This window comes from Pinus tabuliformis, chromosome 4_1, assembly GCF_031772625.1.
Source record: "Pinus tabuliformis cultivar Carrire ecotype Pingquan chromosome 4_1, CPIR1, whole genome shotgun sequence".
NCBI lineage: Eukaryota > Viridiplantae > Streptophyta > Pinopsida > Pinales > Pinaceae > Pinus > Pinus tabuliformis.
The window spans coordinates 914,159,743-914,303,921 of record NC_142303.1 but is presented as its reverse complement, the minus strand read 5'-3'; the positions used below and the strand labels follow the sequence as shown (position 1 = coordinate 914,303,921).

Below are 144,179 nucleotides of genomic sequence, written 5' to 3'. Positions count from 1 at the left end.
TCAGATGGCATAGGAAAGAGGAAAGGAATTTTCCTGTATGCGCTATGTCTGGTTAGGACCAGATAGCGAGATCTGGCAAGGCCAGTGAAATTGCAGTCAAGAGGGTCTGCAAGTGCTTGGGGGTGGAAGATCCAGGAGAATCTTCCTACGGACGGGTGGATTGACAAGCATTACAAGTAGGTTTCGCAGATAAGCAGGTATGGCTTACTACGTATACATCTGCTGAAATGTTTCCTGTATTGTACTGTACTGAGAAAATAGAAATAGTTGAAAGTCATCTGACTATTCTCCTTTAATAGTATTATGGAAGCAAACATTAAATTATGTATGAAAGATAGAAACAGAACCGAACATCGAAACAGGACCAAACATATATTCTGAAGGAAAGAACATTTAAAAGGTTGTATGAAAGACAGCGACAGAACTAAGTTTGCATTGTTCCTTTGAAATAAAAGTAGAAACACGATAAACAGATCATCGTAACATCGGTGGTAGCATAAATTTCCTCACAAGAAATGGTACGGTAAAACCCTCTTTTATATTTAAGGGCGAAAGTACAGAACTAGAAATCTTTGCATATAGAAGAAGCAAAAAGAAAAGGTACAAGCGTTCTCTGCTAGAAAGAACTGTAGTAAACCCTTATATCACGAAATGTACTCACAAAGCCTCGCAGGCCAAGCAAATCTGTAAACAAGCTGTGCTATCGTCTATAGAGAAGTAATGCAATACATGAAACCCCGGTAGTGCAATTCATTAAACCCTGGTCAAATGGTCCACGAGAATCACAGAGATTGTTAATAAAATATGTCTACAGGGTAACCGATTCCAGATAACTATATAGCTGTGTAGCGTGAACAGAAGAAATAACACACATTCACGGTTAAACGTAACGAAACAATAAGTATGGACGCCGAGGAAGTGGCATGGTAACCGTGGGTACATGCATCCTCAGCCAGACTTAACCAGCAAACCCCACTTGGTGAACCCCCTCCAGCCGAGCCGAAGCTTGTGCTTAGCCCGCAGAGGCACCAAAGTCGGAATCATACAACATACAGATTCATCATTAAAGTTGAAAGGAAACCACAATAGTATACTCTGCAAATGAAATATTATAAATCAAACATTAAGACCGATAACAAGCCAGATTGCAGATGGCGCATAACCAGAAAGAAACATTATGAGTAGAGCTGAACCTACGGGTTTACCCGTGTTTCATGTATTATATTTCAACAAGTATTAATCAAAGACCAAACCCTTACAATTCGGAATCACAGCTTAATAATAAATAATGTCTGCGTTCAAGGAGAACCAGTTACATAGCTAAACGACAGTACCCTAGATAAATAAAACTCATAATGAAATGCCTCCTAGCAGAGGAGTTCCGCCTAAGCAGGGGCTAGAACTTGACTGCCATCAGAAAAGACCCTGAGCTTGTACAGAGGGACAAACTCGAGGAGTAATGTCCGGCATCCCTGCCAAGGGAATAAAAGTTCAGCCATAACCTTGACAAGTCAAATATAGGAAGTCAAAAGCTTTCGAACCTTACCTGGTATTGGGCTAGCTGGCAGAATGGAGAAATCCCTCGTCCCTGATGGATTAGCGATGAACCCTCTGCGCGGAAACAATAGCCGAATTAATAAATGGAAACCCTGGTATAAAACAATGAAATACTGTAACAAAAAAAGGGGAACATTAATACCTGTAATCACTAAGACTGGTGTCGTTTAATCACAGTACCGATAACTTCAAAGGGTGAAAAGAGGTCGAACCGCAAAGCAATAGCTGCATGTCGGAGACCAAAGAGTGGTATTGACAGATACTGAAGAAATGCTGAACAGCGCTAAGTAACTACAGTGCTGTAGCTACATAGAGGCATAATGAAATGAAAACGAGAGCTGAAAGAAAAAAAACATACACATAAATAACCCAATCCCCTTACCATTTCGTGGCATATCCTTAGCCCTTGATCTGCAGTAAACTTTTAATTGTCGTTCGATAGCCGGTGGGTCTCGGGGAGCTTCAGGCGCGAAAGTGGCAAGCCCAAGGTGTCAGGCCGTAGGCGCTTGGAGCACCGGGCGCACATGGCAGCTTGCCATCTGACCGTTAAACCATCCAAATGGACGACGTTAATTAATCCAGATGGATCGATGCCAAGGCCGGACAGATTAACACAATCTTAGATATCTCGGGATATGGAAAACCTGAGTTCTATAGCAGTTACCATAAATACACCATTAAAATTGACAGTGCCAGCTGTGTGTCGATCAATTCTCGTATTACCATCATAGCATATGTGTATGTATAGTAGTCAACGAATATATATACCCGTGGACCTTTCAAGTGTTGTATGTTGATTGTTATTCATTATGTCCATTGCGTAAATAGAAATATGTGTTAATATAGAATGTATATGTAAATGTTAATGTAGAATGTATATGTAAATGTTAATATCGCCATACAAAAAAATTTACTTGTATGTACAGCATGGGAGTGTGACACCTACCATCCCATACATCAGATGTCTCTCATTGACGCTAAAGAAGTGGAAACTCTGTTTAAAGGAAAAAAAATAAGGAATCATGATAATTGTGGTGCGTTTTGACAAAGCTTCGTATTTATTTATTTTGGAGTCAATAGATTGAAAGATGATTTATCAGAGGATATGTGTAGTTTCAACGAGTGCATTGCCAAGGCTCTGTCAGTCGAGTTGCCGACAGCATCTCTTCACGGACAAGATCATACCCGGGTGTTCGCAGGGCGCTGTTCTCGCCTCTACAGTTCATTTGAAACGGTCAGGAATCATAACAACAGGTATAAAATCTCTTTTTGTCTATTGCTTGAATTAGAAAATGCAGATGCAGATGCTTTAGTTAGAAAGTTGTATGGTATTCTATTGGCTGAGAAGGAGCAGAAGGCCATAAAGGATCATCGAGAGGTGAAAGAGTTACTGGACGCACTGGAGAAATGCGTGGCACATTTTGATGAAGGGATTGTCGCAGTGGATAATAAAATCAAGAAAATGTATAATGCTCTTGTTACACAGTAATTTGTCACCATCCCTGTTACTCCTCTTGTCGTACCTTGGAGGACTCATCCTGGGAGTTATAAGAAGTGACAAAGTCTAAAAACACTTGCATTATGTTCCCCTGAGTATGTACTCCATGTTCCCTGAAGACATCTTCTGCAGATTATCCCTGAAAAGTGCTATTTTTCCATTGGCGCAAGTCCACAGTATCTTACCCGCGCCAATCACGGAGATCCTCAAAAGAGGGCGCGACCATTGGCGCTCTGTCTTAGAGCAACAGTCGCGCCAACCAAGTTTAGTCATGCTTTTTGCCTTAACGCACGCCCGACTGTTGTTTCCTTCATTACATGGAGCTTTTTGAAGATAAAAAATCAGCCTTATGTCGAGCTCTATCCTATCTCCATCTTTAATGGCTTTTGGGGGATAATGTTAATCCACAAAAGGGGTCCCGGTTCATTGTATCCTCCTCCCTTCTTCATCTATATAAGCTTGCCATTATGCATTGGACAAGCTAGTGATAGTAGTGATAATCGTTAGTCATGGAGTGTTAGAGGTGGAGTTCTTGAGTTCTTGGAGGAATGCTAGTGAATGCTAGAGAGGTTATGCTGCCGGAGAGGAGATGCATTGCAAGACACATATAGTTACTCGCCCAGCCAGGAGAGGTTCAACGTCAGAACCATGGTTGTAACTTTTCCTGTTTATTATTAATTAATGAGCGACTGCTATTATAGTTCCAATCTCATTGTCTATTATGGTGATGTGTTGATTTATTTCCTTTCTGACTGAAATATAGTTGTGCCTTGGTAGATGTTATGTTGGTATCTGTCTCTTCCTTTGCATGTGCAGGTGTTCATTTACGATCTGCTGGAGCGAGGGAGCGGGGATATCAACTCTGCTTCAATCATAGCGTTGGACCCCAGGTTGGTCTTCTTAATTCATCTTTGATGCATAACTAGGAACTTGCATAGCAGCGTGGTTTGATTGTGGCTAGTTCTGTTTTAGGCTAGTGGGATCGCCTCTGTCTGCAGAGGGGATTTACCTGACCAACATTTTGGCGACTCCGCTGGGGAGAAGTTATTTGATTTTTGTCTTGCATGTTAATTTTCTTCTGCTTGCTTGAGTGAATGAGCTTCCTGAGTCAGTTTTGAGTTTATTCTTTACTGTTTGACCCATCTGAGCACTGTCAACCCGACCTGAGGTCGTATCATTTATTTTTTTTAGCCGGCAAGCTTAATTGGCGCGATTATTACTCTGACAGTCGCGCCAGTTGGCGCATGTTGCTCAAAGGCAACTCGCGCCAATCCTGTGGTAGCGCAAGTTGCAGGCTGACAGTCGCGCCAGCTCTGTAAATTTTTCCTGTGTGTGGGTGGAAAGCTCTTTCAGTCTCTTTTTATATCTCTTACAGCCTCTGGAACTGTGTTGAACCTCTGCTTGACTGGTCTTAGCCTTTATCCTTCAGTTGTTTGCTTATTTCTATTGATTTTCGTCTCAGCCCTAGGATATCTAGTGACTTTGCATGTCTAGCCTTCTGTGGGAAGTTTTGATCTCTTGATTATCCAGTCAACTTGTTGGTCGTGTTCTGCACCGATCCAGTGATTTGTTAAAGCTTGATCTTCTATACTCTGAGTGATTCACTTCTAGCCTCTTTGGATTTCACTCGATTTCATTCGAACTTAGATTACATGGTTCAGTGAAAGTCTTTTGTGTTTTTCCTTGCTTGCATGGTTCATTTTGGTGTTTCAGAATTGGTTCTATTTCATTGAGTGAACTTGGATTGTGCATATCTCTTAAAATTTGTTTACATGCATCATGCCATCTTAAAGGAAAGAAAAACAAAAAAATCTTTTGCATCATATTAGTTAGCATTTATTGTTATTTGTTGCTATTAAAAAGAAAAAGAAAAAATTTCATTTCTTGTTATTAGCTGCATTAGGATCTTTGTTGTTTGTTGAGTGATCACTTCGTTTGTGTAAAAATCTCAACCCTCCTGTAGATAGAATTCATCGAATCAAGTGATATAATTTTGGCATATAGTTTGCATTTAAGAAGTTTTTGAGATATCACATACGGTAGGACCAAAAACTGAAACATAATCGAAGATAAACTTTAAAATGAACTCAATGAACATAACAACGCATTGGAACATAACGCAAATACTCTAGAGGTCTAGGTTAGAGACGTGTTCCGGCGTCTTTAAACCTGGTAGTTTATCGTCGAGTGGTTGGGTGATTCCTCCACGGTGAAACGATAGGTGCCAATACGGACTGTGCTCCCACGTACCGTCGCGTATATATTGGGAGACCCCTATAGGAATAAAGCCTTTATCCATAGGAAGCCGTGTCAGCCGCCCTACGATTCGCAATGCAGTGAACACAGCATTCACGAAGATCGACCACCCGTACCCTAAAAAGTATTCTGTGGTTTTGCGAAAAGTTTGGCACACCCTCTACCTAGAATTCCAGAGCAGTCACTTTTGATCCTTTTCGGACTCCTTAAACGAAAAGGTGCCTGTGAGCGTCTTGTCACTTCGTGCTCATTAAATATTCGAAGGAGACTAGAGTCATCTTTTATCCTTTTCTCGACTCTTAAAAATGAAAAGGTTAAGTTCAATGTCTTAAAATTTATTGGCCACGATAACATCTACCCAATTAGATTTTGTTTGTGTTAGCTTGAGTAGGATTGTTTCTCGTTCGATGGCAGCCTTCCCGGCGCCCACTGGCCAAGGTGTTCCCCCTGATGGAAACCCTCGTCCATTTCCTTCTGTTGGAAATGTCGGTGTTCAGTATATCGCAACATTGTCTTTGCCTGGGTTAACCATCGGTTTGCCCGTATGGTTGTTTTCAAACTCGGTGGTCTCGAGTGTGATAACTTCTGCTCCGAATGAACCCACCTCCCAGGTAATACCCACTTCGAATGTTACTTCCGAGGTCAATGCCGTCCAAACCACCACAGCAAACAAAGCCTCGAAAGCAAAGAAGAAAGGGAAACCGAAGAATAAGCCAGATCAACCCAAGCAGGAAGCCCCTAACCCTCCGCCCGAGGATGGTGCCAAACGCAAACCCAAGTATCCTTGTTTTATCTGCGATGAGGATCACTATACCAAGGATTTCCCGAGGCGGTCCGAAGTTAGTCGTCTGTTGAAAGGCACTCCCGGGACTCCTGCGGTGCTTAAAGAACCCTTTCCCTCATAGCAAACTCAAAAAACTCAAATGGTGGCTGACCCATCTCAGCCTCCCTCTTCCTTTGGTTCTCAAGTGTTTATGGCTGGAACGATACCCATCAATATCAGTACTCGAACAAAATATTACCCGCCATCTACCGGGAAGGAGCCTGAGATACCCTCTAGTGCTCCTCCGTTCAGTTCGGGTCCACCACCACCTCTTCCACCCGAACAACGTCTTGCTGATTCCAAGGTGGACCCTTCCCCTTCTTCGCCTACTACTGCGTCCTCATCTTCTACTTCGCCTGGTGAACCTCTGGATTCAAGTAACCAGGTGGCTAAGAAGAAAAAGAAGAAGAAGACAAAGAAGAAGAAGACCCCTAAACCAGAGGATAAAGGTATAACCCCAGTCGAGCCACCTTGTGCTCCTCCGCGGAAGGTCAAATTTCCTTGTAAGTTGTGCAAGGAAGACCACCTTCTCCGCGATTGTCCTAGCATTCCCAAGGTTTTAGAAGTATGGTCTCATGATCCGGACCGCCCTGAATCGTCCTCTGTAGATCATGGCGATGTTACCTTACCACCTGGAAACAGTAAGGGAAAGGAGAAGATTCGAATCCCTTGTAAACTTTGTGAAGGCAATCATCCCCTTCACCTTTGTCCATTCATGGATAGGGCCTCTATTGTATTGGAAAGTCTCACAGTTCCCTCAACCCAACTTCCTACTGGTTATCAACGTCTTTCTGCAATTGCAGAACGTTCCCCTGCTGACAAAGAAATCAACCAAGATTCCTCTCTTGTCCAGCCTCCTCTTCCTGAATCTGGCTCTGCCAAGCCTGTTCCAGACCAGCCATTGGTCGGAAAGAGCATCGACTCGAATTCACCACCCGCCGACCACTCTATTTCGGAAGAGCATCAAACTCATGTTCTTCTCATCTCCTTAGATTCTCCTACATCTGGAAATACCCCTGCACCTGAGAGACCTGCTGCGCTCTCCCCCGAGCAGGGGGGCAATCATACGATTCCCCCACCAAGTAGTTCAGTCGCTTCCTTCGACTGGAGACGTTTGACTACGTTTCGCCTCCCGTCTCATGTGCCTTTTTGGGTCATGGTACACGCCTATGACAAGGCAATACCTGGCACTGTTTTGGATGAGGGTGCATCTGTTAGTCTTATGTCTGCTACTACTTGGCAAGCTTTGGGTTCCCCACAGCTTGTGCCCGTAGCATCGAATCTGACTGCTTTTGATGGAGGAACTAGCCAACCATTAGGGATCCTTCCAAAGTTCCCTATTACTTTGGGAGGCAAGACCGTCTATATAGACGTATCGGTTACCCAAGGTGCTTTAGATTTCAATCTTCTCCTTGGTCGTGACTATGTTTATGCCATGGGGGCCCTTATTTCTTCACTTTTCCGTGTGGTTTGCTTTCCACACAATGGACGAATTGTGACTGTCGATCAATTATCGTTCGTTAGTCCAAGGGTCCCCCCTGCGCAGTTGTCATCCCCTCCTGGTGTTCATCCACCAGTTGCATCTGCCTCACCGCAGGTCAACTACGTGGCCACCTATCCCGTGCCTGTATCCAGCGATGCCACCGTCGTGCATAGTGTCCTGGGGGCATTGGGTCTTGACTTCTGAGATGTTGTCCTTCCACCGGGAGTGGCACTCTTGGAAGCCCCGACTTCCTGTTCATTATGATGAAGTTCGGGCGGAGCACAGTTCGTTTTCCTATGTCAAGCTCCTTAAAAAATGAAACTAGGTCTAGCCGAGCATAATTCCTGATCTTGTGTCAAGCTCATTAAAAAATGAAATAAGGGCTATGAGGATAGTTCTTTTACTGTGTCAACCTCATTAAAAAATGAAACCATTCCCTTTCCAAATCGAGTCTTTTGATTAAGATCTCGTAAAATACAAGTCGAGTCTTTCACAGATCTCGAGAGTGAACGTTCATTCCATCCACTCCGTGAATGCCATGAAGCTTGGGGGGCATGTACCTCGATTTGCATTATCATGCTGGGGGCATGCAAATTTATAACAAGCAAAGTTCTCCATGGTTCAAGCTTGTGTAAAAATGAACCCATTTACATCCCGTGATTGCCTTTTATCCACTAAATTCTGCTAGATGAGCCTTGGTTGTTTCATTCCATCGCCACCATCTTTTTGGCCGATCATATGCTTTCACTTGGTTGTTTCTCCTTTCCTGAGGAACCGCAGCGATGAGTGGTTTCATTAGCCAGCCTCTTAACCTTTACATGTTTCGAGTAAGTTCCACCATTACCGGAACCAGTTGCTATCCTTTATACCACTCGTTCCTTCAGGACGAGTCGCCTTTATGCTCTTTTCTGACTCGTAAAATATGAAAAGATTGCCGAGTATTTTTCCTTTTTGACTCGTTAAAGAAAATAAAAATGGAGGTCCGCTTTCAGCTCTTTTCTGACCATTTAAAGAGGAAAAGATTGCCGAGTCGCTCCTCTTGACTCGTTAAATGGTAATAAGGGGCGGTCGTTTTAAGTTTTTTTTACGACCGTTAAAACATAAAAAGATTACCGGGTTTTTGTCGTTTCAAACTCGTTAATGGTTACGAAACGATGTGGTTTTGACCGCTTTTTTACTTTTTCGGGTCGAAATCACTAATTATGAAAAGTACTCCTCGATCATAATGATCGGGCGGTTCTTTTGGGTATTATTTTATACTTTTTCGGGCCCGAGAGACACAACTTTACGAAAAAGGACATCCCTGGAGTTTCCTTTCCTGCTGTCTTTTCAAACTCTCTAAACATGAAAAGACGCCGAGTTCTTCCTTTGTCAGACTCGTTAAAACTTAATGACATCGGATTTTGTCACAACACAAGCATATGCTATCCCCATCAAGCTTGTTAAAAATAACTGGGATACTCGCCAGAAATGGCGGGGGGAAAAGAAAATTTTTGAACCATAATTATTACCGTGACGGCAGTATGTCGCTCTTGAACATGGCACTTTTCTGCTTTCGTGTCCAGGGTGGGGATATTTCATCTCATATCTTTCACTTGCTTCCATGGACTTGGGTACCTTATTTGACCTCTCATCCACTCATTGCCTCGTCATCATGACCTTTGATACATTGATGTCAAATACTGCCGATTCCATTAATGTGCCGCCGATATGTTCAAGAGAAGTTGACCTCTGCAAAGAAACAACCTCCCTCTGATAGTTCGCACAATCTCGATTCACAACATTATCTCTCTGTCTCGTGTCGATGATGTGGGAAACATTATGGCCCACCTTCGATCAAGGTCACTTCCTGTCGACTTCAACTCATTATCCAGGAAGTTGATCTAGAGACTCCTTTCCGGTGCCTTGGAGCCTGCATGCCTCAATGGCAGGTTCTTCATGTTCGACGTGAGGTTTTCATCATTGGCCTCCGATCGAATGATTCTACGGGTGTTCGACTTCGGATCATTGATTCACACGCCGTAGATTGTACCTATAGTACCTTGAGGGCCATTGTCATTATTGGTGGTACCTCTTGCGTCTGTTAACAGTTTCCACTATTGACTGGTAATCAGACGATGTTCATGCATGTTCGACTTCAGCTCATATATTCACATGCTTGAACTTGTACTCTTGTTCGGGGCGAGATGGAGCGCAAGACCCTGGATTGTGTCTGTTGTAATCCAGGCGTGATTCTTGATACTTGACTCATTCACTGGATGGCTGCGACCATACCTGAGTCAATTCATTGATCCTAACCAGATGGCTGCGTCCATACTATGGATCTAGATTATTTATGTACTCTCTTATGGATGGCTGCGACCATACCACGTACATCATGTAATTGAACTATCAATCATGTCTCTTAATACAGATCCTCGGCGGCAGTAACTATGTGTGCTCTTATGTGTTCTTGTAAAGCATTTCACCCCTCTCCACCTCTCGGACTTCATGCTTTAGGGGGCATCTGTTACACAGTAATTTGTCACCATCCCTGTTACTCCTCTTGTCGTACCTTGGAGGACTCATCCTGGGAGTTATAAGAAGTGACAAAGTCTAAAAACACTTGCATTATGTTCCCCTGAGTATGTACTCCATGTTCCCTGAAGACACCTTCTGCAGATTATCCCTGAAAAGTGCTCTTTTTCCATTGGCGCAAGTCCACAGTATCTTACCCGCGGCAATCACGGAGATCCTCAAAAGAGGGCGCGACCATTGGCGCTCTGTCTTAGAGCAACAGTCGCGCCAACCAAGTTTAGTCATGCTTTTTGCCTTAACGCATGCCCGACTGTTGTTTCCTTCATTACATGGAGCTTTTTGAAGATAAAAAATCAGCCTTATGTCGAGCTCTATCCTATCTCCATCTTTAATGGCTTTTGGGGGATAATGTTAATCCACAAAAGGGGTCCCGGTTCATCGTATCCTCCTCCCTTCTTCATCTATATAAGCTTGTCATTATGCATTGGACAAGCTAGTGATAGTAGTGATAATCGTTAGTCATGGAGTGTTAGAGGTGGAGTTCTTGAGTTCTTGGAGGAATGCTAGTGAATGCTAGAGAGGTTATGCTGCCGGAGAGGAGATGCATTGCAAGACACATATAGTTACTCGCCCAGCCAGGAGAGGTTCAACGTCAGAACCATGGTTGTAACTTTTCCTGTTTATTATTAATTAATGAGCGACTGCTATTATAGTTCCAATCTCATTGTCTATTATGGTGATGTGTTGATTTATTTCCTTTCTGACTGAAATATAGTTGTGCCTTGGTAGATGTTATGTTGGTATCTGTCTCTTCCTTTGCATGTGCAGGTGTTCATTTATGATCTGCTGGAGCGAGGGAGCGGGGATATCAACTCTGCTTCAATCATAGCGTTGGACCCCAGGTTGGTCTTCTTAATTCATCTTTGATGCATAACTAGGAACTTGCGTAGCAGCGTGGTTTGATTGTGGCTAGTTCTGTTTTAGGCTAGTGGGATCGCCTCTGTCCGCAGAGGGGATTTACCTGACCAACAGCTCTTATTAGAATTTTCTATATAAAGTGTTTTGTGTTATTCAAAAATTGCAAAGATTGTATAATTATAGTTGAGCCGTTGTTGGCTCTTGGAATTACTTCGGCACCCAGGGATTCAGATGTAAAAAATTACTAATATGATTGCTTGACTGCTACCTTGTCCACTGTTTTAATAATACGTCGTTATTAGATGGGACGAAATTCCCCTCTCTAACTAATTCTAACTTTCCAGAATCATAATCTCAATTTTACTCCAAAGCGTAAATTTAAAGGCAAAGTTGAACAGAGATATATTGAACCGAAGGATAAATTTAAATAAAGATATACATAACGAAATGATAAATTTAAACCAAGAGATGCTTGAGGGAAAGATAAATCCAAAAAGCAAAAGCCAAGCCAAATGAGTGGACAGATAAACTAAAATAAGGCTTGTGTGTTTTTCTTCAATTTTGATTTATGCCTTTTTAAACTCTTTATTTATATTATTTCCAACTGTTTTGCTGATTGTTGATCAGTTATTAAAAAAGAAAAAATTGGTTGGTTTTAGTGTATTAAGTATTTTTGGCCTGTATCACCAACAACCACATATTATAAAATATAAATATATACTTGTAAATTTGTATTTTATTGGGTATAAATTTAATTATTTAAAATGCTTTTCAGAATTTCTTGTATTGATTTTAAAATTTAATATAATTTTATTTTTATATTATATTTTTTAAGAATTTATTTTGAAAATACATTATTAATTGATTTAATTTATTTATTTATTTAGATAGGGTAATTTTTATTTTATTTTATGGAATTGGTTTTTTATGTACATATTTTTTATTAATTAATTTTTATTTTGTTTGTATGTTAAATTTGTTTAATTTTCATATTATAATATTGGGTAAAATTGTATTAAATTGCAATATTATTTATGGTTAATTTGATAGTGTATAATTATTTTTGATTTTTTTTTTATAATAATTTTGAAATACTACTTTTTGAATATAACATGCTTTAAGCATGGTAATAGAAATCTTCTATTTTACAAAAATCAAATTCTTTTATACTTTTAAACTCAACTATCATTAATTATATATTTCTTTGTTCCTTTTTTTATATCGATAATTTATATGTATATTCTTTATAGATATTTATCATAAAATAATGTAGCTAGCATGAATTTTATTTAAAAATGACAAATATTTACTTATTTAAAAAAAAGGGTGTTCTAAACACTTTGTCGAAGAATGCCCTTTTATAATGTCATGGAGTTTTTCATGTAGTCTCTTATTTAAAACTTCTCTATTTGTGTTTATGCCACCCAATCATTATTTAAGAGCCATGAAGCATATATATCTTTTATTGGGTCAACATGACTATGACAAAGTGTGGGAGACCTTTCTGAGTCCCAGATACAAAAAAGATCATTTTTCACATTTTCATGAATTGGTGTTAGTTTACATGCCATGCACTTAAGTTAGAACTACTATTCTCAAATCAATATAGAATAATCATAAATTAGTTTAACCACTACATATTTTATTCCTTGGCCATTGAGATTGGTTGAGTATTCATAACCATTATAATATTTAACATTGGAGGGAGGTTGATTTCAAGATGGTATAATATGTACCTCAAATTAAGGAAAAAGTCCAGATGTGTTTAAAAGGATATATTTCTATTTACTTAGGCTATTGAGAAATTCATTAAGTGTATACTAAAAGATCACTCCATGTCAATAGCATAATGATGCTTCAAAATTCATGATAAAGGTCATTTATGTTTTCTAACACAAATGTAACATGTCCTAAATATAATAGATATATTACAATTTGTTGATTGCCTATGTTGATGATATCCTTTTTTTTCCATACCTAGTTTTTCAAAAGTTAATAGAATATAATAACCATTATTTTGATGCTAGTAAACATTTCATAAAAGACATAAAATTATTTAAATAGTATGGAAATATAGATGATTCATAATTTAGTATTGGAGAAACTTGACTACTACTTACAATTTGTGTTTGCATCCAATCTTAATAATTTATTAGATACATATACAATTTTAGCTTCACTATTCACTTCAAGATTAAAAAAAAGAAGGTGTCTTCCTTATTTTTATTTGGAATGATTGAAATGAAAGGAAGCCACCAATTAACATATATATTTTCGCTCCATTCACTAATAAGTCTTTCCAACTACATCTTTGAAATTATCTTTCTAAATATAGGGAACATGAGACCATTATTTTGGGATATGAGGGGACTATTTATTGAAAATATCCAATCAATATTAATTCTAAAATTATGGTTTTATTTATTTGAGTTTATTTCAACTTTGAAATATGCACTTTTTTATATTATTTTTAGGAAATGCTATTAGTAAGATTATGTCTTGTGAAACCTTGAATAGGAAAGGGTCATGTGGCTTTGACTAGGATGTGTAGAAATTTGTTTTATATGGGGCTTATTAAAAGCCTATGAATTTGAATTCAAAGGACTGACATATATAGACATAGAAGTTAGATTATAAAATTGTTTAATTGATAATTTTTAAGGATTTAATATTTTTGCTATATATAATTGTAGACAACTATTCTAGTTTGAAAATTCATGCATATAGAATGTAGGCGAATATTCAATAAAAAAACATGTAATTTACTATTAAAATTGGTAAAAAAAATGGCCAATATCATCCATTTAATAATATATGTAAAAAATAAGCTAATTTTTAACCAAATTGGTGAATATTTTTTTTGAAAAAAGTCCAAAAAATAATCCATTTGCCAAATTTCGCCCCTAAAATTTTCTGTGGTTTCATTCATTGGCATAATGTCAAGAGTTTAGTCATTTGGAGGGATGTTAAGATAAAAAAAAAAAAACTAAAAAATTGGATGTCCAAAGGAAAGTAAATATATTTCTAGATAATACAAACGGAAATTTAGAAAACTAATTTTCAAACTCACATAGCGAACATCAATTCATAAAGATCTAAAATTGGAGAAAGAGATGAAGTGATTGGAAGAAATTTAGTAATGTAAATTGGGGAAAAAATTCAATGGATAAGTGGAAGAAAGTTATGATTACACAAGGTAATTTGTAGAAGATAAATAAAACTTGATACCAAGGTTTGATCGAATACACTCACATTTGATAGATGGGACAAGTGGAGAACAATAAAATCACATTCAAATGGATCTAGGAACATGTTATGATTATTGAACATGAATGATTGTAAGGGATCTCACATGCATGAAGTGGAATAAAAATCGGTGTGAAGGATCTTGTCACTCAAACATTCAACTTGAAATTAATATAAACTATGTAACCATTGACTTGAAAATTAGTTTTTATACATTCTCAAGAATCACTAATCAATCCATGATACTTTCCATGAAATAAGAGTTAAATTCTAATGCTTTAAACAAGGCTAAAATGAAGAGATATTCGACTCTTTCAAAACATTCTTTGAAATCATTTCTCTAAACAAAGTGTTTTTTTACTACTCCAATGTATTTTGTATAGTATAAAAGAAACCCTTCCAAAATTTAATTACCTTTACATTTCAAAATGGAAAATAATACAAGCTTCCTACAAGATTAAGAATATTACATTGACACTTGGTGTATGATCTGTCTAGTGATAAAGAATACATGCACAATGAAGACAAGCTATTAGATAGGCCTTGTGTGTGTATATTGGTTGCAAACCATATTATAGTTTATGTGGCATTTGGTTAATGTTGAGGATTGTATCCCTTTTAACCTATAATAACTTGTGACCCTACATTAGAGGCTTCCCAGCCTTGTGCTTTCAACAGTTATGGAGGTCTTCGAAAAGCACCTCAGTGTTGCTGGCTAGATCACTGCAAGTCTAATGGTACGCCTGGGCACATGGATTTTTGAGGAGTTCTGATCTCCTCGTGGCCCTCTTGATGTCTTTTGAATCGCGTGGACTTGGGGTGTTTGATGCTATCTGAAGCTTAGGAAGGGTAACACTAGTAAGGGCTATAAAACCATAGAGGTTGTGAAAAAATGTTGCCATATATTATGTTGGTTATAGAACCTCTGTAACCAAACCATAACTAAATCTATGTTGAATGGCGAAGTTCGCAGAGAGAAGCGCCATAGTGAAGTTAGTCAGGGACCTTAATCTTATAGTCCAATTTGATACACTGATGTGATTGGTCTCAGGGAAGACCTAGCCATGGAATCCATTGATTGGCTCCTGATATGATGCCTTATTATTGTTGGTAAAAAGGAGGGTGATGTGGCCCAAAGGCTGCATCCGGAAGTCTTTTGATCGACAGTGCACTGAGCGGGTGGGGAAATGTAAGTTGGGCCACTATGGCAGACACGTGAGCATGACGGTCTTGTTATTAGCCGGGGTGGCCCCACCTAGTCAGCCAACCATTGAGTCAACCCCAGAGCAATCTCAAGAGTGCATGAGAAAGGGGATGGGGTGACCAGTAGTAGGATGTCATGGCACTATTATGATGTGTAACAATTGGAAACAATGAAGGTGTCAAGATGTGACCAACCGACCCACGTGGCTCAGGGACCATATCCTAGAGATTTGTTTTTGGCATGGAAAATGGATAGAAAGGCAAACTGGGAATTGGGCTAGCTAAGCTTACAAATTAGAGGCAGGGAGTGTTCCCATTGGTTGAGATGGAACCCATATGACAACTCATCCCTAAGGAAAAAATCCCATGAGCTAAAGAGGGAAGCTCGTTTCAAAGGAACGAGATGACGTGGTGCTAGGATGACTTGGCACAGGGTGTCGTGAATCTATAACGACATGTTCCAATTAGAGGTAGGGTCCATATGGAGGCATGGCCACCCGGTCCACATAAACTCAAGGTGTTCCTCCCCATAAGTTCAAAAGGTGCATATAATGGAAGTGTCAGGATGTTGGGGTTGGGATGGCATGTCTCGGTGGTCCCCACCCTAGAGGGACAAGAATGTTAGCTGAGGCTACAACATACTTACCATGAAATTTTCCACATCCCAACCAACATATAATATATATGCCTATCCTTCAGTGAACAAATAAGGGCTATACACATCACATAGGGGTTCCTCCCCATATCCTTTCCTCATGGACATAATGGTCCCAAGAATATTAGATCACATCAACCAACCAATGGTGATGGTATGCCATGAGTACTCAGTGCCCCATAGGAAGTTATTCAAAAATCCAAAAAAAATACCATATCCAATGTCACAACCATTGGTTGTCCAAACCTTCAAAATGCTAGCTAGCAAACACATGCATTGCCTAAAAAATTATTAAATAACATTTTAAACATCATTGTAGTTAGTATACACTCCAACTAACACTTGCGAGTAGAATACCCTCAACTCACATTTAGATATTACCCATAGGGTTGAGCTCCACCCTAGATCTAGGGATCCATGCATTAGTACCATGCTACATACTTGGATTACAAGGTGACCCTTCAATTATGCATGCCATAAATGATTTAAAACCAACTTTTAACACCTAAACATTTGTTTTATTAGTTTTATAAAAATTATTATGAAACCCCTTTATTGAGGGACCTACCATTACTTAGCCATGATAGAGCCCATTCAGTCCAAGTGTTGAACCTAGATGCTATGATGCCACCTTTAACAACCCTCCCCACCTGCCCTAGTGGGATGGATACTACTTGATAATCCAATTACCCTTATACTATTGAGGAATGGGATTAAAATGTTTTTATCTTTTCCTCCATTCCATTTCCCATGCCGAGGATCTGAATTGGCTTAATTGAGGGTTATGGCTTCTCTCTTTTCACTTGAGCGCCAAGACTCAGAACTCCATAGCTTCATTTTATTAACTTTTCATTGGCCCTAGCATATATATATAATGCTTACAGAATCTCACCAAGGTCTTAACAACCCCAATGTTTATATATATATTTTACCTTGTCTTATCATATGATTGACTGCTCATATGTAGGGCCCTGCCTCTATGCCTCAGTGCCAATAAAATTCTGCCATGTCACTTGTTATGGTGGTCCTCGTCAATGTCTCATAAAAGACGTGGAATTTCTGGGCATATCCCCACACATTCACACTTCAATGTCATCTTGCATAATTCCAATAGGATAATGTGCACATAAGTTATGGGGGGTTCACCCCTCAGAATGGGTGGTAAGAGGAATATCATCGATCATCAGATCAACAAATCACATTCATTCTAACACCCTCCCTCACCCTTTTTGAAACGACAACAAGAGGTTTCAAAGAAGGAATTATCAGGTTTTCCAATTTTCTTATGGTTTTCGCTGATAGGCGCACGACATCAAGATGGGCCCGCTTTCTCTGACCACAATGTCATCCCACTTCGCCTTTTCTTGAAGCTTTCATCCACTACTTACCTTTATACCTCCATGATGGAGCCTATAGGAAATTTCATCATGATCCTTCCCCTCCCAACAGATCAACTTGGCCTCTCTTCTTGTCCCTCGAGGGTTGGGACCATTGGGACACGTCATTCCAACCCCAACACCCCGACACTTCCATAATATGCACCTTTTGAACTTCTCGAGAGGGACCCCTCAGGTTTACATGGATCGGGGAGCCATGCATTCATATGGCCCCTACCTCTGATTTTCACATGTCGTTTTAGAGTCATGACACCCTATGAGAGGTCATCCCAACACCACGTCATCTCGTTCCTTTGAAACGATCTTCCCTCTTTAGCTCACGAGAATTTTCCCTCAGGGATGAGCTATCATATGGGCTCCATCTTGACCAATGGGAACATTCCTCGTCTCTAATATATGAGCCTAGCTAGCCTAGTGCCCAATCAGCCTTGCTATCCCTTTTCCATGCCAAAATCCAAATCTCTATGATATGGTCTACGGGTCACATGAGTCGGTTGGTCATGTCTTTGCACCTTCCTTGCTTCCAATTGTTACACATCATAATGGTGCCATGACATCCTACTACTGGTCACCCTGCCTCCTTTCTCCTGCACTCTTGAGATTGCTCGAGGGTTAACTCGAAGGGTTCGCTGACCAGGTGGGTCCATCCCGACTAATAAAATGATCGTCGGGATCACATGTATGCCATAATGGTTCGGCTTACATTTCCCCACCCTCTCAGTGCACTGTCGATTAAAAGACTTTTAGATGCAGCCTCCAGGCCACGCCACCCTCCTTTTCACCAACTATAATAAGGCATAATCTCAGGAGCTAATCCATGGATTCCATGGCTAAGTCTTCCCTTAGACTGATCACATCAGAGTATCATATTGAACTATAAGATTAAGGTCCCTGCCTAACTTCACCGTGGCATTTCTCTCTGCAAACTTCACCATTAAACATAGATTTAGTCATGGTTTGGTTGCAGGGGTTTTACAACTAATAGAATCTATGGCAACATTTTTCGACAACCTCTATGGTTTTCTATCCCTTACAGATGTTACCCCTCCTAAGCTTAAGCTAGCATCAAACATCCTGAGTCCACAGGATTCACAAGGCGTCAAGAGGGCCACAAGGAGATCATAACTCCTCAAAGATCCATGTGCCCAGGAACACCATTAGACTTGCAGTGATCTAGCCAGCAACACTAAGGCGCTTGTTGAAGACCTCCAGGACTATTGAAAGCACAAGGCTGGGAAGCCTCTAATGTAGAGTCACAGGTTATTATAGGTTAAAAGGGAGATAGTCCTCAACATTAACCCAATGCCATATAAACTATAATATGGTTTTCAACCAATATATACACATATGCCCTATATAATAGGTTGTCTTCATTGTAATCAATTGGTTGCAACAAACAACGTTCTTGTGTTGATCATGCCATATTTTGGTTTAGGGCCTTATGGGCCTTTCAATGTTTTTAGCATTTCATAGTATATTAACCATTCATGTGGATTACAAGATCACAATTTATATCATTTGTGTTTACATACACCATTTCAACCCAAAAATGAAACCACATGTTCATTATGTTTACAAGCATCATATTAATCTAGAAATGCAAACACCTGTTTATTAACATTGCAAATACATAAGAACACTTATCTTGGAATATTTTTGGCAACTGAGTTTGGGACAAGGACTCTCCACCCAACCATAGACAGTTGCAACCAAGATTACTTGCAGCTGTCACACCCGAGCTAGATTATAAGGCTTGAGGTGGAGCGCATTCAAGAGAAACCTTCAACGAATACATAGTTGAGCTGGATCACAACCAGGGCACCCTACCTTTGTACTGAAGGAAAATCACTACTTTTTTCATGTTTATGCCCAACAAGTCTCGATAGGTCCTTTAGCTAGTTTATTAGTCTCCTCAAAGCTCAGAAACATAGCTCTAAGTCCTTCTTTCTATCCCTCTTCTCTCTTGTTATATGTTGAATGTTGGTCGAGTGTGTGAAGGCCTAAGTGAATGAATGAGATGAAGATCCCTTCTCTTTTCCTCTGCTCTTCTCCCTTTCTCCATGAGAGTTGAATAGGAGAATTGAATGAGAGAATCCCCTCTCCTTTCCTCCACCTTCTCTTTTCTCTCATGCGCAAGAATTTCCTCTCATTGCCCTTGTTGCGAGTGTAGTCAAATCTTCATAACGTCTATCCTCCCTTCCCTGTAAGGTTTTTCAAGGTAGCATGGGCATGCATACTTCTCTTGCAACCCAATTTAATTCTAAGAACCAGTACATCAAAATGCACCCACCAACATTTAATGGCTTACATAATGAGTTCAGGTTTTCATGCAGCAAGAAAATCGTGAAAATACCAACCGAGTCACCTCCTGAGATAACCAAGGAGTGATATCTAAATCAACAATTCCCTCAAGCAATCTCCTACCTGAGGCAATGTAATTCGTGTCCCTCTCTCACAATTTTAATTTATAAAAGTATTTACATTACACACCTCATGATAAGCAATTTTCACTATTACAAATTCCTTGAACCATATCTTTTTTATGATTGAATTGACATTTTAGTCCTTATGTTTTGATTATTATGATCTTTTTTTCTTTATAAAGTTATTTTATAATGGAGACCATTTTTTATTTCGACATGTATTCTTTATCATTAGATAGATCACTCACCAAGTGTCAATGTAATCTTCTTAATCTTGTAGGAAGCTTGTATTATTTTCCATTTTTAAATGAAGAGGTAATTAAATTTTGGAAGAGTTTCTTATATACTATACAAAATACATTGGAGTAGTAAAAAAGAACACTTTGTTTAGAGAAATGATTTCAAAGAATGCTTTGAAAGAGTCGAATATCCCTTCATTTTAGCCTTGTTTAAAGCATTAGAATTTAACTCTTATTTCATGGAAACTATCATGGATTGATTAGTGATTCTTGAGAATGTATACAAACTAATTTTCAAGTCAAGGGTTACATGCAATAGCTAGGAAAGAGTTTATATTTAACCTTCAATTAAATGATTTCATATTAAGGTACACGCCTAGAGTAGCCAATTATGGAGTGAATTTCTAGTATGTTTGAGTGACAAGATCCTTCACGCCGATTTTTCTTCCACTCCATGCATGTGAGATCCCTTACAATCATTCATGTTCAATAATCATAACATGTTCCTAGAGCCATTGGAATGTAATTTTTCTTGTTCTCAACTTGTCCCATCTATCAAATGTTAGCTTATTCGATCAAACCTTGCTATGAAGTTTTATTTATATTCTACAAATTACCTTGTGTAATCATAACTTTTTTCCACTTATCCATTGAATTTTTTCCCCAATTTACATTACTAAATTTCTTTCCTCGCTTTATCTCTTTTTCTAATTTTAGATCTTTAGGAATTGATGTTTTATTTATATGCTCCATGGCTCCGTTTGTTCGTCCTCCGTGGGGAGGTAATCCCGAACCTTTACTCTTTGCTATATCAGTTCTTTATTCCAGGTCATACTCTGTATTTACTTGGGAGTTATTCTGGTGCATAGGGTTAATACATCCTCTTGCTGGCCAGGTTTGGTATCCAGCCCTTCAGATGCTGCGAGGAATGGCGATTTCCATCATTGGCATGAAAAAGGTAAGTCTCTATCTGTGAAAAACTCTTACAGTTCTTTCTATTCTTTTTCCACACATTTTTCTAACCACAGAAGGGATTTATGCAATGCAGTTGGACGACCCCCAGTTGCAGCCTGTTGAACTCAGGTAAGGGCTGACTCTTTCCATGAATTAATGGTTGTGTTTTAGGTATGATATAGGTTTTTCCCATTCATTTAATAATGTTTGCAATTGGGTTTTACAGGTATGTTGTTATACGGTCAAGGCGCTTTTGTGGTTAATATTTTGGGTTTTCGACGATTGCGCGCACTCATAACTTTACACACTGATACAGGTTGGAAACCCATCATCCCCGATTCTTATGATTGACCCATTGCGGTTTATATTACTCGATTGTTCTGGTGAAATGCCTAAACTTACAGTGTGCATGAATATGTGAAACACTGTTTTAGTGATGCTGCACTCCGAAATTTTGTAATGAACTGTATTTTAAGTTTTTCTAGGCTGCTGCTCTCATAAATCAGTGGCTAAATTGCTAGTTTTAAATGTAATTAATCCTTTTTGAAGTACTTAAATCTTTTAAGAGACAGAGAAGAAACCTCTTAGCCTCAATTTGGGTTTTGAGAAGAAAACTCTGCTACTTAAATTCTGAAGCTTGTTAAATTATATAAATAGGTTTATTTCTGTGAAATTTATAGATTCTTTGCACAGTTGCATATATTTATAAAGGGTTTGTCTCTGATATATTGTTGCTAGAAGAATTGTTTATGATCTCGTAATGTAGTTATGATGTATATATTTGATTTAAATCCTTTTAATTATTTTTTATTTGCTGTCATACCTCTACTAAGGGGTTATTCCCTTTTGGAAGTCGTTTTACTCTTTACTTGCAATTGTGCGATTTTTTTACTATTACACTGGTTCCACGAAGTGGTCTTTACATGCAATTGTGCGATTTTTTTTACTATTACAGTAGTTCCACGAAGTGGTGCTTGCCCTTGTCGAAACAAGAATTCGCCTTAGGGTTTTATTATAATTTCTGTTGGGATTTAAAGATTTGATTTATTTATGCCAAACAACCTCTTTCCCTTGACTCTAGCTTGCAGAGGGTAGTGAAGCCAAAAAGGAAACGGAAAGGTTCTTGCATGGTTTGGATTTTGGTCAATATTTTATGTATGACAGAATATATATATGTTTTGCTTTGTCAAGAGTTTAGGAAGATTTCATTGTTTGACATCACTGATTCCTAATGCATATTTATTGTTGGATATTACTACATAGTTTTATCCCTGTAGACAAATAACTTCTCATAAATTAATACCATCCTTTAGTTAAAGCCTAGGATATTTATCTGTCTTAAATACCCAGCTTCGTCTAGAAAGTCTCTCCTCCGGCCTGGCGATTACGTCGAGGGTCTCCTTTGAGCACTTTCTTTGTTTCACACCTGGATTATATCCAGTTACAGTCGGTGCTTTTCAAAACGCACATGGGTTGCGTATACCATTATCGTGATAATTTTTTTTTTATTTAAATGCAATTTCCACTCCTTTAGCGACAACTAGAGACATCTGAAGTATGGGATGGCAGAGAAGCTCCAAGCAATTACATGCTTTCTATTAAATTTTCTGCAACTCCAGCATAATTAACACTCGATACCATGATGTTTCCTCCACCTGCAAGCAAATCCCATTACCCATTACTCAAAAGGATCTCTGCGTATCCATCGGAGAACTGTGAACAATCGCTGTAAAGATATGACAACTCAAAATGGATTCAATCACAGGATAATAGCTGCAGCTGAAAATGAAACTGGCCGGGGAAACCAATTCAAATTCCAAATTCAAATCACTGAACGAGGACACGGGTTCACGACTCGTGTGGGGAGTAACAACGACGGACTGCAGAAACGGTACATAATAATTAATTAGCCACGTCGGCGGTCATCCCCAGACGGGTCGAAACAAATTTTCGGGCTGATCATTGCCCCTGCCGTTTACCGTCTTCCTGAACAGATTTTTTTGCCGGCGGGTAGATAATCCGGGCAATTCCTCAACCGGGTAGACTACTCCATTGGCTTAGTGCATGATGTTTAACATTTGTTTGTTTATCCAACTGACAAAATAATAAAATGATATTTAATGGACAAGATGATATTTAATGGACAAGAATAAAGTGATATTTAATCAATAAGATAATGAATTGATATTAAATGAACAAGATCTAATTGATAAGATAATAAAATGATATTTAATCGATTAAAATAAAATAATATTTAATAAATAAGATAATAAAATAATATTAAATGAACTAGATCTAACCAACAAGTTAATAAAATGATATTTAATGGACAAAAATAAAGTGATTATTAATGAACAGGATAATAAAATGATATTGAATGGACAAAATGAAAAAGCAATGAACCAATAATTAACTAATACATAGTATTTAATAGGTGAACTTGCAGCTGTATCCATTGTGCAGCTGGTATCTGTCAATGGAGAACCCTGATATTTATTGCTTCCAAGTTCGGCTGCCTGTAAAGGTAATAGAGTCTTTCCTCGTACCACCTTCTCGACCTTCTCCCAAATCCATCCTCTATCTTTCGAATCTGGACGACCATTTCCTTATGAGGAGGAGATTCGATGTATTTCTTGTCTACAGTAATGGTTCCCGGAATAATTACACCGCCACAAATCCAGCTAGGGTTATTCAGGATGCACTGTCACAACTTCTGTCTTACTATTACCCACTCGCAGGCCGGGTAAGGAAAACACAAGACGGTCGTAAACTCGAAGTAGACTGCACGGGAGAGGGTGCTCTCTTTGTTGAAGCCGCCACGGACAGCACACTACCAATTCTGGGAGAATTCGAGGAGCTGAAATCGTCGTTCGATCAGCTGCTCTTTCAGTTTCCGCTCACCGCCGAAGTCGAGGAAGTCCCCCCTCTCATTTTTCAGGTAAACCTCATTTCATATACTCTTGGATTTCTCTTTACAATTACTGGGAAGATTTTCAGAAATGGCTGATCACACCGCGTGCTTTTATCTTGAAAAAATAGGTCACGCGCTTCCATTGCGGGGGCTTTGTGGTGGGTGTGAGTTTCAACCATAGTCTGTGTGACGGACGAGGGGCAGCCCAGTTTCTGATGGGACTTGCAGAGATTGCGAGAGGAGAGGCGAAGCTTTCAGTCGAACCAGTGTGGCAGCGGGAAGATCTCAAACCCCACCAGCCCTATCTTGTCCGTTTTCAGCATCATGAGGTCCTTGAAAGTGGATACCTCGTTAATCCTAACACTCCGCTGTCGACTGTGAAAACCGAGGACCTGGTCCTCGCCTCATTTTTTGTCAACTCAGATGCTTTGCGAAGGATAAGACACGCCATCGTAGAGGAGCTGAAGGAGCACTGTACAACTTTTGATGTTTTAGTAGCGCTCGCGTGGCGAGTGAGAACAAGGGTTCTGGGAATCCCTCTTCATCACGAAGTCAGGCTTCTCCTCGTAGTTGACATGAGGGGGCGCCTCAGCCCCCCTCTGGCAGAGGGATACTATGGCAATGGTATGTACGTGGCATGTGCGCGCAGCAGTAGAGCAGAAGAGGTTGTGAATGGCTCCCTTTCGCATGTTGTAATGATGATAAAGAAGGCGAAGTTAAGTTTAAATGAGGAGTACCTGAGATCGAGCATAGCGTTCCTTGAAATGAAACGGTCATGCCCAGAGTTCACAGATCATGTGCATATGTGTGTTGAAGATACATTTCTTACTGACTGGAGGTGGTTGGGATTTAGCCAAACGGACTTTGGTTGGGGTGAGCCCCTCATTGCTTGCCCCGGTAATTGGCTCAAAATTTTGGTATGCCCAATTGCATTTCTGCCTCCCCCGAAGACCAAGAGCGGAGTAACGATGCTCTTCTGCGTGCCACGCCCAGCACTGAAAACCCTTGAAACGGAATTACATGGTCTAATGTCAATCAGTGGCTACAAATCTCTACATATTTCATTGTCCACTGCTGTGACTAAAGGGCCTTCCCTCTGGAATGTAGATCAGGTAAGGCAAGATTCTGCTTTTTTGGGAAATTGGCAGCTTTAGCGAACTGGGTCTTTTTAGTAGTTGGTGGGGGTGGTTTTCGAGATAAATTTCTTTTATTTATGTTTTCGGGTGGGTTTTGCTGGGGCTATGGGATCATTGAAAATTGTATTGTTGGTATAATTTGACTGGATTAGATAATTAAAATATGTTATTTTTCCTTCTTTTTTTTTAAGGAGAAGTACAATATGTGCGTTTTTTGAATTTTAAATTATATTTTTATTATTTTGTAGTTAACCATTTAAAAGTAATGGTTTTCATTGTGTAATGTAAAGTTTAAGGATTTTTATTAACTTAAAAAATTTTAAGATAAAAGAAAAAATAAATATGTATAATTATCAATATTAAAATGTTGTAATTTAATGATGGACTTAATAAAAGAAGTAGTCTAAAAGGTCAATGTTTTGGTTTTTTGTTGACAACTTAATATTGAATAAAGAGGGCAACGAACTTACCTTCATTGATCTTTTTATTGGAAACTTCCTATCTTGTCACTTTTAATGTTCCACCTAGAGTCACCTTCAGTGTCCCATCCCTTTATCCATCCTTGAATGCCCTTGTTTGAACATGATTTCCCTTCCCTGAATATCGTTCCACCAAATTCAAATTTGGCTCAATAATCTTTCTCCCCTCTTGTTTGCACAAAGTAGTCTAAAGCAAAGATGCCAAATACACCACTACAAGGATTGATAATAGGCTTGATGAAAGGGAATGCCAATGCTTTCAATGATTGAATTGAGGGGTTCACCATTCCATGATTCATTAAGGTTAAACTGATCCATTTGTTATGAAACCCATATGGTTTTCCATTCCACTAGTTAAAGGGGGACATAACTATGATTTAGTGGTGGATTTGTGAGTTTGCTCAACCATGTTTTTGTGGAAGGGCCTATTCAACCATGATTTTTGAAATACATCATGCCTCTTAGTAATGGTTTTCATTGTGTAATGTAAAGTTTAAGGATTTTCATTAACATTTAAAAAAAGTTTTCAAGATAACAGAAAAATAAATATGTATAATTATTAATATTAGAAATGTTGTATTTTAATCATGGAATTAATAAAGTAGTCTAAAAGGCCAATGCTTTGGCCTTTTGTTGACAACCCAATATTCGATAAAGAGGGCAATGACCTTACCTTCGTTGATCCTCTTATTAGAAACTTCCTATCATGTCACCTTTAATGTTCCACTTAGAGTCACCTTCGATGTCCCATCTCTCTATTCCATCCTTGAATTCCCTTGTTTGAATATGATATCCCTTCCCTGAATATCATTCCACCAAATTCAAATTTGTCTCCATAATCTTTCACCCCCTTGTTTGCACAAAGTGGTCTAAAGTGGAGATGCCAAATACACCATTACAAGGACTGATAATAGGCTTGATGAAAGGGAATGTCAATGCTTTCAATGTTTGAATTGAGGGATTCACCATTCCATGATTCGTTAAGGTTAAATTGATCCATTTGTTATGAAACCCATATGGTTTTCCATTCCACTAGACAAAACTATGATTTAATTATGGATTTCAGTTTGCTCAACCATGTTTTTGACTTACATCCTGCTGCTTAGTAAAAGAATAGTGAAACTCTTTTCGATATATTAAAACAATTAACTACTATGCTTTGTAAATGTACTTGTAAAATGTATCTTCCCATTGAAAGTTTCTTCCACTTTATATTAACATATATCTAATATGAATTATTTCATAATATCTTAATGTCATGATTCAACACACAACTCAGTAGTGTAACATCTTCATCCATTGATTTTTTCTAGAGTTTGTCTTTATTTTGGGTGTAACATCTTCATCCATTCATTTTTTTTCGACTTTGTCTTTATTTTGGGATGTATGTGGCTATAACAATTTTGAACACCCACTTGCACAATCTTGTAGATAAATTTGAATTCTAGGAAAAACTTATTTATAAAAAAAAATAGTTTAAAATATACCTAAAAACTTTTGATATCAATATTGAATTCATTGATTGGTTGTCTACTGATGCTTTTGAACCAAAATCATTTTTGGAAAGTTTGTATGTCACAATTTTCTAACCACGCTTCTATATTCCTAGTAGTTCGAGCTTTTTAATCAACTTTGAAAATTGATATTTTAGACACCTATTTTCACAAATAAATGACAAATGTCATCCACCCAAAAATGTATCCGTGTTTGAAGCATTTTGCAAAATTATTGGATTGGATTTTTATTAGAAACCTAATCTCAATTTACTTTTTCAAGCCATAATGCACAATAAATGTGAAAACATGCTCCACACCAAGCCATATGTAAAGCAATCTCATGGTACGAGTCCTAAGGTGGAATATAATTGCCTCCAAATATATGTAATCTCTGACACGTGTGCAATGGAGATTGCATTCTTTATCTGAATGTAATAACCTTTACAGGTACTTGGTAAATTTCGATACCAACTGTTCGTAATAAAATAAAGGCAAGAAACTTCATGTAAGAAAATTGCTATACATGACAGGGTGCTTCATTTCATTGCAAACTCAAGTTATCACTCAATGTTTTTATTTATTGTTCCAACATTTCTTATTTGTTTCTTTTTTGTTGTGATATTGCTAAATTTCAAAAATGTTACACTTTCATTGACCTCCAAAAATGTCCAAGTTGTCCGTAATGTAATGTTTAAGTATTCATTTTGTTTAACAAATATTAATGATTACAATCCCATTGAACTCCAAAACAATCCCAATTAGTAGAATGCAATGGTTTGTGTATTAAAAGTATCAAATATGCAATGGCATTTTTTATTGGGCAACATATTGTCCTAAATTAGAAGTAGGGTTAGATTTAGAAGTGAGTGACAATATTAAAGGGGTGAACCTATTTTGGGTTGGCTTAGATGATGATTCTTAAACTTATTCACCCAATTATGGAACAAATTTTATGTTATAAATACATATTCCTGTGCAATACACAATATAGAGTTTATCAAGCATGGTATGGAATCTTTTTAAAATCATTTGGAAACAAACAATGGGCTACTAGACATCTTCAATATATGCTTCAAGGAAATCTTAAAGAGCTTAAATTTAGAAGTTAAAGAGTTTCACTTCAATTCACTGTCTGTTAACTCTTCGAAGAAGATTGGTAGTCCCCAAAAAGGTAAGAATATTACCTTCTATTTGTTAGAGTAGAAGTATTGTTTGTTGATAAAATCTAGTCAAACCCACTAAGAAGCACCCAAAACCACTAAACAAACCCCCAATAAAAACTGCCTGAAACAAGTAAATGGAACCACATCTATTTTAGAAGATAGCATCGACTCTATTGTTATATGATATACCCAACCTTAAAGACACATAACATATGAGAATCAACTCACTTGCTTGAGTATCTTGTATTCTGGCTTTGAAAGAGTGTCCATCAGCGTGCATTGTTACTTTCTACATCCAGGTAGCTCCAACTGGTTTCCTTTTAGCAAAGCTACTGTAGGTTAAAAAAAAGTATATAAACAAAGAATAGTGACACAATTTCCTTCAAAACTTAAATACAATGAAATGATATAAATGACTCTTTCAAAAATATTTTTCAAGGATATGAGATGATGCCTTCATCAAATGCAATCTAAGTCAAAAACTCAAAAACAATTGCCCTTGTGTAACATAATGCAACTCAAGATAGTTTCATAGATCGGATGAACCACACATCTAAGGGTCACCTCCCAATGAAATAAACAGGTCCAAACAATATTTAGTTGGTATATTACAACCTCAAATTGAAACATATTATGAGCTAAAGATTGTGGTAGTGGTAACTTTACCTATTTTTGGAATATAATATGGTTTTCTTACCTCCTTGTAAGCTATCTACAGTCAATTTTCCAATTCCCTAATAGGTAACTCTATCCCAAGCCACCTAAGTAAACCATGAAAAAATAATGTGTCTTAGTGTATTTTATAATAATTTGATTATCCAAACTAAAAATATTTCCAACAAGCTTTGGTTCACTAATGAGGTCAACATAAGCTATCAACCAATGTTCCATTCTTATTGTGGCCTACAACTCTGCCTAAACCCAGTGGCATGTTAAAAAATGAATGACGCAAGGTGCAAGAATCTAACAAATTTGGAAAAACGTGTACCCTGAGACTTACTTGACACCCAACCAGAAGGAATCTCGTGTTATGTGGTACAACCCTTGATCTCAACCATGTTTCTAAAAGCAACTTCCAAACCAAAAATAAACTAAAAATATCACATATTCAAAAAAATCTTTGAAAATGTAATCTAATATATATACCTTGACATGCAAACTACAGAGTCCATGAAGTGATACATGATGAGAATGCATTAACAAAGGATCCAAGTATAATACATGCATCCCTTGAGCATCAATTGTAAACTCAAAAAAATCGTTGAAAGGCCACCCATCTTCAGTCAATGTACAAAGAGTGCATTTTGAGTATAGCTCCATCAATGTCCTACAAGTTTCTACTGGGAGAAGCTTGGTTTGCAATCCCATTGACCCATATGCTAAGTTCTCAACTTTGCCAATTGAAACATTGCATCTTAGAGCTCTTGAAATTCCAGTAATTTAATGTGCATTTGTCTTAAATCCATCCCAGCGTATATGCATGGACTATGTCTTGGGGAAGCGAAAGAGAGATAGAAATTGGGTGTAATGAATGCATTTTTACATAGCTGCCAAGGAGGAAGATTGTAAGTAATGGGGCTAGAGGTATTAACAATGACTACTATATCTCATATCAGATACATTTTTACTGTATATGAAGTATTATCAATGGATGTTGTTGGTAAGGGATGGTGGAATAATGAATCCATTGTAGTTGATGATGCTGGATATATTGATGAATGTCAACAATTTCTAGTTCATCACTACCCTGAAGAATTAGAAGCCTTCTAGGATTTCTACAAACATTTCAATTTCCAATAAAGAATGTGAATGATAGTGATTTTTTCAAAACTAGTTAAGATTTTCTAGAGAAAAGGGGTTAATAAATCCTTCAAATTCCCGATGAATATTGGCGAATTTTGTATGCCTGAATATTATTATTTTTACATTTCATGAAGGTCTTATTACAAGAGTGTGTGTAGTTATGGCAGTAGTAGTACTTGCAATAATCCTATATAGAAGAAAAGGTTGCAGATGCAAACTTAAGCTCAATTGATAAGGTAGAGGGAGGACATTTTATGGAAAAATACATAAGAACTGGCTTATCTCCATTTTGTTGCCTTCCCTCCAATATATCGCAGAGATTTCAAGTCGAAAAATATTTTAATTAACACTAAATTGAATGCCAAGGTTAAATTTAAATTTTGGCTATCACGGCTAGCACATATAGGTCTGTCTCACATCTTCACATGCGCTCAAGGGGCGTTGGTGTTTATTATAGATATTACCAGCGTATTAATAAAAGTGATGTTTATAGGTTTGGTGTGGTTTTTCTAGAACTGGTGACATCGCAGAAGGCCATTGATTTCTCTAGGCAACCTGATGATGTGAATTTGGCAGTGTATGTACTTAATAAGTTAGGATAACGAAGGGTCATGGATGTTGTTGATCCTTACTTGAAGGAAAATACTTCGCAATTTGTTTTGGAAACCATGAAAGCAATGATGTTTTTAGTAATGATTTGTTTGCAAGAGAGGAGGAAAGAGGGGACAACCATGAAAGAAGTGACAGAGGAACTGCATTATATCATGAGCAACATTGTTGGAATTAATGGAAAAAGCTAAACTTAGATTACTGTTATGATGATGATAGGATTGAGACTCTAATCTTAGATCTCAGATCCTACTATTTGGGGAGTGGTTGAAACCACCCTAATTGTGTGAAAGCCTACATGTACTAGGCTGTTGAAGATATAGTGTATTGTGTGTAGTGCTTGGGCACTCTCTAGGTATCTCACCTGGAGAGCCAATTAATTAATAGAATATCATTTTTATCATGGTATCAGAGCTTCAGGGTTTTCGATCCTATAAGCTAAGTGGAGAGCGCGACTAAGGCGAAATATTCACGGGCGTGTGAAGTGAAAATTGCGCCGATCACACTGTATCACTTTTCGTGCTTCTCAAGCCGTTGCAGATTTCAAGTGTACAGTTGCGAAGACCTTCACGAGTACGTGGTGCTAAGATGCGCCGATCTTGAGCTAAAGAAATAGACTGCGTGTTGTTTGAAAAGCCTGCGTGCTTGGACAAACGGCTGAGAACCTCTTGGTATGGCTGCGGATTGTTGTGTGAAGGCCACGAGCAGAAGTGCGAAGTACTGAAGAAGGTAGGGCCAGATTTTCTCGTCATTGGAATCCATGGCTATGGCACTTTCAAAATAACATTTCTGGGGCGTCAATGACCATTGTGTACACCATGCAAAGTGTCTTGTAATGATCGTAAAGAAGCCTCATGTCAGATCTCAAGCATAGCTAGTAGAGCATTGTGTATCGGCTTTGCTTTATGTAAAATAAATTGATGATTGCCTCATTTTAGTTTCCTTTGTTGGCATTTGGTGTTGGAAAAAACTCCTAATTCAATTTTCTGGTCCAATACCACATTCACTCAAATTCGTGCAAGTGGAATGGGTGTATGGGTGGCAGGTGTGAGGCCGAGAAGGTTTTGTCCTGATTGAGGCCGAACAGTCTGAGGCCAGCACTGCGTTGATCATGGATTGGTGGTTCCGCGTCAATTCAATTGTTGGTGCCTTCGATCGTTTTAGATTTGTGGTGTCATGGATAGGTAGATATGCCTCTGGGTGCAGCGTAAAAGAGTGAAAATCGCTGCAGGATCAGAGGAGGGTAGTCGATTGCAGAACGTTGGTTTATGTTTTCAGTGGTAGCTTGCTCATCCATGTGGCAATGTTTCTCTTATAGCATATTTGTCCTCAAAATTTAATTGTTTGAGAAACTTAAGTAGCAGGTTGTGGAGATCCCAAAAAAACCAATTGGGTAAATTTTCTTGTAAATTATTATATGCCATAGAAAATGCGAATTTTTTGTTGTTGATTTTAACCCATATTCAGAAATATGTGCATTAGAATTAGATATTGAGAATGTTACCAGCTTGTGAGAGGTCATTTAGCTGCTCGTCGCCAGAGCCGAGGGAACTGAGACCTGTGTGGCACAGAAGCCACATTTTACAAGGTTCTACAGTTGAAGAGCTACCAAAGGGAGAAGTTTCCCGCCTGCGTGGTAATTGGGTTATTGGAGGAGCTCGTTAGAGGACCGTGTGGAACCGAAAAAGAATCTCGAAGCGAGATAAGTTGGAATTTAACAACATGTCTATATTTTTAGATATTTTTGATTTTGATGATGATGATTTTCTCATGTGGGCATTTGGAAGCATTAGCATGGGCAGTATGTTCGAGTCAGAAGAAATTTCAGAAAAATGTGGTTCTTTTGATGACCATGAGAATCAAGAGGCACAGTCTGTTGTGCAAGATTCATGAGCTGATCTTCAAGAAGGGTGTGAAGAGGAACAAAGTGTTGAAGATCAATTGGACGAGCCACATGAAGTTGATTGTAAATACGTGGCAGAAGAAGACAAAGCTGGAGAGAATTTAAATTTAAATTGTGATGATCTCATTAATATTTCTGTGTGTGAAGACGTTACATCAATGAATGATGAAGACATCAGATTTGACTTTCAGATGGTTGACACTAGAAATAGTGAGAGAGAAAATTCTCCTATCCAGCCTGTCATAATCTTGAGAAGGGCGAGAATAAGAATTCAAACTTTCCTTCACAGGGGAAGAAATGAGGTGAAGAGATATCACTAACTCATGGCGAGGAAAGCAAAGATGAAGCCTCGACTCAAGATGAACAAGTATGGGCTCTGCTGCAAGAAGACAAAAATGAAAACCTTTGTTACCAAGTTGTTTCATGTTTTAATTGTAAGCCTAGCTGAGACTAGACCAGCAGGCATATGTTATTGTTCAATACCCTTTCCCCATTAAGTGGAAGTGTTGGAATTAATGGAGAAAGCTAAACATATATTACTGTTATGATGATGATAGGATTGAGACTCTAATCTTAGATCTCAGATCCTACTATCTAGGGAGTGGTTGAAACCACCCTGATTGTGTGAAAGCCTATATGTACTAGGCTGTTGAAGATATAGTGTATTGTGTGTAGTGCTTGGGCACTCTCCAGGTATCTCACTTGGAAAGCCAATTAATTAATAGAATATCATTTTTATCAAACATCATGTCAAATATAATTACAAAAGCTATAGAAACATGGCGCAATTCAATATCATATTTAACAAGTACTGAGTGGAAAAACTTATTAATGGAATGCTTTAAAGATGGAGATAAATCATTATTTGGATTTAGCAAAAAAATAGAGCATATAAAATCCTTTTTAAAGTCATCAACCTCTCATAAATATCAAGAAGGAGATAAGCCCATGCATTTGCTTCTAAGTGAGCAACACAAAATTTATGTTCAACAATATTATCCTAATGTATCACAGTAAGATCTAATTTCAGTATAACAATAGTTGGATACAATTCCATAGCCGTAGAGTGTGAGTTTTTTTTATACAAAATTTCAAAATTTCCTTGCTTTCATATGTGCATTTAAATGCTTTATTCTTGTAGGAAATCGATGCAGATGTGTTGGAGTTGGAAGGCGAAGATAAAATAAATACAACTTGACACACAAAAAAATAGAATATGGTAGAACTTCCAAAAGATAGAAAAACTGTGGGATGTAAATGGGTTTACAAATTGAAAACGGGTGTTGATGATACAAAGGATAGGTACAAAGCAAGGCTGGTCGCAAAAAGGTTTCTCTCAGAAAGCAGGCATTGATTTTCATGAGATATTTTCACCAGTTGTAAAAATTGTTTCAATTCGAATTGTATTAGCATTAGTTGCTTTACTTGATTTAGAATTACAGCAACTAGATGTTAAAACTGCATTTTTACATGGAGATTTAGATGAGGAGATTTACATGGAACAACCGGAAGGGTTTGTTCAAAATCGCAACAAGAAATTTGTCTGCAGGCTCAAGAAATCATTGTATGGTCTAAAGCAGTCGCCTCGATAATGGTACAAGAAATTTGATTCTTTCATGATGAGTCAAAATTATATAAGAAGTGAATATGATCATTGTGTTTACTTTAAGAAATTAAGTAATGGCATGTTCATTATCTTAGTGTTGTATGTTGACGATATGCTTTTAGCAAGCAAAAGCATAATAGAGATCAACAGGTTAAAGGCTCAGATGGCTAGGACATTTGATATGAAAAGCTCTAGGAGCAGCAAGACAGATTTTGGGCATGGAGATTTTCAAAGACAGGAGCAATGGTAAGCTGTGGCTATCACAACAGAAGTATATTGAGAAAATACTCTTGAGGTTTGGTATGAACAATGTGAAGCTTGTTTCAGTCCCTTTAGCTTCCCATTTTAAGCTTTCTTCTAGTTTATGTCCTAATACAAATGAAGAAAAAGAATATATGTCTCGAATTCCATATGCCAATGTAGTAGGTTGTTTGATGTATGCGATGGTTTGTACTCGACCAGATATTTCACATGCAGTTGGGGTTGTCAGCAGGTATATGGCAAATCTAGGAAAAGAACACTGGTCAGCAGTGAAATGGGTGCTTCGGTATTTGAGAGGCACAAGTGATTATTGTATCACTTATAACAGGAGTAGTGAATTTGTTTGCGGATATGTTGATTCCGATTTTGCAGGTGATTTGGATAAGAGAAGGTCAACTTCAGGGTATGTCTTTACTCTTGCAGGTGGAGCTATTAGCTGGATGTCAAAGCTACAGAACATTGTTGCTTTATCCACTACTGAAGCAAAATACATAGCTGCTTCACATGCTTGCAAAGAAGCAATTTGGTTGAAAGGTTTGTTTGGTGAGTTTGGTAGGTTACAGGACAACATCAAGTTATTTTGTGATAGTCAAAGTGCAATTCATTTGGCTAAGAATCTGGCCTATCATAGTAAATCAAAGCATATACCTATCAAGTACCATTTTGTAAGACAGGTTATCACTGAAAGGGGAGTCTCTCTTGAAAAAGTGCATACAAAGGAAAACTGTGCAGACATGTTCACGAAACCAGTTTTGTTAGAGAAGCTACGTTGGTGTCTGGCTTCTCTTGGCTTGCAGAAAAGATAAAATAATAAAGGAACAGGGTATCAGGCTAATTGTTGTCAAGGTGGAGATTGTTGAGATTTTCTGTTAATTAATTTTGGAAAAAATCTCATGAATGTGACAACAATAGGATTTGTTGCTAAGTTAGCTCCAGTTATTCCTGAGGAGGAGTTATTGCATCCTATATTTGTTGTGAGGGAATTTATGATTCAGTTTTCTACTCCCATCTATAAAATGTAAGCCCGTAGAGGATATTTGAGCTAAGAGGGTGTGAGGAATTATGTTGTTGTAATCTCCTATTGAATAATAAGATTGCCGATGCCTCTGTTTGGTGGACATAGCCCAGATTGGTTGGGTGAACCACGTTAAATTAGTTGTCTCATGATTTCTGCTTTGTGTATGATTTGTATTGTTTCTACTGTGCATGCTCTGACAAAATCGATTGGCTTTTAATTTATTTAGTCATGGTTTCAATATGACTTCACAGTTTTACTAGGGCAAATCGATCGGAAATGTGCATTGAAGCCATGGAAAGAATGTATCTTAGATAAAGGCTTCAAATCAAGTTGCAAGAAATTATGACCTTTCTTGTAAACTATTTCTTTTTCTAAAGGAAATAAGGTTATATTTTGGGGTTTATTTTATAAACCTGTAAAACTGAATATATATAATTAAAATGCTAAAAATTAATTTTGAGAACATATTTCAAAGCAAGTAACCATATTTTTCATATTTATGATTTTGATAAAGTAATGATAACTAAATTATTGAAATTTGGAGTAAATTTGCGTAATCAAATTACACAAATTATGTGGATTTGGTTAATTAATAAAATGAACCTGGTTTATATTATTATAATTTTTGAATTTATAAATGTAATTTAGTATATATTTATTTTAATATTCAATTTATTAAATATTAAGAAATAAAATTATTTAATTTCTTTGTTTTATATTATAAGAGATTTTCATATTTATGATTTTGATAAAGTAATGATAACTAAATTATTGAAATTTGGAGTAAATTTGCGTAATCAAATTACACAAATTATGTGGATTTGGTTAATTAATAAAATGAACCTGGTTTATATTATTATAATTTTTGAATTTATAAATGTAATTTAGTATATATTTATTTTAATATTCAATTTATTAAATATTAAGAAATAAAATTATTTAATTTCTTTGTTTTATATTATTTTGTAGTTAACCATTTAAAAGTAATGGTTTTCATTGTGTAATGTAAAGTTTAAGGATTTTTATTAACTTAAAAAATTTTAAGATAAAAGAAAAAATAAATATGTATAATTATCAATATTAAAATGTTGTAATTTAATGATGGACTTAATAAAAGAAGTAGTCTAAAAGGTCAATGTTTTGGTTTTTTGTTGACAACTTAATATTGAATAAAGAGGGCAACGAACTTACCTTCATTGATCTTTTTATTGGAAACTTCCTATCTTGTCACTTTTAATGTTCCACCTAGAGTCACCTTCAGTGTCCCATCCCTTTATCCATCCTTGAATGCCCTTGTTTGAACATGATTTCCCTTCCCTGAATATCGTTCCACCAAATTCAAATTTGGCTCAATAATCTTTCTCCCCCTTGTTTGCACAAAGTAGTCTAAAGCAAAGATGCCAAATACACCACTACAAGGATTGATAATAGGCTTGATGAAAGGGAATGCCAATGCTTTCAATGATTGAATTGAGGGGTTCACCATTCCATGATTCGTTAAGGTTAAACTGATCCATTTGTTATGAAACCCATATGGTTTTCCATTCCACTAGTTAAAGGGGGACATAACTATGATTTAGTGGTGGATTTGAGTTTGCTCAACCATGTTTTTGTGGAAGGGCCTATTCAACCATGATTTTTGAAATACATCATGCCTCTTAGTAATGGTTTTCATTGTGTAATGTAAAGTTTAAGGATTTTCATTAACATTTAAAAAAAGTTTTCAAGATAACAGAAAAATAAATATGTATAATTATTAATATTAGAAATGTTGTATTTTAATCATGGAATTAATAAAAGTAGTCTAAAAGGCCAATGCTTTGGCCTTTTGTTGACAACCCAATATTCGATAAAGAGGGCAATGACCTTACCTTCGTTGATCCTCTTATTAGAAACTTCCTATCATGTCACCTTTAATGTTCCACTTAGAGTCACCTTCGATGTCCCATCTCTCTATTCCATCCTTGAATTCCCTTGTTTGAATATGATATCCCTTCCCTGAATATCATTCCACCAAATTCAAATTTGTCTCCATAATCTTTCACCCCCTTGTTTGCACAAAGTGGTCTAAAGTGGAGATGCCAAATACACCATTACAAGGACTGATAATAGGCTTGATGAAAGGGAATGTCAATGCTTTCAATGTTTGAATTGAGGGATTCACCATTCCATGATTCGTTAAGGTTAAATTGATCCATTTGTTATGAAACCCATATGGTTTTCCATTCCACTAGACAAAACTATGATTTAATTATGGATTTCAGTTTGCTCAACCATGTTTTTGACTTACATCCTGCTGCTTAGTAAAAGAATAGTGAAACTCTTTTCGATATATTAAAACAATTAACTACTATGCTTTGTAAATGTACTTGTAAAATGTATCTTCCCATTGAAAGTTTCTTCCACTTTATATTAACATATATCTAATATGAATTATTTCATAATATCTTAATGTCATGATTCAACACACAACTCAGTAGTGTAACATCTTCATCCATTGATTTTTTCTAGAGTTTGTCTTTATTTTGGGTGTAACATCTTCATCCATTCATTTTTTTTCGACTTTGTCTTTATTTTGGGATGTATGTGGCTATAACAATTTTGAACACCCACTTGCACAATCTTGTAGATAAATTTGAATTCTAGGAAAAACTTATTTATAAAAAAAAATAGTTTAAAATATACCTAAAAACTTTTGATATCAATATTGAATTCATTGATTGGTTGTCTACTGATGCTTTTGAACCAAAATCATTTTTGGAAAGTTTGTATGTCACAATTTTCTAACCACGCTTCTATATTCCTAGTAGTTCGAGCTTTTTAATCAACTTTGAAAATTGATATTTTAGACACCTATTTTCACAAATAAATGACAAATGTCATCCACCCAAAAATGTATCCGTGTTTGAAGCATTTTGCAAAATTATTGGATTGGATTTTTATTAGAAACCTAATCTCAATTTACTTTTTCAAGCCATAATGCACAATAAATGTGAAAACATGCTCCACACCAAGCCATATGTAAAGCAATCTCATGGTACGAGTCCTAAGGTGGAATATAATTGCCTCCAAATATATGTAATCTCTGACACGTGTGCAATGGAGATTGCATTCTTTATCTGAATGTAATAACCTTTACAGGTACTTGGTAAATTTCGATACCAACTGTTCGTAATAAAATAAAGGCAAGAAACTTCATGTAAGAAAATTGCTATACATGACAGGGTGCTTCATTTCATTGCAAACTCAAGTTATCACTCAATGTTTTTATTTATTGTTCCAACATTTCTTATTTGTTTCTTTTTTGTTGTGATATTGCTAAATTTCAAAAATGTTACACTTTCATTGACCTCCAAAAATGTCCAAGTTGTCCGTAATGTAATGTTTAAGTATTCATTTTGTTTAACAAATATTAATGATTACAATCCCATTGAACTCCAAAACAATCCCAATTAGTAGAATGCAATGGTTTGTGTATTAAAAGTATCAAATATGCAATGGCATTTTTTATTGGGCAACATATTGTCCTAAATTAGAAGTAGGGTTAGATTTAGAAGTGAGTGACAATATTAAAGGGGTGAACCTATTTTGGGTTGGCTTAGATGATGATTCTTAAACTTATTCACCCAATTATGGAACAAATTTTATGTTATAAATACATATTCCTGTGCAATACACAATATAGAGTTTATCAAGCATGGTATGGAATCTTTTTAAAATCATTTGGAAACAAACAATGGGCTACTAGACATCTTCAATATATGCTTCAAGGAAATCTTAAAGAGCTTAAATTTAGAAGTTAAAGAGTTTCACTTCAATTCACTGTCTGTTAACTCTTCGAAGAAGATTGGTAGTCCCCAAAAAGGTAAGAATATTACCTTCTATTTGTTAGAGTAGAAGTATTGTTTGTTGATAAAATCTAGTCAAACCCACTAAGAAGCACCCAAAACCACTAAACAAACCCCCAATAAAAACTGCCTGAAACAAGTAAATGGAACCACATCTATTTTAGAAGATAGCATCGACTCTATTGTTATATGATATACCCAACCTTAAAGACACATAACATATGAGAATCAACTCACTTGCTTGAGTATCTTGTATTCTGGCTTTGAAAGAGTGTCCATCAGCGTGCATTGTTACTTTCTACATCCAGGTAGCTCCAACTGGTTTCCTTTTAGCAAAGCTACTGTAGGTTAAAAAAAAGTATATAAACAAAGAATAGTGACACAATTTCCTTCAAAACTTAAATACAATGAAATGATATAAATGACTCTTTCAAAAATATTTTTCAAGGATATGAGATGATGCCTTCATCAAATGCAATCTAAGTCAAAAACTCAAAAACAATTGCCCTTGTGTAACATAATGCAACTCAAGATAGTTTCATAGATCGGATGAACCACACATCTAAGGGTCACCTCCCAATGAAATAAACAGGTCCAAACAATATTTAGTTGGTATATTACAACCTCAAATTGAAACATATTATGAGCTAAAGATTGTGGTAGTGGTAACTTTACCTATTTTTGGAATATAATATGGTTTTCTTACCTCCTTGTAAGCTATCTACAGTCAATTTTCCAATTCCCTAATAGGTAACTCTATCCCAAGCCACCTAAGTAAACTATGAAAAAATAATGTGTCTTAGTGTATTTTATAATAATTTGATTATCCAAACTAAAAATATTTCCAACAAGCTTTGGTTCACTAATGAGGTCAACATAAGCTATCAACCAATGTTCCATTCTTATTGTGGCCTACAACTCTGCCTAAACCCAGTGGCATGTTAAAAAATGAATGACGCAAGGTGCAAGAATCTAACAAATTTGGAAAAACGTGTACCCTGAGACTTACTTGACACCCAACCAGAAGGAATCTCGTGTTATGTGGTACAACCCTTGATCTCAACCATGTTTCTAAAAGCAACTTCCAAACCAAAAATAAACTAAAAATATCACATATTCAAAAAAATCTTTGAAAATGTAATCTAATATATATACCTTGACATGCAAACTACAGAGTCCATGAAGTGATACATGATGAGAATGCATTAACAAAGGATCCAAGTATAATACATGCATCCCTTGAGCATCAATTGTAAACTCAAAAAAATCGTTGAAAGGCCACCCATCTTCAGTCAATGTACAAAGAGTGCATTTTGAGTATAGCTCCATCAATGTCCTACAAGTTTCTACTGGGAGAAGCTTGGTTTGCAATCCCATTGACCCATATGCTAAGTTCTCAACTTTGCCAATTGAAACATTGCATCTTAGAGCTCTTGAAATTCCAGTAATTTAATGTGCATTTGTCTTAAATCCATCCCAGCGTATATGCATGGACTATGTCTTGGGGAAGCGAAAGAGAGATAGAAATTGGGTGTAATGAATGCATTTTTACATAGCTGCCAAGGAGGAAGATTGTAAGTAATGGGGCTAGAGGTATTAACAATGACTACTATATCTCATATCAAATACATTTTTACTGTATATGAAGTATTATCAATGGATGTTGTTGGTAAGGGATGGTGGAATAATGAATCCATTGTAGTTGATGATGCTGGATATATTGATGAATGTCAACAATTTCTAGTTCATCACTACCCTGAAGAATTAGAAGCCTTCTAGGATTTCTACAAACATTTCAATTTCCAATAAAGAATGTGAATGATAGTGATTTTTTCAAAACTAGTTAAGATTTTCTAGAGAAAAGGGGTTAATAAATCCTTCAAATTCCCGATGAATATTGGCGAATTTTGTATGCCTGAATATTATTATTTTTACATTTCATGAAGGTCTTATTACAAGAGTGTGTGTAGTTATGGCAGTAGTAGTACTTGCAATAATCCTATATAGAAGAAAAGGTTGCAGATGCAAACTTAAGCTCAATTGATAAGGTAGAGGGAGGACATTTTATGGAAAAATACATAAGAACTGGCTTATCTCCATTTTGTTGCCTTCCCTCCAATATATCGCAGAGATTTCAAGTCGAAAAATATTTTAATTAACACTAAATTGAATGCCAAGGTTAAATTTAAATTTTGGCTATCACGGCTAGCACATATAGGTCTGTCTCACATCTTCACATGCGCTCAAGGGGCGTTGGTGTTTATTATAGATATTACCAGCGTATTAATAAAAGTGATGTTTATAGGTTTGGTGTGGTTTTTCTAGAACTGGTGACATCGCAGAAGGCCATTGATTTCTCTAGGCAACCTGATGATGTGAATTTGGCAGTGTATGTACTTAATAAGTTAGGATAACGAAGGGTCATGGATGTTGTTGATCCTTACTTGAAGGAAAATACTTCGCAATTTGTTTTGGAAACCATGAAAGCAATGATGTTTTTAGTAATGATTTGTTTGCAGAGAGGAGGAAAGAGGGGACAACCATGAAAGAAGTGACAGAGATTTTCCAATTCAATTTTATTTATTTAATTGTTGTATTTTATTAGGATTATTGTGTCTATTTCTCTAGATCCAGAAGATATTACATTTAAAAATAATAAAATAATATTTACATTAACAAAACAAATAATAATAATAAAAATATTGATCTTACATAAAATCTTCAATTTCGATTTTAATTTTACATTAATTTTATATAGACAAATAAAATAATTGAAAGTAAAAGAAACCAAAAAAAAATAAGACATTTTAAAGTTGACATAGGACAGGTTAAAATAATATTATTGATTAACGAAATAAAAAATATTAATATAAAAAAGAAAACAATGTGCAATAAATATTTTCAATTTCCATCTTAATTTTACTTAACTCTATATAGAAAGCCAAAGTAATTAAAAGTAAAAAAAAAAATAGTTTACTTTTTAGTATGCCGGAGAGATATAATTCCTCCATTGCTCACAAAGGGCATGTAAAAATAATATTATTGGTGTTAGATCATGCTTAATTTATTTGATGTTAGTTGAATTCACTCTATTAGTTTATTTCTCAAAACTAGCATAGATCCATCTTAACTTCACATTTACCAAGCATTAATAGAAATTAATATGATTTGTTTGGCGCACAATTCAATATAAGACTAGATGTGTAGATGTAAATGTTTAACATTTAACATTTATATGTCAACTCAATTAAAAAATAATAAAAGGTTAAAAATAATACAGAGCCAAGTATGGTGGAGATGTTGTAGTGTAAACGTTTACATCTTTTTTTACGAAAGAAAAATGACCAAAGAGAGATGGATGGTCTGTTCATATATTTATACATTTTTTTTGACATCATGGACCCGAACCTATTAAATATGGTGGAGGAGTCATGACAAAATTTGAAAGTTTTTGGGGTTGTAAATGTGGCTTTGCATTGATTCCAAAGAAAAAAATCCCCTGAACACTTTCAAGGACTTCAAGCCCATATCACTGTGTAATTGATATCAAAGATAATTTAAAATTAAATAAGAGAATGTCTTTCTACACATATTTCTTCTAAGCATTCTAAGTTCCTTTATAACAAAAGGATCCAAGACGACACGGTAGCAATCACACAGGAGGCTTTACACAATAAAAATATACGAAAAGGAGGCAATTGTCCTTACACTGGATCTTCACCGAGCTTACTACAATGTGGATTGTACATTCCTGAGATTAATTTAACTTAAAATTGGTCTCTCAGTGAACTTGGTGGAACAACTAATGGCCTAAGCCACTAAAGTAAATTATGGAGTTATTATAAATGGTACCCCTCAATTTTTTGGTGTGACTTCGAGGACTTCGACAAGGATCATGGCTTGGGCCTCTATATTAGTTCAATGTGGAAAAAATTTGTTTATAAAGCTCTATGGATCTAGATTCCTGCACCAATGTGTTTAGAATGTCCAAATTAGCTAAGAACACTTCTTTCTGCTCTCAATTTGGTCGAAAATTGCTCAAATTATGCTGCATTCAATTTTTTCCTAGGAATCCCCGCTAAATCTGGAGAGACTCCAGTGAAGTCTGCCAAAACTAGTAGTTTCCGCCTAATTTGGCGCGCCGTCAAATCCATTGCCTACTTAATCAACAGTTTAATTAAACGCTAAAAAAATTAACTAAATTAAGCGTGATTAGTGCGCTAAGTGCCTATCCACTGGCCCTTGGTTTTCTGGTGCGCGGTCACATGGGGGTGGGAGTTGGCCCGCAGGGCTGGCTCCCACTTATTGAAACTTTAAATGCAACTTTAACTATTTTTTGCGGGCCAACTCCCACTTAATGAAACTTTAAATGCAATTTTAATCGTTCAAAAAAACTGTCATCCCAATAATAGAACCTGCCAACCCTGTTCACAATCTCTTCCAATGCCACTGGGTTCCATAATTCTAATGGTAAGCCAGAAAGTTTGACCCAAATAAAATTTAGACGAGGTATATTGCAAACGAATCAAAACCTACCTTCCAACATTGAAGCAACATAAATCCCCTCCCCTTGACCCATAACTCTTTTAAAGTTCTTTCAGCATCCTCATCACTGAGAAAATAAAAACAGAACCATCCATTGAATAATAGGCTTACCTTCGTCCTATACTTCAATATCAGATACCACCTCTCCTTTGTCCAATTCTTCGCTTGTTCCCTCGACATCTTCAAGTGATACCACCTCCCAACCAAATTTTTTTGCCTTAGTCTCTCAACACTCATCTAAAATGCACCTCCACCCAAAACCAATGGTGGCGACCAACAAAGGCCTTCACCAGTTTTTGTTTCGAATGTACAGTCTTATGACGCTCTAGGGTTTGCAAAGGCAAAGAAATTATAGGATTAGGCTTTGTGCCAGAGACAATAACCTGAACCATGGAAGATTGAGCCAGTAACCAAGATACCACAAACGCTCCAACCTTCTGTTCTGCCAGAATATCAAGATGTATCAAATCTTTAACAAACAAAGAAGTACTATTCTGCACGTAAGCCAGGTGGCCAATGTCGTAGTTCATAATCTGATTTTCTATAGGGGAGGGACGCCATTACCTGCGCGCCCTCCCCGCCATGTCACCTGCTGCCACGTGAACCCTCGTGAAGACCGTACGACACCTATCCGTTGTGGAGGTCCACGTGTTGGGCTTCATGTCATGTACTTAACTATCCTTTCCGTGCCGTTTCTAGGGTTTGTTTGGGGTCATTGCTGCGATGTTCCATTTTCCCTTTGTCTTTCTGCTCGGGGCCGATTGTTGGGCGAAGCCCTCCGCCGAAGATGCCACGGGACGGCCCCAAAACCTCCGCGCTTCGTCTAGTATGCAGGTGCTGATGTCCGCCATTATTCGAGGTTTAGGGTTTATGGTTGGAACAGGGTTTCTGGCTTTCTTGTGGTTTTACGCCTGGATTTGTTGGTCGTTCTGGACTACCGGTTGTTTAGGGTTTCTCTAGTGGTGGTCTTATTCGCAGTTTTTGTTGTTTGGGGAGAATCCGGTTGCAGTTTTACTGAGTTCGAGGTTGAAGGTTTTTTTTAAGAGGTAATTACAGGTTTTGCTGTTCTGTGCTGGTTTTTTTGGTTTTTCTATGTTGTCTAATGGCTTATGTCTTCTCGTTACAGGTGTGGAGAAGGTCTGGCGAAGGTGTGGCGAGCTCCAGAGAAGATCGGCGACCATCCATGGCCTCTATCCGGTAGGATTTTAATCCTACCAGCAATTTCTCTGTGTTTTTCAACACAAACAACCCTATTTGGAATTTTTGTAAACTTTCTATGGCAACTTTTGAGGGTTTAGGGTTACAGGGATCTTTCATCCGTTTTTTGTGGATATTTTGATGTTCTTTGTGGCTTTTCATGCTGGTATTTGTGAAATTTTTGTTGTTATTGTGCTTATTTGTTGTTATCGGGCTTATTGAGCTTCCAGGGATTTGAACCAGCAAACCCTAATCCATCGCCACTGATTATCCAAAGATCTTGTTCTTTTGTCATTTCCACTCACCCAGAAGGCACTTTCTGCAAACAAGTTTTGTTCTTTTATTGTCAAATTCCATAAACAAAAGCCTCTAGAGTTAAGAGCCTTAGAAAGAAGAATTGATATTAGAGCATTGTCTGTGTACATAGCTCTAAAATTTTGCTCCATAGTCAAGTATTTTTCTTGAATCATCCTCCAAAATGGCTTAGTCATTAGTTTTCACTTGGAACATCGAGTTTCTTCGGTGGAGGGCTTCACCCAACAACCAGCCCCGAGCAGAAAGACAAAGGGAAAATGGAACATCGCAACAATGACCCCAAAAAAACCCTCGAAACCCTCTTAAACTTGTCACTGTAAAATGTAAAATACATTTGTTGTAAAATCAGATTTAGTTAAGAGTGAATATTATTCATCAGAAAGGAATTTGAAAAAGATGAATAAGCAGAGGGTAAAAACTAAAATCTATGATTTTGTTATGCTTCAGCGTTTGTCTTTGACTTGGAAAAAAATGGAAGATGAAACTGCTTTTTTACATTGTTGGGTGATTGTCTTTGTGAGTTAATCCAAGTGTTCTAAGGATATGTGGTAGGAACCTTGGATTTTACTGCCCTCCAGTTCTTCAATTATAATAAGCCCAAGGTCTGTGACATGCAATTTTTGATAATATGTCAACATATTTGTTGAAATCCCTATAAATGTATCGGAATTTGATCTCTCGTAAGTATCCTCTTATTTCTCCAATTTTGTGTTTCCAGGCTGCCAAATTTAGAACTTCTAATTGTGATGCTCTTTTTAACCAGTCAATTACACATTTTGAGTCACCTAGGATCATAGCATTTTTAATGTTTTTATGCTTTGCAACTACCAAAAGAGTCCAAGTTGTTATTAGTTCTGCTTTGGTATTTGTCTCGGGTCTAATACTAATTCTAATGTGGATAGATCTGTTCTCTCGCATTTTGATCAGTCCCCCTCCCCAGGTTCACAGTTGTTCCTTGACATTCATTTGTGTTTGATATTTTCTCTCTAAGATGAGGGCAATTCGAAATTTTGCTTGAATTTATATGAGTTATTTTTGTCAGAGAGTCATACTTAAAAATATTGGTTTATTCTTCTTAAACTTGTCACTGTAAAATGTAAAATACATTTGTTGTAAAATCAGATTTAGTTAAGAGTGAATATTACATCAGAAAGGAATTTGAAAAAGATGAATAAGCAGAGGGTAAAAACTAAAATCTATGATTTTGTTATGCTTCAATGTTTGTCTTTGACTTGAAAAAAATGGAAGATGAAACTACTTTTTTACATTGTTGGGTGATTGTCTTTGTGAGTTAATCCAAGTGTTCTAAGGATATGTGGCAGGAACCTTGGATTTGACTGCCCTCCAGTTCTTCAATTATAATAAGCCCAAGGTCCGTGACGTGCAATTTTTGATAATATGTCAACATATTTGTTGAAATCCCTATAAATGTATTGGAATTTGATCTCTCGTAAGTATCCTCTTATTTCTCCAATTTTGTGTTTCCAGGCTACGAGTTTTAGAACTTCTAATTGTGTTGCTCCTTTTAAACAATCAATTACACATTTTGAGTCACCTAGGATCATAATATTTTTAATGTTTTTATGCTTTGCAACTACCAAAATATTCCAAGTTGTTATTATTTCTGCTTTAGTATTTGTCTCAGGTCTAATACTAATTCTAATGTGGATAGATTTGTTCTCTCGCATTTTGATCAGTCCCCCTCCCCCACTTAGGTTCCCTTGCTAACAGGAACATCAAGAGGAATCACAGGAAGATTGAGTCTTCTAGGGGATAGATAGTGCTAGCCAATTGATAAGATGGATTCCCTCCTTACTATTTTTTCCTTACACCCATTGTACATTACTGTCTTTTATACCCCTTCAATGGAAACCTTTTCTAGATTTCCTATTGCAGTTGCATCAAAGTCCAGGCTGTATATTTCTTCCAAGGAGGTTTCCATTGTTCTCCTGGGGACCTGTCAGCTATCCTTGATTACATAACTCCAGTAGATGTTTTCCCTCTGGCTCCTTAACTTGTCCATCTTCTTGGGAAATCACTTTGTCCTCTTAAAGTCTCAGCCTAATCAGCCTAATCCAATAAATGTGCTATCTCTAATCAAATCCCCTTTTTCTAAAATCTGGTCCAAAAGGAATATTTTTCTTCACTGGTAGCCCCTGAGAAATGCTTGGATGTAACAGTCCTTAACCAAGAAAGAGCATTTGTCTTTGTCAATCCAGCACAGTTTATTCAAGCTTTGGCATATGAAGAACTTTCCTTTGGTTAAGAGATTCCTGAAGGATCTTTACTTCTGTTGGGTTGAGTTACTGGATAATAGTCCTGGCTTTTCCTCGAAACCTCACCAATTTCTTAAAACTGGCTGTTGATTTGAATTATATTTCAGTAAGTTTCTTCTCCAATTCATCCTTTTTCTATGAGATGACTAGATATCCTATCCAGACTTGGAATTTTGGATAGAGCCTGATGACCCTGCCACTGACTATCTTACGGTGTTGTTTTGATTCAATTGTCTATTGAGCTACATGTTATCCCTAATGTTTCTATAAGGCCAAAATACTATATTTTTGCTGATGGAACAACCAAGTTTCATTATTAATATTGGCTGTGAATATATTTGACATATCTTCCAAGTATTTGGTGTCAAAGCTTAGCGTACATGGATTCTATGGAATAGACTTGAAAGCTATGGACAGTTATAGCCACGTTTTAGAATATTGTGAACATCAACCGGAGAGATGACTACAGAATGTTCTTACATAAAACCATCAGAGAATATTTTATTCTAGGTCAACATGAGTTAAGGAATCCATCTTGGGATATAAATTCAGTTAAGCAAAGAGTTCAACTTGAGCAACTGTCTCTAATGGTTTGGAATCTTGGATTTACATTGATGTACATGTATAATTTTCATTCAAACTTTCATATTTTCTGTATTTTTCTATATTATATAAACTACAATAAATTGATTTAATTCGTAGACATAAGATTAGAGATATATTTGCTAATAAAAAGAGCACTGGTCACAAAGGCTAGTCAAATTGAAAAGTTGTTTTATACAATGTATATAAGATATACCTCAGTTCTCATGACTGATTCATTTAATAGACTATAGATGTTCCTTCTAAAATGGATTTTGGCTATAATGTCGCAAACATTATGAAATAAAACAACCTAGTTTGTAAGCCAAAATATTTCTATGACAAGAAAAAGATAAAATCCATCCAAAATCCACATCATAATGTGGTTAGAACCAAAAACATATGACACCCCTATTCTTTATGGCCCTAAGAATCTTGAGTGCCAAAACTCCCCGAGTTACCTTCTTGAGCCAGGTAGGTTGGCCTACCAGTCAAGGGTTGATTAGGAAAAGGTTGATCGCTGCCATATGATTGATTCCAATTTGCAGCTTCCAACCATGGAGGTACTGAGTATCCATACCTCACATTTGCACTACTGACCCCTGCATTAAGTGGAGGTGTGTAATGAGCAAACAAATAATTGACACCAACTCTGGTAGGAACAAGGCAAGTGGGTAAACCCTCAGTTTGATAGTGAGGCACTTGAATGTTTATGAGATCTTGGAATAATGGTGTATTATCTGCAATGGAGTCCAATGAGATTGAAATAATCCTGGTTTCATCAGCTATTCTTGTATCGTCGATCATTCCTTGTTCCTTTTCAAGCATTTGTTGTGCCTTTCATTTTTCCTTTTCCTGTCTTGCCATTTTCTTTTGTTGGTCCTTAACTTGCCTTGCTTTATCTCTTTCAATCCTTTCATCTACTCGACGTTGCGCTGAAACAATCCTTGTTGCCTTCTTCTCGTTGACTAGATCCTTCTTTTTCTGTTTTAATTCTTGCATTTCAAATTTCTTTTTTGCAGACTCAACTAACAGGTTTATATAGTCCTCTGAGGTGAGTAACTATGAGCTTCGGCCCAGACGAAGACTACCTGGTGCACCTTGTTTTTTTTTCATTGATACTCTCTCTACTAGTAGCTTCAAGAACCGTCTAAGTGTCTTCTCCACCCCTCCCCCCTGCTTGTCATTGCTTGGTACTTCCCTTTTAGTATCTGTTGGAACTAATTGAACTATATCATTATCTTCATTTGATGCCTCATTATGTCCTTCATCTTATTCCATTGCTCTATTGTCCACAAAAAAATGAACAATTTCACTATTCAATTCTGCTGGGTGTGAGGGCATGTTCATGCTTTCTTCATTGGTTGTTGAGACACTATGTGCATTCATATTGATCATTGCTTCTGCTAGCCATGAAGGTGGGGTTACTTGGCTTGGCAATGTCAATTAGTCATTGTCAACTGCATGTTCAACAATGTCATTAACAATATCAGCAACATGGGTTTCATGTTCTTGAGTTGGTGGAATGATCTCCATGTTACTGCGAATTTGTTCATGGTTATATTGTGTTTCACATACAGTTTCATCATCTTCATCATATAAGTGTCCTTGAGATAGGGAAATCATATTACCAGCTGCAACAACATCGTCTTGGTCATCTACTTCTTGCACTTCAACACCTGTTTGGGCATTCCCTTCTTCCTGACCATCCACATGAAACGCTTGGCAACAACCAGTATCATGCATAAGAGCATCATAGTTCAGTGGCCAGATTCCTATCCTCCTAAAGCCAGCCTTGATATTTGATGGTGTCAAAGCCCTTTTAAAAGTTTTACTTGCAAGCTCTGCTAGCTCGAACCTTTTCACCTCAACCCCTGGATTCTTTGCCATCCATGTAGCGCACTCCGACCTGAAATAGTTCTTGAAAGGGCCAAACACACTAACATCAAGGGGTTGCAGTATGTGAGTGGTATGAACGAGCAATGTCAACAGGTTGATGCCTAAATTGTTTGCTTCCTCAATTGTTTGTACAGCCATGTGGCTCCCATGGCCATTTAATATCAATAGGTGTCTGTTATTAGGCGAGACGCCACTTGGTACTGATGCAGCAAAGTGAAAAAGCCAACATAGAAACAGTTATTTAGTCATCCATGCATGGGGATGTGTAGCCATGCATGCACCTGGTTCACAGTTCTGTATATAGTTTTTCAGTTGATTTTTACCTTTGATTAGATAAAATCTTGGGATTGAAGTACCAATTGCATTGACACAACATAAAATAGTTATCCACTCCTTGCTCTTAGGCAAAATCTTTGGCACATTTCGGCTCCCTCTCTTGGCAATTACCCGCATGCCACAATTCCTCCCTGCCTGTAAACCTGTTTCATCATAGTTCCATATATGGTCTGCTCCATAAGAATGTTTATCGTAAGCACTAGAAAGTGTGTCATAGAACTTTTGCACAACTGTAGGGCGCAAATTTAATGCTCTGTCTCTGTCAAGGCCCTCAACAGTACGCAATACAAGTTCTGGATGCCTTTTTTTAAACCCAAACCACCACGATTTACCAGGAAGCCCATCTTTGAATGGGTTTGGCCTCCCTTGATAGATTTGAGCAACTGTTGATTTGAGTTGTATCAACTCTAGCCCATGTCCCAATTGGGCCATCTCTTTACACCACTCAACCACCTCGGCCTCCTCCTCCTCAATCATAATTGTAAGAGGCCCTCTATGTTTTGTATGAGTCAGTCCATTTATCCAATAATGTATTGATGAGGGAGGAATACCATGTTTTTTTGCAGATGCCCAAACTGAGTATCCATTAAACTCTATGTCGTCAATTGCAACAAACATTTGTTATTTTGTCCATCCTCTTATAGCACTGATCTTTTTAGTTGAGCTTGCTCCTTGGAATGTTGTTGATGGTGGTTGTCACTGATGGTGTGTTAACATCAGCTGTTGTCACATGGTCATCCTCAACAATGTTCCCTGGTGCATTGTTGGCATTGACATCAGTTGTCCTGTCCTCATCAGACGATGTGCATCGTAGCTGCGCACCCCTTGTCACTCTCCTGCCACTTCTCCTTGTATGAGCAGTATAACTTCCTTTTGCCATAGATGCAACAACCTGTAAAATTATTGCATCCATTTAGACATTAGAATATTTGTAAATTATGCTTTCATACAAGGTAAAAATACTTCTACTTTATTATAGGAAATTATCAACATGTATGTTACAGGAAATCGAATTGCATTACTTCGTAGTCTCTCATTGCAAATTACTTTGTAGTCTCTCAATTGCCTGCCTGTTCATCAGTTTAGCAACTTTTATATGGATATTTGCTAATGGGCTTCAAGTAGGATTCTATGATAGAAGTTGCAGTGAATTTGAAGGCATTATTCAACAATCAGTTTCCAAGGCTTTTGCTCAAAATTCCCTTATAGCACGCTTGACTTATAAGGATGCGTTTCCATGACTGCTTTGTTAATGTAAGGATAGGAACTAACTAAGGCATAAGCAAGTGAAATGTGCACATATATTTTGTTTCAAATATCATTTTCCATTTTGTTGCTATTTGGCATTGCCAAAAATGTCTCAATACTGCAACTTCTCCATTGTAGTCCATGGCCACCATTACAGGCATAGTAATTAGTTTGGAAACTCAAACAAAATATGGTCATATGCTCCAGAAGAGCGCTATGCCTGTCATAATCACAGTAAGGCTAGGCATAAATTCTATGTTGGGAACAACTTGTAGTTGTGATCAGCGTTGGAATGGACTTATCAGTCATAAAAAGTTTTAGAAAATTGAACTGAAAAAATTAAGTATTTTGAAGGCATTCATTTTTTTAATTTTAAGGAATCGTTTTAACTTTTCTAAATAGCTGAATTTAGAACCTACTTTTTATTCAAACGCAGTTTGTGAAACCATTTAGCTATCCTTTTAGCAGTTATGGCCAGACAGATCATGTAAGAACTCTGATAAATGAAAACAATGAAAACTGAACTGTAAGAAGAATGAGTTTCAGTGGCTGTTTGTGAAACCATCCAACTATCCTTTTAGCAGTTATGGCCAGACAGATCATGTAAGAAATCTGATAAATGAAAACAATGAAAACAGAACTGTAAGAAGAATGAGTTGTAATTGATATAACTAACCTGGATATATTGGCAACTGTTTTGTGATGTTGTCTTCAAGTTTGCTGAATAGTTTGAAAGCATAAGATGCAACTTCAACAGTGGGTGGACTTCTTTTATAGTTTTTGGCACTTGAATTTAATTGGTGGACATGGATGCACATAGATTGTAATGGCTTCATTTTGAATGTGTGTTCTGGATTTAATTTGATGGGATCTAATGGTTGGGAATTGGTTATTTGTTGATCCATGTGCTTTGATCTGTTTTAATGAGAAATAGAGTGAGTTGGGTGTCATTTATTGCAGTTATTGGGTCTGGGTGTCATTTATTGAACAAAGTGGGTTTAAATGTTATTGGGTTGGGTGTCATTTATTGAACATAGGGTGTTTAGTTGTTGAATAACACAATGGTTATGGCTGGCATACATTTCCTTTTATTATGTGCAGGTAGGGATATTTATTTGGGATACAAAGCTTCAGTTCTGATGAGTGGGGTTTGAAGTGACTGCTACTTTGTACTTCTGGAAAAGACCATTTTGGAAGCCTTTATGGTTTTAGTTGTTTTCTAGTTGGGTCAATATGGTTTACAGTCTTAAGTAGTAAGATACTATTTATGGACAGTTGTGGGCCCAGTCAATATATGGGGAAATTTTGGACATAAATTAATACTTATTTATATTTAATGTTATTTATTTTTGTTTAAATATTGGTTTCAAAAGTCTCAATTTATGGTGGTTTGGTGAGACCAGTACTATATTGGTCCCTGCACAACATTAGAAATCTCTCCCCTATTCCCTGAATTGGCTCACAAACCGAGAAAACCCCCTAACAAAAATGGCTCCCAATTAAGAGTATTGTAAACCACATACACCATGATATCGCTGCGTAAAGCACCTCAATCCAACACTACCCGTACCGAAATATCAAGGGGGTATAGTACCAATTCTTAAATGTAGGATCAAATGAAATCCTAATACAATAACTCGTCGCACATCTATCACCCTATAAATCATCCCACCTATGTAGAGTCTAACCCCGAGTAGTACTCGGGATCCGGCTGTGATAGGCCCCACCTGCCTAGTCAGAGAGGAATCCAGTCAGTTGTAATCCTACACAAATATCAATACTAATCCACACCTCTGTAGGCCCTCCCCTCCAACTCAGCCAACTACCCCTATAGTCTCATCCAACCTGGGAGAAAAAATAAGTCCAAGCACTATTGACCCTGCTAACAACTTCACGCAGATGATCACTCTGTCCTCAGAAAATATTTCAAAATGATAAGCTTCTGTAAGGGCTCGCCCCACCTGAAATTCACTTAGACCCTTGGTAAAAACTCCATAGCTCCTGTTTCTCTAGTTAATCACCCCGAACAACTGTAAATCTAGTCTCTCGGCTCCACCCTTGATATGAGACCATCAAATCTTTCCCTTTTATCACTTCTAATATGCTCTGATATGGTCGAGACAATATCCATAGTATCAAGGAGATTCCGGAGTACTAAATGGTATATCCAAATACTACCCAGCGGACCATCAAACAATGTATGGAGAGGAAATCCCTCAAACCTTAGGAACAACCTCCATGGGAGCAAATCTAGAAGCTGAAATTGTTTCAACCATTATCCTAGCTATCTAACCAATCCTGCTCAACAACCAACCATGGCCATCCCGCTCTCTAAGGTCTGATACCAATGACCAAGGGCGTGAGGCATATTATCTTGTATACGGGAACAAAGTATTATCATGCCCTCCACATCCCGCCACCCGTATTGCACTCGACAACACTGCACCAGTCAACTGGTTCATCTCTCACTCGCCACAGTTCTTCGCTTACCAGGATCTAACCATACTCTAACTAATTTACATCTGGCAATGTTCGGCTCCAGTCATAGACTCTGCATGCAAGGCAACCCGAGAGCACAATCACAGCTTTCAATGACAGTTTTCACTCCTCGCGTCGGTTTTTTCCTTTCTTTGTTTGTTGTCGTTGTAATTGCATGATTTTGAGGGACGATTAGTTGGAAGGTTATCATAATGTTTACTTGTCCCTGTCACTCGTGCCCTGATTTCATTTTCAAAACTTCAAAGTGTCAATGTAACAATTTTGGTAGATAGAAAATGTGAATACTAAGAATATATTTGATTACAAACAATCTTCATTGCAAGAAACTATTTTCTTCGACTGTTACTATTGTCACACCAATTAGTTTTTCCATTTTCTCATATCGATCATATGAAAAAAGTAGTTGGAATCATAGACCATTCAATTATTTAACTCGGGCTATTGTAGTAAACAACATACCTTGTCTCTGTTGCTCTCTAATATTAATAGCAGTTTTCTCCAAAATCAATCATTGTGACTTATGGAGTGTTAAACCCGAAATAATTTTCAATGGTATTTGTTTTCTATTACTGCGTTTGAATGTAAAGTAATTAACAACGTTGAATGATGGAAAATGGGAATAATAAAAATGTACCCAATTATAAATAGTTTATAGTCTCAAGAAGCAAACATTTGGGGTAAGAAAACATTTTATTTAGGATGAAAATTCAAGTATTGTATTTATGGTTGAATTATTTTTATGTGTTTACATTGAGACAGTGTGTCTGTGTTTTGTTTTGGGGGTGAGAAGGAGAGACAAGCGGAGATAGAGGCGAAACGGAGGGAGGCAGATATATATATATATATCTATCTATATATATATATATATATATATCTATATATATATATATATATATATATATCTATATATATATATATATATATATATATATATATATATATATATATATATAGAGAGAGAGAGAGAGAGAGAGAGAGAGAGAGAGAGAGAGAGAGAGAGAGAGGGTATGTTTAGGGGTTGAGATAGAGAAATAGATAAGGAGAGACAATGGCAGATAGAGATATAGATGGAAGAGGTAGAGATGTGCTTACATTGAAATCAATGTACATTATTAATCTAATTACTTTGAAATTAATGTACATCATACATCTTGTTGCATCAAATAAAAAATCAACATCTACATTAAAATCAATGCATCTAGTGCAACAATAAAATAGTATTAGAAATCAACAACTATACTGAAATCAATGCATCTAGTGCAAGAAATCAAATAGGATTAGAAATCAATATCTACACTGAAACCAATCGATCTAATGCAAGCAATCAAATATGAGTAGAAATCGACATCTATGTTGAAATCAATGCATCTAGTGTAAGGTATTAAATATGATTAGAAATTGGCATCTACATTGAAATCAATGTATCTAGTGCAAGTAATTAAATAGGATTAGAAATCAATATCTACACTGAAACCAATTCATCCTGTGTAAGCAATCAAATAGGAGTAGAAATCAATACCTACATTGAAACCAATGCATCTAATGCAAGCAATCAAATATGAGTAGAAATCAACATCTACATTGAAATCAATGCATTTAGTGTAAGGTATTAAATATGATTAGAAATTGGCATCTACACGGAAATCAATGCATCTAGTGCAGGCGATCAAATAGGATTAGAAATCAATATCTACATTGAAACCAATGCATCTTGTGCAAGCAATCAAATAGGAGTAGAAATCAACATCGACATTGAAATCAATGCATAGTGTAAGGTATTAAATAGAATTATAGATCGACATCTACATTAAAATCAATGCATATAGTGCATGTGATCAAATAGGATTAGAAATCAACAACTACATTGAAATCAATACATCTATTTTAGTGAAAATCTAAAATATTCACGACTTTCTATATATCTAACTTCTATGTTTGTATTTGTCTCTGTAAGACTCTTTCTTCTGCCCTCTCTCCACCTTCCATTCTGTGTCTATCTACCTCCCCCTCTCCTTCTCTCTCTTCCCCTCCCTCTCTCCCCCATCTCACTCTACCTGCCTCTCCCTAACTTTCCCTATCTTTCTCTTCTTTCCTCTCTCCCCCTGCCATCTATATTTATACCTCCCACCATCTCTCTTTATTTGTCTCTATATCTCAACGCCCTAAACATATGTCACACACTCTCTCTCTCCCCATATCTATCTATCCATCTATCTTTCCCTCTTCCTTTCCCTCTCTATCTCTTCCCCTTCTCTCTCTCTCTACCCCCTCCATCTATATCTCTATCTCCCATCTATCCCTCTTCCTCCCTCCCTCTCTTTGCCTCTCTCTTCTACCTCCTCCCCCGCCCCATATATTTCTCTATCTCCCATTTTCTTTCTTTCTCACCCCCAAAACATACACACTCTCTCTCCCTCTCTCTCTCTCTCTCTCTCTCTCTCTCTCACACACACACACACTGACTCTCCATCTCTCCCTTGCCGCTCCCTCTCCACCTTTATCTATCTATGTCTTTCTTCGCCTTCCAACTCCATCTCTTTCTCCCCCCCTCTCTCTCACATATCTCTCAAGTCCTCTCTCTTTTTCCTTCCTCTCTCCCCCCTTCTCTCTCACCTCCCTCCGTCTCTCCCCCCATCATACACACACTCTCTCTCCACCCTCCAAAATTGTCACAATCTCCCTCCCTCTCTCCCCCTGCATATCTATGTCTCCCTGTCTCTCTCTTCCCTTGATTTCCCTATCTTTATCTTTTCCTTTTCTCTCTATTCCCTCGTCTCCTCTCTCCCTCATTCCATATTCATCTCTCCCTTGTCACTCCCTCTCTTTCCCCCTTCAAATACATCTCTCCCTTTCCCTCTCTCCCCCTCCTCTCTCTCTTCCTTTCTCTCTCTCACTATGTCTCTCTCCCACACTCTATTCCCCCTTCCATGTCACACTCTTTCTTAAATATGATCCCATTGTATTGTATTTAAGAAAGTATGTAAATTAATAAAAAACATAATCAATTGTAAAATATTAAACCTATATTTTGGATCAATCATGTTAAATAAAATACTCAAGCACTATCTTTCCTCTATCATCGTTAATCACTTTGCTTTCTCACTTTTCTTGGATCCTTGGTTAAGATGCATCTATCCTAGTTCATTATAATATTATTTATATTATATAAATTTCACATATGTACATATAAAAGTATCCTCATTTTTTAATTTATTAACAACATTTAATATCTATGAAAATATTGTTAATAGATGTGAGGATGGAGGGTTTAGATATACCTCAAAAATAATTATAACCGTTTTGCTCTTAGATTTAAGTAAAAAATGTTATAAAATTAAATTAAAATAACATATTTGTAAAATATTTTTATTTTGAAATAAGTTATAGTTTTTTGGGCATGTGGTATTTATAATCCATGGTATTGACCCATGGTATTGTAACAATTAAAAACTTAGATCCATAACATAATAATCCAAAGTCTAGATGGCCCATGGTATTGATAAACCATGGTATTTTAATTTTCTTCCCTCCTCGTCCTCTCTATCTTTCTCTTGTGGGTATTGACCCATGGTATTGTAAAAAAAACTACTCAGAAGTTAATAATATCCATGGTAAATATTCATGATTAAAAATATTGTCATATTATAAATATTAAGGTTTTATCTGCTTATTAATTAAATTTATAGATGGAACACATCTATATTAATTGTTACAAATATATTGATTACATCCCCCACCTAGTAAATAGTGGCTAGGGGTGGGGAGAAATACTAATTAAAATGTAATATTATTAAATTTTACCTAATATTTCAGGTCACACCCCACCCTAAATATTACATTCTACTCAATATTTCCCCTCACTCATACTAATTTTATTCAGAACCTTCCATTATATTGAGTTTTCCTTCCTACAACTAAAACCTGAACACAACTAAATTTATCTTATTTCTATTATTACAGAAACACCATGAAATTTCACTGGTTATTATTACAACATATGCCCAATTGAATCCTTGCTTCCTTTACCTATTTTTCTTTGTTATTCAATGAATAAGCTAATTGATCTCTTTTTAAATTGTATATATATCATATTCAATATTGAGTTTGTTGTAATTAATTTTTTTAAATTGTATATATATCATTTTCAAAATTGAGTTTGTTAATATTAGTCGACACATTTTTTATTTAGTTTGTATTTTTAAATTAACTTTACACATATCTTCAACATATACAATATATATTAGCCGACACATATCTTTTTTAATATTTTTTAATGTAACGTTACGTGACAACATCTCCATCATATACTCGGTTGTGATTGACATTTAATTTTTATTTTTTAATTGTAAATTTTTATTTTAGATAATATATATATATATATATATATATATATATATATATATATATATATATATATATATATTATTATAAACATTGTTATGTTATGCTATTATTAATGTACTTTTATAAATCTTTATATATTATTAAAAATATATTTACTCAATAAGAATTTCCTCTATGGTTGAGGAGACAATGGCAATAGAAGACATTAGTTTTTGTCATCCTCTAATCAATTAAAATCAGAGATGTGTGATATTTCACCCCGCCAATAGGAGGCATTGCAGCACAACGGAGATCAGATCTTTGCCTATTCTTCTTCTTTCCTGTTGAGGAGGCGTAGACAAACAAATTCTTCTTACTGGTTTTTTCAAATATCAATGGTGACGTCAGGGAGAGGAAGGAGATTAGTTTCAGATCGAACAGGTGTTTGGGTCCTTTAGAGAGATGGCAGAAGAGAAGCCCAAGATAAGTAATGTGTGGAATACAGTGAAGCTATTTTTAATGGAGGAGCCTTTGGTATGGTCGCCATGTGTGTCATCCATCTCATGGACATGATTAAGGTGCACATTCAGTTGGGTCAAGGTTCAGGTTATAATGCTGCAAAGAACATGCTAAGGGATGAGGGCTTTGGTGTCTTTTACAAGGGGTTATTAGCTGGTTTGTTAAGATAGGCAACCTACATAACAACACATCTTGGATCATTTAGGATATTGACAAACAAATCAATTTACACTAATGATGGGAAACCACTATCTCTCTCTCAGAAGGCTATTTGTGGATTGACAGCAAGAGCTATTAGGTCATTCACATGCAAGAGGATGCAACTTTTCCTGCTACACAACGATGACATTACAAAAATGCATTCCATGCACTATACCCTATTATAGGTGATAAAGGGTTTCTAGCCCTATGGAAAGGGGTGGGTCCAACAGTTTTCCTAGCAATGGCCTTAAATATGGGCATGTTTTCTTCTTATGACCAGTCTCTAGAATTTTTTAAGGACACCCTACAATTGTGGTTGGTGCAAGTGTTGTTTCTAGTTTTTTTGCATTTGCATGTAGTCTACCCTTTGATTATGTGAAGACTCGTATACAAAATATGCAACCTGATGCGAGTGGGAAGTATCAATATTCAGGCTCCATGGACTGTTTTTTTAAAACATTCAAAGTAGGGGGACTGTTTAAGTTCTATATTGGGTTTCCATTTTATTACATTTGAATTTCTCCCCATGCCTTGATGACATGGATATTCTTATATTCATTCATTTTCTTCATCCTCAAAGGCTATGCATAACTTTGTCCTACTTCCCTAAACCTTATTTCTTTGCCCAACCATCATTGGCACTCAAATGGCATCGGGGTTTGGGTTTTCTTGAATCTATTTTCACTTCGCGAATTGGATTTTTTTTTATTTCTCTTTTCCTAGAAGTTGTAGTTTTTTCAATTAGTAAACTTTGGGCAGTCATTAATGAGTGTATGGCAGGGGAGGGTAGAGCGTGTTAGAAGAAGCAGGAAAATTTCGTTGCACATTCTGGTTATTTTGGTCGCCAGATTAATGACAACCACCTTCTCAACTTGACAGTTTTACCAAACAAAATACATACCACATTGACTTCGAAGTGGCTGTGGTGGTGTAGAAGTAGTGCCAGGGATGCACTGAGATCGAACCCTGAAACCAATTTTCCAAGTTGGAGGGATTGTACAAGACCTACAGAAGAAGAAGTACATTCCAAGAAAATCAATTTTAGGGATTTAAAAGTAATAAAATAGCTAGGTTAGTGACCAACATTTTTAGGGACTGGTGAGATTCGACACCATTAGAAGCAAAGAAAAGGATCCGAGAGTCTGTCACCCTATTCTTAGTGACAATATTTTTGGTTATTTTTAAAGCCTTCACCTTGAGGCTATGCAAGTTTGAATATGCTTGTGGAGGAGCACCCTGCTGTTGTACTTCTCCACCACCCACTAATGCTCCTAATAGTGCTTCTAGCCAGCCAAATTAATTTTCCATTCCCACTCCCACCAAACAACTCACAGAAGGATAAGGGGATGGAGATGGAGGGGAAGCTTCAACCATTGAACATGTGAAAGAACATTCCAATGACAAGAACTCTCTCAAGATTTTGTTTCATATCGGGATGATCAAGCATGATGTACAAGGCATCATGAAAACCCTTGACATAATGAAGTTAGTGGAACCATATGAGATAGAATGGAAATTTTTGAAGACACGGACACATTATTATATTCATGAAGGAATTTTGTCATACTTATGAATGTATTTTGCAATTCTCTATGTTCTCCCCCAAGGCTCTGTAGGTACAATGTCTTTTTATCACTTCACACATCCTAACATTTTGTTTTGAATGAATGTTAAATATGAAACGTGGTCAAACTCCACCAAGAACTCAATTTGTAGGTTCTATGCATGATATGCATTGAACATGGGTGCCTTGGTAGAAGATTATTTTCTCACATTTATGTCTTTCCTTTCTCATCTCGGTCCCTTGGTAGAAGATTAATTCTTTCATATTTCTTTGTCTTCCATTTCTTTTTCAGAAGAGTGACAAGGGAATACATATCTTAGAAAAAATTTGATAGCATCACCTCTATATATTTGAAATAGCTAGAAGGGGCACATCATTAACTAGTTTGTGATTTTCTATTTGATGTTGCACTTGTGCTTTTCTATTGGATGCTCCACAAGTACTCGATCTGAGTGGTTTCCCATCTTTTTACTATAAAATTTCTTTTAAGCATTTGAACTTTCTAGAAGGGGCACATCATTAACCATCTTGTGCTTTTCTACTAGATGTTGCACTTGTACAACTTCTAATTAGGATGTAGAAAACCAATTTAGCCCCGAAGAATTTTTTTTCTTCCCTATTCAATACTACCTGCCTAATTGCCTAAATCTTCACTTCTCTCATCAGTCTCTTGCTATGACTGTATGCAATAATTTGGTAGTTTTTGTGCAATGTCGAGTTGATTCTAACCTTGTTTCTTGAATTAGCTCCATTAGGAAATTTTCAAATTACTATTTTATTTTCCCATCTTTATTTTCATGTTTCTTATTTATCCCTATAAGTTTATTATTCTATGTTTTTTTCCTAAACTGTTACCTTATGAGAAAAAATGGTGTTTTAATGTTGCTTTAGTCAGTAAACCTTGGATTTTTGTCTCCAATATATTTCCTCTCTAGTGAAGACTTGATCTATGCTAGAAGAAAACATCTTTCTCCTCTTCAAAGGTGTGGTGTAGCTTCTTACCTCATTATACTTTCCTAAATGCCAACCAATTTTTCTTTCATATTTTTGTTCTCCTAAGGACGTTGCAAAAGACATGGTTTCACAAAACCTTTAACTTTTCCTTTTAATATTATGTACAACTTTATACACTTTTGTTGCCCTTTTTTGTTCTTCTTTCCTCAACTGGGTGCCAAGTTGCAACATTAAACATGAAGTCAAGGCATGTTGTTTTTTGCAATTAACTCGTTATTCTAAATTGTGTGGATCATACATGAAGCATTGGTATTGCATGGATCATGCAAGAAGTGATGGTATATTGTGAAAAACATATTGTTGATGTGAATTACAAGGTGAAAAGTAGATCTTGTTACAATTCAATTTGTTTGTAAATTTACAATAGTCATTAAATGCATGTTATTAATCTTAATGTGTATGCTTTCTGGCAGGGTTTGACACCATATGAAAAGAAGAAATATGTCTAGAAGATGATTTACATTTATATGCTTGGCTATGATGTAGACTTTGGTTATATGGGGAATGTTTCACTTATATCTGCTTCTAAATATCTAGAGAAACACTTATTCCTATCCCTTTTTCTTAATGAATTTTTTGTCCTCAGTGGCCTCCTACAACTTGGTTTCAGTCAACTTCTCTTATCTTATTTTATGTACTGATATTGTTGTGTTTTGGATTTTTTTCTTTATTCTTTTCACTACTTGCACTTAAATCCATATTATTGGAAATGAAAAGTGCATGTAGAATGCAAATGCAAAATGCAAATATTCTAGGCTTGAACATAATAGATTTTTGTGGATAGGAAATAAAAATATGGAATCCATAAAGTTTCTAGAAATATTTCTTAATTTGAGACCAAACATAGAATTATTATTTCATTAAAGGGAAAGACCTCAAAAGCAGAGAAGAAAGAATTGGTGGTTTGAATGTGGTTCCTTGTGTAAAGGAAGTTATAGTCTTAATGTGAAAGGCTTTTGCAAATCAATAGACTAAAAAATGTCCACTAAAGGTGCAAAATGAATTTTGCATATTGGACATATGCAGAATGCATACTGCATCAGCATTTTAATATCTGGTGACAAAGGTCTATGCATGTATAGTCACCTAGAATGAATACTATGACATTGAAAAGAATCTAATGCTCATATCTTAAATTTCCACGGTGTTGAGAAACAAGTGATCTGTCATCCTCTTATTTATGTCAAATTTAATTTAAACTTCAGAGTATCTTGCTTACTTTATAGTTCAGTATAACATAAAAGACCAAAGTAATCTGTGAGATTAATGACAGTTTCTTTTTGAATATCCAGCTTGATAATTCTTGATAATTGCTTTCTATAATTTTTTGGGATTAATTCATGGCACACCATTCATGTACCTCTACCTAGAAGCTATTCACTTCAAGCTATTGTAAAAAGCATTAATAATTTCTTTCTCCCTTAGTCATTTCAACATTACAAAGGATAATGTGGCATACCAACAATAATGAGCTTTTCTGTCTTCTCGGTGACAATGATATTTTGTAGGCTACGTCTTCAAATGCAACTGAAGATATAATTACAACTATTGAACTTCTATAATTACATATATTTCCAATATGTTCATTTATATATGATTAGCTAACATCCACGTACTCTGCAAGTTATTCATGACTTTAATGGATATGGATTTTTACAGGTTGGATACATTGTAACTTCATGCTTATTAAATGAGAATCATGAATTGTTACAATTGGTTATCAATACTGTCCTCAATGATATCATTGGGTAGAATGAGATATTTCAGTGTTTGGAACTTACATGGTAAAATCTTGTCTTGGAAGCCCTACTTTTAAATAAATTAAGTTGCTAGGCAGGAAAATATAATATATTTGACCTCTGTTCATTTGTATTTGGAGTAAGCTACAAAATCAATGTTTAACCATTATCTTAAAAAATTATAACAAGGATAGATAGATGTGTTTCCTAAAGGTTGAGTTTTGATTGAGGATAATAGCCTTGGTTTGGGTATTGATTTCAAAGAGGGTTATTTACTCTACTAAGGATTTATTAACATCTTGCACGAATTTGGTTTAGTGGATGTGTTAAGCCCCTTTCAGAGAGAAAAACCAACTCCTAGATAATATTCATTCAAATTTATTCTAGGTTTTTTTTATATTACTCTGTTTGTGTAAGGAAGATTTCGTGGAGGGTAGTCAGAAAGGTGAAGCAGAGCTACAAAGGCATTATAATAGAGTTGGAACAAGATAATCAGAGCACACGAGATTGGTTGCAAGTCATCTAGGTCTTGTTCCAGTTCATTGTGATCCCCCTCTTTACATTCTTATAGTATTTTGAAATCTTCTTATAGTTTACTTTAAAGAAAATACACCATTATGTCTCTATGAAGTGGAATTATTGGGAGGGAAACTTATAAAACTTGGATAAGAATTGGTTGTGTTTTTAATAATGGAAATTCAAGAATCAGTGCATAGAAATCAAGTGAACGGGGGAAACTCAATTCTTTGACTTGAAACTGTGCCATAGAACTAAACAGGGGGAGCCCATAGTTTAACAAGCAAAATTGGCATTTGTAATTTTGCACACATTCAAGATATTGAATCTCTTGGACTAATAGAAAGCCCCTCTTTTGAGCATAATATTTGATAACTATAAAAACCTCACTCTCCACCCCACCCATAAATATATTTACTATTATTGGTACATTCAAATGCAGAACACGAGTAACAACAATAAGGTTTTTGAAAAATAATTAGAATTTAAAGAACTAGCTAAGGAGACAACCTCATTTCAAAAAAATATTTTCTTGATAACATAACTGTCATTACATGAACCTAATAAGGTCTACCAATGTTGAATGAACTTCAAATTTTTTATGCTTTCTCCAAGGTTGATTATTTTGTACTTGTTGTTTTCGAAATGCAGAAGGAACCCCAACTATATAGTGTCTCATAGACTTACCATATCTGGATTGTAAGAATAATACTCGCCCTAAGCCCAAACTACACACCCATTCCATCATAAGAAATGTAAGCCTAAATTAGTTAGGCCCCAAACAATCAGCATTGGTGGCACTGATTCTTGTTGGGTAGGAATAGCTAGGTTTCCTTTGATCTTATTGATCGTATATGTATACAACAAAGAGGCTAGAAAAGAGAAAAGATCCCAGTGGATTCCCTATTGTTAGGAAATTGTAAATCTTTCCAAAGTGCTTCAATTCGAAGAGCTCAGGAGTTTTAGAAACCATTATAGAGAATGGTACTCCATATCAAATTCCTAGTACGAAAGAAGAGATATGAACAGATCCTGGAAAATTTGAGGTAAAGAATAGAAAAGCCCCTATCATAAGAGCCTACGAAGCTGTCACCAAAATTTTTCTAAGAAATGGCCTTTTTCCTACATGTTTAGCATCCACTGTTCTAATAAGAAGTAAAACTATTCACATGAACTAACTATTTTTTACTTATTAGAAAAATATTATATACATCTCGCTCTTTAACATATCTTCATAAATAAAACAAAAGGAGAATCCCAAAACAACAAACCTAGCATAATATTTTGAGACAACCCCACCGCCAAGATGCCCAACGAAGTTGCAAACACCAATTATCACTAATAGGATCGTGGTATTTTGGTAGGCCTTCATCTAGTCCTATTTATGCCAAATTATTGAAAATTTTACCCCTAGAACCAACCCCATGAAAGAAGACTACAAAAAGTAACGAAAATTTAGTTTTCACTTACACCAGTGAAAGCTACGCAACTTACACCAGTGTTTAGAGAACATAGTTGATATTAGTAAAATTAATGTCCTTCATAACAAATTCCAAATAGGAAGGATTCTCGCAATGTCTCATTTTCTACAAGTTGGCCATGTAGAAGATGGTTCTATATTTCAGAGTCAATTGAGGATCAAGTTTTGGAAGGGGGATTGAGCCTAGGATTTAAGAGTTTGAAAAATACTTCCTTCAACCCTATCTGATAACTATACAAACCTTACTCTCCACCCCAACCAGAAATATATTTATTATGAATGGTACATTCAAATATAGAACAAGAGTAACAACAATAATGTTTTTGGAAAATAATTAGAATTTAAACAGCTAGCTAAGAAGACAACCTCATTTCAAAAAAATATTTTCTTGATAGCATAACTGTCACTACATGAACCTAAAAAGGTCTACCAATGTTGAATGAAATTCATATTTTTTATGCTTTCTGCAAGGTTGATTATTTTTTACTTATTTTTTTCCGAAATGCTGAAGGAACCCCAGCTATATAGTGTCTCATAAACCGACCTTATCTGGTTTGTAAGAATAATTTTCCCCTGAACCCCAAAATCACACACCCATGCCATGATAAGAAATGTAAGCCTGAAGTAGTTATTTCCCAAACAATCAAAATTGGCGGCACTGATGTTTGTTGGGTAGGAATACCCAAGCTACCTTTGAGATTCTTGGTCATATATGTATCCAGCAAGGAGGCCAGAAAAGAGGAAAGATCCCAGTGGATTCCATATTGTTAGGAAATTGTAAATCTTACCAAAGTGCTTCAAACCGAAGAGAGCGGGAGCTATAGGAACCATTACAAAGAACTGTACTCCATATCAAATTCCTAATACAAAATAAAATATATAAATAGATCCTGGAAAATCTAAGGCAAAGAATAGAAAAGCCCCTATCATAAGAGCTTATGAAGTTGCCATCCAAACTGTCCGAGGAATGGACTTTTGCCTGAATGTTTAGCATCCACTGTTTTAATAAATAGTAAAATTAATAACATGAAATAACTCTTTTTTACTTATCAGAAAAATAATATACGCATCTCACTGATTAACAGATGTTCATAAACAAAACAAAATGATAATCCCAAAAAAAAAACCTGGCATAATATTCTGAGACAACCGAAGTGCCAAGACACCCAACAAAGTTGCAAGCACCAATTATCGCTAATAGGATCATGATATTTTGATAGGCCTTCAGCTAGTCCTATTTATGCCAAACTATTGATAAATGTACCCCTAGAACCAACCCCAAGGAAGAAGAATACAAAAAGTAGCTAAAAGTCAGCTTTCACCACAACTTGGTGAAAATTGAAATCTTTTCCTCGTCTTGGTCTTCTCTTTTTCCAGACAGCTCCTTCTCCTTTAACTAATAGAATAGGTTCGTTTCCTTAAAGTCACGAAACAGGGGCAAAGCCTCTAATTATCTCTACAATTCATTGATATTATCCTTTGACATGATTGACACAGGGTTATTAAAATATAGAGATTCAATGATGTTATTATCTGCACTAGGCTTCATGTCTGGGCCTTTTTGTTCCATACCAAGAAGTGGTTCTCTACAAGGGTCCATCTGCAAGTGAAGAGATTTCTGCACATCTACACAGTCTTCCTTAATTGCACTTAATGTCAATTCTAGAGGAATCAAAGTGGGTGATAAGAGAAACAAAAGAATTACCACTACACATATCTTGGAGATAGGATGGTTTTCTAAAGAAAAAAGATCATTTTCTATAGAAATTGAAAGAAGATACAAAGCCAAAATAATGCTAATCGCTTGGATGAAAACAAAGTACCCTTTCTCTTTTATAACTTCCACAGAAACCGGTGTACAAGGTCTACTCAAATAGATGATAAGTAAGAAGACTTCAAGAGGACCCACTGCCGAAAAAAGAACATATTTACGAATCTCTGGCTAAGGAACCCAGTGAAAACTTCCATGTATGTTGTAGCACTAATTCCAACAAAGACCTTGAGGATACCTGCAATTGTGCATGTGGGAAATTTCACATATTGGTATTTGCACCATGTTGTACTATTTGCACCAACGCATAGTGTGAGCCACATCTATAAGGAAAAAAAATAAAGGGTTAATGTTAAGAATGTTGACAAGAAGTAGTATTCAATTTCTACTTTTCTCTTCAACTATCGCGCATATGATTTCTCTTTGCAAGTTAATGGTAGGGACTAGACAATCTCAACAACTTCTTAAAATTACATAATTCAGAGTCCAAAAAACTCGCTTAGTTAAAATAGAGCAAATTGTGGTAAGGTGGTGAGATAGGACATATAGCACCAGAAAAAAGGATATTAGAGAAACAAGTTACATTTCAGGTTCTTATCTGGTATAAAATTGGAGAGAGTTGTTAACTATTATCCACATTTATATAAATGTCTATATAATGAAATTCCTATATATGGAGAATTTTATCTCCAATGGTTTGGAATCTCCTATGGATAGTATAAGTAGTAAATAACCACTTAGATAACTATTCCATATACTTGTCGAGCTTCTAGAACTGAAATTGTTGATATCCTTGGCTTAAAAGAAAAATGATTCAAAAGTTGAAAAAATTTGGTGATTCTCTTGTTGTCATGAATTGGATGTGTGGAGAATATAGGATGGAAAAGTTATTCTCAAGTTCAGTATTCAAGGAGATTCAAAGAATGAAATCAATTCTTGACATTGTTTTGTTTGTCCATGTATTCAGAGAACTCAACATGGAGATTGAATCGTGAGTCCTTATCCAAAGGACCCCAAAGGGAAATTGGGAAATGCATATTGTTGCAAGCTAGAGATGGCTATGTTAAGGAATCCTTCAAATCAATTTTTTAATTCCAACCTTCACTGCTCAGATTACAACTGTAGTACAATTGTCAGTTACACTTATGATATTTTAAAACTATAAAAGCATAGAACTGAGCCATAAAGAATCGACATTCTTAAATGGTTTTCTAAGTTTTTTTTTTTGACAAGCATAGAAGGTTCGAAGAAGGGGCAGTAACCTCGCTATGTATAAATGTATTTTGATTCCACTCTAGGATGACTTCTGAAGCTTGGAGGCATAGGACAAATTTTTGTCTTGCTACGTCGCTGGAGGAGATATCATTTATGGTCTTTGAGAGTCGAGACAATTACAGATCTTGAGGATATATCCATTGGATAGTAAAAAATGCACATGCACATAAAAATAATGTATATATCTCTTGATTTATAGTTAGAATTTACACCTCTTTTTATGAGAAAATGTTATTTTATCAATAGTCTAGTTTGTGTGAATGGTATTGTTTATATTGGAATGTCTGGAGTGGAGAGTGGGGAAATCTATTCCAAAAATCATGTAGCATACTTCCCCTCATATTTTATGTGTGTATTTTTACCCAACCTGGGCTCAGTTAATACAAAAACTACCTTTTCTTACCAAGAAAATAACATCCATCCTATATACCATGCTTTTGAAAAATGTTTGTGATTGTTACATGTCTGTGTTTAAGTTATGAAAAACAAGAAAATTTAATTCTCTCTAGACTTCACAAAATGTTCCCATATTTCAATCTTAGGCTCAACAACATTTTTTAACATGTTAGGCTCATCCCCACATAATGAAGCTAGTTTTTATAAATTGTGTTCCCTTACCAAAGGCCACACTGGCACCCTTGAACATTAGTGACCTTGGAAAAAGAGTACTTTCTCATCTTAAAAATGCACCTTTAAGTTTCACCAATCGAATGGAGGTACTTTTATAGCCCATGGTATGGGAGATCTTATATATATATATATATATATATATATACATGGAAAAAATTTGACGTCCAATGCCTAATGTCAAAAGTAATCTGACAACAAAATAAAAAAATAAGTAGCATATATTCATTTTAATTATGGGATTTTCAAATCACTAAGAAGTCTGCATATGGGTTTTTTAATCCCTCGCATTGCTTAATAGTTCTAGGGTTAAGACAGACCTATGATGATTTAGTATAAATACCAAGAAAGGAATTTTATAAAATCTTTGCTAAAACTTGGGAGGTTTTATGGTGTGAGACATTCTCATTTATTTATGGATAGCTTATCACAGTTAAAGCTTGAAAAAGATCCAATCATAAAAAGGATGGACATTTTGCACCACCAATCATGGATTTTTTTTGTTAGCAAAGCATTGGTGCACTTAAGAACTTTCTCTTTATTTAAAATAAAATGTATTAAACAAGAAAAAAAACCTCAAAGTAGTTCCCAATTCAATAATGCAAATGGAAATCCATCTCTTAGATAAATTACATTTATTTATAATATATCTACAAACAAGAAATGAGCCCCTACAATGTATATTAACTAACTACTAGACTTGTACCTTTCGTTATCCTGATACTAGAGATTGTAACTTGATTTGCATCTTTCACCTCTTATATCTGTAACAAGACATAAACCATGATGGGTGTACACTCTTAATCAAAATATTATCCTATTAATCTATTAAATTATCCAACTCACGACACAAATGTTAGTGAGTCAACTGACACTTAGCCAAACATGATTCTTGACTAGTTTAAACCATAGATCAACATAGATTTGATGACCCAAGTTAGTGTCCTTGTTAATAACTATGTCTGCAACACTTGAAAACTTTTGTTAGCATGAGGTTCGAGGTTTGATTGGCATGATGTAAGTTTATTACAATGAGGTGGGTGAAATATTATCAGTCTCCTAACTCATAAAATATTTCTATCCACTAATTTTATAATCTTGTATATACCTAATATAATATAGAGTGTACAGTTTGATTTTCTCTCGCACTTTCCTTCTTGTGCGATTGTTCTCATTGCTCTTTCAATTCATGCACATATCAATAAGGTTTATTTTCTTGTTTCTATTGTAGTATGAGTTTTGTTTTGGGTTGAGGTATTATTTTGGTTCTTCTAATAAAGTGTATTCCTATTTATTCAATTTAACTTTCTTGCATTCAATTCTTTTAATGAGTGGGTTTTGGCTACAGGACCTGCAAACAGAACAACGAAACTTTTTGATATGTGCAAGATAACCAATGTTGTGCATACCTTTTCTTGTCACAAGTATGTGATGTTTGGTTCTAATTCAATTTCTTATTTATGGAAGTATAATCCTAAATTTCTATGATGTCCGTGGAAACTTGAAATGTTATATCTCTTTATGTGGAGGTACTTCAACATTGGAATACAAATAGATTTCTTAAAATAGAATATAAGGAACTAAATATCCATTTATTCTTCTTAAAATGCATTGTAAAGAAGAGATTTTTCCTCTTAGTATTTTTACCATTTTATTCAGTAGAACACATGTTAGAGAATGATGCACTACACATTTTCTCATTATCTTTGGAATTTATACCGATTGACTGAGTATTTTGTGTAGCTTCATTGTTGTTTGTTTTATGAGTATAACTTCATTTCTATTTTTTGTAGTTACCAATAGAAATTAAACTTCATTATACCAAAGAAATTAAGCTTCATTGTTTGTTTTATACCAATATCTTCATTTTTGTTTTATACGAATAGTTAGTTTTGTGTAGCTTCATTGTTGTAAAATGTTGATCATAAGAGAGTATTAATTCCTATGCTTTATGGAAAATATGGATGAGCATTAGGATCTAGAGATATTGGGGTTGTCTTTGTTTTTGAAATGGATATTTTTTAGGATGTAAATGAATATGAAAAAATAAAATCAAGTGGGTACATTTGGTTAGATACATTGGAAGGGGGTATAAATGACATAGTTTTAGAAACAATTCCAAAATTCCATTTGTTTGGCATATATGACATTTTTGGTAGGTATGTGGAGATAACATGCGAAAATGATACTATGGAGTACAACTAGTTAATGATGGACTTATTTTTATTTTTTGGACTCACAAAGGAGAGGCAAGGCCAAGATGCAACCAATCAATCATTATGTTAGTGGGAGGTTTACTTCAATATTGGGGCATGTTGCCCACCCACATGTATGGGTGCTACCCATCCACATGTATGGCTAACCATAGGAGAATTTTGTTTCTTCTATGATGCAATTTTCCAGCTAGTTGTCATACAATATTTATTATATGTTGTCTTTTTCTTTCCATTTGTTTTCACAAGATATATACAACTTGATCTTTTTAGATTGTAACTTTGACATTATTGTTATTAAGTTCCCAACGTGTTCTTTTTCTATGGTGACACTTTATTTTTTTGTTTATATAGGTCATATGTCCACATAGTGGCCACTATCGCCCAACTAAAGAAAACTTGTTTGAGTTTCTTGCTTTTTTGGCGAAAAATGGCATTGACATAGATGATGTTGAGGTATATGTCGTATAAATCCTTTATATTCTAATTTAGTTTATATTTTAGTGTCTTATACTCTACATTATATTTTCTTTCATTTCAGAAAAGGAACTCAATATTGATGGTCAAAATCAAGAATTGAATAAAGAGGAGAACAATAACACTAGAGCGACAAATGCAGATAGAGAGAGAGAGAGAGAGAGAGGGAGAGAAGAGAATTGGTCTAATGATACCCTTAAAGAAAATATCTCGCATGAGACACACATAGAGACTGTTGATCAAGTCTTCAGAGTTGGTGAATTCACCTACAATGCTTGACAACACAATGGTAATATTTTGAAGTGATTAAACAATATTTCATGTGTAAATTATAGTCCAACCAATATTAAGTTGAAAACTCGTATTGTAATACTTGACATTTCATATAATATAATTTATGTGGTTGAAGTTATTTATAGTTGCACTTGATAATATTTAGTATTGTAATTAACATATGTAACTTTGTGTTTTCATATTAGATGAAAACACAAATATGCCAATTTTATATATATATATATATATATATATATATATATATATATATATATATATATATATATATATATATATATATATATATTTAGTCGCAAACTCATGCTAATTAATTTATGTTTATTAATAATGAACACATAAAATCAATCGAAAACTACTAAATTAATAGTTCATGTTGATTAATGATGAACACAAATAAAATGAATATACGATTAAATTAGTCATTTATTATGATTATTAATGAAAGTAAAATGAATATAAAATACTAAATTAGTCTCTTATATAATGAATATGAAACTACCAAAAAAATATAAATGACTACTACAAATGATAAATTTGTGATTACAAATGAAGACTAAATTTTGCATATATGCGCCTATTAATAGCTAATTTATAGTATCTTATAACACGACCAAAATTTAATTATATTTCTTTGGTCATTAATTGGTTTTCTTAGGTGATCATATAGTAATATATTTTGTTGTATATTTGGTCATTAATTGTGGTAATTAATGACTAAATAAATAACTAAATTAATGACCAAATTAATGACTAAATATACTACTAGACAATAAAATTTGAGACAACTAATTAATGACTAAGCTTGGTCACGTTATACCCCTGATCGGGGTACGTGCCTGAGGAAGGCGAGGACGCTAGTCAGAGATGGTAGTTATGGTTTGTAAGGGAAGGGTACTATCCACTACCCCCCACACGCTCATAGCGATGGGTGCGGTGGCCTCCCGCATGCAACCTGACAAAAGACATGGGAGAAGTGGCAGTGAGGGCTAGGGTGGTGAGAGAGGTGAGGAGGTTAAGGCAGGACAGGTGATGGGACAGAGAAAGGTGGATTGGGATTATGAAGGAAGTCGGGACAGAGAGAGGAGTATAGTTGACATTACGGGAGGAAGGAGGAGCGAGGGCGCAAGATAGTGGAGCTACCAGCAATGACCTTGACGAACGGTATCTGGGTATGTTCCCTGGCCTTACAAGCCCATCACTATGTTTACTATGATAATTCATGGCTGGGGGGTGTGGGGGAAGACTAGGGAGGGAAATTAGGGAGAAGGTCGGGGAGGCCAGCGTAAGTTGGGGGGAATGCTGACCGGGTTAGAACCAGATGCTATAGCTGGGAGAGAAAACTGGGGCTGGGACTTTGAGAAATCCCCTGCGAATGATTGAGATAGATGGTATACCAGTGAGGGTGGGCAGACTACGGCCAAGCATGCGCGAGGGCCACGGGAAGAGCAGAGAAGAGAGGCAACAACACTAGGTAGAGGGGTGAGGGAAGGAATTGCGATGGGGAGTGATTGTAACCTGGCTCGATGGGTTGGCGGTGAGAGTTGTAAGCATAATTTGGGTCGGGCACCAAGATGTCATCCCTGTGAGAAGGCGAGAGCATTGGCATAACCAGAGGGGTGGTGAGGCTATTGCAAGATAGGTGAGCAAGAAACATGAGAGGCAGAAGAGAGGCGCAAACACATCAGGCAGAGGAGAGGAAATGCATCTTAGGGCAGAGGGGCACTTGGGCAGAGGTAATTGTGATGGGAACCGTGAGGGGAGGGGAAAATGCATCATTCAGGAGAAGCATGAGACCACACCTCGAGAGCTAATGCATATTGTGTGTGAACAGGCCCGGAAAAGAGAAGAGATGGCCCAGCCTGCACGTGGATGGGGACGCGGCTGAAGCGGTAGGGAGTGGACTTGTGCAGCTGACCTGAGAACCTCAGAACCTAGGCATGGGAGGAAGCTCGTAGAATGACTCATCAGTCAAGAAAGAATAGCTTACAGGGAAGGAACAGATGCAGGCATACCTAAGATTCTGGAAGAATGGGAGGAGAAGATAAAACAGGAGGAGGAGTTCGATGTGGAAATGGAGAATTGGCGGGCTGTAATCCTGGATCCTGGGAGTATTAGGGGCAGACTCACGTAGTTTAAATAGACGTTATATCTGTACTGGCTCATGAAGAGCCTCATGGGGAAGGCAATGGAGAAAATGTTAGTGGGGATGGACATGACCATCCAGGACATGCCTAACTACAAAAAAGATTTGCAGACAATTCAATTTCAGCTGTGTAAGCAGGAAATCTGCCTAGATCGAATCCAAAAGCACTTTCCTTGCATTATCGAGCTTGTTGACATACCTAGAGACTCAGCCAAAGACCCGGCTCCGGTGGAGTCTGCCTCAGAAGAACAACAGGATTACTCAGTTTCTTATATTTTTTTGTTTCTTACAGGTAGAATTTACTTTTACTGATGCATGCTTATGATAGATAGACACATAGAATCTTATCATGATACTGATACATATATAGCTTAGTTAGAATGACTGAAACTATATTATTTTTGGATGGCTTATAACGAGGATAGGTGGCCAATAGACTTGGTTTCCCACTGGGCAAGTTGAGGCCACCTATCTCCCATATGTGGTGTAAACTTGTTTTTTATAAATAGAAAAAAGAAGGCCCTGCAAAGCTTAACAAACAAACAAAAAGTTGGTCACGTTATAAGATATTGTAAATTAGGTACGACTGGTCACCGATTGAAAAATGGTCATTTATATGCAAAATGTAGTCATTTTATTAGTAACTAATTAGACATTTTGTACTAATGTTCATTCTTTTGAAAAATTCATATTGTTATGGGTTCACAATATTGTTCAATTGTTATTATCTTGTCTATTCCTATCGAAAATTTAAATCTGTAAAATAAAATATGCATTACCTTAAACCCTTATACACTTTGAGGATGCAAGAATGAGTAAAATCGAAAGCATACCCATGGCTTTCATAATGAGTAAAATCATAAGAATAATCAGTACTTTCATTCATATGATTAGAATCTTGTGTATGCTTTCTCATCTTTGGGGGTGCCTATGGGTATTATAAACCCTAAATATTTTATGATCTTCTTCCTTGTACATCGATTGAATGTAAGGAAGAGGCATGCTAAATAAAGTATGTTGAAATCAATTATATCATGTAAAAAAAGCAAGTGCTTACTCGACTATGGAGTGCACCAAGAACAACTAATTAACAGTGGACAACTATTTTCTAGAGTAGTGTTACTCTTATATTCTATGGGAGGAAGAGACATCTTTTGCACTCCATGGAGTTCATAATTTCCGTAAAATTTTAACTGAAAGTAACTTTGCTTGAGTTGCCATTGTTTTCAGATTTGGATTGAAATGTCCTCAACATGTGTATTTTTTTTCAATGTTTTGGACTTGTAAGTTATTCTAGTTTAATGGCATGAGTACAAGAGTACTAGAAACATAAACCTTTGGCCAATCAAATTCATATCTACTCCACAACTTTCTTATTTTATAGAATTATTTTGTTCGACTTGATGTTTGTATGAGATATTTAACATTTTCTATAACCTTCTCGACATGTATTGGAATGTCAGCGCGAGTTTTTACTATATATTCCAAACATACCATTACCTAATGTTCATTTTCATTTGATTACATAAAGGTTTTGCACAACAATTGCATTGCTAGACTTATGAAGGAGCACAAATATCTGAGACACTTTCTAAATGGGTTGCAACAAAGAGACCACTTAGTTGTATCACTTCGAGGAGTCCTGGTAGTCTATATATATGTGCTTCTTTGTTATTTCTATGATGTTTCGATTTCTTCTAGAGTTGAAAAACAAAGTTAACTAATTAATATATATACACTCTAAGTATTTTGTTTTTTTATTTCCTCTAAAACATATTACACATGGCTATTAGATTAATTTTTGTATGGATGTTAGTTAATTATTGTATTCAAGGTTAGTAGCTTGGAAAATCATGTTCTTTCATATTGATTAGCAAAACATGCTGAGAAGACCAAGCATCAGATATACATTGAAGAGGCTAAGGCCATTGCGAAGATTTCTCACTTTCATCACCGTAAATTTAGGGAAGCCATTGAAATTGAGAGGAGGCCTAGTAATCTTAATAAGGACGACAGTTGGAAAACCGGCAGCTGCTGGATTCGAGCCCTTTCCTCTTAGTCCCTTCCCTTTCTTGTCTCTTTTTCCTCTTTTCCGTTTTTCTCCCCCTGAGGTTTTTATTTTTATTTTTATTTTTTATTTTTTAACTACATCGATGAAATAACAAAAATAAATAAATTTAATATTATTTTAATACATTTAAATTTAATTTATAATTATTCTATAAAAATTTAATTTATTTAAAATAGAATTTATTTAATCAAATTACATTTATAACCAAGATAATTAATTTTCCCTGTTTTAGTTTATAACTAAATAATATATTTATATTTCTATTACATTTTATTTGACTTAATTATTGTTTTTATTTGGGGGTCATATTAGTTATTTATAATTATATATTATATCTTATTTATTAATTTATTATTAATTAATAATAAATATTAATAATTTGTCCCATTTTCCTATCCAGTCAAAAATAGTCGTTTTTTTAGCTATTTTTCCCTATAGTCGTTACAAGGTCTTGACTCCCTATTTAACTTACCGCTATGATCTGATTTTTCATCTTGTCCTGATGATAAACCACACTAGTTGGTTCAAAACGCGTCGACCTAAATCTACCAATGTGATTTCTTCTGAAAATGTTTTCAAATAATCATTATATGCACTCTTTAGAATTAAGGTAATTATTGCATAAACATTTTCTGTATAGTCAAGATACCATCTTTTAAGGTTGACAATAATTTGAAGTCAATCATTGGTTTTGTATGTTTTAAAATGAGCTAGTAAAAGTGGGATAAACCTGGTTTTCCTAGTGGCACGTGGCTAAGGTGGAGCTAAACTAACTGTAGACTATATCAACGGTTTATTGGCATAAGCAATATCTACATTCGGAGATGAAATTGTTGTTATCTACTTCCTTCTTTTGAACAAGTCATATTGTTATGGGTTCACAATACTATTCAATTGTTATTATCTCGTCTATTCCTATAGAAAATTCAAATCCTTAAAATAAAATATGCATTACCCTAAACCCTTATACACCTTGAGGATGCAAGAATGAGTAAAATCACAAGCATACCCATGGCTTTCATAATGAGTAAAACCATAAGAATACTCAAGACTTTCATTCATTTGATTAGAATCTTGTGTATGCTCACTCAACTTTGTGGGTGCATATGGGTATTATAAACCCTAAATCTTTGATTCTCTTCTTCCTTGTACATCGATTGAATGTAAGGAAGAGGCATGCTCAATAAATTATGTTGCAATCAATTATATCATGTAAAAAAAACAAGTTCTCACTCGACTATTGAGTGCACTAAGAAGAAATAATTAATAGTGGACAACTATTTTTTGGAGTCTTCTTACTCCTAAATTATTTGGGAGGAAGAGACATCTTTTGCACTCCACGAGTTCATAATTTCCACAAAATTTTAACTGAAAGTAACTTTGCTTGAGTGGTCATTATTTTCATATTTAGATTGAAAGTTCCTCAACACATGTATTTTTTTTCAATGTTTTGGAATTGTAAGTTAGTATAGCTTAATGGCATGGGTACAAGAGTAATAGAAATATAAACCTTAGGCTAATTAGATTATTTACAATTTTGAATGAAATTCTTTTGTTTGAAAAATAAACTAGTTTAGATATGATATGGAGTCCTATCAGAGTGGGTTTGTCATGATTTTATTCAACATACACGCTAGTTTTGTTATATATATATATATATATATATATATATATATATATATATATATATATATATATATATATATATATATATATATATATATCACATTATTTAACCCCCTACCAATACAAACCCAATACACCTTCCCAATTTAAAAAGCCCCCCACCTTCACTAGATATTGTAGGTATCCATTTTTTCATTAACATTTTTTACACCCCTTTATATTTTTTCATTAACTTTGAGCTCCATTTTTTATACCTGCCAATATAAAAAACCTTTACTCCATATTGTATGCTCAATATATTATGTCATTTTTTCCACAATATATATCCCCCAATATGAATACACGTGGTATGGTATTTCTCCCCAAGTGAAGCTCCTATGTAGTTGTGTAACGATAGGTAGTTTTTGTAACGATGCCTTTGTATTAAAATCTTGTTTCTTGATAGGTTTATTGTATTTTCAAAGAGGCATTGTTGACCTTGTATAATAAAGCATTCCAATCCCTTGCCTCGTGGAGGTTTCCTTGATACACTATCAGGGTTTTACCACGTAAAATTACATGTCTATCTGTATGAATTTAGTTTCTTTTTATTATGTGAATTTTTCTTTCTTAATTAAATTACAAGCTCAAAATACAAGTGGTATCAAAGCTTTGTGGTTTTGAAAGGTCGCGAGGTAAAAAATTTGATTTTTAGTAAAGAAAGAGGCAGGAAAATGAAGTCACGAGTGGCAAGGCAAATTCAGGCTAGTTAGAAGTTTCCTCTAACCGTCAATTGCAGAAGAGGATGTCATATGAGGTAGAACCACGTGATAACAATGGTATTTGAGGGTTGTGGACAACCTCCAAGGGAATATCATGCGCAAAGAAAAATCACTGCTATTTTGTCTAGTCGCCAAGGGAATCTCATGCGTAGAGAAAGGCCACTACCATTTTGTCTAGTCACTAGGGAACCCGTCATTTTTCTGGTTTGGACCCACTACAAAATAAATCAATGCCCATGTTTGTTGAGGCAGTGAAGGAAATTTTCAGCCAGTGAAAACCTAAAACGTAGGTACAAACAACAGTGATTCGATTTGATGAAATAATTCCACCATTTTTCTTGGGGTCCACGTGGAAGAAAAGTTGTAGTTTTTCTCAGTCTGCACATAAACCTGTTGATGGCACTAGAACCACCAACATAAAAAGGATCTCCCTGATATAGGGTCCCAATTAGACCTTACACCATTTGGTGTTGGAGTCTCATCTCGAATAAAACTCGGCTACCTTTAACTTAAAGATATGCCTTGGCTTTAGTTGTCAGCAAGAGAGAGAAGCACAAATGTCCTTTCGAATGAGCAAGTGTGTGTGCCTTGTGAATATATGATTACAGATGTATCTAGGTTCTTTCACTGTGGAGGGAGAATAAAGTGAGCCTCTAAGAGAGAAGTAATATTACTACCCTAATGGAGACGCATGCGAAAGAGAAATGCCCATCTAACATCGAGCGAAATAGTTCACACACATGTGACAATTATTATAAATATAAAAACACATTTCCAACAAGAAGCACCAAAGTCACGAATAGTTTGATTACTCCAGTACAGGTGGAGGCAAACATGAACCATAAACATTCAAAGAATAGTATTAGAAACATTCACAATCCATGCATGAAAACGTATTGGCCTGGAAAGGCTTCAATATTAAGAAAAAGTCCCAAGATACATAAATACAATGAACACCACTAGCTCCAATAGTGGAGTGTTATAGCCATTACTTTCTCCCCAAAAGTACTAACTTTGTCTCTCTAATGCCTTGTGGGGGAAGCCAAGGTTAAAAATTCCTTTAGATGAGGAATGAAGATCTATTTATAACTTGAGGAATGACCTTTCACATCCTCATGGCTCTTGACTTTCCAACTTCTAGTGACCTTTGGACTTCTACAACCTTTGGAATTCAAAATGAGTTTTGGAATTACATATGACTTTTGATATTACATGTATTTTGGACTTCCATGACTCTTTAGTTCATACATGACTCTTGGACTTCCACTTATTTGTGTTCACAATTATTAAAATAATACATCATGACTTACACGTGATCATGTTTTGAGACTTGACATGTCACTATCTTTGATGACTGGGACTAATAGTGATGGATGCCATGGACTTTCTCCGATGGTGACATGGTTGCCACTTATGTCATCATTTCTTCAAGCAACTTCAATCATTGATGTCCTCACCCTCCAAAGGGTCTTTGATGTAATGGAGTGTTTGGGGTGATTTGATCATTAAGGTTCAAGTGTGCTCTTCGTTCTTCATGTAATTTCCTTTGTTTTTCTCTTTTCCTAATCTTCCTCGTGCATGCTTGCCATCATGTTTCTAGAATATCTGCATCTGCAATCACTCAAGCCAATAAATGATCAACTTGAAAATATCCTTTTCTACATTGTTTTATGCATATATTATGTCCATTCCCTTTTTAGTGCGCTTAAGAGGGACAAAAGGGGATTCTAGGCGCATGGGCATAGTTTGAAAGGCTAAAGGGTTGAAGGGGAAAGGCTTCATGGCTTTGGCATGTGCTCATGCACCTAACAGAGGGTGGAAATCAAAGTAGGGTGCATGGCACATGTCCAAAGGATGAAGGGGAAGGCTTCGGGCTTCCCAAGTGCATTGTGTACTCAAGGGAGAGAAATAGGGTGTAGGGTACACTCCTAAAGGCTAAAGTATGAGGCTTCATGCCTTCAGAGTGTGCTCATGGGCTCAAGAAACCAAGGAGGGTACATCCCTTCAGGTTAAAGGAATCCTCTCAAGGAGGTCACATTCCTTCGAGTCGAATGAGTGTGCTCATGGAGGGAATATTCCTTCGGGTTGTAGGAGTTCTCTCAAGTAGGGTGCATCCCTTCAGGTTGAAGGAGTACTCTCAAGGAGGGTGCATCCCTTCAGGTCGAAGAAGTGCACTCAAAGGAAACCAATGAGGGTTCATGGTGCAAGTTCGAAGGCTAAAGGATGAATCTTCATGCCTTCAAAGTGCGCTCATGTGCTCGAGAGACCAAAGAGGGCGCATGGCTCAAGCTCAAATGCTGAAGGATGAAGCTTCATTCCTTCAAAGTGTGCTCATGCACTCAAAGGGTTAAGAGGGTGCATGGCACATTGTGGAAGGCTAAAGGATGGAGATTAAGGTCTTTGCAGTGCGCTCATGCACTCAAGGAGGGTGCATTCCTTCGGGTTGATGGATTTCTCCCATGAAGGCTGCATTCCTTTGAGTTGAAGGAATTCTCCTAAGGAGGGTGCATTGCTTCAAGTCAAAAGAGTGCTACCAAAGAGGGCAAATTTCGTGAGATTAAAGGATTGCACTCAAAGAAAGGCTTGGTTTTTGAAGGGCGTATTTTAGAACAAGGAAGGGGAAACATGGATTAAGGAGTGCACTTTGTGCTCTTGGAGGCCACATTACAAACTTCTAAACAATGAAGGATCCCTGATCATCGCTTCAGGTTGTGCTCATGTGGTCTTGGCCTCAATGGGTTTGCTTTGAAACCAAATATTTGTTTAAGTCTCAGATATAGGAAAAGGGGAAAATGTGATGAGTTTAAACATAAAATCATGTGCGATTCATAATGCCTCATCGAGAAACCTTAGAAAAGCTTAAACAATGATCAATATAAGTTAAAACGCTACTTTGTACACATTCCCCTAGTACCATGAGTGAAGTGTGTGCGACTGCGACCCAAAAGTGTTTTTTTACAATAACAAAGATGTTATGACCATGAAATGCACCTAAAGATGTTGTAATCAATGTGACGACACTTGAGACCACTCAAGAACACTTGAAACGCATAGAATAACATGAGACAACATTTGATGATCAAGGCGACACATTAGATACGACGGTGATAATAGGCTCCAAAATTCGAATATAGTGAAATTTTTGGAGGGTGTTGTAGCAGTGACAACACTTGGCGACACACTGGGCGAACTTCAACTTCTCTGTCTAAGAATAGATTTTGGCTAAGGGTCATACATTCAAGAATAATTGATTTCCTCAATTTCCCCCTTTCGACCTAGTTTTATACATAGAATCTCACTTTCCTCTACTTGGTTGAACACAAACATAAAGATACACCATATCACAATTGTTTCAATCTAAGAAAGGGTAATGTGCATGGTGAGTTTATGATATTCATAGTATGAGTTTTCATCTCTGGTGTTACTCCGCTACCAATAGGCTTATACAGTGCCCCAACAAAGTCACTTCAGAAGCACAAGCGTTGCTTCTCTACCAACAAGCCTGATCAATACCTGGCGAAGTCGCTTGCTCCACCTCCTAGCGTAGGAATGCTTTCTCTTCTTTCACCCTTTATTTATTTATTTGATAGAACTTTGCATCGACACTTATTATATTCAATGGTATAAGAGGGATCCCAACTTATTGAGAGAAAAGAAGTTTTCCCCTTCAGAAAAGTATTTTAAGACCTCTGATATATTGGTTTGCTCGCTTTAGATTTTCCCCTTATACTTTCTCTACTAGATTGGACAAGTGCTAACACACAAGTAGATATACACCCAGTCGAGTAGTTTAGATACTAGCATAGGCTTGGATATAATAGGTTCCCTCAAGGTTCTTCTATTGTACAAATCATATTTTCCATCTAGACTTAGCTCAACCCATGGCATTTTCTCAAATAAAGAGGGAGAATAACAGAAAGCCAAGTGTTGTGGTTGTCACACTTCTCTTTTATTCCATGACAACATCCCTTTTAAGTCATGCACTTTTCACACAAGGTCTTATTAAGTAAACAAGAAAGAAAAGACATATAAAACCAAAAGAAGAAACAAGAGACAAAGCAAATGGAGACTGAAGATAAAAACATCATACAAAAACAAAAAGGATTAAAAAACTAGATGGATAACATGAAAGAATGTGGATGCAATAAAAGAGGAAATAAATGCAACTAATCCTACTCCTAACCTAACCAGCTAAACGGTTAGGGATAAGTGTAATGATATTTCTAGTGAAGCCAACATAATTGCTCCCGACCTGCAATCATAAAGATATGAGCAATGAAAACTAACGTAATATAATGTGCAACAGAAAAGATAAGAAATTCAATATCTTGCACAAAAGATAAAAGGTATTTTCTATATGTAGAGAGATGTGTCATGACAACCAGCCTATCCAACCTATTGTTGGAAATAATACTGAGAGGGGGGGGGTGAATCAGTATTATCATATCATTAAAACTTTTTCATTTCATACTTAGAAACATATACGCTACTTCAGTTAAGTGAACCCGCGTGTACACGCCGCTGTGTCTAAAGCAACTAGCGTATATCCAGAAATCTTATGATTCAGTTAGCTTATCTTCAGTAAATGCATCAGAACATTATTAACCATATTAACAGTAAACAGGTGCAGTATAACAGAACAGATCATCACACAGAAGCCACACACATGAACATAAAGATATAAGGTGGAAACCCAATGTGGGTGAAAACCACCTGCTGCAAGTCATCTCAATCTTCTTCTTAATAAGAAAATCCTTTTACAATATTTGTACTGGTGCAGTCTTATACCAGTACGGGAGCTACAACCCCCTTTGCTCTTGTACTAGCCGATCCATTTACTAGTACACAGGCTGCTACCTTCTACAATGCTCCAAAGATCTCCCTTAGCTTTTGTACTAGCTTAGATACTAGTACGTAGGTGCTTGCCTACAATCTTCTCTCCTCCAGGTACCACGTTTCATCAATTTTCAGACTGGATACACTGAAGCACAACATATAATCTGAAAGGCCACTTTTCATCCAATTTTCATACTGGACCCATAACTATCATTGAAGCTCAAAAACAATCATCAAACTCTGAATCACTGAAACCATGTTAACAACACCATCACCAGAACACAGAGCAGACACAGAACTCTGTAATAACCATCAGACCCACCTGCAGCTTCAAATATCAAGCTTTACAATGTATACGCTACTTCGATGAGTTAAACCCGCGTGTATACGTGCTTTTGCCAAAGACAACTCGCGTACAGATCTAAAAATAATTTCTCATAACTTGCAGCTGTACCAGACATCAGTCATACTCATAACACTTATGGAACAATACATGCGTCAGTATGTAGATCTAGAATAAGCATCATAAAGATAGTTCATTTCAAACCATTTGATCCCGATCTCTCCTTAGATCTTGTTCTCAATCAGCCGGTGAGATCCCTCCTTAGCTCAAATCAAGCAATGCATCATCAACCCATAACCTGCATACTGGATCTCATACTTCTTCAGATATTCAAGACATTTCAGATCCCTTGCCTAATGATTTCCTTCTCCTTATATAGCCTTAGGCCTTGTTCAATACCAAGAGCAAAAACCATAGAAATCCAATACCATCATCTTCAAAACTAGGGATCAACACGTCCGTCGAGACACCAAGGTCCAAAACCATAGGCACAACTTCCAAGGAATAACCGATGTGGACCAAAGATAAGTTTTCCACATACACGCGCTTTTACTGAAGCCAACCAGCGTGTACACGCGACTTGGTATATAGCGAACCTGCGTATACGCGGCTTGGTATATAGTGAACCTGCTTGTATACGCGACTTGGGCTTAATGAACCTGCGTGTATGAACTTTCTCTTCTTCTTATAGTTTGATCATCAATTCCTTGCTGCTGACCTTCTGCACTATGATTTGTCATTTGTGTGGTTTGCCATCAAGGACAACACTTATCTCATAATGCCAACAATCTCCCCCTTTGGACTTGATGGCAAAGCTAACTTGTCACACTTAGAATTATCATCTGATTCCTTTGAGCTATCCTCCATCAGTCACATCTGATATCTCTTCTGAAGATTCATTCAGTTATACATAAGTGAGATATTCTTCTATGAGAGGGTTGCCATCAAGTACAACACATGCATCATAATGCCAACAATCTCCCCCTTTGGACTTGATGGCAACAACACCAAATCACTCTCCCCCTTTGACATCAAGGGCAAAGGGTGGACCAAGATGTTCTCTTCTTTTGCTGAACATTTCGCTGTCCATACTCCCCCTGAGTATCTGTTAAAATCTCTGAATGATCTCCCCCTTTGTATATGCCAAAGTGTACCAATCTGTCAATGCTCCCCCTGAGTACATGCCAAGTCTCTGTACTGTTGAAGTGTGCTGTTCATGCTCTTCCTGACTGTAGGCAAGATCTGCAAAAGATGTTCTTCAAGAAGAACATGACTCTATACATCATAAAAGACCTTCCTATCACCAAAGACTCATACATACATCCATCTCTCAACTAAGTGAGGGTATACAAAAAATTGACTCATCCACCCAAGCAAGTGGGGATACATCAAAAGTTTACATATGACAACCAATCATATTGCATCAATCATCCTAGGCATAGTGGGGAAACCAAAATAGGCCGTTACATGACCTTGACAACATGAAAGAGATACCACAAAAGAGATATATGACATAGAGACGAAAGAACTAGACCAAGACTTATGAAAGTCACCAGCAGCATCTGATAATCACCATTCAGATCAGCAACCAAGAGATCCTTCTGTTCTCCTTTCGCTTTTGTTCCACCTGAAACCAACAACAAATGTGAACCAGAACCAGAGGCTTTAAGATAATGCCAACAATGCATCATTGGAAGATTATCTGCTCCCCCTGAACCTGTGCTAGATGATCTCTGTCAGACCCATATCAGACTTTCTGCAACCAACATCTTTCCCTGCTGATTTCCTTCAAAAACTCCATATACGCGTCTGCATCCATATAAACAAGCGTATATACGCGGATAGGCCTTATGAAACTCGCGTACAGCTATTTTCATATCAGAAACCTGTAAATGTCCTGCAGCAAGGTATGTCTGAACATAGATGTCAACTCCTCCTTTTAAACATCATCATGAAATCATTCGCATTACATGTGAAACCACCATAGCCATTTCATCAACGTCAAGATCTACATGATTCAAGTATCATTACTTGGGAACATCTACATCAACCAACATATGTAAGTATAAACCTATCATCATATAGACACGACTCATCATTATGTCTCCAACAAAGTGACTTTGAGGAGTCATCCATGTATCAGCACTATGTATCTTGAGCTCAAACTCTTTTGACAAAGCTTCTTGATATCATCATCAGCAACAATCCTTATCCACATGAGTGCCTGCATCATAACTGTATGATTTTTATGCATATGACAACAGCAGTATATAAGTGACTCATCATCAAGTGAGGAAGATGTGTATTCAAGCTTTGTACTTCTCCTTGTCCTTATGAAGATCACCATGTAAGCACCATATATGCATCATCAAAGAATCAACCATAAATCTGATCTGAACATCTTCTATGTAACTTCAAGAATCATATGAGAGTTTATCATAGACAACTCACAACATCATATCATAGCAAGATATATCATTTAGCCATATGAGAATCATCACCAAGGTTTATTAACCATAATGCCAACAATGAATTACTAAGGTTATATGCTCCCCCTCAACCAGTGCCATCTGTTAGATCTGATCATGCATATATCAGCAATAAGCATCAAAACATCATCATCCTCAAGTTAGGATCAAAACACTTCTAGACATCATACAAGTAACAAAACATTTCCACACATCCTTAGCAGACTGTAACCAATAGAGCAAATAATAGACTGAATCATATCAGATCCTTTTTCTGATCCTGTCCCCACTGCTTTTCCTCAGATTGACATATACGCGACTTTGCAGTGTCTAACTCGCGTATGTACGCGACTTCCCTTTAAGGAACTTGCGTATGAGATTCAGAACACTGAAGTTTTACACTTTCAGCTCCCCCTGAGTCTGATATGTCTGTGCTGTGCTGTGTCTCAGTACATTGTGCTGACTGTACTTCCTTCTTCCTCCATATCTTCAAGTGTGATGAGGTTTTCTCCTTTTGGTGTGATGTCCATCCTTTGTTCCTGCATTCCTTTGCTATATGTCCAAGCTTGTTACATGCATAACATCTTACATGTTTCATATTCCTCCTGTAGCAATCAGCAGCTTTGTGACCAAACATATTGCAAGCAAAGCAATATCCATAAAAGTACCTTGAATGTGATGATCTTTCTGCATAATGGTCTTGAACCCTTCTTCTTCTACATCTAGCTGCAACATGTCCAAGATTATGACATACATAACATTCAACATTATTCATAGGAGGAGTAAAGGATTTTCTTTGAGGAATCTCTTTTCTTGGTTGAGATTGATCTTTCATTTCTTCGTTGATCACTTTAGATTTCTCTTTAGAGTTCCTTGCCTCACCTTGTGAACTAGATTCACCTTCAAAGATTCATGAAAACCAAGACCAGTCTTGATAGCAGGAGACCTTTGACTACTAAGAATATCTTCCAAGACTTTAGAACTATCTTGAAATCGTAAAAGCTTATCCTTTTCTTCTAGTTTGCCTTTCAAGATATTTACCTCAACCTGAAGCTGTTCTTCCTTTTCAAGAGATTGTTTTTTCAAATCTTCTTCATCTTTCCTTCCTTCTTCCATTTGTTCCCTTAGTTTGAGAATCTCCTTTTCTTGTTCTTCATTCAGATCCTGCTGCATTTGACGAACTCAGAAGGCACATTCTAGTTGAGATTTTAAGCTGGTGGCTTCGTTTTCTTGTATTGCAATAGCTTGGAGTAGATTTGTATTCTGCTTCTTTGATTCTTCAAGATCTCCTTTTAGTAAGAGGATTGTAGCTTCAAGATTTTCATAGTAGCTGGATCTATCTTTGAGTTTCTTGATGGTTGTGCTTCTTTCGTTGACTTCTTTTCTTAATGATGTTACTTCATGCTGCAATTTTTGACATTGGTCTTCCTTGTCCTTGAGAAGCTTTCTTCCCTTGTTTCCTTCTTCTAGTTGGGCCTTTAGTTTGGTAACTTCTTCTTTGAAAGCACATTCCCTTTTGTTTAATAGATCTTGTTGATCTTTAACTTTGTCTGCAAGCCTTCTAAATACTGCCTCTATTTGATACTTTTCTTGCTCACCCATAAAAGCATGTTCAGTAGTTTCACTATCACTTTCATCTCTTTCACAAGGAAATATAGCTGGAACATCAGAGGATAACACATTCATACCTGATAATGATTCTGAATCTGATTCTGAATCTGAAGAGCTTCTTATACCTAATCCCCAATCGATTCTCCCACTGTCATAGTCCTTCTGAGATGTCTTCTTTTTCTTATGAGCTTTCTTCTTAAGCTTCTTTCCCATTGTTCCACGGATCTCCTTCAAGCGATCAAGCTTCTATCAAAGGACCTGCTCTGATACCAATTGTTGGAAATAATACTGAGAGGGGGGGGGGGGGTGAATCAGTATTATCAGATCATTAAAACTTTTTCATTTCATACTTAGAAACATATACGCTACTTCAGTTAAGTGAACCCGCGTGTACACGCCGCTGTGTCTAAAGCAACTAGCGTATATCCAGAAATCTTATGATTCAGTTAGCTTATCTTCAGTAAATGCATCAGAACATTATTAACCATATTAACAGTAAACAGGTGCAGTATAACAGAACAGATCATCACACAAAAGCCACACACATGAACACAAAGATATAAGGTGGAAACCCAATGTGGGTGAAAACCACCTCCTGCAAGTCATCTCAATCTTCTTCTTAATAAGAAAATCCTTTTACAATATTTGTACTGGTGCAGTCTTATACCAGTACGGGAGCTACAACCCCCTTTGCTCTTGTACTAGCCAATCCATTTACTAGTACACAGGCTGCTACCTGCTACAATGCTCCAAAGATCTCCCTTAGCTTTTGTACTAGCTTAGATACTAGTACGTAGGTGCTTGCCTACAATCTTCTCTCCTCCAGGTACCACGTTTCATCAATTTTCAGACTGGATACACTGAAGCACAACATATAATCTGAAAGGCCACTTTTCATCCAATTTTCATACTGGACCCATAACTATCATTGAAGCTCAAAAACAATCATCAAACTCTGAATCACTGAAACCCTGTTAACAACACCGTCACCAGAACACAGAGCAGACATAGAACTCTGTAATAACCATTAGACCCACCTGCAGCTTCAAATATCAAGATTTACAATGTATACGCTACTTCGATGAGTTAAACCCGCGTGTATACGCGCTTTTTCCAAAGACAACCCGCGTACAGATCTAAAAATAATTTCTCATAACTTGCAGCTGTACCAGACATCAGTCATACTCATAACACTTATGGAACAATACATGCGTCAGTATGTAGATCTAGAATAAGCATCATAAAGATAGTTCATTTCAAACCATTTGATCCCGATCTCTCCTTAGATCTTGTTCTCAATCAGCCGGTGAGATCCCTCCTTAGCTCAAATCAAGCAATGCATCATCAACCCATAATCTGCATACTCGATCTCATACTTCTTCAGATATTCAAGACATTTCAGATCCCTTGCCTAATGATTTCCTTCTCCTTATATAGCCTTAGGCCTTGTTCAATACCAAGAGCAAAAACCATAGAAATCCAATACCATCATCTTCAAAACTAGGGATCAACACGTCCGTCGAGACACCAAGGTCCAAAACCATAGGCACAACTTCCAAGGAATAACCGTCGTGGACCAAAGATAAGTTTTCCACATACACGCGCTTTTACTGAAGCCAACTAGCGTGTACACGTGACTTGGTATATAACGAACCTGTGTATACGCGGCTTGGTATATAGTGAACCTGCTTGTATACGCGACTTGGGCTTAATGAACCTGCGTGTATGAACTTTCTCTTCTTCTTATAGTCTGATCATCAATTCCTTGTTGCTGACCTTCTGCACTATGATTTGTCATTTGTGTGGTTTGCCATCAAGGACAACACTTATCTCATAATGCCAACACCTACCACCTTACCTTTTCGACGGGAAGAGTAATCAAACAAACCTCGAAAACTTCTTGAGAAAAAACCTGCATATATATTGTCTTGCTTAGAAAACATTAGGAATGATTGCAAATTGCTATTATAAAAATGGGCTTGCTAAGTAAGATACTTCTAATTGATTATAGATTGGGTCATGAAATTTAAAACAATCCTCTTGGAAATCCCAAAATCCTTGGGGGAAACAATTTTCAGTTAATAATGTGGAATCAGGATGAGAATCTTGCAAGGGAAAATAAATCTGATCATATTCAAAAATCTTTTCAAAATGGTGAGGGCTCGATATAACCATTAATGAAGGCTGAAGTGACTCAACTGCTTGACAAGTATCTAAATATTGAGATGATAAACCATGAAGATTAGGTGATGTAAAACAACCATAATTAGATACACGAGTGGGAAAACAATCAATTGAATGACAAATTTTAAAACAAGAACCATGATCAGATGGGATGATTAAAGCACACGATTTTTGATTATGAGACAACAAAGATAAATTAATTTGAGTAGCTTTACAAATTATTTGAATGACAGAATCATCTTACTCATATGCTAAATGTGACAAACCATCTACTTGTGACTGGTTATAACCTGAACTGACATCATAATCATTAAAAAGGAATGCCATTGTGGCAAGCACATGAAACCAATTGAGATGTAGCAGATGAAAAAGAGGAACTTGATTCAACAAATAACACAAGAATTCACCAACACTGATGAGGACATTTGGTGCCATGGAGAAAATAATCAGTATCATAATATTCACAAGAAGGATTAGGAGCTAGCTAATTGCAAAATAATATGAGAGGTATGAATCTTTTGGCCAAAGATAATATTTAGATAGATCAACTTGAAAACTTCACTCATCCATGAAAGGTATACATTCCAAACTTGAGTTTGATATAAGATATTTGCATGACGATAAGCTAACTGAAACGAAATCTTCAATCCAACCGGAAATGAGATTTTGAAAGTTGAAAGAGCCATATTCAATATAACAAACATATTTCAAGAAGCCATTTACATCTAGTAAAACCATGCAAAGAAAGAATTGTGCAAGAAAATCAAAATTTGACTTAGTTAAGGGATCTTACCAGAGTTGCGAGAACTCGATGTAACCATCGACAAAATTTGAAATGCCTTGACTTCTTGATAAGTCCTGGAACTTTCCAAGATTTTAGGATGAGATATCTAAGATTGGATCAAATCATGCATGGTATATGGACAACTACCATTAGTAATTTTAACAATATCACTATTATCCAAATGGTAGCCATCTACGTCATCGATTTGACCAAATTTTACATTTTTCGTCAAACAGATTACCCAAGTCAAAAGATTCTTCTAATTGTACACTAAATATGGATCAATCAGATAAATATCACGAGTAACCTGGATAGAATATTTTTCTTCATGAAAAATTGGAAATGATAAGGAATGGAAAGGATACTTGATAAGATGCTTACCTTGTTCTCCTTCATGGATGACCTCACTATCTTATGTCAATTAAAAATCCAACTCACTAGATGATGAACTTGAAGGCCATGGAGTATCTTCTTCACAAGTTGATGCATTAAAAATATTAATACACAAGGGATAATGAGGTGAAGAGGAAGTTTCCAAGAGAACAACTTCTTGGACTAAATCAGATTTGAGGTCTAAATCTTCCAAAACAAAATCTTCTTGAGAAAATAAAAGATGAAATGGTGCACTTGCGCAGTCATCATCACATACAATAATGGGTGAGGGTTATCCAAGACTTTATATTGATTAGGAAAATCAATTCTATTTTTATCACTGAGATTCTTAGATTCAAAATCAACCACGGATGTAAGAACATTATCTTGACATGGAGGATTTTGAAAAAGAGAAGAAATATCAAAAGAATCCTCACCTTCCTACCCCTCTTCCTGTGAAAAATGACTACCTTGCACTTGACCACTTTTTAGATTTGAAAATAAATAATCTGCAGAAGGAGACTTATCAATTGGATCAAGGGACAAGGGGTTATGAGAAAAATATGACAGAGGATGAAAAATCCAAATCAAATTCAGGACTAGAATTATGATTGTCAATACCATATTGATAAATCGAGGGATTAGCCTTCACCTTTGGATCCATGAACTATTCCAAGGTTTCCTTCATTAGATCTGAATCATGGAAAGTGGGAAAAGGTTGGGAAGACAAATTAGGAATTTGATTCCTAGATTTCCTAATTTCAAAATTATCACAAGGAGGCACCCAAATGGGTACTGGAAAAGGAGGATGAAAAGGAACAAAAGGGATAGTAGGTTGCTTCTCTGGAATTAGAAGTGTCTCACGATTTTTGAAATTTGGGGAAACAGGAACATTCAGGGATTTAGATTCACCATGTAAAGATATTTGAACCAAACTTTTGAAGTTCCTTTTAAGGAAATCCCAATCCAAATTTTTCCCAGGAAAATCACAACATAAATGAAGGAATATACTAGAAAAATCCTTAATTAATTTATTAGGATTCATTCTAAGATGATTGATTCTTTTGTAAACATCTCGGTAATCATACCTATAAAAATCTTGATGAAGCTACTTAAGGAATTAACGAAAGGAATGTATGGAGTCATATGGTAAGGTATGACACCATCGATTAACATGACTTTCAAGAGTGAGGGTGAATAAAATATACATAACATATTCATCATTGATTTCATGAGTTTTACAAAACCCAATAAAATCATTTATGTGTTCTGATAAAAACATACCACTCTCGACATTAAATTTGAATTGAGACAAAGCATGAACAAGTTCGACCGAGATTGAAAGTTTACCAAGAGGTAGGTTTGAAAAAAACTCCAAGATTATGATTTTGGAAAGAGCCATTAACGATAAGAGATTTAAAACAGAATCAACATGCACCACTTGTAATTTGGCCCTCCTTCTACTGCCAAAATATTGACTGTGCTGGAAACCGCCAACATAAAGGGGATCTCATCGATATAAGGTCCTAATTAGACCTTACATAGTTTGATGTAGGAGTCCCATATGTAATACATCCCAAATACAATCAACTTAAAGATATGTCTTGGCTTTAGATGTCAGCAAGAGAGAGAAATGCAAATGTCCTTTTGAATGAGCAAGCGTGTGTGCCTTGTGAATATTCAATTGCAGGTGTATCTAGGTTCTTTCACTCTGGAGGGAGAATAAAGTGAACCTCTAAGAGAGAAGTAATAGTACTACCCTAATGGAGAAACATGTGAAAGAGAAAAGTTCGTCTAATGTTAAGCGAAATAGTTCACAAAGATGTGATGATCATTATAAACATAACAACACATTTCCAACAAGAAGCACCGAAGTCACTGAAATAGTTCAATTACTCCAGTACTGGTGAGAGAAAACATGAACCATAAACATTCAAATAATAGTCTTAGAAACAATCACAATCCATCCGTGAAAATTTGTTGGCCTGAAAAGGCTTCAATATTAAGAAAAATTCCCAAGATACATAAATACAATGAACACTAATAGCTCCAATAGTGGAGCGTTAGAGCCACTACTTGCTCCCCAAAAGTACTAACTCTGTTTCTCTAATGCCTTATGGGAGAATCCAAGGTTAAAAAGTCTTTTACATGAAGAATAAGATCTATTTATAACTTGAGGAATGACCTTTCACATCCTCATGACTCTTGACTTTCCAACTTATAGTGACCTTTAGACTTCTACAACCTTTGGAATTCAAAATGACTTTTGGAATTACATATGGCTTTTGATATTACATGTCTTTTGGACTTCCACAACTCTTTAGTTCATACATGACTCTTGTACTTCCACTTGTTTTTTTTAACAATGATTATAATAATACATTATGACTTCCACATGATCATGTGATGAGACTTGACATGTCACTATCTTTGATGACTAGGACTAATCATGACTGATGGCACAAACTTTCTCTAGTGGTGACATGGCTGCCACTTATGTCTTCATTTCTTCAATAAACTTAAATCGTTGATGTCCTCACCCTCCAAAGGGTATTTAATGTAATGGAGTGTTTGGGGTGCTTTGATCATCAAGGTTCAAGTGTGTTTCTTATTCTTCGTGCAACTTCCTTCGTTTGTTCTCTTTTCCCAATATTCCTCGTGTGAGCTTGCAATGATGTTTTTGGAATACTTACATCTGCAATCACTCATGCCAAGCAACGATCAAGATGAAAATATCTTATTCTACCATGTTTTATTCATATTTTTTTTTCATTCCCTTTTTAGTTCTCTTGAGAGGGACAAAAGGGGCTTCTGGGCACATGGTCGCACTTTGAAAGGTTGAAGGGTTGAAGGGGAAAGAATTCTTGGCTTCGACATGTTCTCATGCACTCAAGAGAGGGAGACAATTAAGGTAGGGTGCATGCTACAAGTCTGAAGGATGAAGGGGAAGGCTTCGGGCTTCCTAAGTGCGTTGTGTGCTCAAGGGAGAGAAAGAGGCCACGAGGTGCACTCCTGAAGGCTGGAGGATAAGACTTCGGGCCTTCAAAGTACGTTCACACACTCAAGAAACTGAGGAGGGAGCATCCCTTTGGGTCGAAGGAGTGGTCTCAAGTAGGGCGCATTCCTTCGGGTCAAACGAGTGCTCTCAAGGAGGGCGCATTCCTTATCATCAAAGGAGTGCGCTCAGGGAGGGCACAGCCTTTCAGTTCGAAGGAGTGCTCACAAGGAGGTCACAACTCTTCGAGTCGAATGAGTTCTCTCAAGGAGGGCCCATCGCTTTAGGTCGAAGGAATGTGCTCAAAGGAAACCAATGAGGGTACATGGTGCAAGTTTGAAGGTTGAAGGATGAAGCTTCGTGCATTCAAAGTGCGCTCATGCGCTCAAAAGACCAAAGAGGCCGCATGACGCAATTCCGAAGGTTGAAGGATGAAGCTTCATGCCTTCAAAGTGCACTCATGTGCTTAAAGGGTCAAGAGGGTGCATGGCACATTGTGAAAGGTTGAAGGGTGGAGCTTAAGACCTTTAGGGTGCACTCATGCACTTAAGGAGGGAACATTCCTTCAGGTCGAAGGAGTGCTCCCAAGGAGGATGCATTCTTTCAGGTCGAAGGAGTGCTCCCAAGGAGGGCGCATTCCTTTAGGTTGAAGGAGTGCTCCCAAGGAGGGTGCATTCCTTTAGGTCGAAGGAGTGCTCTCAAGGAGGGAGCATTCCTTGAGGTCGAAGGATTGTGCAAAGGAAGCCCTGGTTTTTGAAGGGCACAATTCAGAACATGGAAGGGGAAATATGGATTAAGTAGTGTGCTTTGTGCTCTTGGAGGGCGCATTGCGCACTTTTAAACAATGAAGAATCCCGGATCAAGGCTTCAGGGTGTGCTCATGCACTCTTGGCCTCAATGGGTTTGATTTGAAACCAAATATTTTTCTAAGCCTGGGATATAGGAAAAGGGCCGAACATGATGAGTGTAAACATAAAACCATCTGCAACTCATACCGAATCATCGAGAAAACTGAGGCAAGCTTGAAAAATGATAAATATATGTCAAAACTCTACTTTCTACACTTTCCCTGAGTACCATGAGTGAAGTGTGTGTGACTATGACCCAAAGTGTTGTTTTATAACAACAAAGATGTTATGACCATGAAATGCACCTAGAGATGTTCTAATCAATGCGACGACACTTGAGACCACTCAAGAGCACTTGAAACACACAGAATAACATGTGACAAAATTTGATGATTAAGGAAACACATTAGATATGAAAATGATAGTAGGCTCCAAAATTCAATTGTAGTGAAATTTTTGGACGATGTTGTAGTAGTGACAACAAAACCCTAGTTGGGTAATTTTCCTTAAAAAAAACCTAGTAGAATTTCAATTTTAATATGGTATCTCTAAAGAGTTTCTACTGGAAGAAAACAAAATTGTGTCTATTTTTGAAGTAGTGTTTTTCTTAAGCACAAAAAACCCTAGGAAGTTTATGTTGGAAGAAGAAATTAACGACATATTCAATAGTTAAAAACAAAACAAAATAAAGAATAAAAATTGTGCAACTGTAAAATTCTGAAATAAATCATTTTTCAGAAAAGCCTAGTTAAAGAGTTCAAATCAAGAAATTTGAAAGAACCGAGTGAATTAAAAAAATATATATATATTGAAAGGAGCTCATGTAGAAGGAAAATGGCGAAAAAGACAAATGTCAAGTTTGAGGTGGAGAAATTCACCGACAAAAATAATTTTTCATTATGGAAACTAAAAGTAAGGCCCATTTGCTTGTGCAACAAAAGTTGCACAAAGTAGTAGATGTGGTAAGAAAGAGACAAGTTGGCATGACAGATTTGGAATGGGAGGACTTGGATGCCTTATCTCTCAATACCATAAGGTTGTGTCTAGCTAATGATGTTTTCTTCAACATTGTTGAAGAAACCTCAACAACATATCTGTGAGGTAAATTGGAAACTTTATACATGACCAAATCTATAACCAACATAATCTACGTGAAAAGGTAGTTGTATAGCCTTTAGATGAAGGAAGACACTAAAATAGCAGATCACCTAATACACTTATATTCCAATTAACTGATATGGAGATTAAATTTGAAGAAGAAGATAAAAACATTACTTTTTTATGCTCTTTTCCTGAGCCGTTGTACCATTTGGTGACTTCTATCAGTTTCAACACAACTAAATCTCTAGAATTAGATTATTTTATGGGAGCTTTGTTATTTGAAGGAGTGCAGAGAAAGTATAGCAATGAAACGTCCACACTTGAAGCTATGGTAGCCAGAGGCCATTCTAGGGAGAGAGGAGAAAAATCAAGAATTTCTTCTAGATCAAAGTCAAGAGGAAAGAAGTGTAAAGCTAAATGCTAATTTTGCAAAAAAACATGGCATATTATGAAGGACTGTTAGAAAATACAAGATTTTGGTGAAAACCCAAAGAAGGAAGCAAAACAAGTCGAGTCGGGATGATAGATGAGGTTTTTTCTGTTGAATCAGGTATGGTAGATGATTTATGTCTATGAGAAATGTTTGTTGGAATTTTAAAGATTGGTTTTTAGATTCTGGCACTTCTCATCACATGAGTCTGCACAAAAACTGGTTCACTTCATATCAAGGTGTGAATGGAATTTTTGTGTTTATGGGTAATAATGTATCTTTTCAATATGTTGGGGTGGGAAATGTCAGAATTAAAATGTATGATGGTACAATTATAACTTTTATTGACGTCAAACATGTAACTGAGTTGAAAACAAATTCAATTTCTTTGGGAGTGTTGGATTCATAGGGTTACAAATTCACAAGTAAAGGTGGAGCGCTAGGAGTTTAAAATGGTGCTCTAGTTGTTATGAAGGTAGAGAAGATAAAAAAAAAAATTACAGACTTAATGGAAATGCTCAGGTCAATGAGGCAACAAATGTATCTGAGGAGGAGCAAAAAGAATCTCGCCTATGGCATTAGCGACTGGGTCACATGAGAGAGAAATGCCTTCTGGTATTGATGAATCACAAACTACTTCCTATTTTGAAATCGTTGAGTCTGGATTTTTGTAAACATTATGTATATGGAAAACAATGTAGACACAAATTTAAAGCTAGAAGTCATAATAGTAAAGTAGTTTTGGATTATATTCAAAATGATCTCTAGGAACCATCTCCTACAATGTCTTATGGAGGTGCATCCTATTTTGTAACATTTATTGATGACTACTCCAAAAAAGTTTAGGATTATATGTTAAAAGAAAGGATATTGTATTTAATACTTTTAAATAGTTTAAAGTTATGGTGGAAAAGAATATAAGAAATACAATTAAATAGTTAAGAACTAACAATGGAGGTGAATTTACTTCCTTAGAATTTGAACATTATTGCAATGATGAAGGGATTGTTAGACATGAAACTACTATCTATATTCCTCAACTAAATGGCATTGTTGAATGTATGAACATTACTCTTATGGGAAGAGCCAGAAGCATGACTATCAATGCTAATCTTCAGAAGGAGATGTGGGTTGAAGCAGTATCCACTACTTGTTATTTGGTAAACAGATCACCTTCAGTTGCTATCAATTGTAAAATTCCTAAAGAAGTTTGGTCAAGTTAGTCTTGTGATTATTTATATTTAAGAATTTTTGGTTGTAATTCTTATGCTCTTATTCTAAAGAAGCAGTGCTCTAAGTTAGACCCAAAAGAAAAATGTTATGGTTTTGTTGGGTATGACAATGTTGTGAAAGGATACAGGTTGTGGGATCCTTCTACGCTAAAGATCGTTGTTTTTAGAGACGTAATGGTTGATGATTTTTTTCTTCTAAAAATTGATGTTGAAAAAGTTGAAAAGGAACAGGTATTGTCTTATCAACAAATTAAGTTGGAGACTCAACCTTTTTTAGAAAGTGAGAAGGAGAAGAAAATTTTGAAGAAAAAAGTGAAGAAGGTATAAAGGAAAGTGTAAAATTTCAATGACGAGTCATTCTTAGGAGTTCTACAAGGGAAACAAGAGCACCCAAGAGGTATGTAAATTATGCTTCTTATGTTTCCCAGATTACTAAGGATGGGAAACCTTCTTGTTATAAGGGATAAATGGATGATGAAAATAATGAAAAATTGAAGAAGACTATGGACGAGGAAATGGATTACTTGGCCAAGAACAAAACCTGGGATCTTGTAGAAGTTCCTAAATGGAGAAGTGCTTTCGCATGTAAATGGGTCTTCAAATTGAAGAAAAATGTTGATGGAAATATTGAAAGATAGAAGGCAAGAATGGTAGAAAATGGGTATTCTCAGATAGAAGGTATTAACTTTCATGATATTTTTTTGTTACTTGTAAAAATTGTTTCTATTCATACAGTGTTAGCACTAATTGCATTACTTGACCTTGAGTTAGAACAATTAGATGTTAAAATAACCTTTCTTCATGGATATTTGGATGAGGAGATCTATATGGAACAACCAGAAGGTTTTATATAAGGTCACAACAAGAGATTAGTTTACAAGCTTGGGAATTCATTGTATGGCCTGGGATAGTCTCCTAGGAAATGTACAAGAATTTTGACTCATTCATGGTGAGTCAAAACTTCACTAGAAGTGAATATGATCATTGTGTGTATTTTAAAACTTTCAATGGTATATTCATTAACTTGGTTTTGTATGTTGATGATATGCTTATTGCAAGCAAAAGCACGGAAGAGATCAACAGGTTAAAGGCTCAGCTTGCTAGGACGTTTGATATGAAGGATCTTGGAGCTGCAAAACAAATCTTGGACATGTAGATACACAAAGATAGGATAAATGGAAAGCTCTGGTTATCACATCAAAAGTATGTGGAAAAATTACTTGCAAAGTTCGGTATGAACAATGTGACACTTGTTAATGTTCCTTTAGCTTCCCATATTAAGCTTTATTCGGGTTTAAGTCCTACAATTGATGAAGAAAATGAGTATATGTCTCATGTACCATATATAGATGTAGTAGGCAACTTAATGTATGCAATGGTGTCTACATGACTTAGCATTTCACATGTAGTTGGAGTTGTCAAGAAGTTCATGGAAAATCCAGGAAAAGAACATTGGCGAGTAGTGAAATGGGTGCTTCGATATTCGACAGGCACAAGTGACCCTTGTATCATCTTTAATGGCTGTGGTGATTCAGTCTGTGGATATCTCAATTCAAAATATGTTGGTGACTTGGACAGAAGGAGATCTACTACAAGATATGTATTTACTCTTACAAGTGCCGTGATTAGTTGGATGTCAAAGCTTCGGGAAACAATTTCTTTGTCCAATACTGAGGAAGAATATATCGTTGCTTCACATGCCTGTAAAGAGGCAATCTGGTTGAAGGGTCTACTGGGTGAGCTTAGAAGGATGCAGGAGAAAGTGAATGTATTCTATGATAGTCAAAGTGATATTCATTTGGCTAATAATCTGACTTATCACAACAAGACGGAACATATTAATGTAAAATACCATTTCGTAAGGCAGGTAATTGATGACGACGAAGTAGCTCTCAAAAAGGTCCACACACAGGAGAATTGTGTAGACATGTTTAGGGAACTAGTTTTGGTAGAGAAGTTACAGTGATGTTTGGCTTCTCTTGGCTTGCAGAAAAGACGATGAATGAACATGGGCAAGGGAATAGGAAAATTGTTGTCAAGGTGGAAATTGTTAATAATGACAACAATTAAAAAACTTTGTAAATGTAATTTACCTTAGTAATGGTTCTTTTGTATCAAAATGTTGTTACCCATGAGGCTTATTGTATAATAGAGAGTCGTTGTTGACCTCGAATAACAAAGCATTCCAATCTCTTTCCCATTGGAGGTTTCCTTGATACATTGTGAGAGTTTTACTACATAAAATTATGTGTCTTCCTATATGAATTCAGTTTCCTCTTCTTATATACATTTTTCTTTCCTACTTAAATTACAGGGTCAAAATACAACATTCAATCTTTGTCAATATTAATATATATCCTATAATCCAAAGCAATACTAAAAAATATATAATTACTCAAAATACAACATTCAATCTTTCTAAATATTAATATATATATCCCAATACTGAAAGAAATATATGGTAAAATGTGTACTTTATTATTAGCTAAATCATGTAATAATGTGAATGTGATGTACGACGGACAGTTTACGAGGACGGTGGTGGTTTGAAGCAGGGTGAATGAGATTCTTTTGCATTGACTATGGGCACTGGGATTTAATGTCAACGTTACGTTATCCGATATACCTGGGATTTTAATGGTGGGTTTGGTAAGCTTAAAATGGATGTATATTTCGAAAACCCTTTTGCTATCCGAGTGGGCTTTGCTGTACAAATGGTTTACAGGCCTACAGTTTCCACCACGTGTTTACAAAATTGAGATCGGTATTGGATTTCCATGTTAGGTGACCTTTCAACTTTAATAATTGCACTGATCCCCATTGCCTTCGGCAAAAATTGAGATCTGGACAAATATGTATATATGACTTTTTAATCATAAAAACTTCTCACCTTCAAGTGCTCTCCGAGGCACAAATTTTGGTGATTTTTTATTACAATATTACGGTTTCTTAATGTCATATACTTAAAAATCAGAGTTTATTTCATTGTTAAAATATTGGGTATATATTTGATTTTATTTTAATTTTATAATTATTTTAAATCAAGTAAAAAAATATAACTATTTTTATATAAGTTTTTATCTTTTATATTAATCAATATTAAAAATATTTTATAAAAGTTAAATTTTATTGGTTATTTATTAGTTATTGATAGTTAAATGAAGAATTTGAAAACTTTAATTAATATTAAAAATATTTTATAAATATTAAATTTTATTGGTTATTTATTAATTATTGATAATTAAATGAAATTTTTAAAAATCCTAAGATACTTTAGATTTTTCTTGCATAAAAAGTTTAATGCCATTTTGTAAATTTTTTAATAAATTTTGTTAAAAAATTAATTTGAAAGGAGAAATTATAGTTTTTAATTATTTTTAATATAATTTCTAATAATTTTAATTACATTTTTTTTTAGGGAATTATAATTTTAAATAATCAATTAAGTATAATATATATGTTTAAATATTTATAAATGGCAAATTTATTTTTATATTTAAAAATATAATTTCATAGTTTAATTAAAAAATTAATAAAATCACTTATTTAAGTTCTTCTTTAAAATATAAATAAATTAAATCACTTATTTAAGTTCTTCTTTAATATATAAATAAATTTCAAACAACTTTAATTAGAGAAAAGATTCCCCTTCCTATTTAAAATTAAATTATTTATTTTATTTTTAAATTATATATTAACATACATATATGATTTCCCTTATTTAATATATATATATATATATATATATATATATATATATATATATTTATTTATTTATTTATTTATTTATTTTTAAATTATATATTAATTAAGAAATCAAATGAGTGTAGTTTTTTAGAAATTACTATATATAATTGTTTTTTTTAAATAAATGGATTATTTTTTTTACCTTAAATTTGAAGCTTTATATATCAATTTAGTTTTTATTTGGCTTTGTTTAGTATCCTTTCTTTAATTATATTATGTTACATTAGGTTATTAACCTACTTCCTTAGTGATTAACCTTTTTGATTCTTATAAGAATTATTAATATAATTAAGAGGAATGAATATGTTAGCTACATACCCACACATTATATGGATACACTAGTATTCTATACCTTATTTTGTTAGATGATTAACTAAGAGTGAATCTTGATTAATGAATAAACTATGATTAACCTTAACCTTGATTAATGATCAAGCTTATGGTTAACCTTAAGCTTGATCAATACTTAAGCTTCATTAGTGATTAATTAACCCTTAATCTTAGCTTATAATTAATAAATTTGTAATTTAACATGATTTCTTTAATATTTCTTATGAATCCATGGGTTTGATTGACATTAAAAAGATATTATTATTTTATTATTATTAGTGTCTTATTGTTTTATCATATTTATGCCCTAACATGATTGTCTTCCTCAAATTAAATTTTGGATAAGAGGATATGTGGGAATGGCTCTAGGGGAGTAATGGAGGGTGGTAACATCAATTGTTGGGTTTGTGGCATTGACTTAGGGGAGCAGGGGAGGAGGGGCGACAAGGGAGGGCATAAGTGTGGGAAGCTTGGGAGAGAGGGCATTCTTATGGGGATTTTAAGTTTTGGCACTTTGGGGGTTGATTTTTTATTTTGGGACAAGGAAGTGTAGAGGTAGGTTGTCACTTGAGAGAAGGATTACGATGTTGGACACTATAGAGGTGTTGGCATGGAGACACATTGAGAATGAGATAAACATGGATGGTTAGAACAAAAGGGGTTGGGAAAGGAGGTAAGTCAAGAGGGAAGGTGAAATAACGTGGGGAGGGGCAATAAGAGGTGAACATAGGTGAGATAAGGAGCGGTGGGAATGTGGGAATGGTGCATAAGAGGAAAAGGAGGAGGAGGTAAGAAGATAAATAGTGTGGATGGAGATAGGTGACATTAAGAAATACGTGAGACAAAAGTGGGATATAGGTGAAATTCAAAGATGTGGGAATGAAGAGTGGGTGAGAGGGGTAAATGGAGAAGAGATGAGAATATATATTTTTATTGAAAACCACCTAGTGGCACAAGATAAAAAATAATAGGCCAATGATACTCTCATGAGGTCATGTATGGTTGTTTAAGGCATTGTTCTTGGCCCTAAATGGATAAAATTTTCCTTTTTGGCTTCATGTTAATTTTCCATCCCTTTTCCATGTCCACGGTCCCATGATTCATACCCATGTTGACTATACCCATCAAGAGACCAAAAATACTTTTGAAAGATTCTTTATGGTGAGTCAACATGTTGTTGATGGCCCTAGATACCTACAAGATTTCTTTGGCAAATTTTTGTCAAACCCAACTTATGAATGCTTAGTGATAAAGTGCATGCAAGTTCCTAGAGCATAAACTTATGCTTTAAATGTGCACATGTTGATGTAGGTGCATCTAACCTGGGTCAATCATTTATTAGAGGAGTTATTTTAGAAAGCTAGGATTTAATTATTTATTGTATTTTTCCTATAATTTTTAAGAAGAATGAAGATTATTGTAAATAAGAGAAGATTCGAGAGTATTGTGGAAGGTTTGAGAGGATTATGGATTAGTTAGTTCTTATCTAGGGATAATGAATTAGATGAGAGATTTTATGGATTATGAGAGATATTTTGGGAGTTTGTTGAGGGATCTAGAACCTACCTTGGGTTCTAATCCATTTGTATAAATTGAGGTGAGCCCATGAGGCATGTAAGAGATAGAAGTATGTGAATGAGTGTGAGGAACGAGAGGCCAATCATCGGGCCATGATTTCTCTTGTAAATATTTTCTTTAATTAATTATTTGGAGAGTTTATGTGTATTTGTTATTGGGTGAATCTCAGTTCATTTTTGGTATTATGGTGTGTGTTTATGATTAAGTTGTAGACCTATAGTTATTTGACCTGCGTCACATGTGATCAAATATAGTCGTGCATTCTAGAGCCTATGCACATTCTTTCTATTTCAACTTTTTTAGTAAGAGTGATAACCTTAGCCTACATGTTCACTAATTTGGTTTCCTTGGATTTAGGTTCAGAGTGAAAATCCTAGTGGTTTATGATACAAATATATTAAAACCTCCATTATAGCATGATGCTATTTTGTAAAAAATAGTGTCATACTATAACAATGGGTTCTCTACGATTTTACAAAAAAATCAAGGAAATTCCATCTATGAAAAATAATGTACATGGGGAAACTCAAATTTCACTTATTTAAATGCATATTTAAGAAATACGAATTATATATTTGGAAAGCTAATTCAATTTTATTTTTTATACCATATCCAAATTCATTGTCCAAGTATGTTAAATAATTTTGCAAGTTAACATATTGTTGTTTTTCCAAGTTTGCATTGTCACTAATGCATTGTGAAAGACCATAGTTAACTTATGCATATCTAATATGAAACCAAAACATTATGTCCATCCTTGATTGAATTCAAGTAAATTAATATTGATGAAAAAAAAACTCTTCTCATGTTTAATACTTTATTATAACATGAAAAAAAATACTATTATATCTTTCTATTACTTTTTATAGTAAAAAACACAACGACAATAATTGTACTAGTTTTTTAACCAAAACTAAAAAACAATTCAAAACAGTCCCTCCTAGTCTTAAACAAAATATCAATATAAAATAAGATATTTAATTTATATTGATTTTTTTAATCAAAAAATACATAAATATATTAATATTTATGACATTTACTTTTAAAAATCTCCAAATCTCTTAATTATTATTATTATGTTCAGAATATATGTGAAACATTTTCATATTAAACACAAAGGAAATCACTATTTTTTAAGTCATCTCCCAAAAAATACACATAACCACTAAAAAATAACTGAACTTTGATTCTCATTTCTCCATATACAGTCACTTAGAGCTAACTACTCCTTTCTAACCTCTCATTATGTGAAAAGGCCCTCCTATCACCACCCCACTCGGTACGTTAAAAAGCCTCCAAAATCCATTTAGTCTTTGTGAAGATCATAAACAATTCAACCTCAATATAGAATGTTACACATAAAATGTATGAAAAATACATATATCCAACCATTTATTACAAAATCTATTTAATCTTGTCAAAATCATAAACAATTCAATCTCAATATAAAATGTTAGACTAAAATGTGTGAACAGTATATATATCCAACAATCTATTACTATGTTACATTATATATTTTTAAAACTTTCAACATTTACTTATAAATAGTATTGCAATTAATTTAATACCCTATAAAATCCATGATAAATAATGTAAACTAAACTAATTTCTGTTTCTCAAAAAAGGTAATAGTATGAAATAATATGTAGAGGATATCAAAGCTAGAACCATCTCTCAAAAAAAACTGAAACCATGATGGTTTTTTTTATATAGAAAAATAATAAAAAAAATTAACTTAAAATTTAATAAAAATTAAATCCTTAATTAATTTAAATTTAAATTTATTTAATTCAAATGAAATACATATATTTCAATTTCCTGACCCAAAGTTAATGTCTAAAAGTCATATAAAAATTACCCATCTCCTTTGTGATAAATAATTGGTGAAATTCAACGTAAAATCCATTTGCCTAGCTAAAACCACTTATAGAGGAAGATCCACTAGAAACAGGAGTCGTCTAACGAAGCGGAGGAATTGCTCGGACAGCCAAAAGTGGCCGGAATCCAGGCAAAAAAATTTCAAAAGTGGCCGGAATCTGGGGAAAAAAATTTCAAAAAATCGTGTAGAGGGTGTTTGAATCGTGTTTTTGATGGTGGAAATGGATTCAGCGCCATCAAAACGTCTAGACCACCTAAAATTTTGAAGTTTAACAACTATAACTTGGTTTTGAAGTTTAACAACTATAACTTGGATTTACAAAAATCCTTGTCGGATTTTCTCTAAATATGACCGGAATTTCCATAACTTTCTAGGCAACTCCTCCACCTCGGTAGACTATGCACTAGAAAAAGGGAAGAAGGTGGTCACGTGGAAGACAAATATTAAGTATGATGCACTAAGTCAATGATTGGGTCAGTGTTTTTTCATCCTGTTCATTAAATATCACTTTATTCTCATCCAACGGACAAGATGAAAAGGCACTGAGCCAATCAATGGCTTAGTACATGGTGCTTGTCCATTAAATATCACTTTATTCTCATCCAACGAACAAGATGAAAATGCACTGAGCCAATCATTAGCTTAATACATGGTGCTTAATTTTCATCTTGTCCATTAAATATCACTTTATTCTCATCCAACGGACAAGATGAAAAGGCACTGACCCAATCATTGGGTTAGTGCATGGTACTTAATATTTGCCCCAAAATATGAAACCCCATGTACTAAGCCAATGATTGGCTCAGTGTTTTTTCATTTTGTTCATTGAATGAGAATAAAATAATATTTAATAGATAAAATGAAAAACACTAAATATATCTGAGTGGAGAAATTGCTCAGATTATCTACCCATCGGGAAAGAATCTGTTCCCGGTGCCGGAGAACGGTAAGGGCAATGGTTCGTTGGAGAATGTGTTTTGGGCAACCTGGGGATGACCACCGACGTGGCTAATTAATTATGTACCTTTTCTGTAGTCCGTAGTTACTCCCAACACAAATCGTTAACCCGCGCCATTCAGTGATTTGAATTTATCAGGGATATGTGTAGTTTCAACGAGTGCATTGCCAAGGCTCTGTCAGTCGAGTTGCCGACAGCATCTCTTCACGGACAAGATCATACCCGGGTGTTCGCAGGGCGCTGTTCTCGCCTCTGCAGTTCATTTGAAAGGGTCAGGAATCATAACAACAGGTATAAAACCTCTTGTTGTCTATTGCTTGAATTAGAAAATGCAGATGCTTTAGTTAGAAAGTTGTATGGTATTCTATTGGCTGAGAAGGAGCAGAAGGCCATAAAGGATCATCGAGAGGTGAAAGAGTTACTGGACGCACTGGAGAAATGCATGTCACATTTTGATGAAGGGATTGTCGCAGTGGATAATAAAATCAAGAAATTGTATAATGCTCTTATTAGAATTTTCTATATAAAGTGTTTTGTGTTGTTCAAAAATTGCAGAGATTGTATCCTCTGTCAGTTTTATAATTATAGTTGAGCCGTTGTTGGCTCTTGGAATTGCTTCGGCACCCAGGGATTCAGATGTAAAAAATTACTAATATAATTGCTACTTTGTCCATTGTTTTAATAATCCGTCGTTATTAGATGGGACGAAATTTCCCTTTCTAACTAATTAGAACTTTCGAGAATCATAATCTCAATTTTACTCCAAAGGGTAAATTTAAAGGCAAAGTTGAACAGAAATATGTTGAACCAAAGGATAAATTTAAATAAAGATATACATAACGGAATGATAAATCCAAAAAGCAAAAGCCAAATGAGTGGACAAATAAACTAAAATAAGGCTTTTGTGTTTTCCTTCCATTTTGATTTATGCCTTTTTTAACTCTCTATTTATATTCCAAGTGTTTTGCTGATGGTTGATTAATTATTAAAAAAGAAAAAATTGGTTGGTTTTAGTGTATTAAGTATTTTTAGGTCCTATATCACCAACAACCACATATTATAAAAAATATATATATTTGTAAATTTGTATTTTATTGGGTATAAATTTAATTATTTAAAATGTTTTTCAAAATTTCTTGTATTGATTTTAAAATTTAATATAATTTTATTTTTATATTATATTTTTTAAGAATTTATTTTGAAAACACATTATTAATTGTTTTAACTTTTTTGTTTATTTAGATAGGATAATTTTTATTTTATTTCATGGAATTGGTTTTTTATGTTTTTTTATTAATTAATTTTTATTTTGTTTGTATATTAAATCTGTTTAATTTTCATATTATAATATTGGGTAAAATTGTATTAAATTGCAATATTATTTATGGTTAATTTGATAGTGTATTATTATTTTTGTTTTTTTAATAATTTTGAAATACTACTTTCTGAATATAACATGATTAAAACATGGTAATAGAAATCTTATTTGTTCTTTTTTTTTTATATCGATAATTTATATGTATATTCTTAATAGATATTTATCATAAAATCATGTAGCTAGCATGAATCTTATTTAAAAATGACAAATATTTACTTATTTAAAAAAAATGGTGTTCTAAACACTTTGTGGAAGAATGCCCTTTTATAATGTCATGGAGTTTTTCATGTAGTTTCTTATTTAAAACTTCTCTATTTGTGTTTATGCTACCCAATCATTATTTAAGAGCCATGAAGCATATATATCTTTTATTGGGTCAACATGACTATGACAAAGTGTAGGAGACCTTTTTGAGTCCTAGATACGAAAAAGATCAATTTTCACATTTTCATGAATTGGTGTTAGTTTACATGCCATGCACTTAAGTTAGAACTACTATTCTCAAATCAACATAGAATAATCATAAATTAGTTTAACCACTACATATTTTATTCCTTGCCAATGAGATTGGTTGAGTATGCATAACCATTATAATATTTAACATTGGAGGGAGGTTGATTTCAAGATGGTATAATATGTACCTCAAATTAAGAAAAATGTCAATATGTGTTTAAAAGGATATATTTCTATTTACTTAGGATATTGAGAAATTCATTAAGTGTATACTAAAAGATCACTCCATGTCAATAGCATAATGATGCTTCAAAATTCATGATAAAGGTCATTTATGTTTTCTAACACAAATGTAACATGTCCTAAATATGATAGATATATTACAGTTTGTTGATTGAGTATGTTGATGATACCCTTATTTGTCCATACCTAGTTTTCCAAAAGTTAATAGAATATAATAACCATTATTTTGATGCTAGTAAATATTTCATAAAAGACATAAAATTATTTAAATAGTATGGAAATATAGATGATTCATAATTTAGTATTGGAGAAACTTGACTACTACTTACAATTTTTGTTTGCATCCAATCTTAATAATTTATTAGATACATATACAATTTTCGCTTCACCATTCACTTCAAGATTAAAAAGAAGAAGAAGGTGTCTTCGTTATTTTTATTTGGAATGATTGAATTGAAAGGAAGCCACCAAACATATATATTTTCGCTCCATTCACTAATACATCTTTCCAACTACATCCTTGAAATTATCTTTCTAAATGTAGGGAACATGAGACCATTATTTTGGGATATGAGGAGACTATTTATTGAAAATATCCAATCAATATTAATTCTAAAATTATGGTTTTATTTATTTGAGCTTATTTCAACTTTGAAATATGCACTTTTTAATATTATTTTTAGGAAATGCTATCAGTAAGATTGTCTTGTGAAACCTTGAATAGGAAAGGGTCATGTGGCTTTGACTAGGATGTGTAGAAATTTGTTTTATATGGGGCTTATTAAAAGCCTATGAATTTGAATTCAAAGGACTTACATATATAGACATAGAAGTTAGATTATAAAATTGTTTAATTGATAATTTTTAAGGATTTAATATTTTTGCTATATATAGTATTGTAGACAACTATTCTAGTTTGAAAATTCATGCATATAGAATGTAGGCTAATATTCAATAAAAAAACATGTAATTTACAATTATAATTGGTAAAAAAAAATTGGCCAATATCATCCATTTAATAATATATATGTAAAAAATAAGCTAATTTTTAACCAAATTGGTGAATATTTTTTTAGAAAAAAGTCCAAAAAATAATCCATCTGCCAAATTTCGCCCCTAAATTTTTCCGTGGTTTCATTCATTGGCATAATGTCAAGAGTTTAGTCATTTGGAGGGATATTAAAAAAAAAAAAAAAAAAACCCTAAAAAATTGGATGTCCAAAGGAAAGTAAATATATCTCTAGATAAAGATCAATTCATAAAGATCTAAAATTGAAGAAAGAGATGAAGTGATCGGAAGAAATTTAGTGATGTAAATTGGGGAAAAAATTCAATGGATAAGTGGAAGAAAGTTATGATTACACAAGGTAATTTGTAGAAGATAAATAAAACTTGATACCAAGGTTTGATCAAATACACTCACATTTGATAGATGGGACAAGTGGAGAACAAGAAAATCACATTCCAATGGATCTAGGAACATGTTATGATTATTGAACATGAATGATTGTAAGGGATCTCACATGCATGAAGTGGAAGAAAAATAGGTGTGAAGGATCTTGTCACTCAAACATTCAACTTGAAATTAATATAAACTATGTAACCCTTGACTTGAAAATTAGTTTTTATGCATTCTCAAGAATCACTAATCAATCCATGATACTTCCAATGAAATAAGAGTTAAATTCTAATGCTTTAAACAAGGCTAAAATGAAGAGATATTCGACTCTTTCAAAACATTCTTTGAAATCATTTCTCTAAACAAAGTGTTTTTTTACTACTCCAATGTATTTTGTATAGTATAAAAGAAGCCCTTCCAAAATTTAATTACCTCTACATTTCAAAATGGAAAATAATACAAGCTTCCTACAAGATTAAGAATATTACATTGACACTTGGTGTATGATCTATCTAGTGATAAAGAATACATGCACAATGAAGACAACCTATTAGATAGGCCCTGTGTGTGTATATTGTTGCAAACCATATTATAGTTTATGTGGCATTTGGTTAATGTTGAGGATTGTCTCCCTTTTAACCTATAATAACTTGTGACTCTACATTAGAGGCTTCCCAGCCTTGTGCATTCGACAGTCATGGAGGTCTTCGAAAAGCACCTTAGTGTTGTTGGCTAGATCACTGCAAGTCTAATGGTGCGCCTAGGCACATGGATCTTTGAGGAGTTCTTATCTCCTTGTGGCCCTCTTGATGTCTTTTGAATCTCGTGGACTCGAGATGTTTGATGTTAGTTGAAGCTTAGGAAGTGTAGCACTAGTAAGGGCTATAAAACCATAGAGGTTGTGAAAAAATGTTGCCATATATTCTGTTGGTTGTAGAACCTCTGCAACCAAACCATAACTAAATCTATGTTGAATGGCGAAGTTCGCAGAGAGAAGTGCCATAGTGAAGTTAGTCGGGGACCTTAATCTTATAGTCCAATTTGATACACTGATGTGATTGGTCTCAGGGAAGACCTAGCCATGGAATCCATTGATTGGCTCCTGATATTATGCCTTATTATTGTTGGTAAAAAGGAGGGTGATGTGGCCCAAAGGCTGCATTCGGAAGTCTTTTGATCGACAGTGCACTGAGCGAGTGGGGAAATGTAAGTTGGGCCACTATGGCAGACATGTGAGCATGACGGTCTTGTTATTAGCCGGGGTGGACCCACCTAGTCAGCCAACCCATCGAGTCAACCCCAGAGCAATCTCAAGAGTGCATGAGAAAGGGGGTGGGGTGACCAGTCGTAGGATGTCATGGCACTGTTATGATGTGTAACAATTGGAAACAATGAAGGTGTCAAGATGTGACCAACCAACCCACGTGGCTCGGGGACCATATCCTAGAGTTTGTTTTTGGCATGCAAAAGGGATAGAAAGGCAAATTGGGCATTGGGCTAGCTATGCTTACAAATTAGAGGCAGGGAGTGTTCCCATTGGTCGAGATGGAGCCAATATGACAACTCATCCCTAAGGAAAAAATCCCATGAGCTAAAGAGGGAAGCCCGTTTCAAAGGAATGAGATGACGTGGTGCTAGGATGGCTTGTCACAGGGTGTCGTGAATCTATGACGACATGTTCCAATTAGAGGTAGGGTCCATATGGAGGCATGGCCACCCGGTCCACATAAACTCAAGGTGTTCCTCCCCATAAGTTCAAATGGTGCATAGTATGGAAGTGTCGGGATGTTGGGGTTGGGATGGCATGTCCCGGTGGTCCCTGCCCTAGAGGGACAAGAATGTTAGCTAAGGCTAAAACATACTTACCATGAAATTTTCCACATCCCAACCAACATATAATACATATGCCTATCCTTCAGTGAACAAATAAGGGCTATACACATCACATAGGGGTTCCTCCCCATATCCTTTCCTCATGGACATAATGGTCCCAAGAATATCATATCACATCAACCAACCAATGGTGATGGTATGCCATGAGTACTCACTGCCCCATAGGAAGTTATTCAAAAATCCAAAAAAAATACCATATCCAATGTCACAACCATTGGTTGTCCAAACCTTCAAAATGCTAGCTAGCAAACACACGCATTGCCCAAAAAATCATTAAATAACATTTCAAACATCATTGTAGTTAGTATACACTCCAACTAACACTTGCGAGTAGGATACCCTCAACTCACATTCAGATATTACCCATAGGGTTGAGCTCCACCCTAGATCTAGGGATCCATGCATTAGTACCATGCTACATACTTGGATCACAAGGTGACCCTTCAATTATGCATGCCATAAATGATTTAAAACCAACTTTTAACACCTAAACATTTGTTTTATTAGTTTTATAAAAATTATTATGAAACCCCTTTATTGAGGGACCTACCATTACTTAGCCATGATAGAGCCCATTCAGTCCAATTGTTGAACCTAGATGCTAAGATGCCACCTTTAACAACCCTCCCTACCTGCCCTAGTGGGATGGATACTACTTGACAATCCAATTACCCTTATACTATTGAGGAATGGGATTAAAATGTTTTTATCTTTTCCTCCATTCCATTTCTCGTGCCGAGGATCTGAATTTGCTTAATTGAGGGTTATGGCTTCTCTCTTTTCACTTGAGTGCCAAGACTCAGAACTCCATAGCTTCATTTTATTAACTTTTCATTGGCCCTACCATATATATATAATGCTTGCAGAATCTCACCAAGGTCTCGACAACCCCAATGTTTATATATATATATATATATATATATATATATATATATATATATATATATATATATATATATATATATATATATACCTTGTCTTATCATATGATTGACTGCTCATATGTAGGGCCCCGCCTCTATGCCTCTGTGCCAATAAAATTCTGCCGTGTCACTTGCTATGGTGGTCCTCGTCAATGTCTCATAAAAGACGTGGAATTTCTGGGCATATCCCCACACATTCACACTTCAATGTCATCTTGCATAATTCCAATAGGATAATGTGCACATAAGTTATGGGGGGTTCACCCCTCAGAATGGGAGGTAAGAGGAATATCATCGATCATCAGATCAACAACTCACATTCATTCTGACACCCTCCCTCACCCTTTTTGAAACGACAACAAGAGGTTTCAAAGAAGGAATTATCAGGTTTTCCAATTTTCTCATGGTTTTCGCTGATAGGCGCACGACATCAAGATGGGCCCGCTTTCTCTGACCACCATGTCATCCCACTTCACCTTTTCTTGAAGCTTTCATCCACTACTTACCTTTATACCTCCATGATGGAGCCTATATGAAATTTCATCATGATCCTTCCCCTCCCAACAGATCAACTTGGCCTCTCTTCTTGTCCCTCGAGGGTTGGGACCATTGGAACACGTGATTCCAACCCCAACACCCCGACACTTCCATAATATGCACCTTTTGAATTTCTCGAGAGGAACCCCTCATGTTTACGTGGATTGGGGAGCCATGCCTTCATATGGCCCATACCTCTGATTTTCACGTGTCATTATAGAGTCACGGCACCCTATGAGAGGTCATCCCAACACCACGTCATCTCGTTCCTTTGAAACGAGCTTCCCTCTTTAGCTCACGAGATTTTTTCCTCAGGGATGAGCTATCATATGGGCTCCATCTCGACCAATGGGAACATTCCCCGTCTCTAATCTATGAGCCTAGCTAGCCTAGTGCCCAATCAGCCCTGCTATCCCTTTTCCATGCCAAAATCCAAATCTCTATGATATGGTCAACGAGCCACATGAGTCAGTTGGTCATGTCTTTGCACCTTCCTTGCTTCCAATTGTTACACATCATAACGGTGCCATGACATCCTACTACTGGTCACCTTGCCTCCTTTCTCCTGCACTCTTGAAATTGCTCGAGGGTTAACTCGAAGGGTTCGTGGTGGGCCCCAGTATTGCAGCAATAATGCTGCAACTCCTAGGGCTCCCTTCTTTAATTTTATCAACCCGGTAGTTCGTAACAAACTTGGAAGCGATGGTGCTGTATGCACAAGTACTAGCTCTTGCCGCAGCTGTCACTTGATCAGCTGGCACAAGTCCGCTAGGAGCTTAAGCCAACTTCTATGAGCTCTTAGAAGAAGATTTTTAACTGATGGATGAAAGCTAACTCAAAGGAGGCTAATCTACTTGCAGAAAGAAACTGAAAGCGGAGAGGAAATGCAAACCCTAGTTCTACCAGCTAGTCCTACTGATGCAAAGGAGAGAATGCAAACTACTGAAAGAGATGCCATTACTTCTATGAACGTAAAATACATGTGTCTAGACTACCTCTATCTGAAGAAAACATCTTTTTGTATTTTTGATTAAGTCGTCAGTTTCATCATGCATATGCTTTCACTGTTCTTTGATTGTGCAGGGGTGGATCAAGGAGGAGAAATGCTTGGAAGAGGTCGGGAAGGTTCAGAGAGGGTCTAAGGAGTCCCTAACACCTTTCCAGAGAGTTTCACGGAGTTTGGCTACCAAGAAACCTCATTCGTGAGCTTCTACAGGAAGTCTGCAGGGGTTCTACAGGATGTTCAGGAATTTCGACAGGATGTTCAGAAATTTCTACAGGATGTTTAAAAATTGGATTTTGGAGGATGGGTGAGTGAGGGAAGATGCATGAATGGATATGGAGGTAGGATAGGGGTCTGAAATGTCCCAGGGACTGGTGGATGGAGTGGTGAGAAGGTGTAGATGGCTAAATTGGCTCAAAGAAGGCTGAAACAATGATTGCACAAAAAGGTAGGGTTACGTGGGCAAGAGGACAGATGTGAGATGAGGAACCTAGCTAGGAGATGGAGCAGATGGATCTGATGAAGCTTAGGTGGATGAAAGAGTGGTAGAGATGCTCTGCACCGTATACATTCAACTGAATTAACAAAGTCTTGCAAGTAATCAAAGTCCTAGCTAATCTAATCTAACTAACAATAAAGTGAATGAAAAACAGCTTTATTCGAAAGAGAACCATGTTTATCAACTATGCAATGAAACATTTTAGAGATCTGAACACATAACCAACTTCTGCAAATGAAAACCGTACACTAAGGATTGCATGGTAAAGCAAACTAGTGGTTTTGTTTGGGACAGCATGGTTACTTCAATTCCAGCCCCTGATCCAATAAGGTAGAGGTGAAACCAAAAGTGTTTGTTGACCCTTTTTTTGGAGCCTTTTTCCTGTTATTATCCTACCAACTAAATCTGAACATGAAAAGCTACTTTAACCATCAAAAGCAATCTAAATAACAAAGCAAGATTTAAATCTAAAATAACAGATTTTATTCTAAGAATGCAACAGAAACACATAAAGATAAACAAAGGAGGTACTGGGCACTTGAGATGGGCCCAACCCCAAGAGCTACAACCTCCTAAGAGAGATTTAGAGCTGGTGCAATGCCGGATTCATCTTTATTGAGCAAGAAAAGAAGAGTTACATCAAAACTGTCCACAAGGGAAAGCTTGAAAATGTGCTGAAATGCAAAGCTAATCTATTGACTAAAATCGAACTACAAGCTAGCTAACTTCTGCCTACAAAGTGACTAACTACTGGCTAACCAAAATGAGGCCCTAAGCCTTCTTATTTATACAAATTGAGGACCCCAACAGTCCTCCTAAACTTTAGGGACTCGGCTGCCCAAAACTTGTAGTTAACAGTAGTCCTACTTGACTTGCTTGGCTGCCCTTGTGATAATCGATTTGGTGGCCCTTGAACTCCGAGCTGATGGTGGAGAATTCGAGGTAAGGGCCCATAAATGAAGGGGACACCTTCCTAAAAATCCTCTCCACGAATTTGGCTGCCAAGTGCTCATTTAAACCTTTGATTTTGTCTCCAAATTGACCAAAAAGACTACACAAAGCACACATTAGACTTGTTGGCATAATGACTAACCCAATTCACTCTATTAGCATAAATATAATAAAAAACATGCAATAAACTAATGAGAATGGTGGATTAAGTCGAATTAGGAGGTTGAATGAGCCCATATAATTATCCATTTTTGGGGCTCATCATCTCCCCCTACTGAAAGTGTTGCTCATCCTCTGAGCAACTGATCTATCTCCTCATCTTTGATGGCCCTAGTGGCCTCCTTGTCATGCCAAGCTTCTGAAGTGATGTCCTCTTCTCGGTCATGAAACCATGCCTTTCTCTCTGCTTCTTCCCACTGCCTGTGCTCCTTTTCCTAGAGAATTCTCAGCTTCCTGTAGAACTGTCTCAGCATCCTGTAGAGAGGCCTTTGTGTCCAACATTTCCATTCTTTCTCTCCAGGTGGATGTCTTCGGGCTTCCCTGTTCATATGTGATGGATATATCTGAAGGAGGCTCCTCATTTTGTTTAGCTTTTGTGTCCTTAATGACAATTTGCTCCTTTGACTGTGGTTTGGGTTTGCCCACTTTTATCTGTGTGCTCCTTTTTCACTTTAAAATACATGAAGGTTTGCCTCTTTCCCTTCCTTTTTGGTCTTGGAGGTGTGCTAATGGTGGCAAGCATGGTTGCTGCCTCCCTCGCCAAAATCTCAGGCGATTTTCCCTTTTTGTTCCTCTGTTTCTAGACTTCCTGTAGAAAGTCCTGTGCCGACTGTTTTCTGTCTTCCTGTAAAAACTGCTTTCTGGCTTCCTGTAGAAACTGTCTTCAATGTTTCGGTCTGCTTGGCTGGGGGTGTCTTGTATTTTAATTGTGGTGTGGTTTCCTTGGTTGTGCCAACTCCCATTTGGGCTTTCTTGGCCTTTTTTCCAACCTTTTTTCCTTTTTCGCCCTCTCTGTTTTTGTTGTTGTCTCCTTTTCCTTCTCATCCTCAGCGGTCATGTCAAATTCCTCTTTTTCCTTCTATTCTTCCTCTGTTTTTCCCTCTGCTTGAATGTCTTGTGCTCCCTCATCAATGTTCTTCTCAATTTCTTGAGTTGGCATGGTGTTGAGTTTGTGTTTTATCCAAAAAAAGGAAAATTGTTCATGGGAATAGTCATTTCACTACGAGAGAGGATAGCTGAATTTTCTTCTTTTTCTGGGACCAAATAAGGAATTCTTCATGCTCCTTACAACATCAAATGATAGTAATTCCCTTGTGTTAAAATTGCTGTCACCTAGAATTGGTTTGTCTGTTTATGAAAGAATTTTTTTACAGAGTAGAGCATAAGGACATTGATTTTTTCCAACACATTGATAGATATGTAAATTCAGGTTTTTCCACACACAGAGGTCGGTCTCTACTGATGCATGTCTTCTTTGCAAGGGAATTTTTTATTTTCTTCTTTTTCTTTTTAAAACTGATGAGGAGATTTCGGAAGCAGAAGAAAAGAATGGGTAAACTCACTGAATCATGCAGGCAGACTTCCACTGTTCTCAATGCACAGGAAGACTTTTTACTCTCATTTTTCAATTTAATGTCGTGTTTAATTCGCCATTTTGCACCAACAAATCATGCACAAAGAAATCTCCCCGATCCTACCTCATTTTGAGCTTGAACTTCGCTGAAAATTCCAGGTTTTCTTTCTACATGGCTGTTTTCTGTGTTTCATGTAGAAGACTTCCTGTAGAAATGCCTGTAGAGCGCCCTTGCACCTCTGAGCGAGCCTGATACGCAATAGAATCTCGAAGACAGGTAGAGAAACTAGTGGAGGATGACTAGTTAATCATTTTGTGCAAACTTCAGTTGAGGATGTGGCAAGTGAAAATGAACAGAAGTTTGTGAGTTTCAGCCGAGCGTTCTTAATTGCTGCGTGACTTGTGGTGAAGGAGTGAGGTGGCCAGGTGTACGTGGCGACATGTAGACTGCAGTGCTATGATGAACTATATGTTCTCTTCTTGTTAACCAGTTGCACTAGAGTTTAAACGACCAACACTACCTGCTTTTTTAATTTCACGTGAGTTGTCTAACACGTACGCTGCATGATTCCTGGCTGATTGCTAGAGAATTTCACAAGGAACTATAAGCTTAATCCCACCACTTCATTCGTTATTCACTTTCGGATCATATTGATGCAAATAGAGGAGTTGGTTTAGACACATACTTGCAAGTCGGATGGTTGCTGTGAGGTGCTGTGGCCTTTCATTTGCTGCATGCATTGGTTTCTGTGGTTGCATGATGGCTTGGTGGCTGATTCATGGCTATTTTTTCTTTTGCAGGTATCCTCTGGCTGGATCCATGCTGTAGGAGCTGGCTTCATGTTCAGATCTGCACCCTCAAGCTGCTGCTGCTGAATTTTCACAGGACCGAAACTTGTTTTCGCCATTGCTCCCGAACGATAGACCGGATCGATCTGAAACTTGTTGAGCATGTTCCTATCATCATGATGCACCTCCCATAGTAAAATTGTGATCAATAGATGCACAGATTTCGAGAAAAATGGAAAATGGCTGAAGGTTACCGAGATCAATTTCTCGGAAACCGTGCATCGGAATCCACTGAAACTGCTTGGGTAGGCTACTATCACCCATATGCATCTCCCCATGAAACAGGTTTTGAAATGGATGCACGGATATGGAGAAAATGCAAAAATGGCTGACGGTGATGGAGGCGGATTTCTTGGAAACCGTGCACCGGAATTGGATGAATTTGCTCGGGCATGTTGCCATCGTCCTTATACAACTCCCCCTATAATATTTTTTCAAATGGATGCACGGTTTTCAAGCTAGGGAAAAAGACAAATTCTGTTCTATGTATTTTTTCTTCAAAGCAGTCTGCAAGTTTTTTCATGGAAAGAAAAACTGAGCTTTGGCTGTGATGCAGGCATGGAGATGATGGAGGAGGAGTTTGAAGATTGCAGGAGGACTTCTGAACCCTTGAGGAAGCTTTCATGTTTTCCAAAATACCTTTTCCAAATCCATTTCTAGCTTCCTATAGAAATCCTGTAATTTCTACAGGAACTTCCTGTAGAACACACAGTTTTGAGGAAAGAAGCACAATGAGATGGAAAAAGTGATGGAAAAGGGTGAGGGATGGAAACATGGATGCTTGCAGGCCTCATGGATAGATTCTCGGCCTTCAGGTCCTCTTCAAAGATCAATTTTGGCTCGTTTGTATGCTTCCTGTAGAAGACACAGAACTTCCTGTAGAAGACAGAGAACTTCCTGTAGAAGGCACAGAACTTCCTTTATCTTTGTTTTGAGCGATCCTCTTGACCTGCAATGTCCTTCTTGCAACCTGCAATTATCCAATGGAAATTAGGTTTATTTTTTTTTTGAAAAACAACTAGGGCGCCTCATGGAGGTTTTCACCCTAATTGCCTGCCTTGGGTGCCTCCAAGGGAGGTTTTCACCCAGGGATCTTATTCCCTTTTTATTTTCTCTTCTTTCCAACCCATTGACTGCCTCATGGAGGTTTTCAATCAATGAGCCAATCTAAGGCGCCTCCGAGGAGGTTTTCACCTTAGATTTTTATTTTCTTCTTATTTTCATTTTTTCTCTTTTTTTTTTTTTTTCTACCCTACCCTACTTGAAAAACAAAATCATTTTCAAGTGTAAGAATACTTCCAATGGAGCCATGTGCACATCGAGATTAAAGGCAAAATGATGTGGAGGCTTGAAATGCATGCTTTGACAGCTACCCGGATTTCAGAGACCAAATGATCTGACTTTGAAGGGATCAAACATAGCTGAGGAAGAGAGTGCCATTGCAACTTAGTGACGATCTGAAACCATATCTCAATATAGCTCTGATATCCTTGGTCCTTTTGCTGATCTGGATCATGTTTCATGTCACCTTCTACCATGACTTCCTCATCTTCCTCTTTGTGCTGATTTTTCTCTTGACTACATGGAGGGTTTGATGGTAACCATGAGGGAGATTTCTTGATTTCTGCTTCTGATGTTTTCTCTTCATCAAGTACAGCCCATGGTGCTTTGATCTCCTCTTTTGAATCTTCTTTTGCCTTTGGTCCTTCAATGTCGTCAATATAATCTCTGCTTTGTAGCACTCTTCCTGAGCTATGGTGAAGATAATTGAGCTCAAGAGGAGTCATTTGGACATGTTGTGTCTCAGCATTGCAATTGTGTTGAGCTGCTCCAATGGGTAGGTTTGGGAATGGTGGTACGGGTAGTTGAGTGGGGGTGTATATTTGAGATGGATGTGGATGGGGTTGTGGTTGGGCAGGCATTTGGGGCTGCCTTGGTAGAGGAGGAGGCGATGGTTTCGGTTGAGCAGGTGGTGGAGGCAAAGGAGCAGGATGAGAGTTGTACTGGGGCCTCCACCCTTGATGAGGTGCATTCCACTGAGGCCGTGGCTGAGCATAAGAGTGAAATGAATGAGCAACTGATTGGACATAATATGGATCTGTGAAGGAACAAGGAGGAGGTGTGAACCAGGAAGGATGAGCAGGGGGACCCCAAGAAAGCATGAAAGTGGCTTGATAGGGGTCATAATAGGTCTCGGATGTCCCTTGTAGTTCCTGCTGGTAAGATCTAGGTCCATGTGGACTCCTTTGGTTCATATAATGGAGTGGTTCAGTGGCTCCTTTGGCCCTATGATATGCAGCTTTAATTCCGGGCAAGGAAGGGCACTGATTCGTAGGATGGTATTCTTCACAGATGAAACACGCTTCTAGGGAGTGCATTGGACATTCGTTCCTAGGATGCTTTCTAGCGCACCTAGAACAAAATATGTCCAAAGCCCTCTTGGCTTCCTCTTGCTTCCTTTGGATCTGCAAGGTATCCAGTTGCATGGCAAGAAACTGCCTCATCTCGCTCTTGAAATCTTCCATCTGATTTGCAAATTCGTTTTTGGACAAGGTACTGCTCCCAACATTTCTATTTGTAGCCATTTGCTCCAAAGGAATGTTTTCTTCTTCTTCTTCCCTTGAGGTTCTTCAAATATGTCTTGTTGTCCACCTAAGGGTTCTTTGATCACAGCCATTGAAGAAGAGAGAAGGTTGGTTGTGTGAAGCAGTGGGGGTGTTGTGCAATCATTTTCCTGAATTATCTCTACTCCTACAAGGCATGAAAGGAAATATTTTTGGTTGATTTTGCTTTTTTCTGCTTGTACCTGAAAAACTAAAATAGATTGAACTGCAACTAACTATCTTGCTGAAATGAAAATGCGGAATTGAAATGAAAGCAGGAAAGGACTAATCTATTTTGCTCAAATGAAATTGCAGGAATAAAATGCTAGGCTACGCTTGCGGAATTGAAATGCTAATCTACGCTTGCAGAAATGAAATTGCGGAATTGAAATGCTAATCTATGAAAGTAGGAAATATCTACTCTACTTTTGCGGAAATGAAATGAAATAAACTACTTAGCAGAAGGTTGTAGTGGAAAATAGAAGAAAAGAAGCAATCACCAATACTCTGACGCTTCCCCGGCAACGGCGCCAAAAAGAGTGGTGGGCCCCAGTATTGCAGCAATAATGCTGCAACTCCTAGGGCTCCCTTCTTTAATTTTATCAACCCAGTAGTTCATAACAAACTTGGAAGCGACGGTGCTGTATGCACAAGTACTAGCTCTTGCCGCAGCTGTCACTTGATCAGCTGGCACAAGTCCGCTAGGAGCTTAAGCCAACTTCTATGAGATCTTAGAAGAATCTTTTTAACTGATGGATGAAAGCTAACTCAAAGGAGGCTAATCTACTTGCAGAAAGAAACTGAAAGCGGAAAGGAAATGCAAACCCTAGTAAACCCTAGTTCTACCAGCTAGTCCTACTGATGCAAAGGAGAGAATGCAAACTACTGAAAGAGATGCCATTACTTCTATGAAGGTAAAATACATGTGTCTAGACAACCTCTATTTGAAGAAAACATCTTTTTGTATTTTTGATTAAGTCGTCAGTTTCATCATGCATATGCTTTCACTGTTCTTTGACTGTGCAGGGGTGGATCAAGGAGGAGAAATGCTTGGAAGAAGTCGGGAAGGTTCAGAGAGGGTCTAAGGAGTCCCTAACACCTTTCCAGAGAGTTTCACGGAGTTTGGCTACCAAGAAACCTCATTTGTGAGCTTCTACAGGAAGTCTGCAGGGGTTCTATAGGATGTTCAGGAATTTCTACAGGATGTTCAGAAATTTCTACAGGATGTTTAAAAATTGGATTTTGGAGGATGGGTGAGTGAGGGAAGATGCATGAATGGATATGGAGGTAGGATAGGGGTCTGAAATGTCCCAGGGACTAGTGGATGGAGTGGTGAGAAGGTGTAGAGGGCTAAATTGGCTCAAAGAAGGCTGAAATAATGATTGCACAAAAAGGTAGGGTTACGTGGGCAAGAGGACAGATGTGAGATGAGGAACCTAGCTAGGAGATGGAGCAGATAGCTCTGATGAAGCTTAGGTGGATGAAAGAGTGGTAGAGATGCTCTGCATCGTATACATTCAACTGAATCAACAAAGTCTTGCAAGTAATCAAAGTCCTAGCTAATCTAATCTAACTAACAATAAAGTGAATGAACAACAACTTTATTTGAAAGAGAACCATGTATATCAACTATGCAATGAAACATTTCAAAGATCTGAACACATACCAACTTCTGCAAATGAAAACAATACACTAAGGATTGCATGGTAAAGCAAACTAGTGGTTTTGTTTGGGACAACACGGTTACTTCAATTCCAGCCCCTGGTCCAATAAGGTAGAGGTGAAACCAAAAGTGTTTGTTGACCCTTTTTTTGGAGCCCTTTTCCTGTTATTATCCTACCAACTAAATCTGAACATGAAAAGCTACTTTAACCATAAAAAACAATCTAAATAACAAAGCAAGATTTAAATCTAAAATAGCAGATTTTATTCTAAGAATGCAGCAGAAACACATAAAGATAAACAAAGGAGGTACTAGGCACTTGAGATGGGCCCAACCCCAAGAGCTACAACCTCCTAAGAGAGATTTAGAGCTGGTGCAAAGCTGGATTCATCTTTATTGAGCAAGAAAAGAAGAGTTACATCAAAACTGTCCACAAGGGAAAGCTTGAAAATGTGCTGAAATGCAAAGCTAATCTACTGACTAAAATCGAACTACAAGCTAGCTAACTTCTGCCTACAAAGTGACTAACTACTAGCTAACCAAAATGAGGCCCTAAGCCTTCTTATTTATACAAATTGAGGACCCCAACAGTCCTCCTAAACTTTAGGGACTTGGCTGCCCAAAACTTGTAGTTAACAGCAGTCCTACTTGACTTGCTTGGCTGCCCTTGTGATAATCGATTTGGTGGCCCTTGAACTCCGAGCTGATGGTGGAGATTTCAAGGTAAGGGCCCATAAATGAAGGGGACACCTTCCTAAAATTCCTCTCCACGAATTTGGCTGCCAAGTGCTCATTTAAACCTTTGATTTTGTCTCCAAATTGACCAAAAAGACTACACAAAGCACACATTAGACTTGTTGGCATAATGACTAACCCAATTCACTCTATTAGCATAAATATAATAAAAAACATGTAATAAACTAATGAGAATGGTGGATTAAGTCGAATTAGGAGGTTGAATGACCCCATATAATTATCCATTTTTGGGGCTCATCAGTTCGCTGACCAGGTGGGTCCATCCCGACTAATAAAATGATCGTTGGGATCACATGTATGCCATAATGGTTCGGCTTACGTTTCCCCACCCTCTCAGTGCACTATCGACCAAAATACTTTCGGATGCAGCCTCCAGGCCACGCCACCCTCCTTTTCGCCAACTATAATAAGGCATAATCTCAGGAGCTAATCCATGGATTCCATGGCTAAGTCTTCCCTTAGACTGATCACATCAGTTTATCAGATTGAACTATAAGATTAAGGTCCCTGCCTAACTTCACTGTGGCATTTCTCTATGCAAACTTCACCATTAAACATAGATTTAGTCATGGTTTGGTTACAGAGGTTCTACAACTAATAGAATCTATGGCAACATTTTTCCACAACCTCTATGGTTTTCTATCCCTTACAATTGTCACCCCTCCTAAGCTTAAGCTAGCATCAAACATCCTGAGTCCACAGGATTCACAAGGTGTCAAGAGGGCCACAAGGAGATCATAGCTCCTCAAAGATGCATCTGTCCAGGCGCACCATTAGACTTGCAGTGATCTAGCCAGCAACACTAAGGCGCTTGTTGAAGACCTCCAGGACTATTGAAAGCACAAGGCTGGAAAGCCTCTAATGTAGAGTCATAGGTTATTATAGGTTAAAAGGGAGATAGTCCTCAACATTAACCCAATGCCACATAAACTATAATATGGTTTTCAACAAATATATACACATATGCGCTATATAATAGGTTGTCTTCATTGTAATCAATTGGCTGCAACAAACAACGTTCTTGTGTTGATCATGCCATATTCTGGTTTAGGGCCTTATGGGCCTTTCAATGTTTTTAGCATTTCATAGTCTATTAACCATTCATGTGGATTACAAGATCACAATTTATATATCATTTCTGTTTACATACACCATTTCAAGCCAAAAATGAAACCACATGTTCATTATGTTTACAAGCATCATATCAATCTAGAAATGCAAACACGTGTTTATTAACATTGCAAATACATAAGAACACTTATCTTGGAATGTTTTTGGCAACTGAGTTTGGTACAAGGACTCTCCACCCAACCATAGACAATTGCAACCAAGATTACTTGCAGCAGTCACACCTAAGCTAGATTATAAGGCTTGAGGTGGAGCGCATTCAAGAGAAACCTTCAACGAATACACAGTTGAGCCGGATGCACCCTACCTTTGTACTGAAGGAAAATCAATACTTTTTTTCATGTTTATGCTCAACAAGTCTCGATAGGTCCTTTAGCTAGTTTATTAGTCTCCTCAAAGCTCAAAAACATAGCTCTAAGTCCTTCTTTCTATCCCTCTTCTCTCTTGTTATATGTTGAATGTTGGTCATGGAAAATTTTAGGGGCGAATGTTCGCCCTTTGGCGAAATTAAGGGGTTTTAAATTTTTAGTGGGCAAATATTTTGTATCATAGTACATTTTTACAAATCACCTCAAATAGCCCACCTTATTTTAAGGGAGAGCGTAAAAAAGGTAAATTTAGCCCTTGAAATTAGGAGTTACAACCTTCCATTCGCCCTAATTTTCAAGAATAGGTTTTATTTAAGTGAATCCTATGGGCCAAATACCATATTTATAAAAGGGGTACGGTAAATTAATAAAGATATAAATAAATGAGAGGTATGGTAAATAAATAAAACATTTTTTATATTTACTCCATAAGTCACCTTATATACATGCAAGGGTGTAAACAAATAAAAATATAAGTAAAGTGGAGGTATGGTAAATAAATAAAACGTCTTTTTATACTTACTCAAAAGGTATGGTAAATAAATAAAAATATAACTAAACTAGACGTATGGTAAATAAATAAAACCTCTTTTTATATTTAGTCCATAACCCTCATTCTATTTATGAAGGCTCAAAAAATAGGTTTTATTTAAGTGAATCCTATGGGCCAAATGCCATATTTGTAAAAGAGGTATGGTAAATTAATAAAAACATAAATAAACGAGAGGTATGGTAAACAAATAAAACATTTTTTTATATTTACTCCATAAGTCACCTTATATTTACAAACACTCAAAAAATGCATTATATTTAAGTGAAACCTATGGGAGAAATACTATGGGACAAATACGAGCTAGATTATTATTAATACCATGCAAAAAAACATTATTAACCCTAATATTAGTATTAATAAAAATAAAAATGGCACATGGAATTGACCCATGGTATTCACCAAAATGACACATGGTATTGACCCATGGTATTCACCTAGAATGTAGCCTATTTAAATGGGGGAATTAAACCAGCATAGATCCATCTTCACTCTTGATCTACTAACCCCCGAGAGGTATCAAATGTCGTGATATGCAAACTAGCATAGAGTGAAAAAATATTTGATCCCTCTCGGGGCTTGGTGGATCAAGAGTAGAAATGGATGTTGTAATTTAATGTATGTTAAACATTTTAGCTTGGTTAAAATAAAAAATAAAATAATAATCAACTATTAATTTTATTAATTTTTATAAATTACTAATAGTAATTTTTAAGCTCCAGGTTTATGATAACCCATGGTATTGACCCATGGTAATACCATGGTATTCATGTGAGCATAGACTATTTAAAGGGGAAATTATATCATCTTAGATCCATCTTAATTCTGGGTCTACCAAGTGTTCAAAGGGATAAATAGATTTCATCCCCCTAAGAGTGGTAGATGTGGAGTTAAGATGGATATAGGTTGGTTTTTATGATAATGAAGATATTAAATAGACTTATGAAATTATATTGTAAAAACATCTTAAGGTGAATGGTTAAAGCACAGACATTGGACAAGTATATTTGTATACTTCTATTTTAAACTGAAACAAATCCAGGGCTAAAAGGAATGGATTGATTGCACTAGTCATCCTTCTATAACTTTCCAACATAGGTTGGAGTAAACAGATTGTAATTTGGGTAATTTTTCTAACTGCAAACAGGAACATACTTGTGTATTGGCAGGGTGGTTGCGAGGTCCCTAGAAGTGATGAATTTGATTTTTTTTTGGTTTTATATATAGTATTAGGTTTTTCCTCATGCTTTTTGTGAATGACACGGGTGAATTTTATCCTACACCGACTAGGTTATTGATATGTAATTTCGGTAATTTAGATTTCAAAAGATATTTTAAAGAAATGCAACGATTTCATTTTTGTATTGAATAAACACAATATTCTAATGGAATTCTGCATTTGTGGTTTACCTATACAGATTCCATGGAGAAGTATTAGTGGTGTGACATCAATTGTCCTCAAGCAAAGGCTTTAGTTTTACTCTCTTCTGGAAGCAAATACTTTCATCCAACATTTTTGAGTTCCATGAAAAATTTGAAAGTCCTAATAGTATTCAATTATGGGTTCAAGAGAGACATAGTATTCAATTATGGGTTAAACAGTTCCACACTGAATGAAACAATGTAAACTTTGAAACGGGAACTGATACTGTTACCCGTTTTGTAGAGGTGGCAAAAAAATGGCCCGATTTTCAAAAGTGTTGATGCAGAATACACATGTTTTTTTAAGAACATGCTTTTTGGAACTTTAATTTTTTTCATGTGCATTAAGTGGGTGAGGCTCGGTGAATGGTAGTGATTTTCATCCTGATTTTAAAAAGTGTGTATTCTGCATCACACCCTTTTTTTAAAAGACCTATTTTTTGACTTTAAATTTTCTAGTGTGTGAAATGTAAAAAATTATTTTCTAAATTTGATAGTTTTTGAAGTCGTCATTGTATTCATATTTTCTTGTTCTCTATCTTAATTTTTTTTTTTTTTTAGTGTGCTTTTTATTGTTTTGCGTTTTTAAATTATAAAGTCGATAGTTTGAATTTTAGATAATCTACATATTTAGACATCTTTTCAACCCCCTTAATTAATTTTTCAATCCACATGAAATAATTGTTTCTAAAAAACAACATTTTTTAACAATGGACATAAAAAATAACCATTTTTAACATAAATATAACAAAAAAACTAAACGTTTTGATAATTTTTTGCTAGAATTAACATGTCAAAATCACAATTTTTATACAAAAATATTAACTAAAAATGGTCAAATAATAGTTTTTTTTATGAATTTCATGTCAAAAAGATAATAATAACTACTTTTTTTTCAAAAAAAAATGATTAACTTAAAAATCAATGCAAAAATCACATATTACCAATATTGAACGTATAACAACCCTAATTGAGTGTTTATTCTTCTCATAAAATGTCAAAGTCAAAACATTGCAAAGCTTGAGTTACAAGCATAACTTAAATTTAATCAAGAATGTCACGTAATCCAAACTCTTCGTCCTCTAGAGTTTCATCATTGTCCTCTTCCACAATATTTTCTGTTTCATTTTGCTCATTTTGCTCATTTTCCTCTTCCAGTTGGTCTTTCATGTCTGCAAATCCCCCAATATGTGTCTTTCCATACATTCCATGTAATGGTGGTTGGGGTTCCTTTGCCTTTTTTGCCACACGTGATTCACTAAAGTCCCCTTTCTTCAACCCAATTTCTTGCATTGCATCTGGAAGAAATTTAAGAGCATTAATTCTTTGCTGAATGAAATTGCATTGTAATGGATCTTTCTCAATTGCAATGCAATTTCTTCCTTTTTGAAGGCAGCATGCTAGTGTTGTACCTAATTATCAAGCACAAAAAAATAATGAAGTAAATTAGTACAATGACATATTAATTAAAAAAAAGAACATATTGAAATTCAATTCCATGTGGCAAAACGTACCTGAGCCAGAAAATAAATCCAGAACCCAATCTCCTTCATTTGAACATATGTCTATAAGATAGTTAATCAATAATTGTGGTTTCTGATAAATGTTAACTATCTCTCCTTTCATTTCTTTGTCTTCATATGTTAGTTTTCTCACAACAGCATCATAAGTCAGTATTTGGCTATGACTCTTTTTGTCCACCCGATTAAAAATCATAGACATATGGCTATCATCTTTTGCCCAACTATCAATATGAATGAACTCACAGTCATTTATAAATTGTTGATCTTCATTGTCAAGAAGATTTGACTTTTGCCTGTAACATAAAATAGTAAAAGTTCAATTAACTTGTACATAAATTAATTTTTCAACATTAATCAAATATACCTTTAAACATCTTACCATGTAAGCTGCATCCTTGAATTTGTTTTCCCCTTGAAGCTTGACAATAACATTGCCAACTGTGTGTCTGAATGAAATGTCACAAATCTCCATAATGGTGATGACGTCACTTCCTTAAATCCCGCCACCACTTTATTAAAAGCTTGATAAGTATAAGGGTCATTATCATAGCAAATGTTTGGAATATTGAAACCATGGGGAATATCTGCAATAACGAGGGCATAATCCCTTTTTGGTATGAGTTTCGCAATGTCTTCACAGTCGCCTTGTATTACTTGATATTGAATAGTGTCTAGCCCATTCCAAATGAAATGATTAAGAGTTGGATCAAGTTCAACATTCTTAATACGTTGCTTTCTCAGTCTTTCAATCTTTATTTTTTCAATAAAAGTCTTGAAACTGTCTGGTGCTCCATTATCTTCTTTCTTCATCTTTTACCAAACAAACAAATGTATGTGTAAGTTTTAATTTAAATTAAAAATAGTACACAGATGATTAAAACTGAATGTATAAATCAAGTTACCTTTTTAAATGCAAGATAAAAAGCTTTCAATGTTGATGTAGAACTTGAATCTGGATAGTTGCGTACAACATCATCCCAACTATCTTCATTCAACAATTTAACCATTTGTTCCTGAATTTTCATGTAAACTTTGTGACTGCATAGATAAAGTAAGAAAAAGTTAATATACTGATATGTATAACAAATACTACCAATAACAACATGTTTTAGTTAAAAGATAACTATAATCCTGGAAATAAGTAAAAATAATTCAGCAAACTTACTTTTGAAATTCTTCAGACATTTCTTCCAATGATAATTCCCCCGACTTCACACGAGATAATATTGTTTTGACAATTTTTTCATCTTTCACTCCTTGCATCGCCCTCCAAGGCGTGATGGTCATATCGTCTGGAAGTTGCTTCAGTTCAGGCGCTGATTTATTGTTGCTACATATCAATGGCTTAGACTTTCTGACCTTCTGGTTTTTAATGCCAATGTCTTCCCACATGCTAAAAATGTCATCAATCAAATTCCAAATATCTCCAGTTCTTAATGCCAATTGGAAAATGTTATCAACACCTCTGAATAAATCGCTAGATCTGTTGTCTTTTCCATTTTTTGAATTGCCTTTATCTTCAATTTGATAGCCTATTTCCATACAACATTCCTTTCGGAAATCTGTAGTAATATTGATCTTATCCCCACCACATTTTTCTAGGAATTCACTATGAATAAATCTAACCTTTTGGACCAAAGTCATAGACATCCTATATTCATTATCTGAATTATGATCCCATGCCACTAGCTTTGCTTCTGTTTCATTTAAACCAGCATAAATGATACATTTCATCGTTTCAAAACGTGGGTTATTAGGATATTCCTCCATCAATTGTCTTTGAGCTTCAACAGAATGGTTCCCCCCAAGCACATAATAATTGTATTCAAAACATTTTGACTTATCAAATGCTTCTTTGTTGGGAACTTGAAGTGGATCAACAAGAAGCACATAACTAACCACATGAGCATATGGATTGTACCTCATCAATGTCTTCAAGTTGTGAACATGCAGATGATGCGGCTTTCTGACTTGATATTGGCATTGTCCTTCACTTGCCTTATAGGTTTGTGTCACATTTAACTGAAATGTACGACCACCATCAACTAAGTTTCTCTTTGTCAAATTCTGTCGAATGGCATTTTGTTTTGTTTTGATAATGCCATCACCTAAATCAGCTCCTGGTGTAATGATTTCTCTGCTTTCTTTTGAAGTTTCACTAGGTTCTTGACTGCTGGTAATGACTACTTCAAGATCTTCAACTCTACTTTTTTTCGTCTTAACATTCTGAAGAGATCTATTCTTGGCCATTGTTACTTTTGGTCTTTTACGACCTTCCACAATTTCAATGTCATCTTCAGTAATGGCAACATATGCTTCATTGTCAACTTCATCGTCCTCAAAAGTAACTTGTTTACCCTTGCTAGATTTATCCACCAGAGGCCTTTTTTTCTGATTCTTTGGATGTAGTTTTGTAGCATCATCAATTACTACATTTTCCATGTTTTGCATATCTTCCTCTGACACTGAGTAAAAATGGCTGACAACGTTCATGATATCATTCTCTATGTAATGAATGCCTCCCACCATAATTGAACAGCTTTCAACAAAATTCTGCCAAACAAAATATCATATGTTAATATAATCAAAGTTAAAAAATATAGCGAGACATTTTCAAAACGCAAAATAAAAATACAAATAACAATACTTACCGTGTTTTGTGTCATATCATTTACGATTTGTTTACACAACTTTGTAGATACCTCTCTCCTATCATATAATGAATATGATAGTCGGTATTTAATCCTTTCATGTGACTTGGCAGTTTTTGTAAGTACGTAAACAACTTCAGTGTTTGGTACCGAACACATATCTATGACTTTTCCCATCACCTCCAAATTTTCATTAGTATTGCGTGTATCAATGTATAGATATATATTCACAGTTGTGCTCTCTCTTTCTTTCACATACCAGGCTCTTGATGGAAATTTCACCTCTTTTGAACTTTTCCAATCTGAGATTAGCTTCTTATCACTTAAAGGAGTTGACATATTTGTAGGTATGAGCTCAGGTGGAGTTCGTTCACCAACGTTTTTTGAAGATACACCTTTAAGACTCCTTGCTCCAGAAAGATTCACAGAAATTTTTCTTGATGCCATTTTCCTAAAAAAAAAACACATAAATTAGTAAATAAAAAAATTGCTGGGCGGGGCTGGGCGGGGCGGGCGGGGTGGGCTGGGCTGGGCGGGCGGGGTGGGCTGGGCGGGCTGGGCGGGCCGGGTGGGCTGGGCGGGGCGGGTGGGCTGGGCGCGCTGGGCGGGGCGGGCCGGGTGGGTTGGGCGGGGTGGGCGGGCCGGGCGGGCTGGGCGGGCGGGCTGGGCGGGGTGGGCCGGGTGGGCTGGGCGGGCGGGTGGGCCGGGTGGGCTGGGAGGGGTGGGCCGGGTGGGCTGGGAGGGGCGGGCGGGGTGGGCTGGGCTGGGCGGGGCGGGTGGGCGAGGTGGGCTGGGCGGGGCGGGCCGGGTGGGCTGGGCGGGGTGGGCGGGTGGGTTGGGCGGGGCGGGCGGGGTGGGCGGGTGTGGGCTGGGCGGGGCGGGCCGGGTGGGCTGGGCGGGGTGGGCGGGTGGGCGGGCGGGCCGGGCTGGGGGGTGGGCGGGTGGGCGGGGCGGGGCGGGGTGGGCTGGTGGGGGGGTGGGGGGTGGGTTGGGCGGGGCGGGCGGGCCGGGCGGGGTGGGCGGTGGGTGGGCGGGGCGGGCGGGGTGGGCGGGTGGGGGGGCGGGGTGGGCGGGTGGGCGGGGCGGGGCAGGCGGGGTGGGCGGTGGGCCCCACCCGCCCGCCCCACCCAGCCCACCCGCCCACCCCGCCCAACCCACCCGCCCACCCCGCCCGCCCCGCCCAACCCACCCGCCCACCCCGCCCAGCCCACCCGGCCCGCCCGCCCCGCCCAGCCCACCCGCCCGCCCCGCCCAGCCCGCCCAGCCCGCCCCGCCCACCCGCCCAGCCCACCCCGCCCGCACAGGGCCACCCCCGGGCCGCCCCGCCCCGCCCGAGGGCGGAGCATCGATTCCGGGAATCAACGCTCCGCCCTCGGGCGGGGCGGGGCGGCCCGGGGGTGGCGCTGCGCAGGCGGCGCCGCCCGCGCAGCGCCACCCCCGGGCAGCCCCGCCCCGCGACGCTCCGCCCTCGGGCGGGGCGGGGCGGCCCGGGGGTGGCCCTGTGCGGGCGGTGTGGGCTGGGCGGGGGGTGGGCTGGGCGGGTGGGCGGCGGGGCGGGCGGGTGGGCTGGGCGGGTGGGCGGGGTGGGCTGGGCTGGGCGGGCCGGGTGGGCTGGGCGGGGCGGGCGGGGGGAGCTGGGCGGGGGGGCCCGGGTGGGCTGGGCGGGGCGGCCGGGGGTGGGCGGGTGGGCTGGGCGGGGTGGGCGGGGCGGGGTGGGCAGGTGGGCCGGGTGGGCTGGGCGGGTGGGCAGGTGGGCTGGGCGGGTGGGCGGGCGGGGTGGGCTGGGCGGGGTGGGCGGGGTGGGTGAGGGGGAGGGGGATGGGGAGGGGGGAGGGGCGGGGGAGGGGGATGGGGATGGAGGGGGGAGGGGCGGGAGAGGGGGGGGAAGGGGATGGGGAGGGGGGATGGCCGGGCGGGAGAGGGAGGGGGATGGGGTGGGGGGAGGGGGTGGGGGTGCGGCGGCCCGGTGGGGGGAGGGAGGGGCGGCCCGGTTTGCCGGGCGGGGGGAGGGGGGTCGGGGCGGCCCGTGGGGCCGGAGGGGGAGGGGGGCGTGGCGGCCCGGGCGGGGGACCTAGGGGTCGGCCCGGGGTGGGGGGGGGGGTTGGAATGGGCAAGGGCCGGGGTGGGGGCGGGTGGAAATTTTTTTTGGCGGGGTGGTGCCGGGTGGGGTTGGAAATTTTTTTTTTTTTAAATTTAAAAATGGGGGGGGGGGGAGGGAGTTAGGGGGGCAGGGGTTGGAGAAGGGGGGAGGTGTGGCGGGCGGGGTGGGGTAAATAGCAAGATTAGGCTAGACAGTTACCGATTCACCATGTGGTATAAAAAAAAAAAATTGGCTTGGAAAATTTTTTAATTTAAAAAAAAATATATTTTTCATTAACGTAATTTAATATGAAAATTTCGAAAAAATAATTGTACTTGCCTTTCAATTGCGACAATTCTTCGTTGTATATATTGTTGATAGCAATATCGCTGCTCCACAAATTCACGAGTCTTTCAAGGAATTTCAGAAAACCTAGATGTGAGGCGAGTAATAGTGATAGCGAAATTTATTATATAAGTGAAATTACGAAGATGTTTTTCCATACGATTAATGTGGGATAATTTGTTTTACATTATTATAGAGAGAATATTGTAGAGTTGTTTTACAACGGATTGAATGTGGGATTAATATGTTTGAGAATATATTATAAAAATTAGAAAAAAAAGAAATTGTTAAGTAAATATGATATACTTTAACTATTAGAATAATTAATGTACAAGTTGTGATTTACAATTTGAATTTTAGTGATTTATTTCATAAAAATAAATTAGTTTATGTTTTTCAATCAATTGTAGAATAAAATAATAAAGGTAAATAAATCTAACAAACTTTTGGAGGGAAATATTTTCACGAAAATTTTTGGAGGGAAATATTTTCGCGAAAATTTTTGGAGGGAATAACTTTGGAGGGAATATTTCATTCTTTAAGCTATATAATACTCTCAGGAGACTCCATTTGTGTCATTCAACATTTTCTATTTGAAAGTGATGGATTGCTCTGATGGTGAAGTTTCGGTTTATACACCATCAACATCTTCATCGCGTAACAACTCTATTCATATTGATGAATATAGTGGGAATCCTTCCACTATGAATAGAAAGTCAATTCTTCCACTTAGTCCCGATTCTAAGGACTACGAGAGCAACACTGATGAAAGAGGGGATGGAGAATTTAAAGAGTCACAGATTCCACTTAGTCCAAATTCTAAGGACTATGAAAGCAGCGGTGATGAGGAGCATGATGGTGAAGTTCAAAAGAATGGGGTGTCACAATGTCCACTTAGTCCTAATTCTGAGGACTATGAGAGTAGCAGTTTTGAAGAATGTGATGGTGAAGTTCAAAAGAATGGAGGGTCACGATGTCCACTTAGTCCTAATTCTGAAGACTATGAGAGCAGCAGTTTTGACGTGCATGATGGAAAATTTCAAAATAATGGAGTGTCAAAGTGTCCACTTAGTCCTAATTCTAAGGACTATGAGAGCAGCAGTGATGATGAGCATGATGATGAATTTCAAAAGTATGGATTGTCACAATGTCCAGTTAGTCCTGATTCTAAGGACTATGAGAGCAGCGGTGATGAAGCGCGGGATGATAATTTTCAAAAGATTGGAGTATCACAATGTCCTCTTAGTCCTAATTCTATGGACTATGAGAGCAGCGGTGATGAAGCGCGGGATGATGATTTTCAAAAGATTGGAGTATCACAATGTCCTCTTACTCCTAATTCTAAGGACTATGAGAGCAGCGGTGATGAAGCGCGGGATGATGATTTTCAAAAGATTGGATTATCACAATGTCCTCTTAGTCCTAATTCTAAGGACTATGAGAGCAGCGGTGATGAAGCACAGGATGATGATTTTCAAAAGATTGGAGTATCACAATGTCCTCTTAGTCCTGATTCTAAGGACTATGAGAGCAGCGGTGATGAAGCGCAGGATGATGATTCTCAAAACATTGGAGTATCACAATGTCCTCTTAGTCCTGATTCTAAGGACTATGAGAGCAACAGTGATGAAGAACAGGATGATGCAGTTTGTCCTAATTCTAATCAGTATAAAGGTAGCAGTGACAAAGGACAGGATGTAGCATCTTCAATAAGTAAACAACCACATTTTCAACATAGTCCTAATTCTATGGACTATGAGAGCAGCACTGACAATGTACATGAGGAAGAATATCCATTAAACATCGAGTCAGATTTTCCATTTAGTCTGAATTCTAAGGACTATGATAGTAGCACTGAAGAAGGGGAAGATGAAGGGTATCCTCTCAGTCAAAATTTGAAAATCAGAGCAGATCATAGTGTGGATAACGTTCCTCTTAATGATGAAAGTCCTTATAAAAATGAAGATCCAATGATGGAGATGTTGCCAAGAAATATTGTATCAAGGAGTAGGAGTAGACCTTTTCGTATCAATGCAAGCTATTCTAGTTATACAAGGGGTAGAGCAGAATATCTGACGAGAAGAAGTTCTATCAGCGCTCTCATTTCAAGTGAATGTTGCCAAAAAAATTGCTTGAAACGTATGGATTTCACATTTGCATTAGAAAGCAGGAAGAGATATTTGTCAATGAATAAAAGCATGCAAAACTCATATTTAGTTGGCTGCATGCAATCTACATTGTCGGGTTATGATTATCATATTAGGAATTTTTTATTGTGTAGAAAAGCTTTCAAAATGTTTCATTCACTTGGGAATTTTCGTCTCTCGAGAATTCAAGAAAATTTGGAAAAGGATCCCACATTTTATTCAGAAGTACGTTATAAAAGACAGTTTGGGCCATTATCAAATACTGCAATGTCATGGATGAAAGATTTCTTTTCAAAGCATGGAGAGTGTATGCCAAATAGAGAGACAATACATATTCCAGATAATTTTTCAAGACGAGAAATCTACAACTTATACAAAGAATATGCAGAAAGTGCTGAGGGACAGGGCCACTTTATTACATATCAATATTTTGTGAAGCTATGGAAGAAAGAATTCAATAATGTTCGTATTCCTAAGAAGACAAGGATGGGGATTTGCAGTACATGTGCTTCTCTTAAATCAAAAAGGGACAAATGTGAAGGCTCAGAAAGAGGTAAGTGTTCATAACTTTTACTTTTAAAATTGTATAGTCATCAACTATGAAAACATATTTCTTAATGAATTTCTTTTATGTTGTGTAGATTTAATTGTCAAAGAACTTCAGGAGCATCGCGAACAACAAACAAATGAAAGGAAGAAGTTGTACAAGCATCGAAAGAAGTGTTATGATAATCCAAATAAATATTTGGGTTTGATAATTGATGGTATGGACCAGAAGAAAACACTTTTACCACATTTTGTTCGCACACCCAAAAATCTACAAGAGGAAAATTTTATTCAGTTTCACTTGGTTGGTTGTATGGTCTTCAATGGGAAAATGTTGCCAAGGGTGTACTTCACAGCTCCAAATATTCATAATGATGCAAATCTGACCATAACCATAATTCATGATGTCATTTCTCATTGGTCTGGTAATCTTCCTGAAGTTTTGTATCTACAATTGGACAACACTTGCCGTGAAAACAAAAATCAGATTGTTTTTGGGTATCTGAACATGCTTGTTGAATTGAGAATTTTTCAAAAGGTAAAGGTTGGTTTCCTTCTTGTTGGGCACACTCATGACCATATTGATCAGATGTTCAGTCGTTTTTCAGTCACATTGAGGAGGAAGGAAGTTGGGAGCTTGCCATCACTAATTGAATGTATTAAGAAATCATACATGCCAGAGCCTGCTTTTGAAGTGTTGGAAGAAACTGTTGACATGCGAAGGTTTATTCTGGGATCATATGGTGAGGGGAAATGCATTGAACAACTTAATGACATTAGCTTCCAACATCAATTTCGTATCAAAAAAATTGATGGGAAAACACTAATATGGGGCAAGAAGTATTCAACTACTACAGAGTGGGCACCGTCATCAGGATTGCAATTTTTGAAGTTCATTCCAGATCATCCAATATTTGCATCAAAAATATTGTCATTACAATCAGTTGGTGAAGTTCAGAATGCACGTAGACAGAACAGGGCTATAAATTATTCTGATTGCCTGGAAGAAATTAAAAAATGTATTAGATATACATATGAGTACTTTGACATTGCTGATTCAGTTTGGTGGGAGTCGTTTTTCAATAATCAAAGTGATCTCATTTCGACAACAATAAATGAAGATATACCTTTGAAAAATCCATTTATTTGGCCACAAAATGTGTCGAATGAACATGAGGAAGTAAACATTGTTGAACAACAACAATCTCAGGGTATTATTAATTCTTCACAGGCAGAGGAAAGAGAGATGTATATAGGTTCCAGAAGATCTCGTGCACAACGTGAAGCCATGGAAGACCTTTATAGGGGTTCAGTACAGGATATTAAGGAGGGTTGCATGATTGCAGTGCTAGCAGATGGAGATCCCAATGGCTATCCATTTTGGGTTGCTAAAGTTTTAAAGGTCTTTACAGAAAATGAGGATGTTACAGGTGTTGAAGTACATTGGTATGCCACAAATACACACCCATTCAATGGTGTGTATAAGCCAGAGATGGTAGTTGACAAAAAAAATGGTGGAAAAAGAAAAAGAAAGGGTACAAATATAAATTGCCGCCGCACAGACATATTACAATTGAAGGATGTTGACATACTTGTTTATGACTTCAATTTAACAAAGAGAGGAACTCTTCGCTTCAAGACGACAGAGATTCTGAAAAGGTTGTTACCAGAAGGAACAGTGTTGACATGGGACTCTGCTGAAACCAGTCGTAGATCTAGAAGATTTTTGAAACCTGGAATCTTGGGCATGCATGTGGACTCAGATGGGGCACTAGTTGATGACAGAGAAGAATATGGAACATCTTCGTCAGCATCCAGTCACTCATCTGAAGATGTGAATTCTGATGGTGTGCAAGAAAATATGAGTGATTTTGAATAATTGTTTAAGACAGTTTATATAACTGATGTATGCATCGTATCTTCAAATAAAATGGATGTTTTCCATATTTTGTTAAATGAGAAGTTATGAAGCATTTTTATGTTGTTGGATTATGTCTTAAGTATGATAAATCTTATTGCTTAAATATCTACAATGCAATATCAAATTAGAGATATAATGTCTCTTTTATTCAGTGTACAAATACAGACTTTTGAATTCATTCAGTGAAATAATTTGTTCATAATGTCATGTTTTTTTAGTTTTGTGGTTGAAAACATGTTAAATTTATACTTAAGAAAGAAAAATGATATTCTACCAGAAACATTAATGTGTTTTTCCTTAAAAGTTAACTTTGTTTGAGACATAAAAAATTGGTTTTATTAGCATTGTTTAAAAAGTATGAAAATTGACCCTAAAAAAAAAAATCATTATTCCAGTATCAACACTTTTTTTCTGAAGCTATATTTTGCAGGAAAATTTCGTAGTCGCTGCCATTTTTAAAACAACCGCAAAATTGACACCTAAAAAAAAAAAACATCGTTCCAGTATACACACTTTTCGTTTTGAGCACTGTTTTTGTGGTTTTTTTGGGGTTTTTGGGCCAGAGTTCTCGTTTTGAGTTTATAGTTCCCGTTTCAAAGTTTACATTGTTATGATCTATCGGCCTTATCTTCACTTAGTTTAAGACTATTCACTTGGAGAGGCTGCCTGTGCCCCCACTTCAAGAGCATAGTAAAGTCATGTAGAACTTAGAGAAGCTATCTTTAAGCTTTTAGTGAAGATTGGAAAAATGTCTGGGTTCAATAACACCCAGTCGAGCATTAAGCTTCCAATAATGCTAGATTTTAACCTGGAGCACTTTTGTGATTTGGAGGAGATGCCCCCTCGTATTTGTGACACATCTTCAGTTGTGAATTGTACTATTACTAACTGTCATTTCCTTCGAAAGTTACCTGATGACTTGGGGAACCTCAACTCTTTAAGAATGTTAAGGAAGGAAAGAAAGTACATTATGCTAAGTTCTCTTATGCTTTTCAAGTTTTTCTTGGATATCTACAATGTTTCAGGTAGGAAAGTACATTCTGTTAATGAAAATTTGTCTTGATAGAAAGGCCCAATTTTAAATTCTAATGCTTTCAAAAAACATTATATAACTATAATGTTTCTAAAAGGAAAGCATATTTTTTCAATTTAAGTATCATGATCCCATATTCCAACTTATTTTTCAGTAACCCATTAGGCTTTGTAGCTTTGAATAAAGCCATGTCTTTTGATAAGGTCTTCTTCCAAATTAGAACACAGTTTCCTTTTGGCAATAACCACATACAATGTCTTGATTTTGTTATTGAGAAAATAGAGGTTGTGAAACAAGCATGTGCCATACAAGGACTTGATTCATTGATTATGTATCAATTATGGCTCTTGATGTAACAATGTCTTGATTTTTTTTCTTGAAAATAGAGGTTATGCTTTACTATTTCATAGAATTTCTTACAATCTTTCCATAAGTATTGATTTGTAATCTCAGTCACTGAGGGATGACAGTAATGAGAAAGGTAATATTCCATGGTTTGAAGTTCCCCCATTACTAAATATTTAAATATATCACCACAATTTAACTGTTAGTTAAATGAATTATATTTGTTTTGTAAACAATTCATTGCTTGATTTATAGATTTTGATTTTTTCCCTTTTTTATTTTTTTCTCAGATTTGGTATGAGATATCTTCCAAGATTTGGGTTCCCTAGTTTCACCACCATAGCTACCAGATGCTATCATTAAATATTCTTGGAACGTTACAAATTTTCCAGTAAGTGTGCTTTGAAACATTGTTGTTGCTTTTCCATGGTGTTAATGCAAATAAGCACTGCAACTAGTGCCATTATTTAGATTAAGTGCTGAAATCTAGGTGGTCTTGTAATGATGGAGTGATTGTTTTCTAGCTACTAAGGCCATATGCATTTTTATCTTTTCTGTTGTCCTGAGATATTCAAATTCAGAATAAGAATTGAGGTCTTGTTTCCACTGTTGATTGCAGTTAGTTTCTTGAACATAATATATAGTAGATTATCTTTTACTAATCAACTGTGGATGTGATCCCTCGCAGGAAAGGAAATTCAAAGTGACTTTGATTTCACATTGATTTGTCAAAACATCCACACAGGAAAGGAGATTCAAAGTGACACTGATTTCACACTGATTTGTCAAAATGGAGGCAAGAGAAAAGGAAACTTTGTATTCAACAATGCTCTTAATTTCATATGTACATGCACAGACATATTAGTAGAAAATATTGAAGGGTTTCCTAAGTAATATTTTCCATTCCACTACATTCTTTACAACTTGTAAATAAATATCTCAGAACAATTCATTACACTACTTGTTATTCTTTATTAATCAATGGTTAAGATTTTGATATTGACCTGGCTAAGATTTTTCTTCCTTCCTTGAAATTGTGTGTTCTATAATGCTTCTTTTCCATTCACTATGTATAGCATATAAAGTGTGTCTAGTGGAGTAGGAAGATTGGAAAGTCTTGTGATCCTTGAACTATGTTACAAGGCAGAAACCCAACGGGGCAGGGTAGGTGCATCCCCACAAAGGGGTCACAAATACCAAACTTGGTATTGGCTAGTGCCTTGAGCTGGAAAATTTCCTTTACCCTTGTATTCACAACGAACTTGGAGAGGATTCTAATATTATCTTTATAAGATTTATATCAGTTAAGGTTGATGAATAAAATTCATGAGACATGAGCTAGGATGTCCTTGCAAGGTGGTTGTTGATTATTGGAAGCTATGATGGCCATTATTTCAGGCTAGGTGGTCACACTACCTTGATCATGAGCACGATTCTGATCAAGGTGGAAAAGTTCAGAGTCTAGATTGATTGTTTAGCAGTGATAGTTAGTGGGCTCATTCACAAAAGCTTCTATTTCACTAATCATTTTTATAGAGTTGTCAGATTCAATTTCCAAAGTTTTTAATTACACTATAGAGTTTAGTTCTGAGAGAGTTGTGATTCACAGTGTTAAGTATAGCAACTATGACATTTGAATGAAGACAAGCATAGTAGAGGTATCAGACTCTGTTATAAGATTACCTACATATTATAAGGGACTTGGCTGTATTTTTTATAATTTTATAAACAAGTTCCATTTCGTGGAAATGTGAAAAAAAAACAGTGATATTGCCACCATGTGGCTCTTGTCATATAAGGTTTTATACTTTTTCAAAAAATTCTATAAGAGTTCACAATGCTAAGATTCACTAGGACTTTACAAAGTTTTATTATTTAGTGAAAGACTTGCCAATATCTTACAAGATTTTATAATTGAGTAAAATATTCGCCATGCCTGGTGAGAGATTTGCCAAAAAATTATATATACATATTATATTATTGATAAAATCGCCTTCCATTTTTCCTATATACCATGGAGATTCGCCCATTTATTATACATATAAATTTGTGGGGGTTCTTAAAATTTTCCCTGATGTTGGTCGAGTGTGTGAAGGCCTAAGTGAATGAATGAGATGAAGATCCCTTCTCTTTTCCTCTTCTCTTCTCCCTTGTTCCATGAGAGTTGAATAGGAGAATTGAATGAGAGAATCCCCTCTCCTTTCCTCCACCTTCTCTTTTCTCTCATGCGCAAGAATTTCCTCTCATTGCCCTTGTTGCGGGTGTAGTCAAATCTTCATAACTTCTATCTTCCATTCCTTGTAAGGTTTTTCAAGGTAGCATGGGCATGCATACTTCTCTTGCAACCCAATTTAATTCTAAGAACTAGTACATCAAAATGCACCCACCAACATTTAATGGCTTACATAATGAGTTCAGGTTTTCATGCAGTAAGAAAATCGTGAAAATACCAAGTGAGTCACCTCCTGAGCTAACCAAGGAGTGATATTTAAATCAACAATTCCCTCAAGCAATCTCCTACCTGAGGCAATGTAATTCGTGTCCCTCTCTCACAATTTTAATTTATAAAAGTATTTACATTGCACACCTCATGATAAGCAATTTGCACTATTACAGATTCCTTGAGCCATATCTTTTTAATGATTGAATTGACATTTTAGTCCTTATGTTTTGATTATTATGATCTTTTTTTCTTTATAAAGTTATTTTATAATGGAGGCCATTTTTTATTTCGACATGTATTCTTTATCATTAGATAGATCACTCACCAAGTGTCAATGTAATCTTCTTAATCTTGGAGGAAGCTTGTATTATTTTCCATTTTGGAATGAAGAGGTAATTAAATTTTGGAAGAGTTTCTTATATACTATACAAAATACATTGGAGTAGTAAAAAAGAACACTTTGTTTAGAGAAATGATTTCAAAGAATGTTTTGAAAGAGTCAAATATCCCTTCATTTTAGCCTTGTTTAAAGCATTAGAATTTAACTCTTATTTCATGGAAACTATCATGGATTGATTAGTGATTCTTGAGAATGTATACAAACTAATTTTCAAGTCAAGGGTTACATGCAATAGCTAGGAAAGAGTTTATATTTAACCTTCAATTAAATGATTTCATATTAAGGTACACGCATAGAGTAGCCAATTATGGAGTGAATTTCGAGTATGTTTGAGTGACAAGATCCTTCACACCGATTTTTCTTCCACTCCATGCATGTGAGATCCCTTACAATCATTCATGTTCAATAATCATAACATGTTCCTAGAGCCATTGGAATGTAACTTTTTTTGTTCTCAACTTGTCCCATCTATCAAATGTTAGCTTATTCGATCAAACCTTGCTATCAAGTTTTATTTATATTCTACAAATTACCTTGTGTAATCATAACTTTCTTCCACTTATCGATTGAATTTTTTCCCCAATTTACATTACTAAATTTCTTTCCTCGCTTCATCTCTTTCTCTAATTTTATATCTTTAGGAATTGATGTTTTATTTATATGCTCCATGGCTTCGTCTGTTCGTCCTCTGCGGGGAGGTAATCCCAAACCTTTACTCTTTGCTGTATTAGTTCTTTATTCCAGGTCATACTCTGTATTTATCTAGGAGTTATTCTAGTGCATAGGGTTAATACATCCTCTTGCTGGCCAGGTTTGGTATCCAGCCCTTCAGATGCTGCGAGGAATGACGATTTCCGTCATTGGCATGAAAAAGGTAAGTCTCTATCTGTGAAAAAATCTTATAGTTCTTTCTATTCTTTTTCCACACATTTTTCTAACCACAGAAGGGATTTATGCAATGCAGTTGGACGACCCCTAGTTGCAGCCTATCGAACTCAGGTAAGGGCTGGCTCTTTCCATGAATTAATGGTTGTGTTTTAGATATGATATAGGTTTTCCCATTCGTTTAATAATGTTTGAAATTGGGTTTTACAGGTATGCTGCTATATGGTCAGGGTGCTTTTGTGGTTAATCTTTTGGGTTTTCGACGATTGTGCACACTCACAACTTTACAAACTGATACAGGTTGGAAACCCATCATCCCAGATTCTTATGTTTGACCCATTGCAGTTTATGTTACTCGTTTGTTCTGGAGAAATGCCTAAACTTACAATGCGCATGAATATGTGAAAGACTGTTTTAGTGATGCTGCACTCCAGAATTTTGTAATGAATTGTATTTTAAGTTTCTCTAGGCCGCCACTCTCATAAATCAGTGGCTAAATTGCTAGTTTTAAATGTAATTAATCCTTTTTGAAGTACTTAAATCTTTTAAGAGACAGAGAAGAAACCTCTTAGCCTCAATTTGGGTTTTGAGAAGAAAACTCTGCTACTTAAATTCTGAAGCTTGTTAAATTATATATATAGGTTTATTTCTGTGAAATTTATAGATTCTTTGCACAGTTGCATATATTTATAAAGGGTCTGTCCCTGATATCTTGTTGCTAGAAGAATTGTTTATGATCTCGTAATGTAGTTATGATGTATATATTTGATTTGAAATCCTTTTAATTATTTTTTATTTGCTGTCATACCTCTGCTAAGGGTTTATTCCCTTTTGGAAGTCATTTTACTCTTTACTTGCAATTGTGCGATTATTTTACTATTACAGTAGTTCCACGAAGTGGTTCTTGCCCTAGTCGAAACAAGAATTCGCCTTAGGGTTTTATTATACTTTCTGTTGGGATTTAAAGATTTGATTTATTTATGCCAAATAGCCTCTTTCACCTGACTCTAGCTTGCAGAGGGTAGTTAAGCCAAAAAGGAAACAGACAGGTTCCTGCATG

At 36.5% G+C, this 144,179-nt stretch overlaps 2 protein-coding genes and 2 pseudogenes across 2 annotated transcripts; 3 read left to right on the top strand and 1 right to left on the bottom strand.

Moving 5' to 3' along the window:
• The first annotated feature begins 23,611 nt into the window (after positions 1–23,611).
• On the top strand, positions 23,612–25,378 carry LOC149179120 (taxadien-5-alpha-ol O-acetyltransferase-like). The gene is made up of 2 exons (XM_089420529.1): positions 23,612–24,107; positions 24,209–25,378. The coding sequence occupies exons 1-2, from the start codon at positions 23,646–23,648 to the stop codon at positions 25,232–25,234; spliced, it is 1,488 nt and encodes a 495-aa protein (XP_089276655.1). The 5' UTR covers positions 23,612–23,645; the 3' UTR covers positions 25,235–25,378.
• A 33,706-nt stretch (positions 25,379–59,084) lies between these two features.
• LOC149179119 (mitochondrial dicarboxylate/tricarboxylate transporter DTC pseudogene) lies at positions 59,085–59,933 on the top strand (annotated as a pseudogene).
• A 174-nt stretch (positions 59,934–60,107) lies between these two features.
• On the top strand, positions 60,108–106,647 carry LOC149179118 (uncharacterized; annotated as a pseudogene).
• A 114-nt stretch (positions 106,648–106,761) lies between these two features.
• LOC149179117 (uncharacterized) lies at positions 106,762–129,254 on the bottom strand. The gene is made up of 3 exons (XM_089422357.1): positions 128,703–129,254; positions 128,315–128,616; positions 106,762–106,859 (listed from the first exon to the last, which is right to left on the bottom strand). Exons 1-3 carry the CDS (start codon positions 129,131–129,133, stop codon positions 106,762–106,764), a joined length of 831 nt encoding a protein of 276 aa, XP_089278483.1. The 5' UTR covers positions 129,134–129,254.
• Positions 129,255–144,179: the final 14,925 nt, after the last annotated feature.

Excerpts from the sequence above, each read along its gene's own strand:
- LOC149179120 (XM_089420529.1), top strand. The coding sequence starts at position 23,646 with ATGGAGAACCCTGATATTTATTGCTTCCAAGTTCGGCTGCCTGTAAAG. Across the intron at positions 24,108-24,208 it reads TCCCCCCTCTCATTTTTCAG|GTCACGCGCTTCCATTGCGG; the intron begins GTAAACCTCATT and ends TTGAAAAAATAG.
- LOC149179117 (XM_089422357.1), bottom strand. The coding sequence starts at position 129,133 with ATGAAGAAAGAAGATAATGGAGCACCAGACAGTTTCAAGACTTTTATT. Across the intron at positions 128,617-128,702 it reads TCAAGGATGCAGCTTACATG|GCAAAAGTCAAATCTTCTTG; the intron begins GTAAGATGTTTA and ends TTTATGTTACAG. Across the intron at positions 106,860-128,314 it reads GGATTTATTTTCTGGCTCAG|GCGAGAACAGCGCCCTGCGA; the intron begins GTACGTTTTGCC and ends TGAACTGCAGAG.